Consider the following 144,179-nt stretch of genomic DNA (forward strand, 5'->3'; position numbering starts at 1 on the left):
CACTAGATTCCTTACTTACATCTGTTGCAGTCACAGTAAATTGCTTTCATAAAGTCTCCAAAGTGTTGTCCTTCCCACTCCTCTGTGGGAAGCTATTAGCTAAGATAACTCGTGCCCCCGTCATGTATCAGTTTTATTCCTCTGGCAGCAGGTCCAGATTACACCAACACAGCTCAACACACAAAGGATTCTATGTAAAACTGATAATCATGTTCCTATGCAAATTAATTTATAACGTACAGCCTGTGCAATCAACAACTGAGGGTGGGACGTTGTTGGTCCATAATCTTATATTGAAGATGTCATGTATCTACTTTCTTTCAGGTCTGCTCGATGCTCGGTGTCCCCACTGACTTCAAAGATTACATCAAAACAGCTGAAGGGACTTCTTTCTGAAGTTGTAATGGTGCAGAAACAGCGGTTGTATCTCAAACAGAAGGAATGAAGCAAGGCTGAGCTGCTCTCAGCCTCATATGAAGTTCAGTTCTGTGAAGTAGTTGGACAAGGCCAGCTTGTACTGGTTCTATCCTGACTCTAACTGAACTCCCAAGAGCCTGAAAAAAGTGGGTTTGTGTGTAAGTTGTAAGGGTGGATTTGTGGCAGTGATACATGCTGTTTCTTACTCTGCCTGAGAACCTGCTACTTTTATAAAAGAGGGCCAGATCAGGCAGCTGATGTTGCATCTGTTAGTTAGATGATGATTGCAGAGCTGGTTTGTTGTCATCTCAATATGCAGAGGGCTGCAGCTAAGCAACGCAACTCTGATATATTTCATGGTCTGGTTTTACTTATTGAATGGTTTTTGTAACTAATGGGTAATCCGAATCAGTTTTATTGCCAAGTTCGTGCATACAAACAAGGAATTTGACTCCGGTACACTTTGCTCTTTTGTTTTGTTTTTGCATTACAGAATATACAAATTGACAATGTACAATGTACACATATAATAATAAAAAGGTGCATTTGCAACATCTGTATGCTGTTGTTTTGTACTTTATTAAATGTTCATCAGAGAAACAGCCTGGGGGAAGAAACTGTCTTTGTGGCAGCTGGTTTTAGTGAGCAGTGCTCTGTAGCGGCGGCCTGAAGGTAAAACTCTAAACAGTTTATGTGCAGGGTGTGTGGGGTCTGCAGAGATTTTAGCAGCTCTTTTCCTGACCCTAGACCTGTATAAGTCCTGGATGGAGGGAAGGTCAGTCCTGATTATTTTCTCTGCAGACCTGTTATTTCGTTGGGAGTCGGGACCTGTCCTGTTTTGTGGATGAGCCAAACCACACTGAGATGGATGAAGACAGGACAGACTGAATGATGGCAGTGTAGAAGATGACCAGCAGCTCCTGTGGAAGGTTGAACTTCTTGAGTTGCCTCAGGAAGTACAGTCTCTGCTGGGCCTTCTTTCAAACAGTGTCTTTGTGCGAAGACCATCTCAGGTCCTCAGCGATGGTGGTTCCTAAGAACCTGAAGTGGTCCACGGCCGATACAGTATTGTTGAGGATGGTGAGGGGGGTGTGTGGGGGTGGTGTTCTCCAAAAGGCTGCGATAGTCAAGAAGTACATTCATGTGCACTTATGAAATGAGAAGCTTTAGAAAATGTGCTTCTTCATCACTTACTGTTATACCCAAAATGATTTAAATTTTAATTTAACAAATAAATTTATTTCTGATAAAACAAAAATGAGGCAGGCATATCTCAAAAGACGATTAAAACACAAAAGGAGTATCAACTTTGAAAAAGATAATTCAGTTTTTCTTACATTCTGATAAAAATAAATGGGATGTCAAAAATTTCTCATACCCTTCTAAATACTCAATGAAGAAAAGTGCATTGGCATTACAGCAATCAAACACTGTTTATAATGATTGACCTTTTTTTTTTCATGTTTCCTTTAATGTTATATTAGTTATATTTTTATTTTAACTTGTTAAAAAAAATTGCCCGAAAAAGAAGCCCAACGGCTAACGATATATATAGATAATATAAAACTTTATTAGAAACTGTTTTGGGATTATTTCAAATGCAATGGACACAGAGACGGAAACGACAGGGGAAAAAAAACCAGAATACTCAATAGCGGGCATCAGGAGCCACAGACCTGCCCCCTAGGACCCGAGACAGAGGGGCAACCAGCCCCTTGACCTAGGAGGTGATCCCCTTCATTCCAGTGTGGAGACATGCAGATTGTCCGAGCCACCAGGCCAGACTAGGGTTGGCACTGCTCAAACCTGAACAACTTTGGCCCAGGCCCCAACCTCTGGCCCCCAAAGACCCCTGTCCCCATCCAGAGAGGGGGTCACAAAAAAAAGAAGGGTCCACCAGGTCCAAGTATACAAGCCCACTAACCAGAGCCGCCCCAGGGCGAAACAGTCTTAACTCTCTAATGAATTGCGATCTCAACCATTTGAACCTCCCACCCTCCATGGACCCCCACATAAATTTCCACACAGGGCTACCCTAACCAGGACACAGATATCAAACACTTGCGCCAACCACCCAGCCATTGCCAGCAGTCCCAGCCCGCCCATCCATGAGGGAGAAACAAAAAAAAAACCAGCAACAGCAAAAATAATGTAATCATGCGTCCACACCAGTTGAGTACCCGCACCCGACAAGTTATCTTTGATGATGAGCTTCACGTTTGATGTTGGAAACCCCCCTTACCATCACCCCAATCTTTATCTCCCTTCACAGGTTCTCTGTCAGATTCAAATATAGACTCTGGTTAGGCCAGTCCAAAACATTATCACTTCCAGTCAGAAAACAAATAATTTGTCAAAAGATTACTTAAAACCTAAAACTTCCAAGGGTATGAATAGGTTCACATCAGTGCAAACTTGTATACCTATAGTGCCTTTATCTTGTGATGTTATACTTTCAATAAAGTCTAACTTTGTGTGCCACCTCTTTACTAATACGTTTTGATACATTTTTACGTTGTAACAAAAAGTAGATTAAGGAGTTAGTGAACTAAATGCATCCCATCAGAACATAGCTATGTGAAAAGCTGCTTTACTTGTAGCTTTTCAAGACCTAAAATAAGAAATTATCAGCAAATCCACAAATGAACTAAATAAGTCCTTAGGTTAGCAGCACATTGTCATTTTAACTAAACTCAGCCAAAACACAGCAGCAGTGTCTGAAAAAACAAAGTCCTTATTGTTTCCATAGGCTGTAGGTGGCAGGTCATGCTGATCAAGTCTGTTGATTATCAGGAAGAGTAACCAGCTCTGTAAAAGTAAGATTTTTGATAGTTTGCTGCTCTTGTAGAATAGGTGTGTTTTTGTGTCAACACAATGCCATAGGACGAAGACATCAATAATGATGTGATGTAATTTTAAGCGTTTTGTTATTTAAGATCTTATTTACTAAACTAAGACCTGGTGAAAACCAGGCCGGTTTGTTTGTTTTAATCATTAAGTTCTGATCAATTAAACAATGGGATGATGTAAATGTTCAAATGATTTTTGTAGTACCAGTCATACAGTCCCTTCACAAATGAATAATTATCCCACTGTGCAAAAACCTCTTACAAGTCTAACCTTGACTATAACTAGGCTGTACTTGATCCCACTAGATTCAAACATGAGTAGAGGGGAGGAAAGATTTATTTAGATCATTTTTCTCCCAATTTTACCTGAAGACTTGTAGGAAACTAAATAGAAAAAAATCATCTTATATGCCACAAGGAGGCAGTATTTGGCTCTTTCACAAATTGTTGTGCATGCTATACAAATGCTGCAAATTGTGCATCATATGTAAAAAAATAAATTAAATTAAATCAAGCCATAACCAGCTTAAACTACAAGTACTGTTATAAGAGTATTTCTGTTAGTGTTCTAATGTGTTTGTTTTTATATGAAAGTCACACAATGAAGTCATGTAACTCCAATATATTTTATCTAAAATCTATAATATATATTGACAAGCAAACATTCTACATTCTAGCTTAAAGTTCATTGATATGAAATATCATAAACTACATGTCTTGAAGAATGAATTAAATGTTACTCCATATAGTAAGTGTGAAGGTATAGTTGCATTTAACAAAGGCCAAGTAAAAAGTATTAAAAAAATAAACTGTGACAATTGGGACTGACTGAGACAAGAAACAGGAAGAAAATCAACTGCTCTCGCATGCTCCACCCTGTGCTTTGTGTCATTGGAATAAAGAATGTATACCAGTGTAAATCTGGGTTCATTGTCCACTGAAAGATAAAGGAAAAGAATGACTGGCCATCCTAAGTCTTACCACTACTGGTATGAGGTGCTTATTGGAGCTCTGCGGGGCTCCATGGTACAGCAGCAATTGTAGAAATGCTGTCATTAACCTCAGTCTTAATCACACCAGTAGTATGCTTTGGGTCATGTCACAAATGCTTTCCTCAGTAAACCACTGAAAATGAACAGTGCTCTTACAGATTGCCAACTTCTCTTTCAATAAAATCACATAGCCACTCGCCTAGAAAACATGAACTTACATGTTGTATGCATGCTTAATTTTTAGCAGACAGTAGCAGCAGAATCAGGAGACACCAGAAAGGACCAGACATTTTTTCAGCTTTTGTCTAATGGCCTTCTTACTGTTCTGTGTCAGTCACACTGACAATAACCAAACACTGAATGTGTGTGGAGGGGTACATAAGCAGCTGGGTTATGTGGTGTCAGGCTGCAGCCTCTAAAGCTAAACAGAAAAGAAAACAGTGGAGGCAAGGGGGAAACGAATAAGAGGGTGATGGGGGTCACATGGGAGAGAGGCTCCATTCAGATGAGCATTTCAGTGTAGTCTGGTGCCTTTAATTTAGAAAAGGTAGTGACAGGAGGAGTTATTATCAAAGAGAGAATCCAAAAATAGAAAATATGTTAAATGAATTTAGCAGCAGAACATTACTAGAAATCAAAAAAGGAATGAAAGTAAGAAACAAGGTTATGGAGGACGAAGAAGAGCAGGAGTCGGAGGAGGAGGAAACGAGGTCTTTAAGAGAATGTGGAGGAATGTGGGGAGCAGGTGGTGAGTGGTGACATGAAAAGCAGTGGTGACAAATGCAGCTGGCCGTTCACTGCCACAGAAAAGCTCTCTGAATGAAATGGTGGCATCGGATTTCCTCACAAGCACAGCAATCGCTCCATGAGGAGGAGGAGAAGAATGAGGAACACTATGTCCAAAACCTCTTAAGCCCCAACCCCCAGTACTGGGGGAAAGAATTCATTTTTTTTCTACTTTCATTGCTGTAAGTTCCCTTAGTTAAATGTGTGGTATACACAAAAATGTTAGAATCTTGGCCAACAGCTGATATAAACACAGTTAAAACTACTGGCAGTTGAATCAGATGGTAAACAAACTCCAAAAAAAGCAATTACCTCATAGATCTCATGGATTCCAAATATATAGGTTTTGCCATCACCCACCCAGAATTAATTCAACCAGCAGCAAAGGAAGTCTTGAATTAGAACTCAATTAGATTTGGGCTTGTTATTTCGAGTACAAACTTTAAAACGTTTGACATGTTCTTGATACTGATACATGTACATTTTTCATTCATGTGAATAGTATATTTGCACATTTTTGGCTCACATTAATATTTTCATTGAATTGCATATGGTATAGAAGGGATGCTCTGTCTGGGGGCTTTCTGAGTGCCAAGTTTGCTTGGTCGATCATACTGATTTGATGCTTTGTAAAATGGTCTCTAATCACGTTTATTTGCATTACACCAGCAGAAAGAGGACCCAGAATGCACTGGTGAGACTATATGTCATTTGGACTCATTCAGTGTGTCCTTTGGGGAGAGAGACGTTACTGTTTCGCTTCTGGACTTGTTACATTTGTAACCCAACCTTGGATAAGCAGAAGAGTTTCAGGTTTTGTCTGAAAAGTCCAAAAACTATGTTCATTTTTGGTAAATGCCAGCAAATCCTTTTTATTCAATGCATTAGATTCATTTCAATTTAATTCAGTTTTATTTATATAGCGCCAATTCACCACACATGTCGTTTCAAGGCACTTCACAAAGTCAGTTCAATCGAATCATACAGATTTCAAGTCAGGTACATACATGACAATTAATCCTAACTATCAAACAGTTCAACCATGTTCAGTTATTTTTTTAAATTGGTTAAAAAGTTTTTCTATCTAAGGAAACCCAGCAGATTGCATCAAGTCAGTGACTTGTAGCAGTCACTCCTACTAGATGAGCATGTAGCGACAGTGGACAGTCACTGGCATTGACTTTGCAGCAATCCCCCGTACTGAGCATGCATGTAGCGACAGCGGAGAGGAAAAACTCCCTTTTAACAGGAAGAAACCTCCAGCAGAACCAGGCTCAGTGTGAGCGGCCATCTGCCATGACCAACTGGGGGTTTGAGAGAACTGAGCAGAGACACACAAAGAACACAGAAGCACTGATCCAGGAGTACTTTTGGCGGGATGCAAAAGTAAAATGTTAATGGATGTAGCTCCTTTAGTGGCTACATCTAGGAAGAAAAAGCAGATAAACTCTGAGCCAGTTTTCAGGTTTACAGTATAAAAGAGAGCACATACAGTTAGTCACAATAAAAGCTCAGTCACTACCTATGTCTAGGAGAAAAATAGGGTTAAACAGTGAAAGACAGGGCCAAGTGTATCATCGGTAGAAGGTGAGCATTAAGTTGTTGGCAGCAAAAGCTTGGACGATGCCCCCCTCCAGGAAGGTGTCACGGGTAGATACAGAGTCAGGCCGGGTGTAGCTTCTAGAAAGAGAAAAGAGAGAGAACATAAAGTTAAAAGCTGAAATAAAAGCAAATAATGCGAAATTGGTGAGTAGTATGAGAATGTAACAGAGAGTGAAAGTGGTCATTATGTCCTCCAGCAGCCTAAGCCTATAGCAGCATAACTACAGAGATAGCTCAGGATAACCTAAGACACTCAAACTATAAGATTTATCAAAAGGAAAGTTTTAAGCCTAGCCTTAAAAGTAGACAAGGTGTCTGCTTCATGGACTAAAACTGGGAGTTGGTTCCACAAGAGAGGAGCCTGATAACTAAAGGATCTGCCTCAGTAATTACAATAGTCCAGCATTATTCAAGTTTTTATATCTTCAAGACATGCTTGTAGTCTATCTAACTGGTTGGGCTCAACAGGATTAATGGATAAGTTAAGCTGAGTATCATCAGCGTAACAGTGAAAATTTATCCCATGCTACCTGATAATTTTACCTATTGGAAGCATATATATATATGGTAAAGAGAATTGACCCAAGTACTGAACCCTGTGGTACTCCACAATTAACCCTGGAGTTTAAAGATGATTTATTATTTACATGAACAAACTGGAATCTGTCAGACAGATAAGATTTAAACCAGCCTAGCGCTGTTCCCCTGATCCCTTCCAACCTTTCGAAGAGAAAATTATGGTCGACTTTATCAAATGCAGCACTGAGATCTAACAGGACAAGTACAGACACAAGTCCATTATCTGAGGCCATAAGAATATCATTAGTGACTTTCAGCAGAGCTGTTTCAGTGCTATGATGAGCTCTGAAACCTGACTGAAACTCTTCAAACAGGTCATTGCTGTGCAAATGCTCTCACATTTGATTAGCAACTATTTTCTCAAGAATTTTAGATAAGAATGGAAGATTGGATGTAAGTCTGTAATTTATTAAATCATCTTGATCAAGCGAAGGTTTCTTAAGTAAAGGTTTAATTACAGCTACCTTAAGAGCCTGTGGTGCATATCCATTTACTAAGAATAGATTAATCATATATAAAAAGGGGCTGGTAATCAGAGGGAACATTTCCTTAAATAATTTGGTTGGGATTGGGTTAAACAGCTATTTGTTTGATGATACCATTGCAAGCATTCAGGTTCTCTAAGCATTTTGCATACACCTCTTGTTGTTTCCTCTTCTATAGTGGGGCTGCCAAAATATTTTTTATTTGCGAAATGAGAGAATAACAGATATTTTTATTACAATCTAGAAATTTCAAAAATTGACATACACTAAGATTACTATGCCTTTAAACAATTTGTAAAAGATAAAATGATAATGTCATGGCTTAGTAAGCTTCAAATGCGTTAATTTACAAGTGTTAAGCTAATTGGCGCTTGATGTATCGAGTGTGGATATATTTATAAGACATACTTTAAACATACAGGTACATTGTGAGGCATCATGGGTAAATCAAAAGAAATCAACCAAGATATCAGACAGAATTTTTACCCTCCGCCAATGTGGTTCGTCTGGGTACAGTTCCCAGATGCTTAAATGTTTAACATTAATTTGTTTAAACAATTTTTCACACATATGTCAAATAATGTCATACCATTCCGAAAAAAACAGACATTTTGGTGCATAATGTCTGTAATAATCCAAGTACAAAAACAGAGGACCTGGTGAAGATGACCCCCTTTTGCCTTCAGAACTGCCTTAATCCTTCGTGGCATAGATTCAACAAGGTACTGGAAATATTCCTCAGAGAGTTTGGTCCATATTGACATGATAACATCACACAGATGCTGCAGATTTGTCGGCCACACATCCATGATGCGAATCTCCCGTTCCACCACATCCCAAAGGTGCTCTATTGGATTGAGATCTGGTGACTGTGGAGGCCATTTGGTGAACCCAATGTCATGTTCAAGAAACCAGTCTGAGATGATTCGTGCTTTATGACATGGCGCATTCTCCTGCTGGAAGTAACCATCAGAAGATGGGTACACTGCAGTCATAAAGGGATGGACATGGTCTGCAACAATACTGAGTAAGCTGTGGCGTTGACACGATGCTCCTAAGGGGCCCAAAGTGTGCCAAGAAAATATCCCCCACACCATTACACCACCATCACCAGCCTGAACCGTTGATGGATCCATGCTTTCATGTTATTGGCGCCACATTCTGACCCTACCATCCGAATGTCGCAGCAGAAATCAAGACTCATCAGACCAGGCAACGTTTTTCCAATCTGTTGTCCAATTTTGGTGAGCCTGTGTGAATTGTAGCCTCAGTTTCCTGTTCTTAGCAGACAGGAGCGGCACCCGGTGTGGTCTTCTGCTGCTGTAGCCCATCTGCCTCGAAGTTCAATGTGTTGTGCGTTCAGAGATGCTCTTCTGCATGCCTTGTTTGTAACAAGTTGCTATTTGAGTTACTGTTGCCTTTCTTTCAGCTTGAACCAGTTTTGCGATTCTCCTCTGACCTCTGGCATCAACAAGGCATTTGTGCCCACAGAACTGCCGCTCATTCTTTTTCGGACCATTCTCTGTAAACCCTAGAGATGGTATTGCGTGAAAATCCAAGTAGATCAGCAGTTACTGAAAGACTCAGACCAGCCCGTCTGGCACCAACAACCATGTCACTTTCAAATTTACTTAAATCACCGTTCTTCCCCATTCTGATGCTCGGTTTGAACTCCAGCAGATCGTCTTGACCATGTCTACATGCCTAAATGCATTGAGTTGCTGCCATGTAATTGGCTGATTAGAAATTTGCAATAACGAGCAGTTGGACAGATGTACCTAATAAAGTGGCCGGCAAGTCAGATTACGATTTCCAAATTCACACTAGGACAAAGACCTTAATTTCTGGAGACTTAGAGATGTCTTTTAGTCTGACAAAACTATAATGTAAATGTTTGACAATAATAGCAATTATTTCAATTCGAGGAAAATTGGGAAGGAGAACACAATCTCACCTATGAAGTTTGTTGGTGGCAGCATCTTGTGTGAGTGTTTAGCTGCAGGTGGGAAAGTTCTTCAGAAAATAGATAGTATCAACTAAAAAAGCTTAGGTTATTGGGTGTAGTGTTTTGATATTTGTTGATACTGAACAATGATCTCTTCAACAAAACCCCAAAAATGTCAAAAAAGATGTCTTCCAGATGGACAATGATCCAGAGCATCAAGTTAGATACAGTGGCTTAAAGGCAATCAAGTCAGTGCTTGGGATAGGCCATCACAAAGCCCTGATCTCAGTTCATGTCCGTATTATCTGGCCTTTTTTTTAAATAAAAATGTTTCTCATTCAGCTTGAGGGGTTCCATCATGCTTTGTGTCATCATTATTTTCTTCAGATACCTCCTGTAATTCCAAATCATAAATGCCCTACTGGAGATCTGAAAAAAATACTGCACAACCTGTTAGAAGGTAAAAAGAAAGTAAGCACATTTTATTTGCTGGACCTTTCACAGATAAAAATCACAAAGTGCTTCACAAAAGCTGAGCATACAAATCAATATTAAACATGGGTTAAAACATGATTGAACATTAAAACATGATTGAAAGACCAAAACAGAAGGCACTCATAGAGCACAGACCTCCACCAAGGCAGCAGGGTCATTGATAAATGTCAGCATTTTTCTGTACTGATGAATTCTACTCTGGATGACTTCTGGTCCCTGTATGTCAGCTGCTGACAGGGTGATGAGTCATGTGGGAACTCCAAATTGTCGCAACATGGTCCAGCAATGATAAAGAATCCTTCAAAAAAATTCCTAGATCCAGTTGGTGCCCCACATCACCACCAAAATCTATTTAGCTGTTCTATGTCAATATAGACCTTGTCTGACAATTTCATACCAATCCATTAAAAATGTTTTGTGATATTTTGCAAATGGACAGAGAGACAAACCAATGCTGACAAAAACATGCCCTCCTTGGCAGAGGTATTAAAACAGATATACAGTACAGACCAAAAGTTTGGACACACCTTCTCATTCAGAGAGTTCTTTATTTTCATGACTATGAATATTGTAGCTTCACACTGAAGGGATCAAAACTATGAATTAACACATGTGGAATTATATACTGAACAAAAAAGTGTGAAACAACTGAAGATATGTCCCCAGACCCCTGAGACTATCACAGAGCAGGTGCATTTATACAGAGACTTGATTACACACAGGTGGATTCTATTTATCATCATCAGTCATTTGGGACAACATTGGATCATTCAGAGATCCTCACTGAACTTCTGGAGTGAGTTTGCAGCACTGAAAGTAAGGAGGCCGAATAATATTGCACGCCCCACATTTCAGTTTTTTATTTGTTAAACACGTTTGACACATCCAATAAATTTTATTCCACTTCACGATTGTGTCCCACTTGTTGTTTATTCTTCACAAAAAATTTGAATTTTATATCTTTATATTTGAAGCCTGAAATGTGGCAAGAGGTTGAAAAGTTCAAGGGGGCCGAATACTTTCGCAAGGCACTGTATACATACACTGCTCAAAAAAATAAAGGAACACTTAAACAACACAATATAACTCCAAGTAAATCAAACTTCTGTGAACTCAAACTGTCCACTTAGGAAGCAACACTGATTGACAATCAATTTCTCATGCTGTTGTTCAAATGGAAAAGACAACAGGGGGAAATCTTTGGCGATTAGCAAGACACACTTAATAAAGGAGTGGTTCTGCAGGTGGGGACCACAGACCACTTCTCAGTACCTATGCTTTCTGGCTGATGTTTTGGTCACTTTTGAATGTTGGTGGTGCTTTCACACTCGTGGTAGCATGAGACGGACTCTACAACCCACACAAGTGGCTCAGGTAGTGCAGCTCATCCAGGATGGAACATCAATGTGAGCTGTGGCAAGAAGGTTTGCTGTGTCTGTCAGCGTAGTGTCCAGAGCCTGGAGGCGCTACCAGGAGACAGGCCAGTACACCAGGAGACGTGGAGGAGGCCGTAGGAGGGCAACAACCCAGCAGCAGGACCACTACCTCCGCCTTTGTGCAAGGAGGAACAGGAGGAGCACTGCCAGAGCCCTGCAAAATGACCTCCAGCAGGCCACAAATGTCCAACAAAGTATTCAATGAGAATATTTATTTCATTCAGATCTAGTGTGTTATTTGAGTGTTCCCTTTATTTCTTTGAGCAGTGTATATGTATATACAAACACCACTAGAACATGACTACTGTATGCAGGCAAGTGTAATATTATAGATGTGATTAATGTTTGAGGGGTATAACTAATTGTCATATTTTGTGAGCACCATCTTCTAATTCTGCATATTTCTGATTACATCTTAGTGATGTGGTCCAGCCAGCCCTTTAAACTCAATGAATGAAAGAGGCATCACAAACATCTGCAGACCACCTGTGTGATGCTTCGCTCACCATCCAGAAAGACTAACCACAGGTCTCAGTTGCAGCATCCCATCCATGTCTATGACCTTGCGAGAGATTTAGCCACACCACCAGACTTTCTGTTCAGAGGTTTTGAAGAGGTTTTTCCAGGAACCGGTCACTCAGGTTGATCCTGCTGTCGCCATTGTAAATACTTGTACATAGTTTTATTTTATGCCTTTTGTCTTGTAATCTTGATCTGTTTGAATGTTCTTTTTTTCCACATTCTGTTTAAAATGCTATTTGTAATTTTCAAAATAAACTGTGTTTAGAAATTTAAATGAAGTTGATGTATTGTTAGGTCAAATGGAAATAAAATACATTGGTGACAAAAACAATTTAGAAATTTATTAGAACAGCTTAAAACTTTAAGAAACTATCTGAACAAAACATATTTATTTATTTCTTATATAGCACCTTATTTGGGTACCATTCTTTCTAAAATGGAAAACAGTCTGTCCATTCTCTGTGCCCTCATGTCCTCCCTGATCAACTCCATCATCTCTGTCCCTCTTTCTTTTCTGACCTCTTCCTGCTGGCTCACTGTCTTCCTTCTCCATCTGGTTGACCACCGCTCCGCTTGGCCCTGGAGTATCCTCAGGGATGGAGGCAATTAGGACAGGAGGCGTTGTGGAAGACCTCTGTCCCAATACCTCATCCATAAGGACAAACCAGGGCCAAGTAGCAGCAGTGGGCTTTTCACTGACTCCCTCTCCTGACCCTGGATACTTGCAATCCTAAAGTTAGAAGGAAGAAAAAAAGAGTTGACAAAACAGAGAAACCAATAAGACTTTTAGAAATATGTTTTTTATTTGTTTGTGACATGAGAACTTCTGAACATACTTTATATTTCTTTTTCATATTGTCCCACTTTTTTTTGGGTCTGCAAGGGGGTGACCTTCCCCTGTTGGCCCATCTTCTCCACAATTGTCCTAAACAAGCAAAAGGAAAGAGGGAAAACCAAAAGAAGTTTGTTAATCACTGGATGGATATTTATGAAAGTTAGAAAGATAGGAGTTTTTGAAACTGGACAGAAACTGACTGCAAAGAATGTTGTTATTGTACCTCCAAGCCACGATGGCTGAGTTTTTAGCTCCAGTAAAAAGGTGGTGGTTCTCACCCCTGAGCTTAATAAACTGGCCCGTCTGCTCCTTTGTCCCTAAACAATTATGGAGAAAATGACTGTTTTGGTATTAGACAGAGGCAAACCTGTAACGAAGTCAAATGCAATGTGAGACCAAGGTCGACTGGGGATGGAGAGTGGTTGTAAGAGGCCAGCAGGAGGTTTGTGGTTTATTATTGCGGGCACAGACAGGACAGGCCACCACATTATTCCACAATATGTCTGTTGAGAGATGGCCACCAGAATTAGCAACGAAGGAAGGTGATGGTTTAACTTGGAGGAGTGTGCCCATTGGATAACCTGCGACCTGGTGTTGGAAGAATCAGAATCACAATCAGAATCAGTTTTATTGCCAAGTTCGTACATACAAACAAGGAATTTGACTCCGGTACACTTTGCTCTTTTGTTCTGTTTTTGCATTACAGAATATACAAATTTACAATTTACAATGTACAATATACACATATCTAATAAAAGGTGCATTTGCAACATCTGTATGCTGTTGTTCTGTACTCTATTAAATGTTCATCAGAGAAACAGCCTGGGGGAAGAAACTGTCTCTGTGGCGGCTGGTTTTAGTGAACAGTGCTCTGTAGCGGCGGCCTGAAGGTAAAACTCTAAACAGTTTATGTGCAGGGTGTGTGGGGTCTGCAGAGATTTTGGCAGCTCTTTTCTTGACCCTAGATCTGTATAAGTCCTGGATGGAGGGAAGGTCAGCTCTGATTATTCTCTCTGCAGTCCTGATTATTCGTTGCAGTCTGGACCTGTCCTGTTTTGTGGATGAGCCAAACCACACTGAGATGGATGAAGACAGGACAGACTGAATGATGGCAGTGTAGAAGATGACCAGCAGCTCCTGTGGAAGGTTGAACTTCTTGAGTTGCCTCAGGAAGTACAGTGTCTGCTGGGCCTTCTTTTGAACAGTGTCTATGTGCGAAGACCATCTCAGGTCCTCAGAGATGGTGGTTCCTAACAACCTGAAGTGGTCCACGGCCGATAAAGGGGTGTAAAGCCAGCCTGGAGGTCCTCCACCTGAGTCTAAATCATGAGTCTCTGATCCTTCATGTCCCAGGTGAGAGCCCTGACGATGCAAGACTGAAATGATGGGTTCAGGTTCTATCAGATGGTTATCAATACGAATAGATAAATTACGTCATCCAAAGTTTCTGGTTCATTGCAACAGGCCAATTCATCTTTTATTCTCTTAGATAAGAAATTTCGGAAGGCCCCTTTAAGGGCTTGTGGGTCCCAACCAGATTTAATAGCCAAGGTGCAAATTTCAATGATTATTTCTGCTACAGATCTGTGGTCCTGTTCAAGGTTCCAGAATTTCTTGGTTATTCCCTCCTTGCTAAGTCTTAAAGAGAAGGTGTGCTTGAATTATTCAAGAAATTCATCAAAAGAAAATAACTGAATCATGATTTCTTCCTCAATGGTCTCCGCCCATCTTAATGCTTGTCCTTGCAACAATCTAATGACATACGATATCTGACTGACGTCGTCGAGGACGGCATGAGAAGAGCGTTGGAAAAGTAATGCACACTGTAAGAGAAATCCCCAACATTTCGCCAGATCTCCCGAAAAAGGCTCTGGAGTGGGCAAGGTAAACCCACAACATGGGGCTGGGGTGACTGCCGGCATAGCACTGGCAGGAGAGAGAAAAAGGGGGTTAGTGATTGCAGGAGGAAGTCTGGAACTGAGAATAGTGGCATGACAGCAAAATGGAAATTCATCCCTTTCTGTCCTCTTATAATGTCATATCTTTCTTCTGTAACGATTTCATTACTTATCCTGATGACATTCAACTCTACACTAGAGGGTGACACGGGAGTGGATTTTCTCTCCTGTCCCATCCCGCTCCCACAGAAAAATGTCTTGTCCCATCCCAATCCCAGGCCAGCATAACGAAAAAAATCCTGTCCCGTCCCACTCCTGGTAAATTGACTCCCATTCCCATCCCGCTCCCATTCAGAATGACTCCCACTCCTGTGCCACTCCCATTTTTATTTTCTTAATTTAGTCTTTTGGCAATTTCTTTCTTTGAAGGACCAGTTAGGTCCCTGTTTTTAGTCGTAGTAAAGGCCAGTTAAAGTAAAAAGAATAATAATGAAGAAATAATAAAATATTAAACAAGGAAACAGACCATGCCTATCTTAGTTGAATAAACAAAATGTACATAGTTGTATTTTACTTATTTATTAAGTGACTGTTTCCTTTGAACAATGACACCACTTTTATGTTTCAAGTTGCTGAAACGAAAGAAAAATGCGCCTAGTAAGAGAACTGTACTTGATGAACAAAAGGTCAAAAAGGTATTACCTTCACAATTAAGAAACTGTACCTCAATGGTTCACAGCCCTGGTCCTCAGGGACCCCTTCCCTGCAAGTTTTAGATGTGTGTCTACTCCAGAACACCTGATTCAACTTCTGACATGACCTCCTATACAGGCATCAAGAATGGAGGGTCAAACTGGACAAAATTAATACAATAAAATCATCATTAAATAAATAAATGTTGTGAATGTCTCATAAGTTAAGTAAATGTAACATGAAAGAAATGTAACATTAAATGTGCCATTAAATTAAAAGGTACCATTTATTTATTTAATACATCATTAGAAACAATAAATGTACCATTATATCATGAAAAGGACTATAATGCAATTAAATATGCCACTGAATAATTAAGTATAATTTTAAAGACGACATGACGTAATTAGTGGTACACTTAATATTTAATGATGTATTAAAATAAATTGTACATTTAATGGTACATTCAATTTTGTTTTTTTCACAACATATTTATTTAATATCTTCCCTTGATGAAGCCTTTCTATACGGAGCCCTCGAGGGGACAAGGGGGGATTTTTCTCTTTTTTGTGTCCCCACGCAATAGTCTTAGCGTTATTTCGCAATACTTTGTGGGATAGTTTCCAAACCAGATAACTGCAAAAATGAAACAAACACTACACCCGTTTTTTGAGATTTATTGAGTTTTATTTTGAAATCAACCTTAAATAAAATTATCTTCAAACAGACTAAAAGACAGTTTTTATCCACAAGCTGTCAAACAAACTACTGAACAATAAAACTGCAGGAAACCACATCTGTGACACTTTATTTCCTTATTACTGCTGCATGATGTGTACTTTTTTTGTACGCCATTAGTGCTTTTGTTTTTATCGTGATTTGAACGGTTCTTCTTATCCTAAGCATTTCATCGCATTGTTTACGGCATGTTAACCTGCATATGACAAATAAACCATATCAATGACATATCAGTGTTTGTTTTATGAGCAGTTTATCATCTGTGCTGCTGTTCCAAAATGCTGAACGCAAAAGTATTGCGTGGAGACGCAAAAGTAATACATTTCCCCATGTCCCCTCACGGGCTTCCGTACCTTACCTCTTAAATCTTTAGTGCACATGCAGCAATTTTGTTGGTCAGATGAGACTTGACACATGATGGTACTTTTGGTTTGATGAATGAAAAGATGCAGGGTTGATTTAATCCAGAATCTGTTTTACAAGTGTCCCTTAATCACTGGTGAACTTGATTACAACTAAACACATTTTACAAGCAGCAGACTGCGTATTAACAGCGCTGCATTCAACTCTCCTGAAGTTCGGTAATATTTGCGACTTTCCTGTCAGCTCTATGAGTTTAATAGATAAGTCCTGACTTCTGACTTTACGCTACAAATCCAATTTTACCACGTCCAGTTCTCCACCTGCGTTTGCTCCCTCCATTCTGAACGCAGGTGGAAAACATCGATCAGAAGCACTGTTGGCTTGTGGGTCGTGTAGTTTGTTTGACTCACATTATAGTATAGGCTTCTTGGAAAAAAACTACACAATGGCGGCGTCGATTCAAGTTATTTTTTTCTTAAAGTTTATAACAAAGTCTCAGTTTTACATTTCCAAAGACAATTGATCCTAGTTTATTTTCCCTCCTATTGGTTAGCTCCCGCTCCTGTCTGCTCCCGTTCATTTTTTATCCTGTACCGTCCCAATCACGTGATCTTTACTGATGCTGTCTCCCGTCCTGTGGGTTTCCCGTGGGAATCCCGTGACCCGTGGGACTCCCGAAAAAATGTCAGCCTCTACTCTACACAAATACAGTGGCTACTACAACGGCAGTTGGTTTAAATCTAAGTGGCCCTCAGAGTTCAGATTTCTCCGGGCACAGTCAAATTCACCCTTATCAGCTCTTCATTAGCTTTACCCAATCATAATAACAATAATCCTTTGGGAGAACTCATCATCTGCCACTCAGGTAACACTGCAGTCGTAGAATTCAGCAGTAAAGACCGATCTCACTCTGCAGAAATTATCCAGTTTGTTCATATACATACTTTAATCTTTGCCTTTGCTTTTCTGTTTTCCTCAATGATTTTTAACCAATTTCCCAGTTGGTCAACCTCTCGGTTTTGAGGAAGCCATCCTTAACAGCATTGCCCCTCGCACTCTGTTGGCTTACTTGTCAGGCTAGAACAGCTTTAAATCCTTTTACGCAGTTTATCAACTGCACTTACCCTCTGTTGGTACTATGTCCATCTGTCACTTCATTACTTACTCTCATTCAGTCCTCAAAATACGTACCTCTACCATCAAGACTTGTCTGTCTATCAATTGTTTTGTCAAGGTGGTGTTATGATTTTGGGTTGTTTGGTTTCTGTTTTTTTCTTATATGTTTCTCACAGTTTTTGAATCATGCTTCTGTTTATTATTTTCCTGGTCATGCTTTAGTTTTTGTCTTCTAGTTCATGTTTTGTCAAGTTTGGTTTTTGGATCTGGTTATGCTTTAGTTTCATGTTTTTCTAGTTTCTGTTAGTTTGTATTCAATAATCTCTGTTTTGCTCCAGTCACGTTTTGGTCTCTCCAGTCTGTTAATTAACTTTATTCGGTTCACCTGCTCCAAGCACCTGCTCCTTGCTCCACCTGGTTCACGCTACATAAATACACATCTGTTTGGCTACACATCGCGGAAACATTTCAGATCAGGTCTGTTTTTTTGGATCATGCCATGCCTGTCTTGCCTGCTCGTTTATAGTTTTGTTCCTGCCTCTTCTGTAGTGATTTTTCTGTTAATTAAATAATTTTTCACTTACCATCATGCTGCCTGCTAGTCTGCATTCTGGGTTCCTCCGTTGCACAGAGTTTAACAGGTGGTTACAGCTGTCCATCTATTACTCACTCTCATGTACATATGCTTATTAAAAGGGTTTTAAAACCAAGAACCCCTTAGCCATTACTCAACGTCTACCACTGACACCAGATCTCTTCAGTTGTTGCATCCTCACACTGCACTCCGGCTATTCATCTCCTTCCATTGACCTGAGTTTAGAATCTATGATTCTGCTAGCCTCCATCCTCACCCAGGCATAACCCTTCTATTAATCCATGCCTTTCAGACATCTCCACTCATAGCCACAAAATTCTTCACTTTCCAGAAAAGTAAAACTGACCAGCTAGCAGTTACTTTTCCAATCCATCTCTTTTGTCTTAATTCCATTTCTAGCCTATATTAACCAATCTCCAACTACATTCAGTCCAGGCTATCTGCAAACGCCACATGTGATTATCCACTCTTCATTACTGAGTCAGAAAGACTAGCCATAAGATTATGATTCAGGTTGCGCTGAGGTCTAGCATCACACCAGAGCATTATTCATTCAACTTCTTCTATATTGGAGCAGCATCTACAGCATTCAGTCAGCCCATCTCTGATCAAACAATTCAAATTCTAAGCCATTGGTTATCCCATGGTGCTGTAGCTATATTCTTAATAATCTCAGTGATATCAAGCTCACTCTCACCTGTGCTCAACTCTATTCTGAAATTTTGGAGGTCCTAAGTGGACTCGGGTAAAAAGGCATTTCCTGAACACTGGACGACTGTGCTGAGTGTCCTCCTCCAAAGCCTTCAAGCAAGTCTCTCCAGATGACCCATCATCAATCCCCTCAACCCCTTCTTTCAATAAGCCTTTAATCTCCGGAGCTGTGTAAGGTTCCCTCTTGCTTTAACGTGCTACACCATCATCCCAGTCCCCAAGAAACGCTCCATCATAGGATGTAAAGACTACAGGCCTGTTGCTCTGACCAGCAACAGGCCTGTAGTCCAGTCTGTGGTCATGAAATCCTTTAAGCATCTGGTGCTGATGCATCTGAAGGTCATCACAGGCTCCCTGCTGGATCCCCTGCAATTTGCTAACCGGGCAAACAGCTCGTCAGATGATGCAGTGAACTTGGGTCTACACCTCATCCTGTGTCACCTTGACCACCTTGGGACTTATGCCATGATCTTGTTTGTAGACTTCAGATTACCCCACTGGTATTGGTCTGATCCAGGACAGTGACAAGTTTGCATACAGATAGGATGTGGATCGGCCGGTCACTCCAAACTGAACCTCCAGACATCTGACCTACTTAGATATTTTCAAATTTGCCACTTTCTGAAATTAAACACCATAGCATTTCCTGGCTCTCCCCTCCCCCTCATCTTCACCTGTTCAAGGCTTGAGGATTACTGGAAGTCCTACTTTAAGACTGTTTCGGAAGGACTTCCGGTGACGTCATGGATGGATAGAGACAGGGGCGTTTTTAGGATCTTGAAAGATTGGGGGCTTTAGCCCAGACCCAAACTATTTAAATTTTCATAAGCCAGCCGCCAAGATTATAAGTAATTTAAACTTAAAAAAACATAGGCCTTGTACATCTGTCTCCGTTGGGTTTTGATTAAATTATTGTCACTGGAACAAAAAAGGTTTACAATAATTTTACATGGTTTTATTTTTTGGAAGAAGCTGATTGAAAGATAAGTGGAAACATAGTTTAGTATTGATGAAAAAACATTTTGATGAAGCATATAATTAACCTTATCTGAACTTTTGCTGACAAAAATTAGTCTTAAACACAGAGGTGTTTACTATAGGCCAAATAAATGTGCTTTACTCTTGCGTTACTCTGTCATCAAGGTGTTCCACACCTGAGGCTTCATAGTCTTAAATTCTTAGATTTCAAAAAAGAAAACTGGTGTACTTTGGAATTTCCTAAATCTTAGTCCAATGGTAGGATCCTAAAACCATGTTTATTTATTTATTTTTAATTATGCAGAGAGCTTTCTAAACATTTTATTAGGCCTGAGCAGGAAGCCTGCAAGGGCCTATTGTAATTGTAGGAATTCTTATTCTTTGTTTTTTCCGTTGCCTCTTTGCGGGACAATATGGGGACTTTGCCATGCGCCAAAACTCACCAAATTTTACCCAAAATTGTCCCCCGCGTGAAATTCTTGTTCCTTAATGTCGTTGTCAGTGGGCATGGCCAAACCACTTAGCCACACCCCCAAATGTGAGATAGGCCGAACCGTAAGTCATTCAGATCTGAAACTTGGCACATTGGTAGAACTCCTCAAATAAAAAATAAAAAGTATCTCGGGGGTATGGCCGAATTTTGGCCGTTTTTCACTTTTACTCACCTCGAACTTTATCGAACTCCTCCTAGGGATTTTGAGCTATCGAACTTTAATGTGTCATGTTTTCCTCTAGAGCGCCCCCTAGGAGACTTCAAGGGCTATATCTTCCTCATACATCATCGGATCCACAAGAAATGTAGTATACATGATCATGAGTTAATGATGGACATGTTGACACAGTCAATAGATGACATCACTTTAGCCCCGCCCACTAATAAACAAATGACTGTAGCTTCCATATGGAAGGTCCGATTCACTCCAAACTGAATATGGTTGATGTTTGTCAACCCCCAAACAGCTCTATTGGATTACATATAAATTTCGATCAATAGCGACCCCTAGGACACTTCAAGGGCTCTATCTCCCTCATACATCATCGGATCCACTTCAAATGTAGTATTCATTATCATGGATCAATGCTGAACATGTTGCCACAGTCAATTCATGACATCATTTCAGCTTTGCCCACTCATAAAAATCTCAGTGCAGCTTTCATCTGGTAGGTCGGATTTCCCCCAAATTTTAAATGCTTCTCGCCAGATGAGAACTCTGCACTACCGAAGATCATATGACATGTCGCTCACAGTCCCTCCTAGTGGCGATATGTGGAATTGAATGGCAGCCTCGTCGGTCATGCGCAGGTGGCGATGCCAGACTCCCGCTGAGGTGCGGGGGCCTTCAAGGCTGCTTGCAGCTTTAATTCTTTCTTTCTTTCTTTTTTCCGTTGCGTCCTTGCTGGGCAATTTGGGGACTTTGCCATGCACCAGAACTCACAAGATTTTACCCAAAATTGTCCCCCGCGGGAAATTCTTGTTCCTTAATGTCGTTGTCACTGGGCATGGCCAAACGGCTCTACAGCGCCCCCTAAAGTGAGATAGGCCGAACCGTAAGTTGTAGAGATCTGACATTTGGCACACAGGTAGAGCTCCTCAAACCAAGAAAAAAAGTATCTTGGGGGTATGCCCTAAAACACACAGGAAGTCGGCCATTTTGGGTCAAAAGCCAATTTCTGGCCGTTTTTCACTTTCACTTTCACTCACCTCGAACTTTAACGAACTCCTCCTAGGGATTTTGAGCTATCGGCTCCATATTTGGTCAATATGCAGATAAGGCCTGGGGGATTAAAAGTTATCAATATCGTGAGTTTTTGGCCATGTTTAGGGGGCGATGCCGGGGCACGAAAATGGCGTTGGCGCCAAAAGTGAAAAAATGCAATAACTTTCCCAAAGAAACATCAAATCACACCAAAGTTGGCATGAAGGAGGACCTTCGGGTTCCCGACGATCCTATGGGGTCACATGCTGACATCATCAAAGCCACGCCCCCTGGGAACAGGAAGTCACTTTTTTACTGGGAAAGGTCGCTATCTGGCTGTCTACATTCAATCAACTTGAAACTGTGTCAGGTTACTGATAACTAGTGGGTCTAACTTTGTTTGAAGTGCGGTGCCATGGCCATACGTTTGGCTTTAATTTCCACATAGATCATCTGATCTGCACCAAATCAATATGATTGATCCTAGTCCAATCCCCCAAAGAAATCTGATGACATATTTGGTGGGCATGGCCTATTTAACAGAGCCCCCTAGAAAATAAAAAAGAAATCAGCCCCAAGCCATGCTTTGACCGAGGATTGTGAAATTTGGTAAACATATGTATCTTCTCAGGACCTACATATAAGTCTCTGGAGCATTGGTCCAAACCCCACAGGAAGTCGGCCATTTTGGATTGAAGTTGCTATTTTGACCCTGTTTTGGGCGTTTTTAGCCCGCATGTCTGAGCGAAATCCTCCTACAGCTTTTGACTTAGAGACTCGAAAATCACTCAGTATACTCTTAAGGCAATGGGGATCAAAAGTTATCAAAAGCTTTTTGCTGCATGAAAGCATGTGGGCGTGGCCACGCCTCAAAATATGACTTCTCGCCATCAAACACAATTGATATAGCTCGTACAAGGAAAGTCACAGACACATGAAACTTTCTGGGATTGATCTGCCTCTAGGCCTGAACAATATTCACTGATCAGATGCTGACATCATTGAAGCCCCGCCCCCCAGAGAACAGGAAGTGCAATGTTTCACTTAGTGTGGTCCTTGTTTGATCCCCTCCACCTAATCAACATGAAACTGTCCCAAGTCACAGATAACATGATGGTCTAAGTTTGTGTCTAGTACTGATTGGTTTGGCTGGAGGGTGTGGCTATGACGGCGTGGCGAAGTCTGATGTCACGCCACGGCCATACGTTTGGCTCTAAATTACACATGCATGGTCCGATTCACTCCAAAATAAATATGGTTGATCTTTGTCAGCCCCTAAACAGCTCTATTAGATTACATTGGAGTTTGGATCAACAGCGACCCCTAGGACATTACAAGTACTCTATCTCCTTCATACATCATCAGATCCACTTGAAATTTAGTGTACATCATCATGGATCAATGCTGGACATGTTGACACAATCAACTGATGACATTATTTTAGCCCCGCCCACTAACTAACAAGTGAGTGCAGCTTCCATCGGGAATGTTGTATTTCGGCCAAATTTGGAACATTTCTTGCCAGAGCAGAACTTAACATGACCAAAGAATGTATGAAAGGTGGCTCGCAGCGCCACCTAGTGGGAACATGTGGAATTAAGCGGTGGGCTCCTTGGTGGCGTGGAGGAGGCGGTGGGCGTGGAAGAGGCTCCCGCGGTCGCTACACAAGCCGAGCGGCGCTTGGCTGCGAGGGCCTGCCCAATGCTGCTTGCAGCTTTAATTAAAGTTGTTCCTTCTTTCGTGAATCATTTTTCTTTTACTGCCCTCTTTTCAGCACCTCATCTCACTAATGAAGAAATGTGGCCTGCCAAACAAATTTATGAAACGCTTTACAAAACAGTCTGTTATTCTCCACTGAGCATGTGAGCCATTAGTGCAGTTTTTACTATTAAACACTTTGAGAGAAAATGTTTTAAGTTGTGATGTTTAAGGTATCAGTATTGATATTTCAGTTATTAATAACTTAATACAAATGGTATGTATGTATTGCCTTGATTAAAATGTATTGTTGTTTAATTAGTTTGGTTTATATAATATTGCATGTGCTATTCAGAAAAATAAAACGTGTTTAATTGATATGTTTCTTATTAATACTACCTAGAGCTGTACATTTAGAATCATCACAGAAGGCATACTTTTGCACTCTACTATGTCTTACTGGCATCAGGAGACATTTTCCTGGTTTACTGAGCGACACTTTTTTCTGTCTACATGTAGAACTGGACTATAGGACTGGTTGCAGCAATGAGAGGTAAGGTAGTGATCTGAAGACATTTTTCATTGTGTTTAATAACTTTTGGATTAAATACTGAAGTAAAGGACCAGATATTTTTCACATGATGTTGCAAATCCAGCTAGAAGCTCACAGAGAGGGTTTCTACTGTTTTCTATCACAGCCAGATCATTTATCTTTAATTGTAGCTTAGGTGAAAGTCCCTCTGCTCTCTGTTCATTATTATGAGCCTGATGATCCTCATTAGTGAACCACCACTTCATGTCTTGCTGGGTAAATAAGCGATTAGCTGTAACTTACAATTACAACATACTAAGTCAGCATTTAGGTTTTACCGCTAACTTCAGCCTGGTTTATGCTGCTTTCACCTGTTCCTGTGGCTCTGCGGTTGCTCTGAAATGAGCGCTGGTCGAGGCACTCAGTGTAACTTTGCGGGTAATTAATGAGGCAGCCGTTCTGGACTTTTCCAGAATGGACAAATTACCAGCCCACCTCTGTCTGTGCATGTAGTTGCTCATTTTTGTTGCCGCGTGTGCGCAAGTAAACATTTTTTGTCAGGTTAGGTGAAGAGGGCAGTGATTTATATGGGACACAATATGGAGCGCAATAGAAACAAATCTGATTGTTTTTAGATGAAACTGTGAAATCCAATGCCATTTTGTGGCTTGGTGCATGATCCAGGGCTACCCAGAAAACATCACAAGAAACAGAACAGAAGAACAGGTCTAATGATGCACCTGGAAAGGAAGCCAAACTTCTCGGCTCTCAATAATACATGGTAATACTCCCTGAAATCTACGAAAATTCATATCTCCATTCATGTCTAATTACAAAATTGGTATGAAATATCAGGGTTGTTGATATGGGAAAAAATAAAAGAGTTTGTTATTCTATTAACGAGATGCAAAAAGAAAAGGAAAAGATGGTGCCAGTAGACCACCGCAGTTAGCCAACAGTGATGAGACTCAATCCAGGTTTGGAAATATAAACAAGAAATTAAAAGAGCTGAAAAAACAGATGAAAGCTACTCCTCGTTATTTTGGTGAGAACTTGGGAAATTACCTGAGGAAAGACCTGGATAGCTTCAAGCAACAAATTAAACAGAAGCTCGATGCAATCTCTGCAGAGCAGCAAACACTACCGTACCATAATATACGAGACTGGGACCTGACTGGAGAAGCTGGAGTGTGGAATAAAGGCTGACAAAGCTCTTATTAAATGTTCTGAATGACAGAAAAAATCTAGAGGAGCAATTTAAAGAGTCAGAATCAAGATCAAGAAGGAGCAACATTCTTATATACAGCTTAAAGGACGGAAAATACATTTGTAAAAGAATTACTCAAAACGTGAGCTGAACCTACCAGATGAACTGAATCTCTAAATCCAGAGAGCACATCTCTTGTTAACTGGGATAATCACTGACGGAGTCCCACCAAGACCCATCATTATGCATTTTTATGATTCACTACCAACAAGAGATTCTTGAAAGAGGTGTCGTAAAAAAGATTAATGTCATGAATAAGCTGCTGCTGCCACAACTATGCAACAGAGATCATTGGCAGTAGAAAGGATGTCAACGCAGCCAAAAAAGTGATGAAAGAAAATTTTCTTGAAGGATAAAATGTAGTGCAATTCTATACCTAGCACCTAAGCTAATGCCTCTATTATCAGCAGCAGGGAATGTCGACTCACAGCAGGTGATGCCAACTCCCTATGCACATGCAGAGGTGAGCAGGGGTGTTCACATGTAATTTTTTTCCGTGTCCAAGTCTCAAGTCATTAAGGGGCAAGTCTAAATCAAGTCTTAAGTCTCTAATGACTGACATTAACATTTTTAACTAAATCAGTGACATCTAGGTAACTTATAACTCTGCATTGCTGTGGGTAGGATTCCATACCTGTACTGTTTATCCTTAGGCCTTAATTACCACATGAATATTTAATAATTCTCTTTGAATTTCTGAATGAATCAAACCAGGTCTTTTTCATCTTTGTGATGATTAAGTTAACACCCATTTATCCCTGTTTTCATAGTCTACTCCTTCTTTATATATTGGACTAAATATTGTTTGAATATTGGATTTTGTTCTCCTCACTCTGAGCTGGAAAATCTTTAACAACATTGGTAAAACATTTTCTAAACCCATATTTAACCCATATTGTGTTCTCAATTCTCAATAGTAAATATGTTTAAATGTAAGGTAAGTGCAGTAAGTAAATCAATGAATGTGGAACATCTAAATGAACAGAGGAAGAAGTGCTTTCATTTGGATATTTTCAACTGAAAGTGTCTTGGTAATGTTGCACAGCGAATGTAGTAGTGAGAGAATATTAGAAGTAAGTTAAGTTTTCCCCTGAAATTGGACACTCAAGCATAGGCGGAAATCACAGGGGAAACATCGGGGTCTGGACCATCTGAATCTGTGAAAAATGTTATTCCAGAGTCACTAAAGATTTTCTCTATGAAAGAACAGAAGAGAGCAGCGGTGGAAGAATTAATTAGTTGACAGCGCCTGACAGGAGTGCATAAACTTATGCACAAAAAATGTTTTCAAATTAAACAGGTTTGTCATCAGACAGCGCAGCATCCCCCAAATCCAAATTAAGAACAGACAAACCATACAATAAATTAAGTCGAGTCTGTGCCCCTACTGATTTGTAGGACTACAGATTCTACAAGGCTGAAGGACAGAATGCGATCTAATTTTGGGGCCAAAAATATTTTCCACCATTCTTAAATTAAAGGAATGGTGATGGAGCCTGAGGTCTCTCCTTTAGTACACTCAATGTGTCAGTGAAGTTAAGGTTATCATCATAGACCGAAATCACAGGGAGGATGTGGGGGTCTGGACCCCCAAAATCTGTAGATCATCTAGACAATGTCATGCTTTGCCATTTTGGAGTTGTGTTGTTATTTTTTGTTCTCTTTTGATTTGTGTTCCCCGGGTTTTGTCATTTTGTATTGTTTCTTAAGTTTCTGTCCTCATGTTTGTTTTTCTCCCTCAGCAGCCCAGTCTTGTTAGTGTAATCAGTCACCTTCCCTTAGTTCCCCTGCAACCCGGTTCCACACCTGTTTCATGTTCCATCTGATTACCTGTCACCCATTTTCATTGGTTCACACTACTCTTCCCTCAGTATATATATTTGGTTATTTTCATTGTTCCTCACTCACTCCTCCTGTTTACTTCCATGCTGATCCCTGTTCCTTGTCATTTTTTGGAAACTTGTGTAAGTTTATCTTTTTGTTATTAAAGCCTCAAGATTCTCATATCCAATATGCTGCGGCCTAGTGTTTTTCTGCACTCCGGTTTCGTTCAACCACCCATTATGACAGACAAAGCAATGCATTTATTCCTTGCCCCCCACCATTATGGGTACAAAGGTTTGGTCTATTGTACCAATAGCTAACATTCGCAAACAGAAACAGTAGTGCCCTCTGAGGAGCAGAGGAGCTGTGTTAATAAAACCCAAATAACTGACCACCACAAAGTACTGTAAATACTTAAAACAATAGATGTCACATATTCTATTTACTACAAGTTCTCAATAGAATGAAATACATTTTGACAACTGGAGAGACGGAATAGGAATAAGGCTGCAGGTCCAGATCGTGTTTCCCCTAGAGTCCTGAAGGCCTGTGCAGAGCAGCTCTGTGGGATTCTGCAGCACCTCTAACCTTAGCCTGGCCCAGAAGAAGGTTCCGGTGTTGTGGAAGACCTCCTGTCTTGTTCCGGTACCAAAGAAAACTCACCCATCAGTCCTCAATGACTATAGACCTGTTGCCCTGACATCTCACATCATGAAGGTCCTAGAGAGACTCCTGTTGGCCCACCTGAGTAAGCAAACAGTAAACCATCAGGACCCCCTTCAGTTTGCTTATCGCTGTGGAGTTGGAGTTGAAGATGCCATCATACACCTGCTTCAACAAACCCACTGACATCTGGACAAAGCCAGCAGCACTGTGAGGATCATGTTCTTTGATTTCTCCACTGCATTTAATACAATCCAACCTGATTTGCTTTGTCAGAAACTCCAGAAGACTCAGGTGGAGGCCTCAACAATCTCCTGGATTAAAGACTACCTGACAAACAGACCACAGTTTGTGAGACTGAAGGGTTGTGAGTCTAACCAGGTAGTCAGCAGCACAGGAGCACCACAGGGGACTGTACTCTCACCATTCCTTTTCACTCTGTACACCTCAGACTTCCAGTACAAGACAGACTCCTGTCATCTGCAGAAATACTCGGATAATTCTGCAGTCGTGGGGTGGATCAGAGATGGACAAGAAGCTGAGTACAGGATGGTGGTGGACCGCTTTGTGGCATGGTGTGGAAACAATCATCTCATGTTGAACGTGACTAAAACAAAGGAGATGATTGTAGATTTTAAGAGAAACAGGAATAAGTCAAACACTATTTCTATCATGGGAGAAGAAGTGGAGTTGGTTTTTTTAATACATCATTAAATATTAAGTGTACCACTAATTACGTCATGTCGTCTTTAAAATTGTACTTAATCATTCAGTGGCACATTTAATTGCATAATAGTTCATTTCATAATATAATGGTACATTTATTGTTTCTAATGATTTATTAAATAAATAAATGGTACCTTTAATTTATGGCACATTTAATGTTACATTTCTTTCATGTTACATTTACTTCACTAATGGGACATTCACAACATTTATTTATTTAATGATGATTTTATTGTATTAAATTTGTCCAGTTTGACCCTCCATTCTTGATGCCTGTATAGGAGGTCATGTCAGAATTTGAATCAGGTGAGCTGGAGCAGACACACATCTAAAGCTTGCAGGGAAGGGGTCCCTGAGGACCAGGGCTGTGAACCATTGAGGTACAGTTTCTAAATTGTGAAGCTAATGCCTTTTTGCCCTTTTGTTCACCAAGTACAGTTCTCTTGCTAGGTGGATTTTTCTTTTGTTTCAGCAACTTGAAACATAAAAGTAATGTCATTGTTCAAAGGAAACAATCACTTAATAAATAAGTAAAATACAACTATGTACATTTTGTTTATTCAGCTAAGATAGACATGGTCTGTTTCCTTGTTTGATATTTTATTATTTCTTCATTTTTATTCTTTTTACTTTAACTGGCCTTTACTACAGCTAAAAACAGGGACCTAACTGGTCCTTCAAAGAAATTTCCAAAAGACTAAATGAAGAAAACAAAAATGGGAGTGGCACAGGAGCAGGAGTCATTCTGAATGGGAGCGGGATGGGAGTGGGAGTCAATTTACCAGTAGTGGGACGGGACAGGATTTTTTTCGTTATGCTGGCCTGGGATTGGGATGGGACAAAACATTTTTCTGTGGGAGCGGGATGGGACAGGAGAGAAAATCCACTCCCGTGTCACCCTCTAGCAAGGAATACTTATTTTTAATAATGATACAATTAAGTTTGCGGTAGTCAATGCATGGTCTGAGCGTCTTATCTTTTTTCCTTACAGAAAAAAATTCTGCGCCCATAGGAGATGAGGAGGGGCGAATTGTGCCTGCATTGAAGGAATCTTTAATGTAACATTTCACGCTTTCTCTCTTGGAACAAGACAGCTTAAAATGCCTACTGGGTATGAACATGGCATCTAGAAGAAGATCTATGGGGCAGTTGTATGGATGATGGAAAAGAAGAGAGTGCAAGATCTTTTCTGAAAACATTCTGTGAGTACTCTCTTAACAAAGATGATGGTGGGAATGGAAGACAGCAGCCAGGTGGATAGATAAGTGGAACTCCAGGCTTCAATCCAAGACTCTGACCAATTTATGTCGGGATTATGTTTCTGTAACCAGGGGGAAACCCAGAACAATGGGTCTGTCCCGTGTGTGTTAAACAAAAAAACAAATTTCCTCATGATGATTTCCTGAAATGGCAAACTGGAGGGGAACAGTCTGGTGTCTTGTGGTCTGCAGTGGGCTTCCATCTAGGGCTGAAACAGAGAAGGGAAAGGTTAATTTGTGAAGGGGAATATTGGACTGAAAATTAGGACTAATCAAGTTCTGTTCTGATCCTGAGTCAACTAAGGAACAAGCAGGGTAAAGATCCTGATTGAAACTAACAAAAGCCTTTAGTTGAATTCTCCCCTGATAACCATGTCCTGCCTGTAACCCCCTCTTCACTGGCAGGCTTTGACTTTTGGGCAAATGGGAAACAGAAATAAAATCGCCAGACTGGCCACAGCAACGTGTGGTAGTAAAGTGTATTCATTCTCCACTGATTTCTTTCGGACTTAGTCTGGTACGTCCAATTTGAATTGGTTTGGGAGCCCCCTTGCTGGGGTACAGAGGAATAGCCCCCAGCTTCAGAGGTAGTCAATCTGGAAAAGGAGGGAGATTTAAATGTGCTGAAAGAGTTAACATGTTACAGCCTTGTCCTATACGGACAGCTAGAGAAATCAGATCATCTAAGGTTCTTGATTTGTCTCTACAAGACCGTTCATCCTTGAGATCTTTATTGAGAGCGTTGAGAAACACTCCCTTGAGAGCTGAGTTCCACTCCGAATCGACCACTAGAGTGTGGAAATCAACCATAAGATCAGTAACTGAATGATTACCTTGTCTGGGACTCCATAATTTCATGGAGGACTCCTCATCACTGATCTTAAGGGAAAAGGTCTGTTTGAACAGGTCCAAAAACAAATCATAAAAGAAATGATGGATGGTGTTTTCATTCATATTTGCCTCTGCCAACCTTAATGCCTTGTCCTGTAGAAACCCAATGATGAAAGAACTTTTACTGGCGTCATCCGGAAAGGAACGTGGGGACGGATATAAAACAAGATTGAACTGGAGAAGAAATCCCCGACATTTATCCACTTCTCCGGAAAATCATTCTGTACGCTGTATCTTGGCCTCAAAGAAGAGTATTCTACGCAAATTGTGTAAGCTTGGCCGAAGAGAGTGGGGCAAACAAATGCAAAGAAAATCCAAGCAAGCCCTGTCGTTTTTTGAAAAGGTGACTTGCGTAGAAAATTCTAAACTCAATTCTCACACAAAAAGAAAGCAACAGGACCAGTGCACATGCACATTAGTATTATTGTTATTATTAATATGTATTAAAGTAGTTGTTTTGTGTTGACACGTTTGTTTGCTTTTGTTTACGCTGACAATTTCTGGTGGCTCTTTAGATATGACAGGATATGACAGCTGTTACTGTCATTATGTTCGAAATAGCTCGGACCCACATACAGAGAACACTCAGGAGGAGGAGGTAAAATACAGATTGTTTATTGAAGATATAGTTAGGAACAGAACGGACGAAATATCTCATGAGTTATGATGGTCAGGTCGCCAGGGGAATCAGGATCCAGGTCTTAAGCAGGTATATCTGTAGAGAGTTCACTTGGTGCTGTTCTGTGGAGCTCAGGTTACAGTAAACAAGTTCGATGTGTGGTGGTTTATGTCAGGTTCAAACAACCTAAAATACTTATAACATCACAAAAAGAAGAGAAAGACAAATAATTAGTTATTTCACTCGCTGCGAGGAAAACGGACAGGGATGTGCTTTCAATTACAAATCTCCTACCGCTCTGAAAACCATCTGTCTGCACCTCTCTTTTTATTATCTTTGGGGGTTCCCTAGTTACAATGAATGTCGCTCTCTAAGGATGGGAAAAACAGCTGCATCGTAAACAGGTCATAAACACCATTATCTTGTAACAACACACTTCCAGTCTCCCCCATCCTTAAGATCAGTTGTGTCTTCTGTTCAGCACAATCAGCCTTCATCTTTATGACCTGTTCAACTGTGACTGCTTCCTTTCCAGCTCCACCTTTGATCCTTGCCTGCAGACAAACTCATCACATCCTTACTCACACATACATCATGAAAGGTTATAAAGATCAAATAGTCAAGTTAATAGAAAAGGAGAATATATAAGATAAATCTATATTCAATTATTCCAACATTTCCCCACTGTTTGTCTTATATTTGTTCATATTCTCATATCACTTAACAGCCACTTCTTTTGGATTTTTAACTGTAAGATTATTTTCATGAGTACAAAGACAATTATACTCAGAGGCACTTACTGACATTTAAATCACAGAATCATATAGAAATGGATCTGGGTACAGGCCAGAAAAGTGGTCAGTCGCATCCTCATCATCTTCATCATCCTGCTGTTTAAGTAATGGATAGAGTTGGGTAACTCTGTCTTCCATAGAATAAATAGCTGTGGTGATGAGACGGTCAAGAAGAGAACAAAGGCAGGGAATACAACAACATCCACACAATGTCAAAAATTGCAGCAAACACTGCAAAGGAAATTATTACTGATGATACTAAAATTGTATACTTCCCAAACACATCCAGCCAGGAGTCCCACATCAAGGTGTCTACTCCAGAAGGCTCCTTCATTTTGCCATTTAGAGATCTCAAACCTTCTATGGCTTTAGTGAGGCTGCTATCAGCAGCAGTGTTGTTAGGTACGAATGTGCAACATTTTTCTCCAAAAATTGCACAAACTCCTCCTTTTTCAGCTAACAACATGTCCAAAGCAATTCTATTCTGGAATGCCATCAGGGAAGTTGAAGCCAATTAATCATGGACAGTTTCAAACCCACTTTGTGTCCAATTTCCTAGTTTTTGCACATTGTAGTGAATATAGTTGATCCTGTCTACGTTTTTGTTCATCGTACACCACTTACAGATACTTGATTCAAATCTTGCAGCTACTTGATCAGTTAATTTATCTTCATCTATAGCATCTATGTACGTAGAGTCTCCCTCAGTCTGCCAAGCTGCAGCTCTGCACTTATTACGCCAGTCATGTGGAACTTTAATTAATATTTAATTAAAGGTAGACCACCTCCCTTCCTGAGTTTTAACACTGTTTAAGAGAAAATAGAATCAAAATGCTTGTAGTGATTGTCACCTTAATAACATGTTTTTTTTTTGGATGTAGGATGACTTTTAGATTTATGTGTTTTACTATTAAAAGGTTAATGAAATAGTTTAAACTACTTTGAAGAATTTGTTTTGCATGCAGAATCATTGGTGATTTTTTAGATTGAAAGTTTTCCCTCGTGCCATTAAGCTAACTGACAGTTATGCCAAAAGTAAGGAATATATTTTTGATACAGAATCTGAGTTATGACTTCATACTTGGTGGGAATTATTTATTAGATTCAATTTGTAGGGTTTATGCATCTGAATTACATTAGATGTCCATTAATCTAATACTCATCTTCTTACAAGACAAATCAGGATGATATGTGACTAATTTCTAAGTGAGACATTGATGAACTGAATAACTAAAGTTTGTGTTTTGTTGTTAATGGAACTGAATTGCAGTTAAAAACATCTGGATTTTCTTTATGTTGCTTTTGTTAAATTCATAGTGACACATAGTTATGTCAGAATTCATTTCTTTGGTTCTATCTAATGTGATTTTGGTTACTACAACATTCTTGTTTAAACATTTTGCTGGATTGTCGCATGGGTTGGATCCTGCGCCAGAAGAGGGGAATGTCAGAATAAAGTAACATGGGGTTCCAAATGTTTTAGCACTCATGGGAAAAAAAGGGTAGCTCATACCTCCAGTGACGACTTAGTGACAATGCGAGAGAGACGTTGTACTTTGTTTATATAAATGGTGCATAGCTCCCTAAGACCACATTCTGAAAACCTCTCTGAAAGTATGTTGTTGATTCTTTTGTGAAATTTTACATATCCACCGATTAGACCATTTTTGAAATTATTTTTGGGTATTCTGAAACTATGGAAATATTGACCTGTAATCAGGCCTTCCACAAACATCATGTCACCCTTTTGATATTCAGAATATTTAGCTGATGGTCACTGCTAGTATATCAGGTGAAGTCAGAAGATCAATTATTTTGATTTTGTTGGATGTTTTGATGAAGTTCATGTAGTTAAGCACTTAGGCTTGAGAATGGGACTTTGAATTGAAAATTAGCCAAGTGTTGTGAAGGCCCTGTTCTCACTTATATAAGATTGAGACAAAGGACACAGGCAAATCTCAGTCCTTTTGAAGTGCTGTGTGGCAGGTCTCCTAATTTGGACATGGGGATATTGCCAAGATCATTTTCTTCCACATCTTTGTGTGAAGATAGGATGTTGTTTTACTGTCAAAACCTGTCCACTGTGTTTTCTCAAGTTTCACAGATGGTGAAGGCTGCATTACCAGAAACAGCCACTTCCACCCTCCAGTCCTTTATTCCTGGCGACTGGATTCTGCTCAGAGAATCTAGGAGAAAACACTGGAAGTCCAGCCGCTGGAATGGCCCATATCACACCCAGGAAAGCTGCAGGAAAGCTCCAGCTCCTCCAGCTTCTTCTGGCTTCCAGGACACAAGTCATCTTCCAAATGAATCATCCACGGCCTGAAAGGTGTGAGGACAGCGGACCACCACAAGACAAGGAACTGTAAGCTGATCACTGGCGAGTGATTGAAGAGGTGGTTGAAGAACACTGTTCTTACAAGGGCACAATAATCTCTTGGGCAGTGCAACGTTATTTCCGAATCTACTTAAGGCCATCGCATTGCCTGAAAGTTAGAACTCATAAGGTAATTTGCCTCACTGCACACACACCACAGTGAGAGACACATAGGAAACATACAGGGAAGACCTCTACACATTTGCACATAAACTTTCTCTGGATGATGGACTGCCGACGTCTGCAACAGAGAGTCAGTCAAACATGCGCCATGATGCTTATTCTCCTTAATTTCTTAACATTTGGTGGCTACTAGGCGCTCCTTTGCCTGGACTGCAAGGGTCAGCCACATTTTTCTCCCACTTTGACAGCGAAACTGACTCTGAGGAGGAAATCTCGGATGCTTTTATCTAACTTTCATGTTTATTGCTTGATATCTATCATTATGGCACAAATTTGAATGTGTTCATTTCCACCGTTGTTCAGTTGGACTATGGAAGCCTAACTTCCAGCAGGTTAGAGTTCCTGTTTCTAAACATATTTCTAGAGGAGCTTCCGACAACCGCTCACCTGTACCAGACTGGTAACAGGGCAGCTTGAAGGGCAGAAGCCACTCAGGAGAGACAGCAGAATTTTTGAGTTTTGTTTATGATTTGTTTTCTTTGAAAAAAAAAAACTGTTTGCTTTCAGTACCAGAAGAAAGGACATTCCACTTCAAGGTCACGATGCAGTTATGTGGAAGATGGTCTGATTCTGATGCTAATGATTGGTATTGCAAGTATTTTATTACACTTGCGTTCATTTGGGGAAAGGTACAGCAAAGATAATTTGTGGCTAATCTGAGTAATTACGCCAATAATACTCATCAGCTGATTCGGAGAGAGATTCATCACTTTTCTGACTGCCATGATCATGCTGATAGTGTCTGGTGGCAACTGATGCATCAAATCTTGAGGAAGATAAGAAATGACAGTTGCTGTTTGTTGTCTGATTCTACGTGCTATTAATGATCAACCATTTTTGGTACCTGTTCCTATTGATACTGTTTCTATTCCAGCTACTTTCTTTCCAGATAGGCGACATAACCAGCTGGTGGAGGTTATTTTTCCTTGGGTGAGGAATTATATTGTAAGGCAAAGCAGAAATGTTAGTAGATTTTCTAGTGAGCCTAATTTAATATGTGCTACTACATGAATTCTTTATGGATTTTGGGGTAATAGGAATCAATTGGATATCCAGATATAGGTACAGATGTTTGTATCGCACAGGAGGAAAACACACCTTATTTCCTTGGGAAGACAGTAGGTTGCAAAGCTATTATATCTGTTTCATGTGTTTTAATCAACAGACATGAATTTGAGTCATGTCCTATCAGAACTGCTACTTATACTATTTCAGGATCTTTGGTCCCAGATCCTTTTGTGTTAACTGTTAATCTTACAGCCTTACCGAATGGAAGTAAATTGTATGACCAGGCAGGTAAATTAACCAGGGTTCTTGTTACTTTTCCTAGTAGAGATGGGTACTCGTGTCCTAAGAACATGGTTTGGATGTGTGGAAATAGATCATATCTGTATCTGCCTGCTAATTGGTCTGGGGTATGTTATCTAGCTCACTTACTACCTACAATCACAACTTATAATTAAATCAGCCCATTATTAGAGAGGAAGGTTTCACTGTTCTGACCAAGGAGCTGCAAGCTCTTAGAACGATGAGTTTGCAAAATAGAATGGCTTTGGATTATTTGTTAGCTGAGAGGGGTGATGGTTTTGAAGAATTTTCCTTTAGTTGTGATTATCTTGTAATCAGAAGAAAGGAGTTGTAATGTAAATTCTTTTATTAAGTGCTCCAAAGTGTATAACCTTTAGGTTACCTCACTCCTCAGAACATCTGTGTTAGAGGAAGAAGCTGAAGTTATCAGAAGTTTAATGGTTAAAACCCATCATTTAGGGTGATGTCTCAGGAAGAGCAGATGGGTCTGTTCCTAGATAACTTTGTCACGTCTGAACCCGAGGAGGGTCTAGGCTATAAAACACAGACTCTTTAAAGTTGAGATAACACTGTCATGTTTGGTATAAATACTGTGTGTAAATGTTGATCAGGGCTCTGTTTCACTGACTAACCTCAGTGACAGGGTCTTCAAACGCTTAATGCCTTTGAATAAAACTTATAAAGACAAAGTCTGGATTTTCTCTTGTTGTGAGTCAACTTCTCTCCACTTTGATAAGAAAATTCCACTACAACTGCCATTGAGGCTGCAATTACAGCTCTCACACAATATGGTTGCGCACACACAACACTATTCAGTTTTGAAGAGAAACAGGCTATTGGTGTCATTTTATCTCCATGTTGTTGCACCAGAACTGAAGTCATAAAATGTCCCTTGCAATCTACCATCTGAACAAACGGTTTACTATAATCTGGTAATGCTAAAGCAGTACTGGAAACTAGAACTTGTTTTATGTTGGTAAATGCTTCTTCAGCTTCTACACTCCATCTTAGTTCAGACATCATTTTCAGCTCTTCCTCATACATTAATTTGTTTAATGGAGTTACTATTTCTGCATAATTTGGCACCCAGTTTCTACAATAATTAGTTAGTCCAAGGAAGGACATCATTTGCTTTTTTGTTACTGGTTTTGGAACTTGTAATATTGCAGTCTTTCTTTCTTCTACAATTGTGCGTCCCCCTGCGCTAAGATTGTGGCCTAGGTATTTAACCTCATTATTGCACAACTGACGTTTCTTTTTACTGACTTTGTGTCCCTCTTCTGCTAACTGTTTTAATAATGCTATTGTGTCATTTTTACAAGTCTCCTCATCAGGAGAGGCTAATAGCACATCATCAACATATAGTAAAACCTGACTACCTCCTGGAGGGTCAAACTTGGCCATACTTGCACTCATTACCTGAGAGTATATAGTTGGACTTTCACAGTAGCCTTGAGGTAGTCTGGTATAAGTATATCTTTGTCCCTCAAAGGTGAATGCAAACCAGAATTGACTATCTTTATCTATAGGTACAGAGAAAAATGCATTGCTTATATCAACTACACGATTAATATTCTAGCTTCTGGTCTTAGGGAATTTAATAATGTATAAGGATCAGGAACACACGGTGCTCTCTGAACAACTGCATTATTAACTGCCTGTAAGTCTTGTACCATGCGCCATCCTGTTGATGGAGCTTGTTTTTTAACTGGAAAAATGGGGGTGTTACATGGTGAGTCCTCGTATTTTATTATCACCCCTGCAGTTATTAAATCCTTTATTACTGGTTTTATTCCTTCACGTGCATCATGTTTCAAAGGGTATTGTTTTACACTGGGCCTGTATTCTGTTTTTGCCCTGATTTGGACAGGTAACGCTCCTTTACTAAACCAACATCAGTAGGGTCTTTTGACCATAACTTATCAGGGACTTCACTCAAGAACTGTTCCTCCTGTTCAGTAAGGTATATTTCTCATTGTTGCTTTGTATGCAAATGTATCCCTTCCTGTACTGTCACTGTCCAGAATAATGGCATCCTAGTTAATCCTGTGGATGCACTGATTTCTGTATTCATTGTTGTGGCAAACCAGTCTGTGGCATCTTTTTCCCTCTGCACTATTCTTCCCATGTCTTGCCACTTGAGTTCTTTGTCCTTGAATAAAAATATGTGTGGAGGTGTCCACATTTCGCAGAGCTTCCTAGTGTCTTCCGCTAACACTACTTCAGCAACTGACGTACTCTTCCCATCTGCATAAACATAACTTAGCATGACTTTGGTAGGGGTTACTTTAGTTAATGCTTCTTCATAAGTTTTATCTGGCCCAGGAGTATTTTTATACCACATGGTATTATGTAGATCATCTGGTGTCATCTGATCTTGTAGTCGAGTAATGACATTTCTTCCTTCTGTTAATAAAGCTGTCCCTATGTCTAGGGGTGGTTGTTTGGAACATTAGAATAGATAGCTGACATGACTGTCCATTTTGATCTCTTATCCAAACTGGTTCAGACTCACAGACTCGTGTCAATTTTGCACTAGCTGACCTTACTGTTATTTGCTTGTTGGGACCTACAGCCATGGATTTCCACATTAAAACTCCGGTACATACTTTTCTGGAACTTTTCAAAATAAAGTGCATTAACCTTCTTCCAGCACAGCCAGGAAAGGGGATAACTGCGGACTTCCTGTGGCGCCATTACCCAAAATAAAGCACAACTCCGAAGGGGGAAGGGGGGTAGCAGAGGACTTCCCAGTGATGCCACTGCCCGTATAATACCCCCACCCTTCCCACATATCGCTCTCTTCCACACCGATGACCATCGGGATAGGAGGGAAAAATAGTGCGCTGATGTCTTTTGCTGGCAAAAAGACATAAATTCAACTGGATCCAAAGCCATACGATCATCGATCATATGCAAAGTTAAGTAGAATGTAATACTGTCTGTGTATCCGGTATTTTCATTCATGAACGGGGATAATTAAGGTACAAGCATTGCTGACTGTCTCTCCGAAGCCCCGCAGATGCAAACGGTGTTCGAGAGAGAGGCCCCGGCCAGGACGCAGTCTCTCAGCCTGAAGGAAGACGGCAGAAACCGCAGCGGACCGGAGGAGCCGCCAGCTCTCCGGAGCTAACCCTATTGTTCACAGAGCGAACGCAGAGGTTCCGCTTGTTGACTGTGTCGAACTTCATCGCCCTTGGACAACATTCCCTCGCCATAGGTCAGAGGTTAGGTTTGGGCAGATTAACAGATAGGTTTAGGATGAAATGATCTAAACGTTTTCATGTTATGAAGTTTTGTTTTGTGGAACCTGGCTACCTCAGTGCTAGTAGGCTAGCTACGGCGCGTGCCGGTTGGTGTTTTGTATGTTTTAAAGTTAAGATAAACTTTATTTAGAGGGTGGTTAAACAGAACATTGCTCATAACGCGCCGTCCACGCTTATGCATTTTTAACCCTTTTGTTAACCTTGGTATTTTTAAAGGTGTGTGCTGATTCTGGTGCTAAGCTACCCGCTTCTTGGTTAGCTTAATGGCTAACCGGTAAAGAACACGTGAGTGCTACAGATAGCATGCTACAGATAGCGACTATTCAACAGAAAGGTTGTTGGTTTTCAAGCTAGTGAATAATAGTCCCTGAACATCATTTACTAGATTTGATAACTGGGTAGACACCATTAAGCCCATTTCTCCAGAAAGATTTGGCTCTTTTCCAAAATACTCTCTTAATAATATTTCTTCAAATATTATTTTAATAAATAAAGGCAGCTAGTTAGACACTGTTGAGAATTGGTCATCCAGAAGGGTGGTTTTTTCAGCAGATCATTATTTAAAATATTATTTTATTAAGATAATATTTTATCTGATCTTGCATTGTGAAGGGTTGTCTAAATGTTGCTGATTATTGCCTAAGTTAGTTCCAAGACTAACTTAACTTCATTTCCAGATTCTTCAAGATAATCCTTGGTTCTCAAACATAAACATTGCATGATAATGTTGCATCACTCTTTTTGGTCATAATTTCCAATCATCTTTAATCAACTTGTTTATATTGTACATAGTCCATTAGTCTTTGTCATTCTTTAATTCTGCTTGGTAGTTTAGTTGGATTGTTTTAGCATAGTAAAGAGTTTGTTGATTGGAATATGTTTGACTTTGAGTTGACTTATTTTTGTTAATAAATTCTTGTATTTTAAGAAATTGTGTGAATTCATTCCATATATGTGCAGAGTTTATGCTGTTCAATAATGTCAGAGCTCGTCTCACACCTTTCTATTTTGTCCTAATACCATCGCCTTACTGGGCTGGTATTCACAGGACAACCCTTAACAGACCGAAATATTATTTGATAAAATATTAAAATATGAATATTAATTATTAAATAATATTCTCAGATCTATATTTACAACATGCTGATCACTAAGTCTGGAATTTGGGATTGTTTCTCTACAGGTGGTCCTGCATGCTCCGGTATCACAAAGAAAAGTAATTGATTTTCCATTCAACAGTAAGGTAACTTCAGGTTTAATGCTATCTAGGGAGAGAAGGTCATAGAAATTTAGGAGGATATCCTGCCCTGTGTTTTTTTGTTTTCATCAGTGTCTGAGGTATTAGGAACAATTTCACCTGTTTTCTGTCCTAGACATGCTGAATCATTATTTCTCCTCTAAGGACAGTCTCTGACCAGATGTCCTTCTTTCCCACATCACCAACACCCGGAGGTGTATTGTCTGTAGTTTCCTCTGCCTACTCCTCCTCTCTGACCCCCGCGATTTTGTCCTCTGCCTCTAAATCCTCCTCTTCCTCTGTTGTTCTGATAATAAATCTGTTCTTCTTCTTGCTGAAAAAGGTGCTGGCTATCTTTTTCTGTTTTTTTTTTTATCCTTCATTACTTTTTCTGCATGGAGGGCATGATTAACATAGTTTTCTAGATTTGCTGTGGAGAACCCTATAAAATGTCTCCTACCCAGGTATTAATTACATCCCTGGAACCAGCATGTAGTGCATTTTTTAACTGCTGTCGATAAGCTCCTTGCTCGTTTTCATCTTCTTGTAAACCACTATGTATTTTAAGCACTTTTATCAGTCTAATCCTATATTCTTCAAAATGCTCTTCCTCTTTTTGTTTCACTCTGGCTATTTCTGCATAGTCAGCTCTGCGCCTGTATCGAACTGTAAGCCTATCGATTAATCCCCTCACTCTGTTTGTTCTGCTGTTAAAAAGAGTAGAATATTTTCTAAGGTTACTCAGAGAAAAAAAACGTGTCATGCCATGAACCTCCGTGACAAGCTGTATCAACAGCCTTCAACAAGCCTATCAACAGCCTCAAAACAATAATAAAAAAAGTAAACACAAATAAAAAATACATGAGGTACAGCCATGGTGGGGATGGATTTATTCACCAAAGGCACTCATTTTAGCCCATCCAATCCTGTCAAACCTCATCATATCTTTGGTACAAAACAAAAACTTTCCACCTACTCTTTTACTCCCTTTCTTCTGTCCTGCTTTTCTACTTTGCAAGTCCATCAAAAATTACTTCTTAGCCCTCTGACCTTTGCTGCTTTCCACAAAAACGTCCATTCTTATCTCCTGCATCACATCTGTCTCTTTTTAATTACTTTTAACCAATAATCTACATCATCATAACCTTCTTTGTCCATTTTTCTTAAATCACGTGTACTTTTAATGTACTTTTAATTATTGCATCCTATAGATTAACTAATTTTTTAGAGTTTAAACGACCATCATAATGATATGTGGTTATCCATTTATCTAAATATTTAAATTTTAATATTTTAATTTGATCCTGTGCTTCCATAAATTTCCAATCTTTGCATTGTTATTCATTTTAAGTTTATTTTTACTTGCCCCTTTTCCCATTTTTTATTTTTTATTTTTTTTTATTTGGTCCAGCATATAAATACCTAGGGTATTCTAAATACTGGATTATTCTGCTCAGTAGGGTGACAGAAAAATCTCCTTTTGTGGTAATTCTCACTTCAACTCTTTCGAGTGGAGAATTCTTGCCTTTACATCCACAAAAGTTCGTCACTTTCGATCCTACTGCTTTGGTATGAGGCAAAACCTAGTGGTTTAAATCCTCCATTCATTTCTCACATGCACACATTTTTAAAAGCGGAATTTGTTTTGTATTTTTGTTTAAAATACTTAAACGCGGACTCCGCCGTCCTTGAAACATGGAATTTTCAGTATTACTTCTTAATACTTCGAGGACTCCGCCGTCCCCTAAACACGGAATTTTTAGTATTATTTCTTAATTATTTTTCAGGACTCAGGTCAGACTTTATAAAGGGAAAGTTTGGATTGTTGAATTTACTCAACCCTGTTATATTGTCTGACACAAAACAAATCTAAATTTTAAGTTAGACTTGCTAAAGTGTGATATGTTTAAAATGTCAATTCAAATATATTAATTAATTTTGTTATAGGTACTTTTACTTCATTCAACAATTCACAGAGTTCCCTTTTCTGACAACGTGAAACAATGAGAGGAAATGTTATTTTATAGAACAAGTTGAAACGAACACGGAGCCCTTAGCTTTCATAGAACGGAGTTTACACCGACATGATCGTCCTGTTTTAAAGGAAATGTTCTCATGTTTTTTTGTTGTTGTTTTTTATCAGTATCACAGGAATAAGACTAAAGTAACAAAGCTTATCTTTCACAAAGATAAAATATCGCTAGTTTCACGTTTAGTGGGTTGGAATTGAGGCGGGGTGAACTCGATCAGCTCTTCCTCCGTGCGCGCTCCTCACGAGGGGATACAAGTTCTGTCGGGGATAACTACCTTGGCATGACACCTGCACTTATTTTTTTCCACTTAAAGCACTGGTCCTCAGGTTTGGCTCCACCTCCATCAGAGCTGCGAGAAGAGACAGAAACTACACAGAGAAGCAGAGCGAACACAGCATGATGGGAGGCGAAGTTGATCTGTGACTCTGAAGTCAGGTTGATAACTGTGTTAAATGTGCATCCCAAGTGTATATATTATCCATCCTTACTGATTTATTTATTTATACTAAAAGGACACATTGTGTCCTTTATTTTGTATATTTGCCCTAGTATGCTGGGCGTGCACAAATCTGCCCTCCATCAGAGTAGTGTGTTCCTCGATTATCCTATACAGAGGAGCGGACATCGTGTCCAGGAGCCTCCATCCCGACCTGATATCTCAGATCTGAAATAGATTCGGCAGAGCAGCAGTGAATCTTTTTGCTATGGGAAAACGCACAGCTCTGCTGATCCTCCGGCTCCTGGGTGGGGTGCGGGAGGAACAGTGACCCGATCCAGAGGCTGCGCTGCGTCATTACGCATGGTCCAGAAGCTGTTTTCCCCTTCTGTTCTGTTACATTTGCTCTTCTGGACTGTTGCAGTTTGTTAACCTTGGTTGTTACTATTCACGGCAGAGTCTGTCATCTCAGCCATCCCCCTGACGAGTTTATTTCTCCTTTCCATTAAACAGATGCTTTATGTTTATAGTCCGGACGGACCCAGTGAGGCGAAGACTACATCCTGCTTCACCTTTATCGCAGGCGTGAAAAAGTTTTTTCAGCGCTGCGCGTGAGAGATAATAGGTTAAATACTTAAATACAGACTGAAAAGGGCCCCTTTTAAAGAGGGAACAAGAGGAAGGAGGGTTCTGGACTTAAGTCCCCAATATATAAAGACACTAAAAACGCCCCTTAAGTACACAGCAACATTACCGTGTTACAAAACTGATTATGTGCGACTCCACACCCCGACGCTCCCCATAACCCCCCAAGGCCCCCCTCCCCCCGTCCCACCTCTAAAATGAATGCGGCGCCACTGCATAGCTCTTTTGATCGACTCAGAATCTGTCGCAGTTATGACAAAGCAAGGTGGGTTCCTATTGGGATTTATTTGCAAAAGGTGATAGGCTGGACTCGGGACTGCTTTCCAGTTGACCAAAACGGAAAGAAGAAACGGTTAGAATGAGTTGAATGGAAATGAAAAATTCAGTTCCAGAGAAGATGGGCTCGCTGTTCAAAAGGTGTAGATGTATTAAGCTGTTCTTAATAGTGATTAAGAGAAAGGTAAGCCATTCATCTGATCTGAGATCGACAGCAGTTGGATTTGTGAAGCTGACTGCATTCTTTCCACCCTCCAGGAGGAATCCGAGGTGCGGATGAACGAAGAGGGTGAACAGGTTGGTGAGCGCTGGAGCTCAAAAAATACATTGTAGATTCTCACCAAAGGCAACAAAACTGTGAATGAAAACACATGAAATTATATAGTAAACAAAAAGTGTAAATAATTCTAAACATTTTATTTTAGTCTTGACAGAACTTCCCAGGCGTTCATTCAGAGATGCCCACGGGTTAATATTTCATCACAGCAAAGGGCAGCTACTTTAAGGAATCTAGAATATAAAACATTTTTAAAGTTCTTTTCATAACTCTATATGTGTTCATTCACAGTTTTGATGCCTTCAGTGAGAATCTATGTACAATGTAAATAATCATAAACATAGAGAACATAGAGAAAACCTCCTTAAATGAGAAAGTGTGTCCAAAGCTTTTGACCGGTAGCGTGTGGATAGATAGATAGATAGATAGATAGATAGATAGATAGATAGATAGATAGATAGATAGATAGATAGATAGATAGATAGATAGATAGATAGATAGATAGATGATAGATAGATAGATAGATAGATAGATAGATAGATAGATAGATAGATGATAGATAGATGATAGATAGATAGATAGATAGATAGATAGATAGATAGATAGATAGATAGATAGATAGATAGATAGATAGATAGATAGATAGATGATAGATAGATAGATAGATAGATAGATGATAGATAGATGATAGATAGATAGATAGATAGATAGATAGATAGATAGATAGATAGATAGATAGATAGATAGATAGATAGATAGATAGATAGATGATAGATAGATGATAGATAGTTAGATAGATAGATAGATAGATAGATAGATAGATAGATAGATAGATGATAGATAGATAGATAGATAGATAGATAGATAGATAGATAGATAGATAGATAGATAGATAGATAGATAGATAGATAGATAGATAGATAGATAGATAGATAGATAGATAGATAGATAGATAGATAGATAGATAGATAGATAGATAGATAGATAGAGTGTTTTGAGACTTGATTATTATTTTATTCACCATCTTTTTTTAGCATTGCATGATAATGTAAACATGCAGGTCTGGGGTCTCCCAGAGCATCCTAAAATCAGCCATTTACTACAGCAAATCTAACAGGAATCGTCTGAGAATAATTATTTTCCTGTGTCATTTATGGGGTAAATTAACCAATTCTAAACTAATTTACTGGATAGCATAGCTGTCAGCCAGGGCAGTTAATATTTATGTTAAGCATGCTTTTTCTCATGCCTTCTGCTATTGCTATACACATATATTAAAAGGAATACAATATTCTCAAATGATGTCAAGTTCATCTCATTGCCTCTGAATCCTTAATTTGTCAGTAAGTAAATGCATCATATTCAATTACACTGTATTAAACAGATATTGAATAAAATAATTTGAGCTAAATTGTATTTTAACTTAAAAAAATTAATTGTTCTAAACTGGATTTGAATTTAATCCAGTATAATAAATCCGACTAATCAAATATTTATGCCATATTGAAATTGAATGTAATTGTAAGTAACTGACATACATTTAATTGCAAGAAAGTGGATTCAATATGTCAAGCCAGTTTATTTTGAAAGGGATTAGACTTCTGATATGATTTTTCAACTACAGTTAAGATACATAATTGTATAGAAACACACATCTAAATACTTCATCTAATGCAGCAATCTAACAATTGTATTTGAATGGACTTAGTTTGTTAGAATTGTAGTTGAATTGGATTATGATGAATAGGGGCCAAATTCCACTGTATGCAAGAGTATATTAACCTCTTATTAACCTATTAAGGGTGTTCATCAGTGTTTAGTAGTTATTGTAAATGAGTCATGCTCTTGTAAAGCAGCAACTCTGGCCAGATTGGTACAAAATTAAATGTAAAAAAATATTTAAACTTTTCCTGCTTATGGATCCAGTGCAACTTAAGGAATAATGGAAGGAATTAGTCATCCGTATAACTCTAAAGCTGGTCATCATCTACTATTATTCATCAGTTGAAGCGAAAGGTTTTTTTTTTTTTGCTAAGTCTGTTAAAGGGAGCAAAGGAGTAATGTCATCTGCTGGAATGAAGGTGTAGTGCAGTTTTCTCCACAACTTCCCTATACATCTTTAGGCAGATTTAAATAAATGGTCTCTGAGCAATGAAAACAGAATGCACAAAAATCCCGAAGATTCCTTTTACTTGGATGAAACAAATCCTGGGGCTTTAAATTCCAGGGCTTTTGGTGGAAAAGGGGCTAATGAAGATAAATGGGATGGGATTTAACTGATGACTATCTACATGTTCTCTGGCACTGTCTGCTTGTCTGTGGCTTTTGGCTAAAAGTATGTGAAGACCTGTCAACATGCCTAGAGTATACAGTTCTAATCTTCCCCTCACTTTGCCTTTTTGGTGACATCACAAAAGTAGATTTGGGAACAAATAGATGCCACATCCTTCTTCCAGTTCCAGCTTCTAAGCATTAGAAAAAAAACAATACTTCAGAACTGGTAGAATAAATAGTTTAATAGTTTAAATGTAACACATTTTAAAGATCCTGTCCAGGGTGTACCCAGCTTCTCGCCTGTAGACTGCTGGAGATAGGCACCAGCTTCCCCGTGACCCACTATGGAATAAGCGGTAGAAAATGACTGACTGACTGACATTTTAAAGATATGTTTTTAGAATTAGTTTCTATGAAGAAATTGCCTGATTGTAAGAAAAGAAAGAAAAAAAAACCCAATAACTTCTAATTTATTTGGTCTCCGATGATCAAACATATCACCTAGTGACATAGAGGGAATGGGCATTGCCACCTTGGCACTGGGGGCCAGACAGTATGGGGATGCTGGGGCTGAGCTGTCCCTTGGTGGACTGATCATTTGGGTGTTGCCCTGGGGTGGGAATGGGCTGGGCTGGGCTGTGGGCTGCTGTATCTTCTTGTCTGGCCTGCTTGTACTCCTTGCTGGTGCGGGTGGTTAGGGTCTTAGTCCCCGGGCGGCTGGGGGCCTGCTGTGGCTCTCATTTTGTGGCTCCCTGTGCAACAGCTGGGGGGCTTTCTTCAGCAACCCTGGCCTGGTGGGTGTCTACTTTGATGCTGGATTGAATTTGGATTTTAAAAAGTTAATCTTGCAATCAGGATACTGTTTTGACATATTCTTTTTATGGATAAAAACTACCCTGGTACTTGTACGCAACCATCTGTTCTTTATGGTATACCTGAAAACCCACAACAGGGCATGTTAAAAAAAGATGTGTAAAATGGCTTTGGCTCAAGATTTGTGAAAGTTTATCATAATTCCCCAGTAAAAAAAACAGACAGCAAGTTTATAAGATTCCATCTAATTCATATTTTTATTGTTGTCAGCACAAAGATGAATACACTGTTTGTCCCAGTCACAGACAACCACCGTAAAGTAGACACAACTGTGTAGAATAATTTTGTGAAAACAACAAGAACAGTCTATGGCTTACTGAGCATGACAATGAATCTATTTACAAACTCAAATCAACTCACTGACAGTTCAAAAATTGGAGCACAAAGCTTTTTTTTTTCTTTATAAATACAAAAAGGGGAGAGGAAGAAAGGCCACAATGGGCCTAAAGGGGGATAAAGTCTCTTTTTACCGAGACAGCTTAACACTCAACAGAGTAATAGATATCCCATTTTCTGTTATGACACCAGTATGAAAGCATGCCCTGAACTTGCTGGTTTCCATCACGGATGCTTCACCTTGAGCAGGTTTAACAGAGCTGGTACTCAATGACCCAACAGACAAAACAGAATAAGAACTAAAACAAACAAAAAGACTAAAAGTCAGAGATAGATCTTGACTGTCACATGAGGTATAGTGGATCAAACACTTTTCTATAAATCTAAATTTTCCTTGTTTTTTGGAAATAGTTTGGAGAATCATATTATGAAATTATAAAAAAAAAATGAGCATATATATTCTACATGAAACAACAAATGAGGATGTCAATAACAATTTTCTATGAGAAAATTCAAACCTAGAATGGCAGTATATTGACATTTATATGTATAAAATAAAAACAATCAAAACATAGCAGCAAACAACAGGAAACAAAGCATTGTTTTTATTCATTAAATTTTTTTTTCACCTTTTACTTTTTTTAACACGTAGCTGGGATTTATTTTCCTATAGCAGCAGAATACAAGGAGTGTTCTTCTCCTACTTTCTATCTGTAATGTACAATCAGAAACCTAGTATGCAGAGCTCCTACACAATTTGACACACTCACATATTTTTACATAAAAGCCTATATCAACCTGATCCATTCTGTGCAGGAACCCTGACTTTAACTCTACAGCTGTAAGACACACCTTGTGGTGATCTTCACCTTTTTTGCCACTTTTCACCCCTTGGTCCTGTTGCCAACTTTGCTCTCTGCCTTTTTGTCCCTGACAAACGTCTCCCATGTCTTTCAGGTTTGTGCAAAATCGTGTCAATAGTCTCATCGCTCCTCTTTTTTCAGCTTTATCCATTTCCTGGAATCCATGAGCAAAGTTTTAACTTAGTTTGAATATTTATGTTAGTGTTTGTGGGATGGGGTGCAGTTCTGCTGATTCAGAGGCACACTACAGATTTAATTTAGCTGTTTCTGCTCTGCAGGAGCATAAAAATGAATTTTTAAAATTAATACCAGCATGTTTGGCTAGGATCTGTTTAAAGTTATAAAAATAATTTATATTTGTACATTAAAATACAAAACATTATATGAATGATGGAAATCTGACATATCCCTTTAAATTTTTCCAGCTGGCTGCTGTAGCTGACATGCTGCAGTAAAAACCTTAATCTAAGAGTTGGGAGGCAGCATCAGTGAGTCAGTCTGCCACTTTGATCCACTCTTTGTCTCATCAGGTGCAACTGTATGCAAATACTACTCTACATCATTTTTTCCCAAAGATTCCAGCTCAACACCCCATCCCGCTGTTCATTTTTTATATTTTTGATAAACTTTATCAATGTGAACTTTTTCCTTGAGCCAGCATCGCTGACCAAAAGTGCTTTTTTGTAGAAAAACAACCACTGGAATGGTCAAGGTACGCAGAGAATGAAAACAGACTATGGACTCTTCTGCTTACACATGAACTGACTCAATGTTGTCAAATTAAAGCAAACTGAAATGAGCAAATGAATGCTGTCAAGGAATGAATAAAGCTTTTCATTTGTCCACATCAGTAGCTGATAGTTTCAAAGATCATAAAATCAATGTCACTCAATATGCTGACTTTAACATAGCAAACAATAAGTATGGAACAGAAGAGGTATAAGACTAATGATGTCTAAAATTAAAATAATAAAGTGACTAAACATAAGAAAGCGGGAATAAATGAGACAAACATGAGAACGTTGACAGATGGACAAAAATCATTCTATATATAACACAAAGGGAAAGAAAAGAAAACAAAACAACTTTAATAAATGTCAGATTTCAGGAGGAATTCTGGAAACAAACTTAGAAGATCTACTGTTTTAGTGGGTTTGTTGGATCTGCAGTAATTTAAAGATTCCTAGTGTGTTAAATGAAGAAAAAAAAACAACTATCTGCTAAACTGTCAGCTTCTGGCTTCAGCTCCAGCCCTCAAAGTACACCCATGTTCATTATCCTTTTTCTCAGGTAGATTTCTGTTGCATTCATTCTTTCCTTAAGAGGGGGAGGTCACTGGCAAGAATGGGGTATGCTGCATGGCAGCAGGCCACTTTGTCTTGTCTTGGCAGCCATAGCAGACAGCAGGCAAGAAAGTGGAATTATAAGCCATATTGGCAGCCAACCAGGAAGCAGCAGAAGAGAAAAGATGGGCATACAGCGATGGGACCATAAGACACCCTCCCCGACCCTTCCATCAGTGCCCTCTGACACCGATGTCTCCTCGATCAACAGGTTTATCGTGAGACATGGCTGGTGATCTTTCTCAAATGTTGACATCTCTCACATCTGTTGGCGTGCAGGACAGGTCCACTTCCTCATCCATGCGTTTGGTTTCCGTCGTGCCACTGTGCTGCTGAGCCTGCCGCAGACTGGACTCCAGCAGGGACTCTATCTGCTCCTGACATGACCGCAGGCAGTCCTAAACAAATAGGGGTTGAAATAAGTCAAATCTATTACATGGCCAATAGCAAATGTGATACTTCAACTTCATTGACTTTGAGGGAGTGTGTGAGTTCATACCGGGTCACTGCGAATGACCTGTGACAAAAAGTTGGTAAGGTTTGAAGAGGATAAGGAGGTGTCCTGGCTCTTCAAGTAGAGACCTTGAACAGCTGCCACCACACTTCCTGCTGCCACCATTGATGGAGGACTGGCAACAAAGTTGACATCTATTGAAACAAGAAAATAATTTTGGTCCATACAAACCACAATCATTTTAGTAACTGGCATGATAAAAAAAAACCAACACAGCAGCATATAAGCAGATACATGCTGATCGAAGTCTGGTGTAAAGATATATTAGGAGATTATTCTGATGTCCAACCTGTCGCACAGAGTGCCACAAAGGTCTGAGCATGTTTTCTGAGGATCAGCTTTGTGGATGGGTGGATCTTCAGCTTGGACAGGAAGTGCTCAATGAAGTCATGAGGAGTGACTGAGGCCAGATCCCACTTTAGCTTGTTGAGAACCAGCAACTCCATTTGCTATGGAGAGACACAGGACCAAAAGTTTTCAAACTGACCACGCACTCATTGATAAATATATTCTCATACTTCCATCTACAAGCAAATTTGGCTCCTGCACCTTCAACACTGATGTTTTAATTGTTTTTCTAAGATGTCGTCTGTGTGGTCTCACAGCATCTTTGCAGGATTGACTTCAGCTATCATGCATCGACATTCTCAATATACTTTATATTATATTATGTTATATTATATTGTAAGTCTTAATTTATTTACATACTTAGCATTTTAAATTAACATAGCCGACTCATCCAAATATAATTTCTCCTCTAACTGTCTGCACCACAATCTAGCGACCACTGGGTGTCGCTGTAAATCTTTCTTTCTATGGCATGCACTGTGTCCATTCATGAAATCAGAGGTTACGGTCACCATGGGAAAGTCACAGGCAACCAATTATGACAAAGCGACACGTTTATTGCCTACAATTTTAATCAGATTGCGTCTTTTCATTTCTATCGAACATGGTGACACTGACTAACAAATACCCTGCAAACCCTGAGCCCATGTGCCCTTCCATGCACGCTGTTGATAAAAGGCTGTTAAATGTTATGAAACAGCCATGTCTGTAATTACCAGCAGCTCCCCGGGTAAGACCGAGTTGTCCGTGTATATGCAGAGCTTTTCTGCAGTTAGAGGGACAGTCTCCTTCATCTTGGATGCAAGAAACATGCATGTTGCTCCGAGCAGCTGTAGCCTTGTTTTCCTGGTGGCCTCCACTGATAAATATCTGTCTAAATAGTTCATCGCCAGCGGAAAAACCTCCTCCTCGCACTTCTGCTCCTCGCAGACCTGGGAGGTGAGAAAAGCGGGTTAGAATCTGCTGCTGCAGGAAGATTTCCTTCCATTTAAATGCATTATCAAGCTGCTGCACACAACTGTTCGAATTCAAAGGTACCTCAGCCACAATTACCCCGAGTAACAAAAGACAAACAATCATCTTCACATGGATTTTATGTGATTAAAGTCAAATTGGAGTCACAATTTTTCAAAGCAATGTCGAATCTGGCATAAAGACAACATTATATGGACTAAAATGTGAACGAACTGTGTACTAGAAGCGATTTAACTACAGTGTTAAAACTGAGAAAATAATCAGTTTGCAGTCAGTTCTGACCGAGACACAAAGGTGGCGTAGAAGCAAGTTTCACTCTCTAATTTCAACTTCGTCATCTTTTCAAAAAATAATTATAAATATTAAAAAAATGCTAAGCCGGGTAGAACTGGTACCTAAATGATCCTTATCGAATACCTGATCGGATTAGGGTAAAAAAAGCCAGAATGTGACTGAATTTGAATTTTAAAAAAACATTTCTTCCTCGAAGCCTTTTCACGTACTGCGGGCGATACTTCCCGACATCGCTCCAATGCGTGACTTTAAAAATTAATAAAAAATATAAATAGGCAAATAATTCTATCCAAAAGTTGATGTAAATGTTTGATAACATATAAGCAATCAGGTCCGACTTTTTATGCCGCGCTATTACATTTAAATCGGTTAACAAATGCATTTTTTTCTTAGCGACCTTCACAGAAATAGCTGACTGCAGAAGAAGGAAGCTAAACTTTAGCAGTTAATACCAGTAGAATGACTACTTGTAGACATTAAAGAAGTATCTCAAGGTGTAAGTGTATTTTCGTTGATTTTATCGCTTCACTGTCACTCATGTTCGCATTCTAGATTTTTAATGATATTAAGATATTCCTTATACACGACAACAAAGATGGCGCGTAATAGGCTTCTGGCACGGGCCAGACTGCATACGTGTACATTTCTGTTATTTTGGAGGAAATAATGCCAACTGTGTACATTTAATAAGCTTAAAAATAATGAACAGCAAGGTAGTAAGCTATACTGGCGGTAAAAAGTAAACTGGTAGACAATCTCTCCAAAGGAGCGGCCAGCACTCTTCAGGACAAGCTATTTTTGAATGGCATAGGCTGCATTACTCATCTATAACGTTAACATTCTTATTAGGTTTTTATTTTAGGTTTCACGGGTGAATCTAACATATCGACATAATTCCTATGGTTTAAGTTATAGCAAAGAAGCTGAAAACTAACCTCCAACATCCAAGTGGCTAGTATTTTCCTCATTTTGGGTATAATCTCTTTCTGAACACACTTAAAATAGTTTGGGGACGGTAGGTAGTTCTCCTCTGCCTTCAACATAGTCTGTAGGACTCGGTCATTAAGTAAGTTTTCGTCCTGGTAGGCTCTCCTGATAGAGTCCACCTCGCAGCACAGCAGCTGCTTCTCCATAATAAACCTCGGTTGGGAATGTAGTGGCAGGACGGTCCTGGTGAAACGTCCCCGGTTAGCTTACAGCAGGAAGAGACCGGAACAGGCACGAGGACACAAGCGGCGAAATTAAATCCCTTTGTTCTGTTAGCTGCTGCGTGCTGCTGCTCCCTCGATGTGCGCGAGCCTTCTGAGGAACAGACCACTTTGCTCCGCGAGACAAAAACCACTACCCCACGCACCCCGACCTGCATGCGCGCGAGCACGGCCGCACACACGAACTGAATCAGCACGCTGGAAACAAGGACGAGATAGTGATCTACTGGATGACGTCAGCTGTTGTTAAAGGGGGATCAAAGAAATGTGCGCGAGGAAGGATTGTGTTATATACATATAGATGTAGGCCTATATACAGACGGAAAGAGAGAGAGAGAGGAATGGAGGGAGGGGGACGACCTCTTCTTTGAGAATTCCCCTCCGTCTGCATGGTAGCTTCTGAGGAGGAGGTGAGGGGTCCGGGACGGAGTCTGAGGAGCGTCTGTTGGCTCTAAGTCGGTAGGGGGCGATAACAGCCCTACTCCTCATGCTTCCTCCTGGGTCTTCCTGAGGCTGAATGAAAGCAGCAGCTTTGTGAGCAAACATGAGGTGAGCACATGGGGAAAGAGTGAAACACTGCTTTATTCATTCATCCTATTTACTCCAAATATCAGTCCAGGGACAAAATAGAGTGGACGAAATATTGCTTTACTAACAGTTCTGTAAAGAAACATCTGAAAGGCCATCCCAACCACCTATAATGCAAACTGATTATGAACTCGATAAAGGAGAAAGTCCTTGTCTATTACAAAAGTAAATTAACAACCCTGTACTTGAATTGATTTATGTTTTTATCCATGGATAAGAGTCTTTTGGAAAGAGGGGAGGGTGAGAATTTTACATTACACTAATCAATCAAATCAGTTAAGAGAACTTCAAAACATTTCTGAGTGCAAAACTATAAAATGAAAGACTTTCCTACACACACACACACACACACACACACACACACACACACACACACACACACACACACACACACACACACAAACACACACACACACAGGAGGAGACTAGAGTTGGACCAATGGAAAGAATTGCTGTTACTAGGCAGACTATTACGGTTGCTGTAACTTTATGTGGGGAAAAGTTCATTGCACTGCTAAAGTTGACAGTGTCTTCGACCTATCAAAGTCCTTTGACACAGACTTTCAAATGAACCATTTTATTAAGACACCTGCATGCTGCTTTATTCATCTACAATCAAAACCTTTGAAACTCAAGAAGGTACAACTCACTGGATATACAGTAAAAGTACCTTAGAGTCTGATCGTTAAATAAGTAAATACGCAGCTTAGACCTACAATGTGGAACACATTCATCTGCTAATATGGGTAAATTGAGAATGTTTCAATCTACTTTCAATATGAATGAGATCTTTTCACATTCCAGGAATTCCTCTTTGGGCTGTGGGGTTTACTACCGTAATGCCTGAACATAGTTTTAGCCTGACTTACTTTTAGATCATAGTTTGATTTTGCTGTTGTTGTGGGGGATAGAATAAACAGCATCGTTTTGCTGTGCAATTAGTTACACACACTGTAAAGCACATGTCAAAACTGTTAAATTAACTTACAGTCATCACACTAAAACTCATCTCAGTTTGCCTGATCAGTCAGATTTGGTTTAAAATAAAACTTCTGTGTGGTAAATATTGATTGTTAATTTCATAGTACTGTTATATGTATTAGAAACATTTGGTACAATCCTGTTAAATACATTAACAATATTAGAAACTCATTTATTTAGCACATCTTTTCAAATTTGGAGTTTTATGTATTCTGATGCCATTTAACAATTCTTTAACACCCAATATTTTTATATTGTGTGTGTCATTAGTAAAACGTAATATAACTCATTGATTTTATTTGAACATTTAATATTTTCCTTGTGTTAAAAAAGACTATCTACTATGTGGACAGACAAAACAGCTCAAACAACGATTCTGATCTTTTTGATTTCTATGACACAATTTCCCTCAGTGGAATGTCCCCCTCATGCACAGAAAGATAGAGTCGTTCTGTGGGAAACAAAGAGAGCCGGAGCATGTGACTTTTGGAGTGAGCCTCTTCTAGCACCTTTATGGTAACAGCAGAGGAAAATTTAAAGGGACAGTGGAAGCCCATAAAATTAACAGCAGACAAATTTAAAACTGTGATCACACAACCTCAAGACACATTCATAAAAATAGAAAGGTAAGAGGTGCAGTTTACCATGTAAATGTTTTATGTTAAAAGTGTTTTTTAACTGCAGGGTCAGGAGATGCTCATTTACCAATTTGACCTTATTTTTATTACTTCTCTAAAAATTACCTTCAGCTGTTTACAAAATGTATTTGTCAGCAGGGTAAAACAAGGTCCACTTTATAAAAATCCTTCTTTAGTCATATAATGAAATGACAAATATCACTATTTCTAAAATAACTGGTTTTAACTTGTAAAAAACATTTCTAAATTTATAACACACAAAGTCACATAACGTATACTTTGCACGTCATGCTTGTGTAAACTAAATGTAATTTAAAACTGAAGAAACAAAAACTAAAGATGATAAGCTTAACAAAAGAAAACACTACAACACATGGTTAAAGAACATAAACATTAAGACTACTATAGTTTTGACCTTTATATATAAACACAATCTACCTTAAACCTTTCATAAGTGGATGTGTTTGAAGTAAAAGTAAAAACAACACTGTTACCAGACACCAGTGATGATTTTGGAGAAAATTCCACAAAGCAGGGACGTTAGGGAAAAATAATGAACTGAATTCGATTTTATTCTCTGTATGGTAGGGAGGCATTTATATCATGAACTCTCACTAATGATCTGTAAGATCATTAGTGAGAGTTCAAGTTTATACAGTCATGTTAAAAAGAAAAGACATCTTTTCTCAGTTCAATTCAATATAGTTAATCTGTAAAGCACCAGTTATATAGTTCTAATTCCAGTGTTTTAAGTTCTTAATATGGTCTACAATTATTTAAATTTAACCTCAGTTTTAGACCAGGTTCTTGGTCTTTACTTCACCTGGTTTTGAATTATGCACTGTCTGCTGAGTTTGCTCAGGATATTCTTGAGTAGACCATTACAGTAAGAAAGTGTCCACTCATCAGGAAAATAAAATTCACAGGCATCATATTACAAAGGTTTTGTCATTACACATTGTACAAAAAAAAAAAAACAGAACAGCCAAATTTTGATTAGTCAAGTTTGACAAGGTGCAATGAATAATAATACAGACAACAGGGCTTGTATGGTTTTACATTATTAAGCATAACAAAAGCTGTAGGTACAAAGGAGACTCTATGCCTCTTGTGCTACGTTCCATTTGTACTCAGAAGTCGGAATTTCTGACCTCTGAGTAGGAAATTTCAACTGGAATGCCTGTGAAAGTCAGAATTACAAATAGGAAAGTCAGCAACAACACGAGCATACCCGACTTCCGCATTCAAAATGGTTGCTACTCGCATCAGTAGTAGTAAAACATTCTTACTGTGGCTGTTTTTAGCAGTTCTTTATTATCTATGCAACATTTAGTCTGTCGTACATGTACTGCTTTTCAGTGTTTATAAGGCAAGATTTTTGAACGCTGTTTATATGCATGAAATACCGCGTAGAACATTGTTATTGTTGTAAGGCTGCTGTTACAATTGCTAGCACTACAAACGAAAACAAGTAGGAAAACTGGAACGCTACAATTGGGAGATGACGTAAACTCCAACATCCCAGTTCCGACTTTCAAGGTAATGAAACGAAGCATAAATCTTCACTGCAGGCACTGTCTACTGACGGCCTAAAGGAAGAAGTTGTAAACCTATAAAGAGAGGATGGTCTGAACATAACATGGCAGACGTTTTCTTCAGTACTTGCTATAAAAGTCCAAAAGCTAGACCTGAATCCTCCCTTACCTGGTTAAATTACCAGGTAATTTAACCAGGATACCATGTCTGGTTTTATTGCCCAGAGACAGATTAACATACCATACCAATGATACAGAACATTACAAGATGTGTGAGTTGACACTATTAAAAGCTAAATAAACCAATAAATAGCGGCCAAACCTGGCTTTTGGCACCATCCAGATGATGATACAGGACGTTTAATAAAGCATTTTTAACAAGCTCGTCCACCTGCCACAGAATCTCCTTTCTGACAAGCTTTTCAAATGACTTAATCATAAGGGATGTTAAAGCAACAGGCCTAAAATCATTAAGTGTTACAGATGTTTTAGTCTGTGCTACTGGAGCAATAATTGACTTTTCCATACCTCTGGGCCCTCTTGTTGCTGGAGCAATGAGGCAAAGATATGCACAATTATGCAGCCTTAGCTCCTGGTCACATATACTATCAGGCCCTGGACATTTATTAAACTTAGACCAAATCCAATTTATTTATAAAGCACATTTAAAAACAGCAAGCTTGCCCAAATTGCTGAACAAAAATAAGATAAATGAAAGAGATAACAGTAAAACATGAAACAGATATTTCAAATACTGACTCTGTTCAAAAATTAAACAGAGACAATCAAAAGAGCACGTCAACTCACACTGGCCCTACCACTTTTGAAAATAGATGAGTTTTTAAAAGAGACTTAAAAACAGGAAGCAAAGATGCCTTTCTAATATTTTAGGGCTATGTATTCCAACATTGTGGAGCCACAACAGAAAAGCTGGATCTCTTCTAAGTTTCCATCTAGTTTGTGGGACAACTGAAACCAGCTGGTCGACTGATCTAAGGGCCTGCAAAGGAAGATAAGGCTGGAGTAAATCGGAGAGGTACAAAGAAGACTATTTAGGCATTATTTAAGCCAACATTAGGATTTGAAAATTAATTCTGTGATGCACAGGAAGCCAATGAAGGGATGCGTGACAGACACCAGCATAAAATGCATTGCAATAGTCAAGACAAGTTAAGATGTATTATTCTCTCCAAGTCATGCCTCGACAAAACTGGCTCAGGTTTCGCTGTTTGCCTTAACTAGAAGAAACATTTTTATAAAACACATCTAATCTGTTTATTACATTTAAAATCCGAATCCATAACTACTCCAATGTAGCAATCTGTTTAATGTAAGTGGGTTTGGTGAGGTACTATTAAGCTGGAATACACCTTTTTTGCTTTTATCGAAGCTCAAAAAAATTAGAGCTATCCAAACGATTCAGCGTTGCATATTTGAAAACATTTGGGATCACACAGGAAGTAATAATCCTATTCATAATAGCAAGGACTGAGGTTCAAATTGATGGAAAAACCTCTTTATGACAGCAGCAGGAGAACCTGCAGGTTTCATTTAAGACAGTCAAGAAGGGAATAAAAATGGATGGGTCATGTGTAGAAAGTGCTATTGCTGACCTGATGTACTCAACTTTGTTAACAAAGAAACAGGAAATTATTACAAATGTCAACAGATGATGCCAGGGTGGTAGGCTGGAGCACTTTTAAAATAGAACTGACAGTCTGAAAAAGAACACAGGGATTCTGACTATCAGAATCAGCTTTATTGCCAAGTTTGTACAGACAAAACAAGGAATTTGACTCCAGTACACTTAGCTCTCAATAATAAACAATATATATATTAAATGTACATATATACAGAATTGACTAAACAATAGAAGATAACGAGAGATCAGTCCAAGTATGCATGGTGTTGTTCTGAAACCCTGTCAAGTTTTCATCAGAGAAACAGCCTGGGGGAAGAAACTGCCTCTTTGGCGGCTGGTTTTAGCAGACACCGACCTGTAGCACTGACCTGAAGGTAAAAGCCTAAACAGTTTGTGTGCAGGGTGTTTGGGGTCTGCAAAAATTCTACCTGTCCTTTTCCTGACCCTAGACCTGTATAAGTCCTGGGTAGAGGGAAGGTCAGCCCTGATGATTCTCTCTGCAGCCCTGATTGTTCGTTGCAGTCTGGACCTGTCCTGTTTTGTGGATGAGCCAAACCACACTGAGATGGACGAAGAAAGGACAGACTGACTTATGGCAGTGTAGAAGATGACCAGCAGCTCCTGTGAAAGGTTGTACTTTTTGAGTTGCCTCAGGAAGTACAGTCTGCTGGGCCTTCTTCCAAACATTGTCTATGTGTGAGGACCATCTCAGGTTTTGAGAAATGTTGGTTCCTAGGAACCGAAAGTGTTCCACAGCAGACACAGTGTTGTTGAGGATGGTGAGGGGGGTATGTGGGGGTGGTTTTCTTCGAAAGTCCAACATCATCTCCACAGTCTTGAGTGGGTTAAGTTCCAGGTGGTTCTGACCACACCAGTGTACCAATCCATCTACCTCCTGTCTGTATGCAGACTCATCACTGTCCAGGATCAGACCAATAACAGTTGTGTCATTTGCAAACTTCAGGAGTTTCACAGGCTGAGGTGCAGCCATTTGTGTAGAGGGAGAAGAGGAGTGGGGTGAGAATACACCCCTGGGGGGCGCCGGTGCCGATGATTCTCGTAAAAGCAATGCTTTGAGAAAAATATCAATAACAGTGGTGTCACTGCTGAAAGATATGTTTGAGGTGCTTGATTTTAAATGAGGCTACAGTGTTTAGGATCCATGATAAAACCAGGTCAAGACTGTGCCCCTGGTGATGTGTAAGACCTGCTACAGACTGTACAAGGTTGAAAGACAGAATATTATCTATTTTAGTGACCTGAAAACGATTCTCCAACCTTCTTTAATCAAAGGAATGCTGATGGAGCTTGGGGTCTCTCATTTAGTACACTCAATGTGTCACTGAAGGTTATCATCATAGACGTAATCACAGGGAGGACGTGGCGGTATGGACCCCCCGAATCTGTAGATTTGTATCCCCCAATGGATCAATGGAGGAACATATTTATAAAAAAATATAAAAATAATAACACAAAAAAACCTAAATCTGCAATTCAACTAGACATACCAATGCATTTATTCCTTGCCCCCCACCATTATGGGTACAAGTGTTTGGTCTACTGTACCAATAGCTAACAGTCGCAACCAGACACAGCGGTGCCCTCTGAGGAGCAGTGGAGCTGTGTAAATAAAACACCAATAACTGACCTCCAGGAAGTACTGTAACTACTTAAAACAAAAGACGTCACACATTTTATTTACTACCACTTCTCAATAGAATGAAACACATTAACATTTGCAATCAGACCAAATTTTGTTCACCTCATTACTTTGGTTGAATCTGGTGACAGACTGCCATGTAATGCTTTGGTAATCAAAACTAGCTCTACAAGCTAATTTCTTTTGGAATATCTTTTGGAATTTCAGCCCATGGTTATCATAAAATCATGGATCTGTTCAGCTCATTAGCTAACTGATCATCCGAATTAAAACTACGGAGACATATTGTATTACAAACTCTCAGACAGGTTCCAGTCATGTATTTCATGCCTGTCCAGACAACTCTTAAGTTATCATAACCCAACTTAGCCTCTACATTTTTATTCTTGATCGAATCCCCTCCCTAATTCTAATGACGTACTTTAAAGATATTCCCTTCTTTAAAGCTGTCCTCTTTCATGAATCAGCCCATAAGAGCTATAGAGGAACATGGTTTGTTACGAGGGAATAAATTCACAGCTTTTGAAGGAAAAATCATACTCTCTACTAAATGACATGTATCTGCAGACAATGTCAGATTACTTAGTACACACCGACCAGTCAGAAGAGTCAAAGCAGCCCTGCAGGGATAAAGAAGCATCCACACTCCAAGTCTTAATGTGACTTTTTATTGCTTACTCCTCAGTCTTATAAACTGGCAGGATGCACCGTGTTATAACCAGAGGATCCTGTATGCACCATCTGGAACCATAACATACATAGATCCAGATATTTATTAATGTGCGCTTCACAGTTCACAAACTGATTAAAGTTGTTCAATGTTTTTTTTAATTCACAGGGGTTAAAGTCTTTAAAATGAGAGTGAGTGCAACATGATGGTGTCAGTAGTGATAAAAGTCATTTGTGACTATTGTATTTTACAATTTGATTATAAAATTATGATAAACCACTTACAGCTATTAGAGATTGTTTTTCTTGAATATTTAGTCTGAAATCCAATGTCTCATATTGGTGTCATACATGTTAATGAGAGTTAGGCAAGCATTGGCAGAATCAGTTTTATGTCTCTAAACCCTAGGATGCAACATTTTAGCATTTGAAAAAAATTGTAGTAACAGGATTAGTTTTTTTTAAAATATATTATTGATACAGTGTTGTATGTTTCATCATCAAATATAAAATCTGAATGTAGGAATTATACTTCATTTTTCTAATGTTTAGATTCTTGTAAGAACCTGAATATAGAAATAAATAACATTTTAGTTTATTATGAGTACTTTAAAGAAATATTTTTTTTGAATGGAGGTTCTGTGAAGTCATCATCTGTAATAGATATCTTATCAGAAGAAATATATCATGTTTTTGTGATTTCTAAAACATAAATAAATCCCTTCAGTGGTGAAAGGCAAACAAGCTAGTCATGTATAGTTTCTCTGCCTTAGCTGACTTTAGTTACTTAAAAGAAATTACTGGGACAGAATACTATGTAAGAGGATATTAAAAGTCTACAGACAAGAGACCATTGTTACATTTGGTGTTTTCTTTTTCAGCTTAGCAACTTCTGTGTTCCTGTTTTGAGTTACCTTTGTTGAGCCTGCTGGCTGTGTCAATCTGCCTAATCAGCTGTGACTTGTCAGTTTGCTCTTGCTCTACCAAAATGAATAAACTTGTAGATTTTGTGTCAGAGTGAGCAACATCATTGAAGATGGAACGTGTTGTTCAGGTTTCCGAGTTGTTTGAAAATGATCTCAGTGGTCTGATCCACCAATGCAGCTGATGAAGCTGATTGATACAATGTATGACTGATTAGCTTAGTTTCCCACCATTACAAGGATGTATTTACTTTCCAACAAACTCATGGCAATATGCCTTCTTACTACTGCATGTAAGGAAAATATTACTAAAAATAATATTACAGGACCTTATTTCAAAAAATCATCACTGACACTTTAGGAAATTGTATGCAGTGAATATTTTACAAGGAGTAAATAACTTTACATCTTCAGAGATTAGTTTTCAGGTGTGAAACCAATAGCAAAGCAGACATAAAATAACTTCAGCCTCAAAAATCTGCTTCATGCACTGTTTAAAGCAGCAAACTTCCATCATTTCTGTAGTAACTTACTATATAGATTTGCTGTTTATTTGTTTTACTCATATCACACTCTTTTAATTTTATTTATCAATGCTTCCTTTCATTTATGTAACGTACTCGTACCTGTACTCGTCATCTTGCTCTTCATCCGGGACCGGGTCGCGGGGTCAGCAGACTCAGTAGAGTCGCCCAGACTTCCCTCTCCCCAGACACCTCCTCTAGCTACTCTGGGGGGAGCCCATGGCCAGCCGAGAGACATAGTCCCTCCAGCATGTCCTGGGCGGTCCCCTGAGCCTCCTCCCGGTGGGACGTGCCCGAGCCACCTCAACTGGCTCCTCTCAATGTGGAGGAGCAGCAGCTCTACTCATAGCTCCTCCCGGATGGCCGAGATCTCTAGGGGAGTGCCCGGCCAGCCTACGGAGGAAGCTCATTTCAGCCGCTTGTATCTGGGATCTTGTTCTTTCGGTCATGACCCGAAGTTCATGGCCATAGGCGAGGGTAGGAACGCAGACCAACCGGTAAATCGTGAGCTTTGCTTTTCAGCACAGCTATCTCTTCAACACAACGGACCAGGACAGTGTCCCCATTACTGCGGCAGCCGCACCAATCCATCTGTCAATCTCCTGCTCCTTTCTCCCCTCACTCATTAACAAGACCCCAAGATACTTGAACTCCCCCACTTGAGCCAGGAACGCTCCTCCAACCAAAAGAGGACAAGCCTCCCTTTTCCGGTCAAGAACCATGGCCTCGGACTTGGAGGAGCTGATCTTCATCCCAGCGGCTTCACACTCGGTTGCAAACAGCCCCAGTGCATGCTGTAGGTCTTGGCTAGAGGGGGCTAGTAGGACCACATCATCTGCAAAAAGAAGAGACAAAATCCACTGTTTCTAACCAGACCCTCTCCAGCCCTTGGCTGCGCCTAGGAATCCTGTCCATCAAAGTTATGAACAGGACCGGTGACAAAGGGCAGCCCTGCCGGAGTCCAACATGCACCGGGAACGGGTCCGACTAAGTGTCTGCAATGCGGATCAAACTCCTATCTCTGCAGAGACCGGATGGCCCCTAATAAAGGGCCCCTGACTCCGTACTCCTGGAGTACTTCCCACAGGGCACCACAGGGGACACAGTCCAATGCCTTCTCCAGGTCCACAAAACACATGTGGACCGGTTGGGCAAACTCCCGTGAACCCTCGTGTACCCTTTAGAGGGTATAGAGCTGGTCCAGTGTTCCACGGACGAAAACCCCATTGCTCCTCCTGAGCCGAGGTTCGACTATCGGCCGGACTCTCCTCTCCAATACCCTGGCGTAGGCCTTACCAGGGAGGCTGAGGAGTGTGATCCCCCTGTAGTTAGAACCCTCCCTCAGGTCACCCTTCTTATGAAGGGGGACCACCACCCCAGTCTGCCAGTCCAGAGGCACTGTCGCAGATCGCCGCACAGTGTTGAAGAGGCGTGTCAACCATGACAGCCCCACAACATCCAGAGACTTGAGGTACTCAGGGCGGATCTCATCCATCCCCGAAGCCCTGCCTCCGCAGAGCTTTTTAACCACCTAGGTGACTTCAGCCTGGGTGATGAAAGAGTCTAACCCCGAGTCCCCAGCCTCTGCTTCCACCAGGGAATGTGTGACGGCACGATTGAGGAGATTGTTGAAGTACTCCTTCCACCGCCTAATAATGTCCCCAGTCGAGGTCAGCAGTCTCCCCATCCTCACTGTAAACAGTGTTGGCGAAGCACTGCTTCCCCCTCCTGAGGCACCGGAGGGTTTGCCAAAATTGATTCGAGGTCCTTCTCCATGGCCTCACCGAACTCCTCCAAGGACGAGCTTTTCCCTCTGGCACAGCCCGGGCTGCGGCACCCTTGGCCTCACAGTACCTGTCAGCCACCTCAGGAATCCCACAAGCCAACCACAGCCGATAGGACTCCTTCTTCAGATTGACAGCATCCCTTACTGCCGGTGTCCACCACCGGGTTCGGGGATTGCCGCCTCGACAGGCACCACAGACTTAATGGCCACAGCTATGGGCGGCAGCATCGACAATGGACGTGGCGAACACAGTCCACTCGGACTTTGTGTCTCCAACCTCCCTTGGAATCTGGTCAAAGCTCTCTCGGAGGTGGGAGTTGAATACATCCCTGGCCAAGGGCTCTGCCAGACGTGCCCAGCAGACCCTTACCATGCGCTTGGGCCTGCCAAGTCTGTCCAGGTTTCTCCTCTTCCAGTGTATCCAACTTACCACCGGGTGGTGATCAGTGGACAGGTCAGTCCTTCTCTTCACCCGAGTGTCCAAAACATGCGGCCGAAGGTCTAAAGACACAACAACAAAGTCGATCATCAACCTCCTGCCTAGGGTGTCCTGGTGCCAAGTGCACTGATAAACACCTTTTGCTTGAACTTGGTGTTCATTATGGACAATCCGTGACTAGCACAGAAGTACAATAACGAAACTCGGATCAGTCAGATTCAGATCGGAGAGGCCATTTCTCCCAATCACGCCTCTCCAGGTGTCACTGTCATTTCCCGCGTAGGCATTAAAGTACCCCAGCAGAAAGACGTAGTCCCCGGGAGGGGCACTATGCAGCGCCCACGACAGGGATGCCAAGAAGGCCGGGTACTCTGCACTACCACTCCACCCGTAGGCTGAAATGAGAGTCAGAGACATGTCCCCAACCCGAAGGTGCAGGGATTGTGACCCTCTCATCAACACGAGACGGCTGAGCTGGGGGGCAACAGGCAAACCCACCCCAGCTCGCCACCTCTCCCTGTGGGCCACTCCAGAGAAGAAGAGAGTAGCTGGAGAAGCTCAAGAGAGAAGCTGGAACCAGGCTACTTTTTTGAGGAGCTGGGTTCCAGAGCCCACGCTGTGCATGGAGGTGAACCCGACTGTTTCTAGTCAATATCTCTCGACCTCCCGCATAAGCTGAGGGTCCTTCCCCCAGTGACGTACCTAGAGCCAGCCTAGGCATCTGGAGATCAGGTCGTCGAAGGTCTCCACCTTTGTCCCCTGCCCGATCCTCTTTGCACCGGTCTGTCATGGTTCCCCTGCAGGGGATGGCCTCGCGTCTCTCACTTGGGCTTGGCCCGGCCGGGCCCTGCAAGGAGCAACCCTGCCACCAGGCGCTCTCTGACGAATCCCGACCACAGGCCTGGCTCCAGGGTGGGACCCGGCTCCACCGTAGCAGGCGACGTCACACACCTCGATTTTGTGGTCCTTATGAAGGCGTCTTGAACCACCCTTTGTCTGACCCATCACCCAGAGCCTGTTTCCCATGGTAGACCCTACCAGGGGCATTTAAGCCACAGACAACATAGCCTGTAGGATCATTCAAACCCCTAGAATACTCAAACCCCTTCACCATGTTAAGGTGGCAGTTCAAGGAGGGGCATTTATGTAATGTAATACATGTTTTTCCTGTTTTCATTTTTCTTTGTATTTATTGTACTCGCTACTTTTACTTGAGTATTTTATCTGTACTTAGTATCCCTGTTTTTGTTTTTTGACTGTAGCACTTTGAGATTTTCTTTAAATGTAAAGTGTGTAATAAATGAAATGTATTATTATTATTATTATTTCTAGTGAAGGGACAGGATTGTGTGTGGGTGTGTTTGTACAGGTTCTGTATACAGCGGGTAAAAAAGTATTGCCAACATCTGGTGTGAATTTTATATCATTGGCCCCATGAGAAATATTGTATTTAAACGGAGAAAAACATTGATGTTTTCAGTACTTATTTTACCTGCTACTATCCTTTTTTTTTTATATCTGTGGGGCCCTGAAACCAGGAGGCAGAAACAAGATTGATGTCCGGAGATATGAAGCCAAGGAGATATCAGACGTTGACAAAGCAGAACAGGAAAATCCAGGGGGCAGAAACAAGATCGAGAACAGGCAGGCAGGAAAGGTAGGAACACTGGACATTTACTCACAAAAGGCTTTCGACAATCTGGCCCTGGTCATCCAGAGAGTAGCTTATAAAGCCAGGTTAACAGGTGGGGTTGAAACAATGATCTGAATTTCTTCAGCACAGAAAGGGTCAGAAGCAGACAGGGGCAAGTGCAAATAAATAGACCAGAATTATAACACACACAGCCACATACCTCAAGAAACAGTTTTAGAAAACACCATACATTTTCTTATTCATGAAAATGTGCAATTCCAACAACAATTGCAGCCTGTTGCATGCATATCTGGTATACTAGTTTCAGAACAGCAATCATGCACTGTAAAAACTCTAACACTCAGCAGTTTAATCGAACCTCCCCAACAACCCTATACCATTCCAAACCCTTTGTGAAGTGCCTTGAGACGACATGTGTTGTGAATTGGCGCTGTATAAATAAATTAAAAACTGAATAAAAAAAAAAATAGTTAAAAAAGGTAAATATTCCAACAGTTGGGTTGTAAAAAACAACAGGTTTTGCTAAAAAAATAAAAACAATAAAATAAAAATAAAACAGAACTCCTCCAACTATTTTTAGTAGTCCCCCATTTCAGACACTTACATAATTCCAAACAACTGTTATTGTAAAGGTAATGTGGTGTAAAACTGTTTTAAATGTTCCCTGTTTGAGATGGTAGAAAGTTGTTTATAAAGGCTCACAAATTGTAGACATTTGGACAGTAGGAATGTTCAGACCACTTCTACTTCCAAAGTACATTTGTAAATGAATTCAGATTTAAAAAATGCCAAGCAGTGGTTCATGCTAACACTGTTTAATAAACCACTCCCACCCCAACACAATGCTGTTTAAAGTTAAATTAAAGAGACCTCAATTAACTACTTTTTGCATTTTTGAGATACAAGTAATTTTGGGATTAAGCGAAATATCTATTTTGGAACTGGCCTCACTCTTAATTCCTTTCTAAAACTTATTTTTTTTAAAAATAAGGCAACTTAGAGTAATTTGTCCTTCAGCTAAAACTTTTTGTACTGACAACTTCATTGAAAAACCACTCCAAAAACCCCCTAAAACTATCCTTTTAAGTACATTGTTGCCAAAGATTACCTTTCTATGTGAAATACCACAAAAGCAGATTTAGACATTAACACTGGCATGTTAATCCAAGGTCAACATCTTTTTGACCTTATTTGTACTTTATGTGCATTCACTGTGAAAATAAATTTCAAAATATTTATCAGCAAGTAAACCAGCAAAGAAGCTTTCTGTAGAAACAACAATTCCATATACTTAGCAGACAGAACCATGTGGGCATGCTGTTTAAATAAGACCACATTTACTTCTTGGAGTAAGGATGAGTAAAGACTGTCAATTTTTTAAGTTACAGGCCTGGAGTAAAACAATAACATTTATCATAATACAAAAAACAATAAATACTTGTGAAATTATGTTAAATCTTAAAATGTATTTTAGCACATGCTTTCTTTAAAGAAAACATAAACAAACATGAAACAACATTAATAAAAATTCTCCAAAAAATGTTAAATTCAATTTTTCTCACACAATGGTTTTTCTGTTTTAACAGCATTTATCTAAATTGTCATGAATTTCTTTAATACAACTATATTTTCATGTTATTTGCTGCTCAGAAAAAAATCTGCAAAAGACAGCAGACAATGTATATTACTGTTTTTTGTAAATGTATGGCTCATAAGAGGTTGAACATTGATGTCCTTATTTCTTATACTTTGGGCTTGATTATCTACTTTATTTTAAGTTAATTGTTAGTGTATGTTTGTTTTTGTCCAGTAATAACAAACCCGGAACTGTATGCATGACTTTGTGGAGTTGCTGTAGTGGTGATATTTACCTTCTCCCAAATCATGTCCTCCTTTGAAGTCTTGAAGCCTCTTCATATTCTTAATATGACCTCCAATAACACACACACACACACACACACACACACACACACACACACACACACACACACACACACACACACACACACACACACACACACACACACACACACACACACACACACAGTTTGTGAGGGCCTTCCCCACTCAGTGAAAGAGAGAAGGAGGGTTTTCCCTGTGAATGAAACTCCTTTATCAGCTGAGGGCAGGTTCACAATGACCCCACAAAGATGGATAGGGAGATTGTCCTGTGAAGTGAACCACAAACACAGAAAGACGGGGGTCAGTCTGTGTGTGGTTCTTCATGTCCTGCACCACGATTGACCTAACAGCACCTCCATCTCAGCTAGATGGGTGGGTGCTTAGGGGCAATGTAGGGCCAAGGGCAAGAATAAGAGGAAAACACCCACAACACAATGGAGTTTCAGATGGGGGTAGGGTGAGCTGCAATTCAACACATATACAAACTCAGCACCACTCTTGTAGGGCCTTGGGGTGCAGGTGTGTCATTGGAGTGCGGGGAAGGTTTCTCCTTCCCCACACTCCAATGAGCAATGTTCTCCGCGGTTCCATGGCAGCCAGCGCCCCAGTTTTATTTTTCAATTTGGACACTTTTACTTAATATTTTCATGACAAGCACATGTACGGCCTTGGAGGTGAGTGCACTTCATGGCATCCAGAGTCGGTCTATTTAATTGAACTCACCTCTGGTGTCTGCACCTACCTCTAAATATGGTTCAGAGTGGGGGGTGGTGGTGGGGGGTTCGTGTTGGTGCTGGTAGCTGCCGGTGGGGGGGTGGCTGTGCCAGCAGCCCCCCTTCCCCACCTGTATTTTTAAAATGCACTCTACATATCAGATTCCTATATCAGAGACCTGTTATGTCTCTATACTCCCTCTCAGAGGCTGAGGTCATTGGATCAACCTTCTTATGGTCCCTTGCACCCGATTTAAGTCCCGAGGAGATCGCTTCTTTCAGTCCGTAGCGCCAAGGCTCTGGAATTATCTCCCGTTACAACGTCTGATTTCACTCAAATAATAAACACATCCCTTTTGTCAGGTGATTTCCCCAGGCCCTAAAAACAGCAATTATCAAACTGCTATTGAAAAAGAACAACTTGGACAAGCTGTTACTGCGAAACTACAGGCCTATCTCAAATCAGTAAGATTATTGAAAAAGCTGTTTTTTTCAGCAGTTAAACAACTTCCTAACAATAACCAGCTGCTTCGATGTCTTCCAGTCAGGGTTCCGTGCTCACCACAGTACAAAGACTGCCATTGTCAAGGTGTTCATTGGAAAACTGGATTGGCCTTTCTGGAACTGCACTCGATTGGTTTAAATCCTACTTGAAGGACAGGGACTTTTTTGTGTCAGTAGGTAACTTTACATCAGAGACTACAAAAATCATATGTGGCGTTCCCAAAGGTTCATCTTAGGGCCCCTCCTATTCAATATCTACATGCTCCCCCTAACTCAGATTATAATAAACAACCACGTAAGTTATCATAATTACGCAGATGACACACAGCTATACATTACAATGTCACCAGGTGACTATGAACCCATTCAAGCGCTTATAAGAAATCAATGCATGGATGGGCCAAAATGTTCTTCAATTGAATCAAAACAAAACTGAAGTAATAACGTTTGGACCAAAGGAAGAGCGTTTAAAAGTTAGCACACAGCTTCAGTTATTACAGCTAGAAACCACCAATCAGGCTCGAAACCTGGGTGTAGTGATGGACTCAGACCTGAACCTTCAGAGGCACATAAAGACAGTAACAAGGTCAGTCTTCTATCACCTACAGAACATCTCCAGGATTAAAGGACTAATGTCACAGCAGGACCTTGAAAAAATAATTAATGCGTTCATCTTTAGTAGAATTGATTACTGCAACGGTGTCTTCACAGGTCTACCTAAAAAGTTGATCAAACAGCTTCAGTTGATCCAGAACGCTCCTGCCAGTGTCCTCACTATTGTAGCTTCACACTGAAGGCATCAAAACTATGAATTAACACATGTGAAATTATATACTGAACAAAAAAGTGTGAAACAACTGAAAATATGTCTTATATTCTGGGTTCTTCAAAGTAGCCACCTTTTGCTTTGATTACTGCTTCGCACACTCTTGGGATTCTGTTGATGAGCTTCAAGAGGTAGTCACCTGAAATGGTTTTCATTTCACAGGTGTGCCCTGTCAGGTTTAATAAGTGGGATTTCAAGCCTTATAAATGGGGTTGGGACCATCAGTTGTGTTGTGGAGGAGGTGCATACAGTACACAATCCTACCGAATAGACTGTCAGAATTTTTATTAAGGCAAGAAAAAAGTAGCTAAGTAAAGAAAAATGAGTGGCCATCATTACTTTAAGAAATGAAGGTCAGTCGGTCCGAACAATTGGGAAAACTTTGAAAGTGTCCCAACTGCAGTCGCAAAAACCATCAAGCGCTACAAAGAAACTGGCTCGCATGAGGACGATAAGTTAATCCGAGTCACCAGCCTCAGAAAACGTAGGTTAACAGCAGCTCACATTAAAGAACAGGTCAATGCCACACAGAGTTCTAGCAGCAGACACATCTCTAGAACAACTGTTAAGAGGAGACTATGTGAATCAGGCCTTCATGGTAAAATAGCTGTTAAGAAACCACTGCTGAGGGCCGGCAACAAGCAGAAGAGACTTGTTTGGGCTATAGAACCCAAGGAATGGACATTAGACCAGTGGAAATCTGTGCTTTGGTCTGATGAGTCCAAGTTTGAGATCTTTGGTTCCAACCACCGTGTGTCTTTGTGCGGCGCCGAAGAGGTGAACGGATGAACTCTACATGCCTAGATCCCACCGTGAAGCATGGAGGAGGTGTGATGGTGTGGGGGTGTTTTTCTGGTGACACTGTTGGGGATTTATTCAAAATTGAAGGCATACTGAACCAGCATGGCTACCACAGCATCTTGCAGCGGCATGCTATTCCATCCGGTTTGCATTTAGTTGGACCATCGTTTATTTTTCAATAGGACAATGACCCCAAACACACCTCCAGGCTGTGTAAGGGCTATTTCAGGTGACTACCTCTTGAAGCTCATCAACAGAATGCCAAGAGTTCGCGGAGCAGTAATCAAAGCAAAAGGTGGCTACTTTGAAGAACCTGGAATATAAGACATATTTTCAGTTGCTTCACACTTTTTTGTTCAGTATATAATTCTACATGTGCTAATTCATAGTTTTGATGCCTTCAGTGTGAAGCTACAATATTCATAATCAAGAAAATAAAGAAAACTCTTCGAATGAGAAGGTGTGTCCAAACTTTTGGTCTGTACTGTATATATATATATATATATATATATATATATATATATATATATAATAATAATTATATATATAGAATTCTAATCTTAAATGTTGTGTTTTCATTAGGCTGTCAGCACAAATCCTCATAATTAACAGAAATAAAGGGTTGAAAACATCGGTTTGCTCACCTTCTACTGATGATACATTTAGCCCCGTCTTTCAGTGTCTTTCAACCCTATTTTTCTCCTAGATATAGCTACTTACGTAGCTTTTAGTGTGACTAACTGTATGTGCTCTCTTTTAGTATAACAATGGCCACCAGTGGGCTCTAGATGGACAAATGTTATCAGTTTATTATTTTACATAGTACCCCTGCACATAGCCCATTCTAAAATGTCCAAACTCTAACACTCAGTAGTTTATTCTAACCTCCCCAACAACCCTGCACCATTCCAAACCCTTTGTGAAGTGCCTTGAGATGACATGTGTTATGAATTGGCACTATATAAATAAAACTGAATTGAATTGTATGCAAAAAAATATTTACTTAGTCCTCATCATGCAATGGACTGACCTCTGAAGAATAATCGTCCTTATTGATTGAGGTCAACTGTCCTTGATAAACATGCACTGCTGCGCAATCCTCATCAGAATAATGGTAATATCGGCTATTGATTTTAAAGCCTAATAATTAGTCTACACTCAAGGATGACAAAAATTCTGGAGCTGTAAATTGATTTAAATCTTTTTTACTAGGAATTTCTGTCGCTTGTACACAGTGATTTTCTCCTCAATCACTTTGACTCCTCCATAGTTGGAGTCTTTTTTTATGTTTTTTTTATGTTTGAGGGGCAGAAGTTGCTCTCCAAGATGAGGGCAAGAAATGCACAGCTCCATGTGCTTTTAATTTCCCTGTCTCTCTCTCTGGTTTGTTCCGCATGTCTCTCTCTCTTTCCTGTCATTTTCACCACCCATTCATGTACCTCCACAACCACATCAAGAGCTGGGCACATGCAGAAAGCCCACTGAAATGACCTTCCCAAGGATGAACTGCATGCAGTAGTTTACCAAGCTCCAGAAATATCTGAAGGAGATTTATTTTTACTGTACTTTGATTTCAAGCTTTTAAAATAGGTTAAAGATCCGAAATGTTGTTTGGCTCTCCTGATCGCTATAACTGCTATTTTGACACTGTAGCCATAAAAATAGAAACTGCTTGATTTTCTTTTTTTTTAGCAGTTGTCATATACTTTTCATGCATGTTTCTGAATAATTGTTCACACCATTGTTTTAATCTGTTTAATTAGTTCTACTTTTATTTGATACCGAACATCGTCATCTAACCCAGGGGTCGGCAACCTTTATTACCAAAAGAGCCATTTTGCTCCCTCTTTCACCAAAGAAAAATAGTCTGGAGCCACAAAAGATAATACAGCTAATAAAAAGCTAAAATGTTTTTATTTTTTTTAACAATTATTTTACCTGTTACAACAACAGAATTTAACAAACAGAAGTACAGTGTGCTTGTGTAGGCCTAAAAGATAAATTAAACACTGAACTATGCAGGCAGGCACACGATGTCGCTCGGTACGGTGGAGCCGGGGTCCCACCCTGGAGCTAGGCCTGGGGTCAGGACTTGTCTATGATCGCCTGGTAGCTGAGTTACTCCTCATGGGACCTGGCCGGGCCAAGCCCAAAGAAGAGATGCGAGGCCATCTCCCAGTGGGCCCACCACTCAGGGTGAACCATGAGGGACTGGTGCAAAGAGGATCAGATCAGGCATTGGATGGTTCAACTGGCTCCCGGAGGAGCTGGAGGAGGTGTCTGGGAAGGGGGAAGTCTGGGTGTCTCTACTAAGTCTGCTGCCTCCGCGACCAGGTTCCAGGTAAAGCGGGAGACGACGAGTATGAGTACTATGCAGGCATTTTAAAGTGCTTCTCGTATTTGTATAACATTTAAATAAAACGTAGACCACTTTAATATAAAAAATGTAGTTGCAGCTTAGCTGTTAGAAAAAAGTAAACATAAAATTTTAAATGTTTTTGACAAGTCCATTTTAGTGTGCTCTCATCCTCTTCGGGTTTCATTCTCGGGCAGCAATCAAGCGAAGCACCTGAAGATGCAAAAAAAAACTGCATCAACCCCATGTCTAAACTATCTGTTTTTTATGTAATAGTGAATCAAATGCAAGTGTTCATACCCGTTTAATGTAACTTCTGTTTCTGAAACTCCATGATCTTCCCTATGTCGTGGAGATTTTAAACACGATTCCTTCCTGTATTCTCCGTCTGTGAATGTCTTCCCCCACCTTATGAGCTTATGGGCTGCCACAAAAACTAGCAGCTGTTGTTGAGGTTGGAGAGTTGATCCACTTCTAGAAAGTATCTTTGCTCTGCTCAACTTTCCGTAGCAGTTCTAAAATAGCTATCTTTCATGCATCTTTAGTTGGAGGTCTTTTGACGATACTTTTTTTGTTTGCTAATTTCTCACCACATACCAAGCATACAAGCCAGCCAGCATTCTATCTATCTATCTATCTATCTATCTATCTATCTATCTATCTATCTATCTATCTATCTATCTATCTATCTATCTATCTATCTATCTATCTATCTATCTATCTATCTATCTATCTATCTATCTATCTATCTATCTATCTATCTATCTATCTATCTATCTATCTATCTATCTATCTATCTATCTATCTATCTATCTATCTATCTATCTATCTATCTATCTATCTATCTATCTATCTATCTATCTATCTATCTATCTATCTATCTATCTATCTATCTGTCTGTCTGTCTGTCTGTCTGTCTGTCTGTCTGTCTGTCTGTCTGTCTGTCTGTCTGTCTGTCTGTCTGTCTGTCTGTCTGTCTGTCTGTCTGTCTGTCTGTCTCTCTCTCTCTCTCTCTCTCTCTCTCTCTCTCTCTCTCTCTCTCTCTCTCTCTCTCTCTCTCTGTCTGTCTGTCTGTCTGTATGTCTGTCTGTCTGTCTGTCTGTCTGATATATATAACAAAAACCTATTCATTTCATTCTTCCAACTGGATGTTTTGCCAACTTATCAGAAAATTCAACCCAAGTAATTGGGAAATATTGCTTTACACCCCAGTGATATTGAACTTTTAAAAATGTAAATAGCTTAAACTTGAGCTCAAGTTAAATCATAAAAATATTATGCTTGAGACTTCCGGTCGGAACATCATGGTGACGGCTGCGTGGTGAGAGAGCTCCCGAAAGAACCCGAAGAATTACATGTGAATCCCCCCCAAAAATGGAACAATTGACTTAAGCTGTAAAATACAAAGAAGAGGGGGGGGACATAGGGTGGGATATCCGTGTGGTTTTGCCGTGGGGGGTCAGGACGGGAAGGAACTGTTGTGAAAATAAAGCTAAAACTAACGGCTAGCAGGGGAGCTAACATCAAGGGAGCGGTAACAATGGCCGATCTGGAATTGATCCTGGAAGAGCTGAAAGGATTTCGAAAAGAAAACAGAGAACAACTGGGAATGATAAAAGAAGAAATCGCCAAGGTAAACAATAGATTGGGTGAGGCAGAAGAACGAATTGCAAAGTTAGAGGACAGAACTTTGAACACAGAAGAGGTTTTGACCGACATGCTAAAGCTAAACATACAGCTAGAAGATAAACTAATGGAGTTAGAGAGTCGATCGAGGCGGGAAAACATAAGGATCTACGGTGTTCCGGAGGGAACCGAGAATGAAGGCGCTACGGTGGCGACATTCATAGAAAGCCTCCTACGCGAAGGGCTAAAGCTAACCGGCGATATGACAGACCTCCACATTGAACGAGCGCATCGTTCACTGGGGCCTCGCCCACCCGATAACGCACCACCTCGCTCCATTATAGTAAAATTTTTGAGTTTTAAAACGAAGGAAGCGATCCTCCGCAAGGCTTGGCAGAACAAAGGATTTAGATGGAGCGAAAACCTAATCAAGATGGACCATGACTACCCTCATCTGATCATTCAGAGGAGGAGAGAATATGCAGAGGTTCGAAAGGTGTTGAAAGAGAATAAAATCCCATTCCACACGCTCTATCCAGCCAGACTAAGAGTGTCATACAAAAACGAGACAAAAATCTATGAATCCACCGAAGAAGCTACAGAAGACATGGCGACCAGAGGCTACGAGGTAAGGATCATTAGGACCCCAGAGACACTGGCGGAGCAGATCCGATGGCTAACATGGAGGAAAGCGGATAGACGCACAAAGAAGAAAACAACCACCTCCAGTCGAGACGACAGCTATAAAGAGAGGTTGAGAGCTTTCAGACGACCATCATCGACTCCATCCGCCCCATCTACAAACCAGTAGGTGGGGAGCTGTAGATGAGCAATACACCCCCCCCCAGAGTTTTGCTCTGTGGCACGGGTGTCCAGATCTACTGAGCAGTCAGGTTTGGGTTCACCTTCATCACACACCCAAAAAGGGCCCCCTCACACCAAAGACATGAAGAGGGATCTTCCCTTAGAGCATCTTCTTGGATGCTCAATAGGGTCTAGTCTACAGACCCCTACATTGGACTGAACACGTTATGTTCGAAGTTGGTTTGTGTGTCATTTGTTCTTTTTTTGCCAATTCATTTGTCAAATTTCTTTTCTTTTTTCTTTAGCAAGAGGCTTACTCAAATCTGGGGTGAAATGGTGGATGGGTTTACATAGATGAAAACAAGGATTAAAGTGGCTTCGTTTAACATTAATGGGGTACTTAACCCAAATTAGAGAGAAAAAATACTAACAAAATTAAAAAGAGATCAAATTCAAATAGCTTTCCTTCAAGAAACACACCTAGATGATGCCGAGCATGCAAAACTAAATAAATCAGGATTTAAATATGTTTACTTTTCCTCACATGGTTTCCATGATTCTTATTTCTAGAGCAGTAAACTTTGAATATATTTCTAAACATAGAAGAGGGTACATTCGTTTTGGTTAACGGTAAAATTGATAATATTGAAGTCAATTTACTAAATGTATATGTCCCTCCGGGTAGCAACTGGAATCAAGAAACTAAAAGGGAGAAAATCTCCAGGACCAGATGGCTTCACCCCTGAGTGGTATAAATCAGTGCAACACCTCCTAATCCCAATTCGGGTCAGGGTGTTCAATTGGGTGATGGAGAAGAACGAAATTCCCCCCTCATGGAGAGAGGCAATAATTTCTGTCATTCCTAAAGAGGGAAAAGATAAACTAGAATGTGAAAACTATAGACCGGAAAGTGTTCTAAACATTGACTACAAATTATTCATATCTATTCTATCAAAGAGACTAGAATACATACTACCGAAGTTAATACACAACGATCAAACAGGTTTTATTAAACAAAGACAAACCCAGGACAATATTAGGAAAACAATGCTTATCATGAAAGAGATAAAAACACAAAAAAACAGCTCTTTGATAATCAGCTCAGACACAGAAAAAGCGTTTGACTCAGTGAGATGGTTATTCCTGTATAAAGTTCTCAAAACATTTTACTTCCACAATACCATTATTAATACGCTAGAAGCACTACACGACAAACCAGAAGCCCGTATTAAAATCAGTGGGGACTTGACAGACTCCTTTCGTCTGCATAAGGGAACAAGACAGGGATGCTGCGCCTCGCCACTCCTCTTCGCCCTATTCATAGAACCCTTGGTCCAATGGATTTGACAGAGACCCGACATAAAGGGAATAATGACCTTAAATGGAGAGCAAAAATTAGCCCTGTTTGCAGATGATCTCCTGATAGCCTTATCACAACCTGCTCAAACACTCCCAAAACTAATGAACATGCTGGAAGAATATGGTCAGTACTCTGGGTATAAGATTAATATAAACAAAACTCAGGTGCTAAAATTTAACTTTAACCCAACAAGAGAACTGAAAAATGAATACAATTGGAAGTGGAGTAGTGACTATATTAAATATTTAGGAATTAAAATACACAAAGATAACTCAGATGTTCGAAGTAAATTATCGCCCACTAATGGCAAACATAAAATCTGACCTCCAAAGGTGGAGTATAATTCCCTTTCTTCACCTGAGCTCCAAAATAGAATCAATTCGAATGAATGCTCTCCCACGCATGCTCTACCACTTTCAATGCATTCCACTGAAAATACCGCCCAAAACATTCCAAGATTGGGATAAGCTAATTTCCAGGTATCTATGGCAAGGGAAAAGAGCTAGGATCAAATACAAAACACTACAGTTGAGGAAAGAAAAGGGGGAAATGGGCCTCCCATGTCTACAGGATTATTATTACGCCGCCCAGATGAGGCCACTAGTTTGTATTGGTTCAGCATCATACACATCAGGTTGGAAGGAGGTGGAGGGTAGCACTGTGGGGGGTATTCCATTAATGGCCCTCTTGACAGACAATAAACTCCAGAGCGAACTGGGGGTTTCAGAAGACCCCCTACTGGATGGTTTGTTTTACCCCCTAAGAAACGTAATTAAAATATGTAAACTAGAATTTGCATCCAGAATGTTACAATGGTGCAGATATGATTCTGATTTTGAACCTAATAAAATTGACGACGGATTCAGGAGGTGGTCTTTAAGGGGCCTCACGTGCTACAATTCTTTTCTCCACAAAGGGTCATTTAAAAGCTTTGAAACTCTACAATTAGAATATGGTTTAGAAAGGGCCGACTTCTATAGATACCTTCAGGTCAGACACTATTTTGACCAAAGTCTGAAACAATCTCCGAGTGATAGCAATGTTGGATTTCTGGAGGTCCTTCGATCATTAATGAAGCACAGACAGTGCGATAAAGTGATTTCTGGATTGTACAATGGAATTCAAGTTTCAAAACAAGGGAATACGGACTACATCAAGAAGAAGTGGGAGGCCGAGATAAAGGAACCAACACTTGGGAAAACATATGCCAACTTCAGTGGACCTTCACGGCATCAAATGTGTTGCGGGAGTTTTGCTGGAAGAACATTATGAGGTTTTTCATCACACCAATCCAGAAAAGATATCTGGGCAATGGAGATTCATGTTGGAGACTGTGTGGGATGGGGGGAGCCACACATGAACATCTGTTTTGGGGCTGCCAGATTATCAGACAATTTTGGATGGAGATGCACTGTCATTTGGAACATGTTTTTGGAGTTAAGATTCCTTTCAAATGTACAACTATGTATAGGGGTGATATACAACAAAAATTGGATAGAGCAGACAAAAAATTATTTGGTTTACTTATTGCAGCCAGTAAAAAGGCTATCACACGAAGATGGCTGAAAAAGGAACCACCTACCATTGAGGAATGGATTGCTATTGTGCAAGAAATCTATATAATGGAGAAGATTACATTCTCTCTCAGGATACAGAGAGATACATTTTATAGGATTTGGTCGAAATGGTCGGAATATGTAAAGCCAGTAAGGTCGGATTTCATGTAGAAAACCCTCTCCCCCCGCGCCCCTCACCCGTATTGCAAAATGCGGTGAGGTGTGCGCACCAAGGTATCTGGTTGTAAACTAAGCCTCCATTGCTTTTCGTTTAATTTCAACAAGTTCTCTCGAATGGTTTTTGGTTTTTCTCGCCTTTTTTTGTTTTTGCTTCCAGGCCTTTCCATTTGTCTAGATGGGCCATTTGCTTTGGCATGTAATACTGTTGACAAAAGAAATAAAAAGAAAATCACAAAAAAATATATATATATTATGCTTGACACATTGCCTTTGTTTACACACACTTATCATGTACTAGGGCACAAGGTCATCAGAGTCCTCTTGTGATACTTCCTGGCACTATCAATGTCATCCTGAAAGGTTATTACAACACATGACATTTGAACAAATTGTCAAAACAAGGACAAAAATTGGCAAAAAATAAATAAATAAAAAACATGATCTGAAGTATGTGTAAAGAATTTATGTTAATACATTCATGTGCATGTTCTGTCGTGACTGTAATTCATTTCAGTTCAGTAATTTCAATTACAATGCATAGCCTACCTGACTTTTATTCTACAGCTAATCAAATGCTCCAAATGCATCCCAGCAGACAAATGAGTTGATAACCACTGGAGAGTGAAAACTTTATAACAAAATTTATGTTAGGGACGTGCTGCATTTTTAATTGAAAGTTAATAGCAGTTCTTAATGTACTTCTTACTGTCATTCTGGCAGCCATATCCTCTAATTCTTTGCCTTGCTGCCCCTTCTGCTTCTCAAACATCTGCAGGAAGACTTGCAGAGTGCACGTCAAATTGTGAGAGAAACCTTGACTGTAGCTACATAGTTGTTATCCTCCTAAATTCTGCACATTCACTACATCATTCACTGGAAAGATGAAAAAGCTAAATAATGGATTAGTGTCTGGTAAGAAATTCTCTAAATGTTTTAAATTTAATAATGCATGACAAGCTGTTAAAAAAAGTCTATATACCAGAGATAACAGTAGTGAACAAAGAGGAACTAAAACATTTTATTATATTTTTATATGTGCTGTATATTTATGCATATATGCCTCTGTGCAGCCCTTTTACATTTATGTTCTTGAAAAGTGCACTCTTAAATTACTTAATTTATTAACATACGTAAGTGGGTAGACGATGTTAGGAAAACCTTTCAATATAAAGCACATGTGTACAACACAGGATCTAATTATCTCCCTGACAATGAAAAAAAAACATTTAGCCCACAGAAAAAGAGATGACAACAGGATATTCACAGATGGAGTTGGTCTGTTAATCTGCAGAAAAAACAGCATCACAAACAAAAATGAAAAGAACAGAACTTTTACCTTTTCCTCAAATCCACAATCCACTAACTCCAAAACGCCCTTGTGAAAAAGGTGTGACCTAATCTCCTGGATCAAAGACTACCTGACAAACAGACCACAGGTTTTTGAGACTGAAGGGTTGTGTGTCTAGGCAGTCAGCAGCACAGGAGCACCACAGGGGACTGTACTCTTACCATTCCTCTCCACTCTGTGCACCTCAGACCTCCAGTACAAGACAGACTCCTGTCATCTGCATAAATACTCGCATGATTCTGCAGTCGTGGGGTGGATCAGAGATGGACAAGAAGCTGAGTACAGGGAGCTGGTGGACCGTTTTCTGGCATGGTGTGGAAACAATCGTCTCATCTTGAACGCGAATAAAACAAAGGAGGTGATTGTAGATTTTAAGAGAAACAAGAATAGGCTATTTCCATCTTGGGAGAAGAAGTGGAGGTGGTGGAGGAGTATAAATATCTTGGTTTTCACCTGGACAACAGACTGGAGAGGAGATGCAACTGTGAATCATCAACAAGAAGGGATAGAGCAGACTATTTCTTGAGGAAGCTTAGGACCTTCGGTGTTTGCATCAAGATGCTGCATATCTTCTATAAGTCTGTTGTGGACAGTGTAATCTCTTCTGCCATCATCTGCTGGGGAAGCAGCACCAGAGCCAGGGACTTAAAAAAGCTCAACAAGCTGATAAAGAAGGCTGGCTCTGTTCTGGGGACTCCTCTGGAACCTCTGGAGATCATTGTGCAAAGAAGGATTCTTCATAAAATGAAGAACATTGTGGAAAACCATGAGCATCCTCTTCACGAGACTGTTGTACAACAACAGTGTCTTCAGTCAAAGGTTTCTTCAGATCTGCTGTAAGACAGACCACTACAGGAGATCCTTCCTGCCCACAGTCATCAGCATCTACAATGGCTCTTTGAAGAAACCTGCATAATATGAGCTACAACATAATTTTACTTCCCTTTGGGATTAATTATTTTTGAACTGAATTGAATTCAGTTTCTGCCAAACAGTACAGTGCACATGTGCAGAAACTGGAAAGTCTAAACAGAAAAATCCAATAGGTTTATTTTGGCATTAAGCAAATAGAAATAATGTTGGTCATCCAAACTGACCTTAACAGGTACGGCTTACCCTTTGTAATGTCAGACAGTGGAAAAAAAGTCATTTTAAATTGTGCATGTTAACATCTGGTTTCAACTAGAAGTTGCTTAAGACCTAGAAATCACACCTAGAAATTGACCGATAATATTACACATTTTTACTCATTTTGTAACTCATAAAAGGAAAATTAGGGTGACTAGTGTTATTAAACATAGAAGTCGGTGTGAAGTTGGCTGACCTCTTTAAGTTGAAAATCTACACCTGACCTTAGAGGGGTCAGGTAGCTACTCTTCCTATTTGGATGTTGTACATAGAGGAATTATTTGATCCTGCTGATTCTCTCAGGTCGATCTAACTTTGATTTAATTACTCATTACCTGACTCTTCTCAGGTATTCTAACATCTAAGTATGTTAAAAAAAATACTTGTTTTTTGGTGCTGCACTTTACACCTGGGAACCCTTTATGTTTAAAACGTTTTTGTCAGTGGGTTTAAAGGTTGCTAGCATTACTTTGGCTAGTTTGGACCTGCATTGTTCTCCAGCTCTGTCTCAGTCTCTGCTCTCACAATGCAATCAGCTGTATAGTGTTGCTATGTACTTGAAGAGTAATTGCTGTTATGTTTCCTTGTATAGAAAACTCTTTCACCAATTAGCATAATCAACCAAACTAGACTTTATTGCTTTATAACTAGGAATCAAATTGGAATGTATATAATTAACTGAGTCTGTTTGTATGATTGCATTGAATGGATTATGTATTTTTGTAAATAAGTTAGATTTTTTTTTTTGGCAAGTGCCGTGAGACGTTTGTTTTGAATTGGTGCTAAATACATAAACTGAAATGAATTGAACACAAATCATATTTTCCTGTCAAACACCTTTGGCATAAGATTTTTAGCAGGCACACTTTTGTACCAGTAAGTCATTAGAAACAATTCTAACATTATGCATAAGGTTAGTAGCCCTTGAGCCTGTGTTGACTACATGTTTGACACCTTCAATGTTAAAATGACTTTTGTCAGAAGAAGGGTTTTATCTGAAAGGAATAACATTTTCTGCCTTTCTCCCTTCTAAGGCATGTGGTAGGAAACAAACCATACCACAGAACCCATTTCTACCCACCTAATGTGACGTGTATCTCTCACATTACCCAAAATCTCCTAAATGTCATTTCTCCAGGTAATTCTGCTAATAGCTGTGTGATAAGAGAAAAATGAGAAAACAGAATTAGAGAACTCTTCAAGAAGTGTCATCCAGCTGGGTTGGAATTCCGCCTGATCACCTTGGTCACATTCAGTTGCAATAAATGTTTTTGTTTGCATTGTATGGTTGATGACATTTGTTCAATCTACCTTGGTTGCTGTTGCACTGTCTACACCAGAGATATTGGATTTACAATAAAAGGAAAGTATACCACCTTTAAATGACAAGATTTGTATATTTTGTGCATATCTAGGGCTTTGTACTTTTCTTTTCTTCCCCACAAATGTTTCTGTTTTGGCTTAATCTTTGTTTAATAATTGCATGCCTGTATTGGAACAATATGAGTAATAAACAATATGGATGAATTAAAAAGTCAAGCTTTTGAACCAGATCCCTCTTTTTAATTATACAGCCATTTCACACAATACATATTGTATACAAACTTTAAAGAGGTTTTGGTACTAATTCTTCCATCAGAAAGCTCAGTTGTGTAAAGTTTCTGCTGCTGATGAAGAGCGGAGATCCACTTTCATTAAGACCACTTTTCTGCAGCCCTTCATTTTCCCCATCCCTGGTGAAATAGTCTAATGCAAATGATTGAACACAGCTGAGGCCAAGTGCAATATGCCAGTCTTTACAGCGGCATATGTGTGGGTTAATGATTATTCAGATCAGGTGGCCAAAGGGGGCCAGACTCGGACTGTCAGTCTGATGTCCATATCCTCATTCACCTGCTAATAGGATCAAAAGCAGGAGGGTCATGTCCGGGCAACCAATGAGGCGTTAACTAATGCCAAACACACGCCATCCCCGCCCATATGTCCCAGATGGAACATCGAATCCATCTCAGGGGATTAGGAATATGACTCACTACTTTGTGTGTATGTGGATGATGGATATGGATTGGATGTAATTACACAATGCTCTAGTCAAGATTTTCATTGTTTGTTCTGGACTTTGTGGATGACACATCCTTATGGATTATCTCTACTCATGCCAAATATTCAATAAGTCTACGTTCGGGGCCATTTTTATTTGGAATACAACTATAGCTGCTCTTTATTGTTTTCTACAATAATAATGTTTATTGTTAAATTCTTACATTCATTTTCAGTTTGAACATGACATTTTGAGTATTATGCTGGAGATCCTTCACTCAAGAGAAAAGTTATTTGCATCACACTGAAATAAACTTGTCTGATTTTTTTCTGATTTCAGACTTTAAGTAACAGTGTTATATTACTTTCTGGCTACTAGGAGGGAAGTGTGTGATGCAGTCTTTAAATTGTAATTGTTACCTTATTTTTAACATCTCAGTGATTTCCCCATACTACTTCACCCTATGGCTATCCCACATCTCCTATTACTCTCAGTCAGACAATGGAGCAGGATATGGTGTGTATATTGTTTAGAGGCAACTCCTATAATAATGACCCCATATTGTCATGAAACAATATACAGTAGAATGTGCTATTTTTGCCACCGTCAACACTTTTATTCGTTCTTTCAAAAGACATTACTGTCCCAAATACTTCCAAGTTTATTACCATTATTTTGACAGCTGCAAATCCATATTATTGTCCCAATAATTAAAGTAATCAAGGTCAAATGAGTTTGTTGACTTATGAATAAGTGCATGATTTGCACCTACTTGTGAGTTGTACCTTTTTTCTGCTGTTTATCCTAACACAGTTTTAAAACAATCGTGTCCACATTATTTTATAATAGCACATTTTAAATCAGGGAGCCTCCACCTTAAGGTGGCAGAATTATGGGCCCAGCAGAGTGGACACGTAAAAGCTTGTTTTAGTGTAAATAATTAGACAACACTCCCATAGAATTAGTGATACGCACCCCAACAACAGGAGGGCTCGCACTGATACATTAATCAGAAACACATGCAGGAATCCATCAAATCACATTACTACCTTACCACAAGGAGATCAACAGTTTTGAGTTAAAGAGCAAAACAAAGAACTCAAATGACAATCTTTTTTTCAAATTTGTGGTGATGAATGACTGAATATTTATGGGTGGATGGTCTGGATCTGTTCTTGGTTAGTTCTTAAACCCTTTGCGTTTCTATACCAAGTTTTTCATGGTAAAGATGACTACCATGATGTTTCATGGAAAAGGACCATACAAAAACACTTTCATAAGTGTTCCAGTACTAAACCATCCCATCATGCACTTTCTTTATAGTTTGATGTGAAGTTTTACCTATAACATAGAGAGATGAAAAACAAAAAGGATAATTTTTCTCAAAATTTCTAGATGCCACAAAGACAAGCATGGTTATTTTATACAGAACAAGTAAAATATGTCATTTTTGAATTTCCTACACTATTCTTAGATCAACGATGAGTTTTTTGTGTTTTCTCCTTATTTTGCATACAGGCTGTGCAGCAATCTGCGACCTCCGAAAGAAAGAATGTTAAGGACGCAAACAATGCTTAAAAAAATAAAACACTCCACCAATCACCACCAAGCATTGCACCAAACATTGAAAGAAGACCACCTTTGACTCAGCAGTAGAGGTTGTGTTTGAAATGATCATTACAGGGAGATTACAGACTAACATCTGAATTAAATATAAGTTGGTCACTACTAGGACATCATTACTGAAGTTACATAGTTTACATAATCAAAATGTGTACACTGACAGGGGGGGATAGATTTTGAACAGTTAAAGATGTTTGAAAAGGGGTGGGAGTGTGGTGAATTAATCAAATGTATAGGTTTTTCTCAAAAACAATCCATTCCATGTAAGCAAATGATTATTTCTTTCATGTAAACTACAACTTCTGAATCTGCCTAGTATTTATGTTGTAGAGGAAAATGAGATTCATTGGTCCAATTTAAATTTCAACATCTTTTATCATAGCCTTGTTTACACCAGGCTATGTAACCTGCACTTGAAGCAATTTATTAATTTAACATAATTTGTATTAATTGATTTATTTACTGTATTTTGATATTCATTGTTTTGGCTTTACTTCATCAACAAATTAATGAGATTTAGTGATGAACATTTTGATTTGAAAATGTAGACAAATAACACACAAAAAAAATCCCAAAACTCAGTCAGCAGATGTAAGACTATTACATAACACCTGAGCTTATTACCATTTTGTGAGCGTATTCCAGTTTCTGCTCCATATGGTAGCATCAGCAGGAAACAGGCTCCTAGGATTAATGTGGTGCTTGGAATAACACATGGCTAATGAACCCCATAAGCTATGATTATGGTTTTAGTCAGCTAAAGGACAAAGAGGTGAGAGATCTAATTCAAGTTGGGCCGGTTTTACCACTGTTTTTAACATAATGTTTCAGGCTTAGAGATGGTGGCTCTGATCTGGCCTTGTTGAGATCCTGCAGTAAATACCAGGCAAGGGAGTGTCAAACCCAACATTGTTTCTCCAACAACAAAGACAGAGTTCAGCTGTTTAGGTGCAGACATAAAGTTTCTTGCAGATATATTTGACAAGTGTCTGTTTTAAAAGTCATTTATTCCAATTATTCAAAAGAAAAAATATTAATTAAACTGGGGCTTTTTGTTTTTTTAGTAAATAGTTGACATGTGGTCTCTCATGTTTCTGGGCACCATTATCACACCAGACCCAAACTGGTAAACCTGCATAAAATAACTTTGCTTTGGTGTGTCTGCACATAATTGTGACATCAGAATGCTGCAACAAACAGTCTGGAGAGAATCACTTGTGTCACACTGACCTCCATGCAGAAACTGGATTTATCATAGACAAGTAACAGAGCAGGAAGAAAATATCTTTACATTAGGACATGGACTATTTCTGATGCCTCTTCAAGTAAATTCCCCTGAATAGCACAAACTTCAACATGAAGGCACAAAAACTGCACAACCAGTTAACCAAAATACAAAACCAATTAAGTGTTAATGAAAGTTTTACACTTTGTAAGGGCAAACTTTGGATATTTCACAAAAAAAGAGGTGAAGCAATTTCCCTGTTCACACAGGCAGCAGCTCAGTGAGGACCTTTATTGGTAATCCAGGCATTTGCTTTAAACTTGACTATGTAAGGCTATTACAGTTTTTCTGAATTGCTAAGACACATTTCTCGAAAGTTGCTCTCTGTTTCTCCAAACTGTGAACACAAAACCCAATTTTCAAGCAACATTCACAAAATCAGACCTCAAAACAGTTCAATCTGTGTTCAGACCTGAACTATCTTGGAACTATGCCCCGAGTCAATCAAAATTAAAAACACTACTAAGCAGACTCTAAATGCTACATAAAAAATTGAAAATACAATGCTCAGGACATGAAGATGTAGAAATAAATGTTTATTGTTCACTGTAGGCTAAATGCATGTTCTAAAAGAAAAAAACCTGTGTATTTTTCACTTGTACAAAGTAAAAAAAAGTACAAAAAACAGAAATCCTTTGCATTTAGCACTTATACAGTAACCCTATTTAAAAATAAAGTTCAAAAATATACACATGAGAAATGCATTACTCAGCCACAGCATTATTTCTCATACTGGGTCAGGCCACAGGACTTCATCCACATCACAGGCCACATTTGTCCGGTCAGGCAACGGGGGAAAAACCCCTGGCGTGCCGTATCCAGACTTGGCATGCCTCCACAATTATCTCACCACAAGCTAGTTCCATCGCTTGCAGGTGATTTATCCTAGTGTAAGGTTGGTGTTCATACACCTTCCACCGCCATGAGGAGAATAATTCTTCAATGGGTTTCAGGAGAGGGGAGTACAGTGGAAGGCAAAGATTGATAAAACCTTGGTTCATATTGAACTACTCTCTAACCTGGAGGGCTCTGTGAAAACCCACATTGTCCCAAACAACAATAGATGGGATGTTCATCCTGCTGCCCTAACAGACCAGCTTACATGTGATTGAGGAAAATGAGGAGCTGGTGAGTATTGTAGGGCCCAGGTTGGCATGATGGTGGACAACCCCATGATTGCTGATGGCAGCACACAATGTGACATTGCCACCATGCTGCCTAGCGACACCAACAATGGCCTGTCGGCCAATCACGCTACGGCCTCTCCTTCTCCTTTATAAATAAAGAAACCCAGCTTCACCAATGTAGATGTATTCATGTGGTCTTTCCATTGCATCCAGTTGAAAGACTCCGTAGAAAGTTTTGTAAGTGATACAGACAAAGTGATTTAGGCCATTTACTACTTATCAACATTGAATGTGTCTGGATATATACCAACCTGTATGAACTGGAATCTTTGCTCTTTGACTCTGAGTGGCACTTTGTTCAGGTATTTCATGGGCTGTCTGTTGCGCTTGAGGACACGATCAACAGTAGAGAGGCTAACACTATTGATACCCGCAAAATGTACATGGTCCTCAATAAACGTCTGCTGAATTTCACACAGTTTACTGTTATGGTGTTGTTCTCAGGGACCATATTGACAATTAGGGTCTCTTGGTGTGGGGAGAACATACAGTACACACCAAACGTTTGGACACACCTTCTCATTCAAAGAGTTTTCTTTATTTTCATGACTATGAATATTGTAGCTTCACACTGAATGCATCAAAACTATGAAATGACACGTGGAATTATACACTGAACAAAAAAGTGTGAAACAACTGAAAATATGTCTTATATTCTAGGTTCTTCAAAGTAGCCATTATTTGCTTTGATTACTGCTCCGCACACTCTTGGCATTCTGTTGCTGAGCTTCAAGAGGTAGTCACCTGAAATGGTTTTCCAACAGTCTTGAAGGAGTTCCCAGAGATGCTTAGCACTTGTTGGCCCTTTTGCCTTCACTCTGCCATCCAGCTCACCCCAAACCATCTTGATTGGGTTCAGGTCCGGTGACTGTGGAAGGCCAGGTTATCTGGCGCAGCACCCCATCACTCTCCTTCTTGGTCAAATAGCCCTTACATAGCCTGGAGGTGTGTTTGAGGTCATTGTCCTGTTGAAAAATAAATGATGGTCCAACTAAACGCAAACCGGATGGAATAGCATGCCGCTGCTAGATGCTGTGGTAGCCTTGCTGGTTCAGTATGCCTTCAATTTTGAATAAATCCCCAACAGTGTCACCAGCAAAGCACCCCCACACCATTACACCTCCTCCTCCATGTTTCACGGTAGGAACCAGGCATGTAGAGTCCATCCGTTCACCTCTTCTGCGCCACACAAAGACACAGTGGTTGGAACCAAAGATCTCAAACTTGGACTCATCAGACCAAAGCACAGATTTCCACTGGTCTAATGTCCATTCCTTGTGTTCTTTAGCCCAAACAAGTCTCTTCTGCTTGTTGCCTGTCCTCAGCAGTAGTTTCTTAGCAGCTATTTTATCATGAAGGCCTGATTCACACAGTCTCCTCTAAACAGTTGTTCTAGAGATGTGTCTGCTGCTAGAACTCTGTGTAGCATTGACCTGTTCTCTAATCTGAGCTGCTCTTGACCTGCGATTTCTGAGGCTGGTGACTCGGATGAACTTATCGTCTGCAGCAGAGGTGACTCTTGGTTTTCCTTTCCTTGGGCGGTCCTCATGCGAGCCAGTTTCTTTGTAGCGCTTGATGGTTTTTGCAACTGCTCTTGGGGACACTTTCAAAGTTTTCCCAATTGTTCGGACTGGCGGACCTTCATTTCTTAAAGTAATGATGGCCACTCGTTTTTCTTTATTTAGCTGCTTTTTTCTTGCCATAATACAAATTATAACAGTCTATTCAGTAGGACTATCAGTTGTGTACTGTATCCACCTCCTGCACAACACAACTTATGGTCCCAACCCCATTTATAAGGCTTGAAATTCCACTAAACCTGACAGGGCACACCTGTGAAGTGAAAACCATTTCAGGTGACTACCTCTTGAAGCTCATCAACATAATGCCAAGAGTGTGCAGAGCAGTAATCAAAGCAAAAGGTGGCTAGAATATAAGACATATTTTCAGTTGTTTCACACTTTTTTGTTCAGTATATAATTCCACGTTTTAATTCATAGTTTTGATGCCTTCAGTGTGAAGCTACAATATTCATAGTCATGAAAATAAAGACAACTCCTTGAATGAGAAGGTGTGTCCAAACTTTTGGTGTGTACTGTACCTGTCCTCCCACCCCCATTGGGCAGTCTTTCAATTCTAAAAAAAGAGAACATGCAGTTACAAAAATATACATTAAATACTAGGCCTACAAACAGTTAGACTAACCCTCCATTACAATACTACAGTACAATGGCACAGGGAGGTACTGAAACATATATTTACTTAAAGTATACTGTGGTATATAGTATAGTCATACAGTAATTGTTGTCAACATTTACATGCTATAATGTCAAAAAGGCAATTACTTGTTCTCTTCTCGAATTCTTTGGATTATAGTGGATAAAGTGAATCTGCTGATGTTTGGTTGTACCATTTGTACCCTCCTTCACGCTCATACCATGGACAAGAACATGGTCAATCAGGGTAGCTCTAATTTCATCAAATATTACTGTTCTTTGTCTTCGCTGACTACCTCTCACACAAATTCCTCCTCTCAGATTTCTATCCATTGTAGTGTCTCACAAACCAGTGCTCTCTGAACTGGCTTACATACAATGGCTTGTAAAAGTTTTCAAACCCCTTGAACTTTTCCACATATTGTCACATTAATACCACAAACAAAAATATATTTTATTAGGCCCGAGCAGGTAGGCCTGCAAGGGCCTAGCAGGTAGGCCTGCAACAGGTAGGCCTGCAAGGGCCTATTGTAATTGCTCCATTTATTATTCAGGCGACAAATGAATTGCCTTTTTTGCAGCTTTAACATACTCAAACACTCACCAAACTTTACCCAAAATTGTCCCCCTAGTGAAATTTAAGGTTTTTAATGGAACTGAAAATGGGCGTGGCCAAACGGCTCTATAGCGCCCCCCTAAAGTGAGATAGGCCAACTGGTAAGTCCTAGAGAGCTGAAATTTGGTACATAGCTAGATCTCCCCAAATCATGAAAAAAAGTATTTTGGGGGTATGGCCTAAAACCAACAGGAAGTCAGCCATTTTTGGTCAAATGGTCATTTTTGGACGTTTTTCACTTTTCATACATGTCGAACTTTAACGAACTCCTCCTAGGGATGTTGAGCTACCGGCTTCATATTTGGTCAGTATGTAGTTAAGGCATGGGGGATTACAAGTTATCAAAATTCTGAGTTTTTGAGCATGCTGAAGGGGCGGGAACAGGCCTCAAAGTTAGCCTTCTCGCCACAAATTTCAAACAGCAATAACTTTCACATAAATTAGGTGAAATACATCAAACATGGTATTATTGAACCTTCTCAGGTCACCAACAATCCTGTCTGGTCAAATGATGACATCATCAAAGCCACGTTCCCTGAGAACAGGAAGTCACTTTTTTCACTTAGAAAGGTGCCTCTCTGACCTTCTTGACCCATTCAACTTGAAACTGTGTCAGAAGACAGATAACTAGTGGGTCTAACTTCATTTGAAGCACAGTGACTTTTTATAAAAGGGTGTGGCCGTGATGGCACGGCGAAGTTTGACGTCACACCATGGCCATACGTTTGTCTTTAATTTCCACATACATCATCTGAACTGTACCAAATTTAATGTGATTAGTCCTAGTCCACTCTCCAATAGAGATCTGATGACATATTTGGTGGGCGTGGCCTAATTTGTCCACAGCGCCCCCTAGAAAATTTCAAAAAATCAGCCCAAGCCATGCTTTGACCGACAAATCTGAAATTTGGTACACATATGTAACTTGTCAGGACCTACAAAAAGTCTCTTGGCGAATTGGTCCAAACCCAACAGGAAGTCGGCCATTGTGGATTGAATTTGCCATTTTGACCCTGTTTTGGTCGTTTCTAGCCTGCATATCTGAGCGAACTCCTTATACAGCTTTTGACTTGGAGACTTGAAAATCACTCAGTATACTCTTAATGCACTGGGGATCAAAAGTTATCTAAAGCTTTTTGATATATCAAAGCATGTGGGCGTGACCACGCATCAAGATATGACTTCTCGCCATAAAAGACGAAATTGATATAGCTCCTACAATGAAAGTCACAGACACATGAAACCTACTGGGATTGATCTGCCTCTAGGCCTGAACAATATTCATTGATCAGATGCTGACATCATCGAAGCCCCGCCCCCTGAGAACAGGAAGTTTAATGTTTCACTTAGTGTGGTCCATGTTTGATCGCCTCCACCTAATCAACATGAAACTGTCCCAAGTGACAGATAACATGATCGTCTAAATTTTTGTCTAGTACTGACTGGCTTGGCTGGAGGGTGTGGCTATGACGGCGTGGCGAATTCTGATGTCACGCCACAGCCATACGTTTGGCTCTAAATTACACATGCATGGTCCAATTCACTCCAAACTGAATATGGTTGATCTTTGTCAGCCCCCAAACAGCTCTATTGGATTACATGGAAATTTGGATCAACAGCGCCCCCTAGGACATTTCAAGTGCTCTATCTCCCTCATACATCATCAAATCCACTTGAAATGTAGTATACATCATCAGGGATCAATGCTGAACATGTTGCCACAGTCAGTTCATGACATCATTTCAGCTCCGCCCACTAATAAAAAACTCCATCTGGAAGGTCGGGATTTCCCCCAAATTTTAAATGCATCTCGCCAGATGAGAACTCTGCACTACCGAAGATCACATGACATGTTGCTCACAGTCCCTCCTAGTGTCCTAGTGGCAATGTGTTGAACCTAATGGCAGCCTCACCGGTCATGCGCAGCTGGTGATGCCAGGCTCCCGCGGTCGCTGCACAGGCCGAGTTGCGCTCAGGTGCAAGGGCCTTCAACGCTGCTTGCAGCTTTAATTGGAGTTGTATTTGAAAGACCAACACAAAGTGGTATACAATTGTGAAATGGAACAAAAATTATACATAATTTCTTTTTTTTTATGAATAAAAAACTGAAAAGGGCATTGTGCAAAAGTATTCACCCCCCTTGAGTCAATGTATACATTGTGGAACCACCTTTTGCTGTAACTACAGCTGCAAGTCTTTAAGGGTATGTTTCTATCAGCTTTGCTTTTCCAGTGAAATTTTTGCCTATTCTTTGTAAAACATCCTTAACAGTCAGATTAGATGGAGAGCGTTTGTGAACAGATGTTGTCAGATTTTGTCAATGATTCTCGAATGGGTTTAGATCTGGACCTTGACTGGGCCTGTCAGGATCTGTCTGTTAGGTTTGTTTACTTTTTGCTCACCCAGGTGCTTTTCTGTTCATTTCTGGTTCTTTAGATTCCTTCTGGTTAGTTTTGTTGTTTTTCTGTGCTTTGGTGTTAGATACTTTTACTCATATTCTGATAGATCTGGTTCTTCTTTATGTTCTTAGTCTAGTCATTGTTTTCCTGTATTCTGGTCACCTCCATGCTCTACTTGCTCATTTGTGTTAATTAGTCACTCCCTCTGTCTCGCTGTAGCCCTGGTCCACACCTGTGCCATATTGCTCCTGATTAGCTTCTCTCCCAGTTCATTGGTTCTCACTTCACTTCCTTCAGTTTCTAAACTCTCTGGTTTGTATTGTTCTCACTTGTCTGTTGCCTGGATTTTTCTGTGCCTGCTTCCTACCTGTTGATGTTGCTTTTCACCTGCCTGAGTTCCTGTACCTGGTCCATTGTAAGTGTATTTCTCAATTAAATCTGTTAAATCATCACTCCACTCAATTCTGGACTTGGGTCCTACCTTAAAACAAATCATAACAGGGCCATTCTGACACATGAATATGTTTTATTTTAAACCATTCCATTGAAGTCCCGGCTTTATGTTTAGGTTCGTTGTCCTGCTGGAAGGTGAATCTCTGCCCCAGTCACAAGTCTTTTGCAGTTTCTTCCAAGATTGCCCTGTATTTGGCTCCATCCATCTTCCCATCAACTCTGACCTCCTTCCCTATCCCTCCTGAAGAGAAGCACCCCCAGAGCATTTAACCAGATTTGACAGTGGGGATGGTGTGTTTAGAATGATGCGTCGTGTTAGTTCTCTGCCACACATAGCGTTTGGCATTTTGGCCAAAAAGCTCAATTTTGGTCTCGTCTTACTAAGGCACCTTCTTCCACATGCTTGCTGTGTCCCCAACATGGCTTCTGGCAAACTGCAAACGGTACTTCTTATGGTTTTCTTTTAACAATGGTTTTCTTCTATTTTATTTTTATAGCACCAATTTACAACACAGGTCATCTCAGGGCACTTTACAAAGTCAATTCACTTGAATCATACAGATTTCAAATCAGGTACACACATTCCAATTAATCCTAACTATCAAATAATGCTGTCAGATTCAGTTTATTATTCAGTCTGTTATTCTCCTTCTCACATATAAAGCCCTTAATGATCTACCTCCATCATACATCAGAGATCTGATTGTTCCATACATTCCTAACAGAGCACTTCGTTCTCAGACTGCAGGCTTACTGGTGGTTCCTAGAGTCTCTAGAAGTAGAATGGGAGGCAGATCCTTTAGTTATCAGGCTCCTCTCCTGTGGAACCAGCTCCCAGTTTTAGTCTGTGAGGCAGACACCCTGTCTACTTTTAAGGCTAGGCTTAAAACCTTCCTTTTTGATAAAGCTTATAGTTAGCTCAGGATAGCCTAAGCCACTCTATATCTGTAGTTATGTTGCTATCGGCTTAGGCTGCTGGAGGACATAATGACCACTTTCACTCTCTCTGCTACATTCTCATACTACTCTCCAATTTTACATTATTTGCTGTTATTTCAGCTTTTAACTCTATGTTCTCTGTTTTTTCTCTTTCTAGAAGCTATGCCTGGCCTGACTCTGTGTTTAGCTGTGGCACCTTCCTGGAGGGGGGCATCGGCTGAGCTGCTGCTGCCAACAACTTAATGTTCGACTTATATAGTAGATGATACACTTGGCCCCGTCTTTCAGTGTTTAACCCTGTTTGTCCTAGACATGCCTACTGGCTGAGCTTCTACTGTGATTAACTCTGTGCTCTCTTTCATACTACAGACTTGAAAACTGGCTCAGAGTTCATCTACTTTAGCTGTCTTTCTCTCCTAGATGAAGCCAGTAAATAGGCTATAACCAATAATGTTTCACTATACTTTCCTATAGAAAATACTACTGGAATACTCCACTGGAAGAACCATCAGGAGCCAAAGCATCACCCAAAACAGGAGAAGATACCAGTGTAACTGTGCAGGATGAGTCTTTTAATCCTGTACCCTGCCAGGAGTGTTACTGTGGACCCAAAAGAAACCTCACCACCAAACTCAACATCATCACATGCACACCAGTTGTTTATAACACAAGCTGCTCTGAAGTAAGACGATTCATCCAGACATCCCTCAGAATACTATTACACACATTATTGTAGTTCATTAGTCACAAATGACCCCTCCAACTAGGCTAATACAGGTTACCATAGAGGACAAAACATAGGTATTCATTCAAAAAGCTTCGCAGTTGGTGACTGTAAACAAAAGCACCAGACTGCATCCAAGAGAGCTGCCTTTCTCATTCATGCCAACAATAAAGCATTATTTTCACTGAATGAGAACAAATATTTTTTTTAACACATAAAAACCTAATACTGTTGAAAAACAATGAGTAAGTTAAAATGTCAAAGGTCATTTAAGTCTGGAAAACAAACTTTGCAGTAACTATAACCTACCTGGAATCTAAATTTAAACCTAGGGTTTTAATCCATTAACTAAAACTGTATCAGAAAAATGTAATTAATAAAAAGGGACCAAACATTTAGCAGATGCATTTCCGCACTATTGGCCCATGGAGTCAGAGTCTGATGTCCTCTGTTTGGTTGTCCTGATCCTAACTGTCTGCAGGGTTTTGAATATCAGACTACTACAGATGAGTGCTGTGGGACGTGTGTACAGAAGAGCTGTATTTTCACCACTTCTAAAGACCAGACAGTAAAGATCCTTGAGGTCAGTGAAAGAGATCTGTTTTTATACAATGCCATAAAAATAAAAAATAGCCTTATTATTCGTAGCAGTATAAAGCACTATATCCTTTTGTTATATTATAGTGCATCTTTTCTTCAATACCTCATTGTTCATACTCAGCAGTTTTTGTGTTTCATAAATCTTGTAGTTTTCTTTCCCATAGAAAGTACTCCTGGATCAGTGCTTCTGTGTTCTTTTTGTGTCTCTGCTCTGTTCTCTCAAACCCCCAGTCAGTCGTGGCAGATGGCCGCTCACACTGAGCCTGGTTCTGCTGGAGGTTTCCTCCTGTTAAAAGGGAGTTTTTCCTCTCCACTGTCGCTACATGCATGCTCAGTATGAGGGATTGCTGCAAAGTCAACGGCAGTGACTGTCCACTGTCTCTACAAGCTCATTCAGGAGGACTGAATGCTACAAGTCACTGACTGGATGCAATCTGCTGGGTTTCCTTAGAGAAAAAAAACTTTTGACCAATTTAAACAAATAACTGAATCTGAGTGCACTGTTTGATAGTTAGGATTAATTGGAATGTATGTACCTGACTTGAAGTCTGTATGATTTGATTGAACTGACTTTGTAAAGTGCCTTGAGATGATATGTGTTGTGAATTGGTGCTATATAAATAAAACTGAACTGCATTGAAACAATAAAATAATCAGCTCAGCGTTTAGTTAGCTTGAAACTGTCTACTGCCTGTTCTGACAGGTGTAGCATCCATTTTCAATGCTACAACACAGCATACTATATATGACATCACCCCTTTTTTATGCAGGTATGCAAGTCATTTTTGTAAAGATTAAAGCACAGAGAATCTTACATACACACAAATATTCACCATGCCAGTAATAAATATTATGTATTTTTTAACTGGCTAAAATAGGGTCATTACTTTATATCAACACAATTTGTTTTTAATTTTATGACCAGCACTACGTGAAACAAATGGCACTGGGGTACTGTTTCAAAGGGATCTAAATGTTAAATCACTTAAGAACTATTATGAATTCAAAGTGTATAAACTAATACCACATGAAGTGGAGAAGCAGGAGTCTGTGTTAGTGGCACCCAGTAAAGAAAGGAAGAGGCCAGCACTAGCAAGGCATTGTTCTTCGCTTTTCTTCTGTACACATGGAATACATAAAGTTTGCCACGACATAGCTAAATGCTTTAGGCTCCTGTGCCAAACAAGTGTGGATTTAAATTTTCGTGGTTCTAGCTGCAGCTGCTGTTGGGTTATGTGATATGATGCCCCATATGTTCCACCTGACTAATTACACTATAGAAAAGGAGGGGAGAAGAAAAAGCGCCAGGGTAAGGAGAGGGGGTGGTGGGAAGAACAATGTCAAGGAGCGTACAGAGACAGAACAAGTTTTGTGAGGAGAATGAGAAAAGGGCTGATGAAATTGAATGAATATCGTCATTAGTTCCTGTTCCATCAGCTTATATCACCAGTGTGATCGGCCTTGTAGCCAGTGTCTCGCCGTCTACAGCCCCACTGTTCTCAAATCAGTCCAAATGGATTGTGATAGCAACAGGCTTTGACCTACTTTGAAGAACAATAGCCCCCCCATGGCTGTTTGGGACATTCTGATAGTTTAGTTTGGAGGTCACGCAGGCTTGGGTAGCTTGGACAGAGTGGATGAGGAGGAGGGTAGGTTGAGGCCAAGCCCCTTCACCCTTTCAAATGCTCTACAAACCTTTTTCCATTAAATTAACAAAGACTTTAAAGGACCAGATCCCAGGACTGTCCAATATTGTTTTTTTCTAATCTACCTCCATACCTCCACTTCAGTCAGATATAGTAACAAGACTAACATGCCTCTCAAAGAGTTTATCTGACCTCTGTGCCATCAAACTGTACCAACGCTTTTTCTTGTAAAATTTGCCCCCTTGACATCCATTCAAAACTACTGTTGCTATTAGCACAAATGTTGGAATGTTTCTATAGTGTAGCAAATTGTGCTACACAGTTTAATTATGTTAATTTTTCTGCCAAATTCTGAATTTGGATGACAAATTAAATAAATTCTCTTACCTCTTGGGTATAGTTGTTGTCTGAAGCGTAATAATACTGTTCATATAAATAAATTAATACATTTTCATAAATTTATACTTTATTGAACTCTCCCTGGAGAAATTGTCCTTTGCATTTAACCCATCCCTTAGGGAGCAGTGGGCTGACATTGTGTGGCTCAGGGACCCAGAGTGGCAGGCTCTGAGATTCAAACCAGGGTACCTGTGTCTTTCAGGTCACGAATACCCTGCTCTCTAACCACTAGGCCTCTGCTCCCCCCATATGAGTGGTGTTTTGACACAGATGGAGATTTTACTTTTTATGGGCAGCAATGGAGCCCCCATCTCATCAGTTATGACAGATATTGAAGCTATTGCTCAAAGTAGCTTCGTATTGCATCTTCTCATTGCTGTTAAAGCAGTTGAAATATGAACTTATCTGAATACAACACTGTAAAACCTAAAAAGTTAATTGAACTCAAAGAATCTGAGGAAACGGATTGCCTTGAACCATTTAAGTTTAGTAAATTAAACAATTCAGAATAAAACAATTCAATTTAAGTACAGTTAATTGAAATATTTGTTTAGGTAACAGATAAAAAAGGATCAGCTACTGCACTGCAATACATTTTGGTTAGTCTAATGTTTTAATGGAGTTACCATGTCCATATTAAAGCTGTTTAAATGTCATATATGTTGTAGAACCTATTAGAATGGAGACATAATAAACAAAATATCAAATACATCTAAGCTGTCTGCGTGCACAAAGATGATCTACAGTGAAATCATCTGCTGCTGAAGCACATAACTGATCATTTGCCAGAGAAGTAACTTATGTTTGAGCTGCTTTCTTCTATCAAGGGTGATGGGAGAAAGGATATTCAGTTTTGTATTAACTTGGAACATTTTGCTCCAAAATTGAATTCAAATAATCTAGTTGCCATATATGTGAGGAGAGATAATTCTTAAGCACATTTGAAAAATACACTACCAGTCAAATTATACACTTTCCTATTTTATTGTTTTCTTTATTTTCATGACTATTTGTGTGGTACATACTGTAGATTCTCACAAAAGGCATCAAAACTGTGAATGAATGAATTAATCAAATTTTATTTGTATAGCTCATTACAACAGTCAATACTGAGCCAAAGTGCTTTCCATTAGTTCAAGAATAAAAACACAAACAAGAATAGAGACAAATGAAAACGATTTGTCAACTTTACTAAAATCCCCAATTCAGAAGGTAAGGAGTTCCACAAATTTGGACCAGCTGCAGCAAATGAATGGTTACTCCACAGGACTTTGACATGGGGATTTCCAGAAGATGGTGGTCAGCAGACTGAAGGACTCTGACTGGATGATGTGCTTGTAAATGGTAAGATAGATAAGAAGGTGCCATGCCATCGAGAACTTTAAAAACACACAGTAACACATATGGAATTATGTAGTAAACAAAAACGTGTGAAATAACTGAGAATCTGTTATATTTCAGATTCTTCAAAACAGCCACCCTTTGCTTAGAGTGTAGCTGTTTTGTCTTACGTGTTGCTCTGCACTCTTTACATTATCTCCATGAGCTTTATGAGATATGGTCACCTGAATGGTTTCCCAAAGAGTCTTAACTTTCTAGAGGTGCATTCAGAGAAGGTCAAATGTTAATATTTCAGTCATCAAAGCGAAGGGTGGCTACTTTGAGGAATCTAAAATATAAAATACAAGCCTGGCAATCAATGACCTGACATCAATAACTCACGGAAACCAGGAAAAAAGAACAAAGTTCTCATGTGTGGAGGACAAACTCGTCTGTGTCCTGAACCAATGATAAACACACATGTCATGTTGTTGGGTCTTTTCCATTACAACTCTGTCCCCAACACGTCTCTCTCCATTTGAAACAAGTGCACCAAATGATGTTGCATTCACGTGGTCCTGGATGGTCCGGCAATGAGCACTTCAAAAAATGCTGTATTTTACTGCTCAGAGCGTTTAAAACAATATGTACATTAACTAAAACTAATTAAATAGGGTTGACACTAACTAAACATTTAGGATAGCCTAGTAATGTTTTTTTCCACTTGTTTCTTTATGCACTCTAAAAAGAGTATTTGGGCTCATGTTTGGGACTTATTTACATCTCGCTTAATTCTTTTGTTTAATAATTACATGTTTATGTAGCGACAAGCTGTACATTTGGTGTCAGTATTTAGATCTTATAATCAGGTGGAGGTGAAAATTCAATTCTGATGCGACTAGCTTATTTGGAAGTCTACCTTCGTGTTCCAGTAGAAAGGCGCTAGACTGCATCAATGCCTGGTAGTGGCTCATGTGTTGTAGTGGTCACCTGACTTGACTTGACTATATAAGGACATGCTACAATGCGGACACAGTGGTAGATTTTCAAGGGTCAGCTTTCCTGGACTTTGCGGAGGTGACATTGATGTGTGGGTGTTCTTTCTAGTGTGTAGTGCAAAGCTAATTTAATCTGATGCAACTCCATTGTGCCTATTAGTGAGAGCTGCTGCTGCAGCCAGTGAAGCCGTCTCTCAGGTGCTGCTAATACATGATATGACGTATAAAATACATAAAATCCCGACAGTTATCTCTAAGCTGGCATTTTGCTTAAACAAATGTGACCACTTGTCAGTATTCAAAATCTGATTTTCTGACAGGGATCCAAGCTAACCTATTGGCTACTCAGAAAGCAGCCATGATAAAAGGCATTTATTTTCATAATGTAAACCAAGTTGGACCCCAATGATCATAAATTAATTATAATCTATAGTTGCAAAACATCACTGGTAACAACCAGTCTGAATAAATATCTGGACTTCAACAAAGTTTTGCATTCTTTGAGGCTAAGAAAATGTCACATAATAATATGTAATTTAAACATTCATGTCAAGTTTCATTATTAGGTTTGAGCAGTTTGATGTGACAACATAAGCATGACAAACTCTTCCACAATCTAGAATGATGCTGACCAAAATGTATTCTTATATACTTAAAACCCAACTTAAGGAAAAAAGTGAGAAAGGAGAAAAGTGAAGTTTCAAACTAAGAGTTGTGTGGTGCCGCAGTTGGTAGCACTGTTGCCTTGCAGCAAGATGTTCCTGGGTTTGACTCCTGGCCGGGGGACTTTCTGCATGGAAGTTTCATGTTCTTTCCGGGTACTCCGTCTTCACAGTCCCAAAACATGACTGTTAAGTTAGTTGGTCTCTCTAAGTTGCCCTTAGATGTGAATGGTTGTCTTTTTGTGTTGCTCTGGACTGACAACCTGTCCTGGGTGTACCCCGCCTCTCACCCTTAGACTGCAGGAAATATAGGCACCAGCTCCCCTGTGACCTTGTACAAAAGAAATGGATATAGAGAATGGGTTGAAGTTTGAAAACAAATGTCTAGTATGCTTAATAATTTGTGCAAGACTTTATGAATTTGTGATGTCTTTACAATAAAATCTCACATTTCTTTTATTCAATGGAGATTTCTTTTTTTAGTCAACTTGAATTTCTAATTTCCATAAAAGTATTTTATGCCTATTAGAAAAATCAAATAACATGCCAAAACACACATTGAAGATGATTTACATTCAAGCTGTGTTTTATTAATATAGTGTGAGAAATAATGTAATATTTTGGATAATTCCATTTTTTATTTTGGAACAACTTATATATTTTGAGTTGAGTTTCCATAAAATTAGGTCAAAGGGATTTGAATTGTTTATTTGAAAGAACAAGAAGGTTCTGGGTTCAACCCTTGGCCAGGGGTCTTTCTGCAGTTCTGGAGTTTGCATGTTCTCTCCAGGTACTCCAGCTTCCTCCCACAGCCCAAAAACATGAATGTTGCCCTTAGGTGTGAATGAGTGTTTGCATGGTTGTTCGTCCTGTGTGTGTCTGTGTTGCCCTGTGATGGACTGGCGACCTGTCCAGGGTGTACCCTGCCTCCCGCCCATAGACTGCTGGAGATAGGCATCAGCTTCCCCATGACCCACTATTGAAGAAGTGGTAGAAAATGACTGACTGACAAAACATGATTTTATCAAGTAGAAGCTACATGTTAGACTGACAACCAGTTTTCTTTTTTTGAGTGTATATGCTGATGATATGTTGCTCTTTCTCAGAAATGCCATCCCATCTCTTCTAGAGACAGTAATCCTAATAAATCAAAGTCTTGGGATGTGGGCTGATGGACTTTGCAGGCAAGATCCTCGCTTTAATTGTCCTCATCTCTAATGTTCTGACTACAAATGTCAATACATTAGATACACATGGAGCTTTGGGGCAGGGTCATAGCACTATTTCAGTCCAAAAGCAACACACATGCATACACCGGGTGCGGGGGTGGGAGGGTGCAGGGGGAACGGTGTGTCCGTCCTTTGTTCCTGGCAAGGGTTTAGTGGGGATTGTTCCCATATTGCCCCTATTGGTGAGGTGTTGTTTGTCTGTGGGCTTGGCAATGTCATGGCATGGTGGGTTCCTGGCTGGCAGCTTTTGGCTTTCTGGGATGTGCTGAGCTGGCAGTGGGCTGACGGGAATAAACCTAGGCTTCGGTGGAAATCCCTTTCTCTTAGTAGAGGGGTAAGGTCAGAGTGTATTAATTAAGGTGCTACATGACAAAAATATGTATTAGAGACTAACAGAGAGAAACTGTTCAATTCCATTATCTGGTCCACATACAGATTCCACATCCTCAATCAGCAGGAAACCAAAGCAGGCCTGGCTTTCTGCCTATATGAGGCTGAGACAATGAGTCACTTCTGGCCCATTACCAATAACACACTGTTGAGACCAAAGCATCCTGGAGGAGTAAGAGCTGAAACACACACAATCACTCACAAACAGAACACATATGATGGTGGAGGGAGACAAGAAACTATGAACCGGATGGTTGTGAGAAACGCCCTGCACAATAATGGAAAAAGCAGAAGTAAAGAGTAAAGGAAAAGAAAAGCGTCTACACCAGTGCAGCAGTGTATAAACAGACAGACCAGACATGGGCAGTAATAAACATGCAATCAGTTGGAGAGGATTGTGGTGCAAAGATAACGTCATTGCTAATTTGTTTTAGTTTTCTTGGCAGTGAATAAAAGTAAACAAACATCCATGGTTACAGTTTAATTATCCTCTTCCACTGCTGAGATAAAGCAATTCTTTGAAAACACACATAACAACAACTAAACATTTGACATATAATTTTAAGCTTTCTTCATGAACTAACAGTAATACCTAAGTTTTGAAGTAAAAATAATAAGAAAACTGTTTTTTGATCAAAATTATTGTGCTAACATTGGATAATGTCAGACATGCAAGACAAGCAATTTCATTTTTTGCATGGAGAATTTGCACAATGATTTGTATGCAAAGATGTCCTGTATGAGGTAACCATTGTTCTAATATCAAAGTTTTCAAAGTTTAGAATATCTTTTGATCCTGAAGCAAGAACATGTCATAACCTTTTAAACAGTATTTTTAGACAACAGCAAGAACTTATTTCTGAACTGACTCTGGCGGCCACTGCGTGATTTTGGTGAAAAATGATATGAGTTTGTCATTAAGGTGGCATATACTTGAAACAGAATTAACACTGTAACTCTGAAATGAGTTCCTTGGGGAAGGAAATGGTAAGGACAATGCAGTGTCAGGCACGCAGTCTCTTTTGTTACATTTAGAGTGATCTTGAAGAGAAAAAGTGGTGATTGTGTATGCTGTGACACACAGTGAGAAACCACCACTGAGCAGCACACACATGCTCCTTCACCTGCTCCCCCACTCCATTCCTCTTCCAGCCTCGATTTTCATGAATGGAGTTACAGAGTGTAATCCTCTCATTGGCTGAAAGGTCAACCAATCAGAGAGATATGTGAGCTTTGACGTTTGGTCATTCACAAAAGGTTTTACTCACATTTTCTCTTTGACCTTCTCACGTAAAGATACCTCAAAACAAGATTATTGAAAACACAGAAATAAGCATTCTTTTCATTTGCACAATAGTTTTTTTTCTGCCAAAAAGGTTTGAAAGGTTTGGAATGTTACAAAGGTATGAACCCTTGTAAGAGTTTTGAGATGGAGTTGTTCTAATATGACAGAAATTCACTTTGATCTTGGCCCAACTCTGATCAACTGCTGATTCTGAAACTAAACTAGAAAATAATCTAAAAGAGCCATCTTGTGTTATTGACTGATTATATTTGTCTAGATCTGAAATTCACATAAAAAACTGGAATTATTCTTTTAAACTCATCTCAGAACAAATATTTATGTACAGAGCTAATTAATGTATATCCACACTTGTACAGCTACCTTTCAACTGGTAGTTCAGTTTAGGTTCTAAACTATACTACATTTTGCAACTCGCCTCATGTAACTCTGGTCGATTCAACAAGTATGAAGAAAAAACTAAGTGGAATCACTATAAGGAAATACATGAACAGCTTTCAACAGAAGTTTCACTTTTACTTATGTTTGTGCCTTTAACACAAAACCAAAAACTCAAAAATCCATGATACTCTAATGTCATATTAAAATATATTATTCCATATTTTCTTGTAATGGTTTGTGCAAATAGAGAAACTTTTCCATTTATCAGTAACTGAACAGGAAGTCAAGTAAAGAGTTGCCAGTATCACTGACAAAATTTTCTTCTGCTTAGACTTAACTGACATTCAAAGTACTGACGATAAAACAGAAGTGTCCTACATTGATGCCACATGTACATGTATTTACATAACTGGCACCAAAACTTTATCAAGCATGGCTGCTGTCAGTAATGAACCCACCCATGCCGTGCAGCAGCATGAGTGTTGAGATGTTGAACAAAATATCTTTGTACTCATTACCACGCCTCTGGCCCAACTGTAGAAGCTGTGTGTTATCTGTGGTTGCTCCCGCATGTTGTCCCTGCCCAGCTGGATAAGCTCACTGCAGATAAAATATTTTCTGCAGAAGTGAGGTGGGACTGAAACTAAAATGAGATAACACTAACTAAAAGGTCTCTACTTTTTTCTTGAGGGTCTGGTTTCTCAGTATTTTGATTTAAACAATGTCAGGCTTTGCATTTGTCTCCCATATTACAAAGATACTAGTCTGAGGTGTGACATTGAATTTGCATACACCAACATGCTCTTAATGGAAATGCTGTACACATAGATGTTGGAATCTGCACTGAGCATTATTGCAGTCAGGTACAAATAGTATTTATTATCAAGCCTAACTCCCTTCAAGCACTAATTGTCCCATCAGTGTACATGAGAAATGATGCCACAATAACGAATTATCATTTGTATGAAACTGACGAGTACAAATTTTACTTTAAAATTATTCTGAAGACCTTCTTCCTGTGAGACAACAGGACTAACCCATGTGTAATTTATACCTCTGGCTCAAGTTGTATTCACTTTAAAGTTTATGACAGTACAATGAGGAAATTACAGAAGGAATAATGCTTGTTTGAAAGGCGTACCAGGCAAAAGCCTCCTCTCTAAAAAAAAAAAAAAACATGGCAATAAAACTTAGGGAGAAGTCTGAACAAAACATCTGTGGACATTTGGCCATAACACAGAGCAGCATGTTTGATGAGAACCAAACATGGTCTTTCAGCACAAAATACCTCATGCGAACTGTCAAGCATTGTGGTAGAAGGCTAATGATTTAGGCATGTTTTGCAGCCACAGAACCTGAGATGATTATGAGTTTATCTCTTTTCCATGTTATCAAATGTCATCTGTCCCACAGCTAAAACCTGGCCTGAACAGGGTCTTGCAACAGGACAATGATCACAAAACCAAAAAGATCAAAAGATTGAAATGACCCATTGAAATTCTCTGGGTGGTAACATTTTACACTTTAAAAAGGATTGTCTAATCATAGCTGCACTGTCATCTTTCAGAGATTGGGAGGATCTTGTTAGGCCTTTGCTTAGATGCTGTGGGCGGGTCCAGGGCTGTGTCCCTGGGCAGCTTGGGGTCTGCTGTAGCTCCTCGGTGGCTGCCTGTGCACCCGGTTGGATTAATAATCCACTATAAGTGTAAGGTGCATGCACCTCCTACAGCCACAAGCTTCATCAAGTAACAAATGTGTCCAACATGTGTATAAGCATGTAATTATCCAAACAGACAAAAAAAAGAAATTATCTAAACTGCAGCAACACAGCTTCGGGTATATGATCTGCCATCAAAATAACTTTCACTGTAATGTCATTTTATTATCCAAAATCTATTAGCACAATCTATCAATTTGATTACTTCAGCAGATTTATATAGCACCAATTCACAGTCTCAAGGCACTTTCTGAAAAAAAAAAAAACTACAGGATTTCATACTCCATTTAGTCCAATCACAAAGACAGAATAAAGGTCAATTACTATCATTCCAATTTGATTGAAGTTCTTAAACAATGTAGACTTGCAGCATTCACTCCTCATGGATGAGCATGTAACAACAGTGGACGATTGATTGCATTGAGTCTTTAACTTGCAGTCAACTGCAGTATTTCCTCATACTGAGCATTCATGTAGCAAAAGTGGAAAGGAGAACTTCCTCTTAACAGAAAGAAACCTCCAGTGGACCTGGATCGGTTTGAGTAGCCTCTGCAGTGACTGACTGAGGGTTTGAGAGTACAGCACATGAGCAAAAAACCACTGGTCCAGGAGTATTTTAAATCTTAAAGATGCTATTGCAACAGGTATGTTGATGATTGATTCTGATCAAAAGAATGAAACACAATTGCCTATGAAAAAACCTTGAGACTAGATGTTTACTTTTGTATTCAGTTGCCCCTTTCACACAATACTATGAAACCATGCTGGAGATGCCTTCTCTCCACATTGGTGTGACATGTGAAGTACCTTAAGCATAACTGGGAACTGAATCTAATTGACTGCTGGTATGCCTCAGACCTTATAGAAAATGTGCAGTCCAAGAACCAAACATATGTTCAGTGAAAGAGGGCAGAGCTACACTGTAATCACTGTCCTTCCAGAGGTTTCAGAAAGCCATTCATATGTGTGCAAGCATACATTTACACAGGACTTGGCTGGCTTTATTGTTATTCTGTGGATGACCATGGGAGTCTTAAAAAGAAATCATAAAATCAGTGACACTATGTTGTGTAATCATAGAGTGAAGGAGGTAAGTGAGTTAAAAGAATGTGAAAGGTCTTTACTGTGAAAAATTCAAACAGAAATCAAAACGTTTGGATGGCATCAGCAATTTAAAGAAGAAAACTGGCCAAACAAAAATCTGAAAAGAGTTATTATTGATGTCTTATCTGTCTGGTGAAACAAAGGTGCAGTACAATTATAATTAAGAATGACCTTTGAGTTGTTTGTTCAAAACTGACCCAAGGCATGTGGTGTTATGAGATGTATAGGTCAGAGGTTATCTACACAGCAACTGTTTATGTGTGGATGTGAGTGTGTGTGTGTGTGTGTGTGTGCAAGTCAAGGGTCATGAGAACAGGGAAAGAGAACCTAAACGACGCCTAAGTTATGTGAAAATTGCTGACATGTTTATATTAAACAACAGTTCCATAAGAGTCAGAATTGATCATTTTTAAATCAGGATCTTTAAATCTGGATTTTTGCAAAGACAGATGTAGGTAAATGTTAACAGCATTTAAACTCAACTGCAAGGTTTTAATACACTATCAAAAGCAAAACCATTAATAATTTCAATGACTATATTTCGAGTGCTAGTGCATAGATGCTCACAAAATTCATATACACCTTTTTAATGCATCTACGTCAGTCCTTGATCGTACTGCACCTTTTACAATATGGAAGCTACACACGATTCTGTAGAGCAGTGTTGGAGCAGTGTCCTTTGCAACTTGAAAATTATTGCCCAGGTTGTAAATAAAATATAAATATACATTAAAATAAGCATAAGTCTAATCTTTCTTTGCAGCGGTTTGATTAATTACAAGATTGTGCAAAATCTTTTCTTCTCAGAGAGAATTCTCATAAAGGGTATCAAAGTGGCAGATATTGCAGTTCAGTCTTTATATTTCCCACCAGCCATACTGCTCATTATTCATGAGAGATCCATTTGATATTTGATCTTAAAACTGCTTGTTTTGTCAATAGGTAGTAGCCCCTTTTAAATCAAACCTTCCAGGATCTGTACTTGTTCACTTGAAAGGTGCATCTTCAAACTCCCATTCCCAACACAGAATGGAGGTCCACCAGTATTACCCACTGATTCACTTCAGGGAGGCAGACACAATTCCATAACGACTATTACATGAACTGTTGGTATGGTATGGGATTGTCAAATGAGAGTGAGGTAGCGATATGATATAAAGAAGCAGCTGCGCAGTCTGCAAGCATGCTTAGAACTGAGCCACAATCATCCAGTGTCTAGAAGATGTGATAAATGAACTGAAAAGCAGAATCTGATGCAAATAACATGTTGAGGATGACTCAAAACAAGTGTTCTTTTAAAACACTGAATGCATCTAGACAGTCTGCATGGCCAATACATATTCTCATGGTGTGTTTGGGAATGGACCCAAGCTCAGACAGAACCAGAGGTGAAGTAGAGAAAAAATGTTATTTATTTAAAGGCAAACTTACATGTTAAAACCAGAGACAAGAGACTTCGGTGGGAAATAACTACCATGGTTCATGAGGAGGAGCAATGGACATGGAGCAGGTCAGCCAACAGTAGAATCCTGCAAACAACAACAGAAACAGAGAGCTTATATACAAGGGAAAACAGAGGAAAGGGCATTACAAACAGATGAGGGTGATCAAGGTAATGGGCAGGCACAAGTGGGTAGAATAGGCTTAATTGCAAAGGTGGCAGTGCAGAGGGAAGGCTAAGCAAATGAAGGAAGACACTGCGGAACTTTACAGACATTTCCAGAACACTAACTAAAAAAAAGGAAAGACCAATGTAAACCTAAGGGGAAATAAACCAGAGTACACATAGAATACACTAAGAACATAAGCACAAGTAATAAATAAGAAAACAACATCTAACTAACGATGACCAGTGAGTATAGCAAAATAAGAAACACGATGAACAATTATGAAAACCATAAATAGGAACCAATGCCTAACACCCAAGGATCATGACAGATATAGTGGAAATCCCCCACACATATATGCATATTGCTCAAGTCAGTGTTGCAAATTGTTCATCACTCCCCTTTGATTCCAGAATCCCTGATGCACATTGTGAAATCACACAGGCCCGTTACCCAGAACCTCCTTGCTCCTTTTTTCCATTCAACTTAATCAATTTCATTCCAAGAGAACCGAAGAAGAAAATTTAAAATAATTCTGGGCCGACTGTGGCAGTGGTGGTAGGGGTTCATCCTGTAACTGATGGGTTGCCGATTCGAATGGGCCTCCCACTCTGTCCGTCTCAGTCGTTGTATCTTTGGGCAAGACACTTCACCCACCTTGCCTGCTAATAGTGGTCATTGGTCTCGGTAGAGCCGATATATGGCAGCCTCACTTCTGTCAGTCTGACCCCAAGCAGCTATGGCTACAATGCCAGTTCGTGAATGGGTGGATGACTGATTGTAGTGTAAAGCCTTTGGGGTCTTTGGGGACTTGATAAAGGGCTTACAAGTGCAGGCCAGTTGCCATTTTGTGCTCTATGGGCACATGTTTTTTTTTTTTTACATTTCCCTAACAAGACAATTAATATCTCAGAGTCAGGTTACTTATGTGTTGATAGCTTTGGCATAAAAACTACATAACACCATGATTCTGCAAATCAAAGGAAAAAAAGTGTGAAACAAGTGGTTCTTTTTAAAATGTAAAGGTTTTTGTATCTAGTGTTGAGGCTAACATGGTGGCCTCCACATCTCCTTCTTCTCTGCACCTACCAGCAACCCACTGAGCCAGAGTGTGGTGAAAAGAACAAGTTTATTCAGTTAGGGAGCCTATTACCCCCTGAAAGACAACCAACAACCCATGTTAGCACATAAAAGTGATGATGACTGGACACCGGCACAAAATGTGTGTATGTGTGTCTTTGTGAATCTGTATGGCCTATTGGGAAGGGTGCCTGCACTTGAACTCAGTCCATTCATTCGGGTTAGGGGGTTTTCTGGTCTTTAATGTGACCCGAGCAGGCCAGAATGACCTCTTTGGGACTGGCCGGCACCACTGCCTTAATCCTCCTCCTCTCTCTCTCTTTCTCTTTCTATTCTTTTGCTTCTTCTGTGTCAAAAGAGGGTTCTGACTTTTTTCTTCCTTTGCCTTTCTCTCTTATAAATGGTAAATGGACTGAACTTATATAGCGCTTTTCCAGTCATACAGACCACTCAAAGCACTTTACACTAGAGCCACATTCACCCAATTGCACTCACTAACGCTCACACATTCATACACTGATATGCAGATCAGTAGGCAACTTGAGGTTAAGTGCCTTGCCCAGGGGCACATTGACATATGGCAGGAGGAAGCTGGAATCAAACCCACAACCTTCTGATTGCAAGACAACTACTCTTACTACTGAGCCACAGTCGCCTCTTGGTCTTTCTGCCCTCTATATTCTTAAACAGATTTTACACTGGCTAAAGAATGTCTTAAGTGTTTACATTTTGTTAGATCATACTCACCATGTAGCAACATTTGCAAACCCAAAAGGTTTGGAAATGTTGATGTCAGGAGCTTTAAAAAAAACAGAAAATATTTATTTTTATGGGTTAGCTATCCCATAAACAGTTATGGAAAATAATGAAAGTTTAGGTTAATGTTGATATAGTCCACTCCTCTCACATTAGAAACTAGTGTTAGGAATAGTAGACAGGGAACATTTTTTCCAGGAATTTACCACAACCATCTTTTTGTATTCATTTTCAGTGTGGGGTCTAAAGCATGGGCCTTGGTGCTCCTTACACAACAGCAGTGCCAACAGTGTCAAGCTGTGGTCGCCCAGCTGAATATTGAAGAGGAAGTCTTCCATCACGGAATTAAAAGCTGTGATGAGAGGCGTCTTGCCATTTTGCTGCCCTAGGAGGGATTATGGTTTGGTGCCCTATTGGCTGCAAAATACCAAAATAATAGGTGTGTAATATAGGTTTTTCATATTATTGTTGGTATTCGTAAATGGAGTCCTTTTAAAAAGGTCAAATACATATGGCAAAACTGTTTTCACTGAAAATTAAAATCTGTGTCTAAGCTACAATTCAAATAGCTTTCCATCTCTAAAGTTCAAAGTTTGACAATTTATTGGCACAGTAACAATAGACTTTTATAGGCTCCATGAGTGGACAGATGTCCATGCATTCTGTCAGATTTGACCTAAGGAGTAGAGCTCAAATAACAGGTTTGACACATTCAGAGCAGACTCAGGATTTTAAATGGGATTGATCAAGCCATATGTGGAAAATACAGTTTTTGTCTGAGTAGGTACACTTCCGCCCAGATGATCGGCTGAGATAGACAAATATTCAAAGCGAAGCTCAACATTGGAAGCAGCTGTCTTCTGTCTGTGGATATTTCTTTTTACCTTAGGCAGCATGTCAGTTAGACATGGATAGCTATAGCATTATACCTTCAAGCTAAACACACCACTTCCCTAATGCAAATTAACTAAGCTCTCTCTATGTGTGTGTGTGTGTGTGTGTGTGTGTGTGTGTGTGTGTGTGTGTGTGTGTGTGTGTGTGTGTGTGTGTGTGTGTTTACCTGTTTGTTGTAAAGTGAGGACATTTTCATGGTTCTCACTTGCTATTTTGCTAAGGGTTAGGTTTAAGACTAAGGTGTGAATTCAGTTTAGGTTAGGGTTAGGATTAGGTATGTCAGGGGTTACACCATAGAAAGGGTTGAAAATAAATGGAAATCACTGGAAGTCCATGACAGTCAATGCAAGGTCCTTACAAAATATCTTAAGACAAGAGTGTGTGTGTATTTTGAAATTATCTGCATTCTATATACTTAGATATGAATTGGACCCTTTTGTCTTACGAAGTGCTTCAAGATGACATTTGGTCATGTGTTATAATATAGGTCAACATATACAAAAACAAATTGAATTCCTATTCGAATTTGTTGAAGCTGGATATTTTAGAGAATTTGTTCGGATGCCCTGACCACAAAGAATCACACTAATTCAGCTTCAAAATAAAAGTGTGATCAACTTTTTCTGCACAGGTGCTTAAAACGTGTAATACTGACAAAATAATACAATAAATCCTGCTTTATATGTGTTTTAAAGAACAGAAATAATAACTCCAAGTTGTCTCCCACTTTTACAGCAGGCTCACCTAAGGATAAGTAAACAAAACATGGCGGTTTGATCCAAAAGTGCTCAGATTCAAAAGGCAAGATCTGTCTTGTATGAAATTAGCAAGAATACAAATTAGGAAAAAGAAAAGTAATCTAAGTTTGTATGTCATGGGTTTAACCATCAAACAGGTGCTTGAGTACACAAGAATATCATTCATATGGTAATTTCATCTGTTTGTTTCTGTTGGCAATTTTTAAAGGCTTCGCAACAAGAGATTTCGTCAACACAGGTTTTGTTTTATACATAGCAACTTTAAATCCCTCAGTTCACTAAAGAATAAAATGTAATAAAATCTGTGAACAGTTTAGGGATAGGACATAACAAACAATTGTATGGGGTAGATTTTTGATAACTTGGATATTGTTTTTAGTTACTAAACCTTTCTCAACTGACAATGAATCACAGATAGTACTGAAGATATCAAACTTTGTCTCTAATTGCTTCTAATTTAAGCATGTAAAATTTCAAGATATCAGTCCAATGTCAGAGGTAAAGGAATATATGGCTCTGTAGAGTTATGACTCATTAGTCTGGCTAAGCAACATAGTAAGAGGCTTTTGAATCATTAGAGACAATAAAGGAAAACAAGACAGTCACACAATCAAACTTTCAGTTTCCGTCAAATGCTTCATTAACATAATCCTTTAACATATAAGTTATATTTTTAACTTTCTCTGTTATTTATTACAGAACTAGATGTCAGTTTGTGCTTTGCTAATGGTAGCTTCAGTAAGGAGAGAAACAGTGACTATTCTTGGAGCCACCCTTTTCCTGCTTCCACTCACTGCTGATACTTTCAAGTTCCTGTTGGGAAGGACTATTTGGGTCGCACACATGCCAATACTGTAAGAGTCGCGTGGCAGCCAGGCACAACTTCTGAGGGAAGTAGGATCGGCGTGTCCTCTAACACAATAAATACTGTGAGGCTTGTATTCCTTAACATCCCGTGTTATTCTTCTACAGATGCAGAAAACAGTAGGAAGGAAAGTAAGACACAATGCTTTTCCTGTGACACTAAAGACCTTGTGCATTGTAACCATCGGGTTCAATACTAAGGATGCACTCATGTTTGTTTTTCCTCCCTTTCCGCCCTAGCACTTGTTTTTACCAAGATGTAGCAACAGAGGAAAGTAAATGAGAATAAACTAAACAAGAGTTATTTTATTACAAACAAAACAAATCCACAAAAATTTGCTGAGACTCTCCACGTATATTCACGTGCAGCCCGGAATTCAACAAACATAACTACTACTACTTGAATTTAAATGGTTGCTCTGAACACACAGCAATTAAAGGAAACAGAAAGTCAGATTGTGAGCAGAACCCTGTTTACGAAGAATGCAGTCTAGAGAGATTCTGCTCTTTTTCTCACTTTGGGTAATTTATCACTTAGGAGTCACAGGGACACAAATCTCCTGGTGAGACATCACTTTATTTTTTTATTTTTTTCATTTCTTTGCTTCTTTTCTAGGTTTTAGCTGTAAGTTATAGGGCTGTAGGAAAATTGGACATATTTGAGTGAAAAGCTGCAGTTTAACGGAGCTAACAATTGTATGATTACGAGCACGTCCATCTCTGAGATTCAAGTAGCTTGAGTACAGTAACATGTAAAGGTATGTCAAGGCCCTAAGCCTAAATCATACCTCCCTGCTTATTCTACTGTCCACTTGTTAGATTTATGATTATTGATTAATTAATCTTTCTCAATAATTATAATTAAAAATCATAATTTGACAAAATTAATTTCTTAACCAAAATACTCATTTTTGAATCGGGACCAGAGATGTCTTCTGGTGTTGTAATTGTGGCTCAACGCCTTTGATAATTCCGACCGTTAAATACTCAGTAATAATTGATAACTATTACCAGAGATGTCACTGTTTAATCGACCGTTTCTGCCGAAACGTGTGGAACTTTTAACCTTATCTTGACTGACGAATCACTCTTGCACAAAATAAACACAGAAATGCCTTCTCTTATCTATGTGAACATTTATTAAATCACAGCCCTGATACAATCCGTTCTTCCGATTTAATAATCTTCACGTACTCAAACATGCAAAGTTCTACACAAAAAGGGGGTAAAATATCTAACTAAACAAAATAAAGCAAACAGCAGTGGGTGCGTATGGGATCAAACCAGCAGTTATGGCAAAAATGATAATATGACAAAAGGGATGTGGTGGTGAGTGGAGGGTGGGAGCAGAGCTCAAACTGCAACTCAGTCATAAAACATCCCCCAACTCTGTGCGGGGTGAGCACACAAAGTGTTATAAAACTTTTGGCGGCAAGCTAGTAGGCAGTAAAATTGAAGAGAAAGAAAATGGTGAATTTCACCATGAGGTTATTATAACACTTCAGTTTCACAGCACACCTGCGCACAGGTGTTTGCATGGTAAAGACACTTGCGAGACACAGCGGTCTCCGAAAGTACCAACAATGGCATGCACATACACTCAGAACACATTAGACTCTAAATGGCGACTCTAATCGCACTAAAAATCTCCTCTACCTTGCCCGGCTATTCCTAATAAGGAAATAAAAAAAATAATAAAAGGATGTGTTTTACTTTGTTGAAGCCTTCTTTCTGGACAGAGTTGAGAGAGAGTGGGGTGGAAGTTGAAAGTTAACTTCAGGAAAAACGGTCAATCTTTGTCCTCTGGCCTCCTTGGCAAAAGGGAAAAATATGATGTGACCGTTACAGTCGACTAGAACACAAAACAAGGTGGCGTTCGTCTCCTTGAAACTCTGTGTTTTTTTTTAGTTACGTGTTAAGCTCACGTCTTCGATTGGCAAAGTGAAATGTCTGGCCTTCTCATTCCAGAAACCTCAGTTATTAATTTTTCGTTGGCCAACGAAGGAGAATAAATGAAATCCACTCGGGACTCTTCTCCAGATGATGCTTCAGTTGCGTGGTCACCGCGTCATGGTCTCCAGCTGAAAGCGAGCCCTCAAAATGGGCGCCTTCCTATATAGCGTCTTGTGACGTCAGACTTGGGACGCCCCGTCATTTCAGTCGTAGTGTCCGATGGGATTTGTAGGAACGGACTGTCCTGGATACAAAATGGCTGATGATGTTGGAGAGGCACAGTGGCGTCCAGCAACGTGCAAATGGTCCAATATTCAGCAAACAAGTGGTCCAACACACTCAACAGCACAGCCTGTGTGAGTGGCTTCAGCACCTGGCCGCTTTTTCACACATTGTAGAGAAGAAACAATGTATGAAAAAGACTAATTTGCCAGATGTCTTGAAAATGTAGGAAGTCAAAGAACCTACACAAAGACTGTCCTCTGAAACATCTGCAGTGCATGGATAATAAAGCCTGTGACCTTTTTGCCTGCACTCTTGCACATACACTTACACATACATTTCTCAGCATTGGAAACCTCTGCTCCGAGCTTTTATAGACTTACCAAGGTTTTTATAGCTCAATACTCCACATCACTGTGGAGGACCGAACCTGCCCTAATTAAGAATACTTTCAAAAATACATATATGACTCAATAAAGTAATTACTGGGCCAAAAAGTAGCTAGACATATAAAGTGTGTATGTCAGTAATTGCAACAAAATAGTAACAAGACAATTATTCAATTACTGATTAATTAATTAGATATAAATATATTTCATTTTCATTTACTATTTTTATTTAGACCATTTATTTTCAAATCGTATATTTTTTCTTGAGCTCTATATTATACATCTATATACCACCCACATATATTTAATAAATTTTTTTTTTTTTTTTACTGTCCTTTTATTTGTTAAGAACTAATATATTTTCCCCTCTAATATATCCTCCTTGTATTATTTTTACCCAACGGATTTCCCGGAGCCCATTTATTTCTTTTTTACATTCCATGGTTGCTGCATTATCTGTTCCCCCTCAAAATGCAGCTGAAAATGTAATGAATGATGGTCTTTATGACCGCATCACCAACTTAGCTTCTCCTGTAGGCTGAGGTCAAGCCTTTAGGAAGTAGGTGCAGTGCCTCGTTATGGCTGCCTGGTTCTGAAAAGGAGCTAGCACAAACTGCTAAGTTAACTTCTTTCATGTTCTTCAAGCGTTTTAGGCAGGAGTAAAAAAAATGCTGTAAACATAGAATGCTTTCAAAAATGGAAGTGTTAATCATTTATTTTCATCAATCAACAAAATGCAGTGAATGAGCAAAAGAGAAATCCTCATCTGATGTAGCTTATGCGAGATCAGCACGCATCAGGCGTGCAGAGCTGGCAGGGGAAATCCGCTTCACTAGATATGATTACCAAGGTTTTAATATTTTTGCAAGTTTCATTAGCTTTTATTTTTATTTAGTTTTGACTTTACATTTTCAATTCTATTTTAGTTTTAATTAGTTTTTAGCAATTGTTTGCTAGTTTAGTTTGGTGTTATTTTTTGAAAATGCATAGTTTCAGTTATAGTTTTAGTTTTTTTTCTGAAATTTAAATCCGGGGACATTTCCAGCTCAGAGATTAAAAGAAATAAATGTTATCAAGATACAAAGAAAATATTGGTACAGTTACAGTTTCATTTATTTTAAAATATTTATTCATAATTAAACAATAAGCATCAACTGTAATAGCAGGAAAGTCTATCCACACTGTTGTTAGCATTTCCTAAGAGTAATAAAACAAATAAATAGCAGTAGTAATGTCGGTCTTCTTTACTTCTCTTTTTTCTAACACTCATCTGCTCTTTTCCTGCTCTTAGCTTTAGTCTTCTTTCTATCAGTGTTTCTATTTCCTCCTCTCTCCTCTTCTATCAGATGTTTACTATTATAAAAGAGACATAATATTATCACAATCCTATCAAAAAACATTAGAGCGTATAACATACTGAATAATTGCAATTTAACAAATAACACAGGATTTTTGTTTCAGATACCCTTTAGTAGTTGGATATTTTTAGAGACTAGGTTAATCCTTTAAATATTAACTTTTCTTTAAATATTTAACTATTTTCCTCAGTTGATGAAATACCAAAATCGCCATATTTAGCAAAAAAAAAATAATTATTTTTTCTTGGAGCTACAGGCTCATACAACAAAAAAATTGCAGATTTAACCAGGTGATTCTCTCTCCCTTCTCATCATTCTCAGTTCATGCATTTCTTGCCTCATTCACTTTCCCTGTTACTGACTCCTTTCAGTAACTTTCATATGGCCAAACTGAGTGGAAAACACCCCTCAGCCTGAGTTCACAAATCACTAGAATAAATTAGCAAAACAACTAATAACTAACTCAGAAAATATAAACTAAAGGTCACCAATCAATTCTAAAACATCTGAATTTGGACAAATCCTTGTTGACACTGTAGCTCCAATTTCCCAAATCAGGGAGTTGTGCTCTCGTCTTCCTATTAGCTGTTCTGTTCGTTCATTAAAACTTGGTATATTAGCAATTGTGTCCTCACCTTTAGTAAAACAAAACACATTAAATTCAATTCAATACAGTTTTATTTATATAGCGCCAATTCACAACACATGTTGTCTCAAGGCACTTCACAACAGTCAGGTACATACATTCCAATTAATCCTAACAATTGAACAGTGCAGTCGAAGTTAGCTTTTTATTCAAATTGGATAAAAAGTTTTTCTATATAAGGAAACCCAGCAGATTGCATCCAGTCAGTGACTTGCAGCATTCCCTCCTCCTGGATGAGCATGTAGAGACAGTGGACAGTGACTGGCGTTGACTTTGCAGTAATCCCTCATACTGAGCATGCATGTAGCGACAGCGGAGGAAAAACTCCCTTTTAACAGGAAGAAACCTCCAGCAGAACCAGGCTCAGTGTGAGCGGCCATCTGCCACGACCGACTGGGGGTTTTAGAGAACAGAGCAGAGACACAAAAAGAACACAGAAGCACTGATCCAGAAGTACTTTCTATGGGAAGGAAAAGTAAATGTTAATGGATGTAGCTCCTTTAGTTGTTTCACCTAGAAAGAAAGAACAGATGAACTCTGAGCCAGTTTTCAAGGTTAGAGTCTGAAAGAGAGCACATAGAGTTAGTTACAGTAAAGCTCAGTCAATTTCCATGTCTAGGAGAGAAAAAGGGTTAAACACTAAAAGACAGGGCTATGTGGATCATCGGTAGAGGGTGAGCATTAAGTTGTTGCCAGCAGAAGCTCGGACAATTCCCCTCTCCAGAAAGGTGTCACAGGCAGACACAGAGCCAGGCCAGGTGTAGCTTCTAGGAAGAGAAAAGAGAGAACAAGGTTAAAAGCTGAAATAACAGCAAACAATGCAAAATTGGAGAGTAGTGTGAGAATGTAGCGAAGAGGGTGAAAGTGGTCATTATGTCCTCCAGCAGCCTAAGCCTATAGTAGCATAACTACACAGATAGTTTCAGTTCAGATTATTTAGTTAAACGGCGCTTATTTACAACAATGTCATCACAAGGCACCTCACAAAGGGTCCCACTGATAGTCATTGTTATACTAAAAACCACAATGATTGGGATACCTCCCTCTGTCAGAATGATTATAACCATTGGAAAAGAGAAGGGGTCATACAGGTAGCAGAAATTGAGGGTGTGTTTGCACCTCAACCATAACTGAACCGGTTTAGGCTAAACCTGACTCCCCCTTACTCCAACCAACAGGGAGGGAAGAAGACGGAGGTAAAAAATAAGGAAGATAGCTCAAGATAAACTAAGCCACTCTAACTATAAGCTTTATCAAAAAGGAAAGTTTTAAGCCTAGCCTTAAAAGTAGACAGGGTGTCTGCCTCACGGACTAAAGCTGGGAGCTGGTTCCACAGGAGAGGAGCCTGATAACTAAAGGATCTGCCTCCCATTCTACTTCTAGAGACTCTAGGAACCACCAGTAAACCTGCAGTCTGAGAACGAAGTGCTTTGTTAGGAACATATGGAACAATCAGATCTCTGTTGTATGATGGAGCTAGATCATTAAGGGCTTTATATGTGAGGAGGAGAATTTTAAATTCTATTCTGGACTTAACAGCGAGCTAATGAAGGCAAGCTAAAATAGGAGAAATATGATCTCTCTTTTCAATTTTCATCAGAACTCTTGCTGCAGCATTTTGAATCAGCTGAAGGCTTTTAACTGCATTTTGTGGACATCCTGATAGTAACGAATTACAATAGTCCAGCCTTGAAGTAACAAATGCATGGACTAGTTTTTCAGTGTCACTCCTAGATAGGATATTTCTAATTTTGGCAATGTTCCGGAGATGAAAGAAGGAAATCCTAGAAACCTGTTTAATATGGGATTTAAATGACATGTCCTGGTCAAAAATAACACCAAGGTTTTTTACTTTATTATCAGAGGTCAATTTAATGCCATCCAGGTTAAGTGATTGACTAAGCAGTTTCTTTTTTAAAGACTCCGGTCCAAAGACGACAACTTCTGTTTTGTCTGAATTTAGAAGCAAACAATTTAACTTGATCCAAGTTTTTATATCTTCAAGACATGCTTGTAGTCTATCTAACTGCTTGGGCTCATCAGGATTTATGGAGAAATAAAGCTGCGTATCATCAGCGTAACAGTGAAAATGTATCCCATGCTGCCTAATAATTTGACCTATTGGAAGCATATATATAGTAAAGAGAATTGGCCCAAGTACTGAGCCCTGTGGTACTCCACAATTAACCCTGGAGTTTAAAGATGATTTATCATTTACATGAACAAACTGGAATCTGTCAGACAGATAAGATTTAAACCAGCCTAGCGCTGTTCCCCTGATCCCTACAGCATATTTCAGCCTTTCTAAGAGAATTTTGTGATCGACTGTATCAAATGCAGCACTGAGATCTAACAGAACCAGAACAGACACAAGTCAATTATCTGAGGCCATAAGAATATCATTAGTGACTTTCAGCAGAGCTGTTTCAGTGCTATGATGAGCTCTGAAACCTGACTGAAACTCTTCAAACAGGTCATTGCTGTATAAATGCTCACACATTTGATTAGCAACAATTTTCTCAAGAATTTTAGATAAGAATGGAAGATTGGATATAGGTCTGTAATTTTCCAAGTCATCTCGATCAAGCGAAGGTTTCTTAAGTAAAGGTTTAATTACAGCTAACTTAAAAGCCTGTGGTACATATCCATTTACTAAAGATAGATTAATCATATCTAAAATGGGGCTGGTAATCAGAGGGAACACTTCCTTAAATAATTTGGTTGGGATTGGGTGTAACATACAAGTTGAAGGTTTAGATGAAGCTAATATTTCTGATAACTCAGGAAGCTTCACAGGATCAAAACAGTCCAAACACAAATCAGGTTCTGCAGTTATTTCCAATGTTGTCTCACTTGCTGAGGATGAAGTAATCATCTTCGGGAGTATGTCAAAGATTTTATTTTTAATAGAATCAATTTTATTTAAGAAGAATCCCATAAAGTCATGGCTGCTAAGAGCTAAGGGAATGGATGGCTCAACAGAGCTATGACTCTGTGTAAGTTTAGCAACTGTACTAAAGAGAAACCTAGGATTATTCTTGTTCTCTTCTATTAATGATGAGAAATAAGCTGTTCTAGCTTGGCGAAGTGTCTTTTTATACAACAGTAGGCTATTTTTCCAGATTAAGTAGGAATCCTCTAGGTGTGTAGAACGCCATTTTCTCTCCAATTTTCTAACATTGTGCTTTAAAGTACGCAGCTCTGAATTAAACCAGGGAGCCAGCCTCCTATGAATAATTACCTTCTTTTTCAAGGGGGCTGCATTGTCTAATGCACCACGCAATGATGAAGAAACACTATGAACAAAAGAATCAATTTGTGAAGGGGCAGAAACAGAATTATTGCCCTCCACTGGCTTTTCAGTGATAATGAGGAAATTAAAAGTGGAACAGATTCTTTAAAGCCATTTGTTTTTTTTTTTTACCATTTGTTTGAATGTTGACAACACTAATAACATTTCCCACCACAAAACAAACCTTCATCATGGCCAGGATCAGCCCAGTCCAAGGCGGCGCACTCAGCTTTTCTTCTTTAACAGCATCGCAACCAGCTACCGTAACAGCAGTTGTTGCGAGCAACATGCTCACTTGCGCTTTCTAACCCCGGTTACCGTAGTAGAAGTTGACGCACATTTCTCATTCACAAAACACAAAAATCAGCAACATTTCTGGGGACAGCTATAGCCAGGGACAGGTCGTCTAAATCTGTCAGGTCACCCTACACTACTACTGGCTTAATGCGGCACAGCAAAAAAAAAAAAAACAACAACCCGAGACTAAACTTCATACTTATGCATGAGACACACAAACAAAAACTGAGCACATTACCTCTATAAATTCAGTTAATTTTAGTTAATTTTGTGAACACTCATTACAGTTTCAGTTAGTTTTCGTTTGTTTGCAAAGTCTTGTTTTTATTTTTATTTCAGTTAACAAAAATGTTTTTTTTTACTTCTAGTTTTTGTTATTTCTTGTTAACGATAAGAACCTTGGTGATTACAGACACAAATCATCTGGAATAATCTTTGGCTCAGATTTATTTCTTGCAGAAGCTGAGAAAGAAAGGTTAAAGACAAGATTGTCTTAATTGCCCATTTAGCATGAATGCTAGATGCTCGGACAGCAGATTATCACTTGACTTTTGATTGTTTTTCAATCGATGTGTCCTCCAAACAGTTGATTGTAGTCAACTCAGCACCCAAGGATTCTTCGCAGAAGTAGAGTCTTACCTGCCAGTGAGTTTCAAAGACTTTTCAGTTTACGTGCTACCCCCCCCCCCCCTACTTTAATAAAGTAGTTTTGAATTGAATTTGAATTGAATTGAATTGCTACATGCTCTTACACGCACTACTGAAATGTGCTCACATGCACACTAATAAGATGCTCTCACACGCACTACAAAAAGGCAATTCAAATTCAAAGCCTCCTCCAAAGGGGCCCAACAAATGCATCTTTTTCCCCAGATTTGAAGGATGGGTCCGGTGTATACTTCATGGTCCACCCTATCCATTGATTCATTGATGGCCAAAGCGGATTGCTGAAACGGAAGTGGCATTGGCAGAAGAGTGAGAATATAAATTAATATTGTTGGATATATTATGATTTCTGTGAAACATAAATTCCTTTTACAATGTCTTAGGAGAGAATGTAGTTGTGTAAACCTGAAATATCTGCTCCGTTTACCAGGATATTGCCTAATTGCAAAGGTGCTGCAATGTGTTCGGTGATGTCTGCTCCTGCTCCTCTTACAGCCGGCTCACCTCACCGACCGTCAGTTGATCAGACTGTCGAGATTCGCTATACTGGGGGAGGACGTCTGAATCCCAGCCCATCGTTTCCAAACTCCTGCTGTGTTTCCCCAATGGGTGGAAGTTAAACACAGATATCGTTTAGTTATGTCATATTTAACAGTTAATGTATGGTCTAGTTAATACTATTATTATGGTCTACAAATAAATGTATTTAAACTTTGCTCAGAAAGTTAATATTTAAGTTGTTAAAAGTTTTACCAATAAATTAAATGGTATTTGTCATTATCAATATACTTTATTTACGGTGTGATATTTTTTATATCTATGAACATAAAAAATGTTTTGAACATTTTAAATGGCTGACTGAACAAGAATAAAATGAAAAGATAATAAAACAAGAACATTTTAAGGAAAACAAGCTTATAAGCCATCAGGAATATGCAAAAGGGGTAAATATAGATCATGTGCAGTTATTTACAGTTATTTATAGTTTAGTTAGAAAATTATAAAACTACAATGAAATACAAAAATAAAATAACAAAATCCCCTGCTGGAAGTACTTCTTTTACCACATGCGGAAATGAGCTGAAGGCAGGAATGGTGCTTCGGGTAGATAGCTATCATTGATTTTTTTTTACACTTTATTGAGCAAATAGCAAGTATATAAAAAACGAATGATAGAGCTATACAGAACGATACATCACTTACCTGAACAAATAATCAGGGGTGTTAATTAAACAAATAAATAAAAAAATTCACATAAATTAATTGTTCAGAGCGCTTGTTTTGTTGGTAGTCTGATTTTAAGTTTATGTACTGTCCACATCTTTAAGAAAATTAAGAAAGTCCAGAGGAAAAACAAAGCAGTGACAAAGCTTGCAGTTTATCTGAAGGTCTTTCCGTTTCTACTAAAACACCTTCTGTTTATATTGTAATAAGTAGTCTGTGTTAGAGCATTTCAATGGTGCATGGTAAGAGGTTTTAATTTATTAAGGCAAAGAAAAACTGTTTAATTTTACTTGCCACACCCAGACCTGTAGACTCAAGAAATCCTTTAAATAGAACCCGTCTTACCAAAGTAGGCTGAAACATTTAAAAAAGAAACACACCATGCCCCCATATAAAGAAATTAAAGAACAGATGAGTAAGAAAATCACTGACATCTGTCATTCTGTGAGGATGGCGAAGCCATTTCTAAGGCTTTGGGACTTTACCAAACCACAATGAAAGCCATGATCCACAAATGGACAAATCACAGAACAGCGGTGAACGTTCAAAAGAGTGGCCGGCTGACAAAAATCACTTGAAGAGCACATTTATGGTGATAGCGTGATATCCTTGGTTTGCTTTGCTGCATTAGGACGTGGGTAATGTCCCTTAACAGAACTCCAAATTCTGCTCTCTTCCTAAATTGGGATGATGTCTGACCCCCAGTTTATAACTTTCAGCTTAAGCACAACTGGTTTATGCAGTAGAAAAATTTTGCAAAGAGGAACAGGTCAAAAGTACCTTCCCTACAATATTGCCCTACTTTGTGTTGTGTAGTGGTTGTAACATGACAAAATGTGATATGGGTAATTTATCATCACATGTTTTATTGCTTTAATGTGTTGCAGTACTATAAATACCATTGTCTTCTTTGCTTCCTGTACAGGTCCTTCTCAAAATATTAGCATATTGTGATAAAGTTCATTATTTTCCATAATGTCATGATGAAAATTTAACATTCATATATTTTAGATTCATTGCACACTAACTGAAATATTTCAGGTCTTTTATTGTCTTAATACGGATGATTTTGGCATACAGCTCATGAAAACCCAAAATTCCTATCTCACAAAATTAGCATATCATTAAAAGGGTCTCTAAACGAGCTATGAACCTAATCATCTGAATCAACGAGTTAACTCTAAACACCTGCAAAAGATTCCTGAGGCCTTTAAAACTCCCATCCAGGGTTCATCACTCAAAACCCCAATCATGGGTAAGACTGCCAACCTGACTGCTGTCCAGAAGGCCACTATTGACACCCTCAAGCAAGAGGGTAAAACACAGAAAGAAATTTCTGAACGAATAGGCTGTTCCCAGAGTGCTGTATCAAGGCACCTCAGTGGGAAGTCTGTGGGAAGGAAAAAGTGTGGCAGAAAACGCTGCACAACGAGAAGAGGTGACCGGACCCTGAGGAAGATTGTGGAGAAGGGCCGATTCCAGACCTTGGGGGACCTGCGGAAGCAGTGGACTGAGTCTGGAGTAGAAACATCCAGAGCCACCGTGCACAGGCGTGTGCAGGAAATGGGCTACAGGTGCCGCATTCCCCAGGTCAAGCCACTTTTGAACCAGAAACAGCGGCAGAAGCGCCTGACCTGGGCTACAGAGAAGCAGCACTGGACTGTTGCTCAGTGGTCCAAAGTACTTTTTTCGGATGAAAGCAAATTCTGCATGTCATTCGGAAATCAAGGTGCCAGAGTCTGGAGGAAGACTGGGGAGAAGGAAATGCCAAAATGCCAGAAGTCCAGTGTCAAGTACCCACAGTTTAGGGTGCCATGTCAGCTGCTGGTGTTGGTCCACTGTGTTTTATCAAGGGCAGGGTCAATGCAGCTAGCTATCAGGAGATTTTGGAGCACTTCATGCTTCCATCTGCTGAAATGCTTTATGGAGATGAAGATTTCATTTTTCAGCACGACCTGGCACCTGCTCACAGTGCCAAAACCACTGGTAAATGGTTTACTGACCATGGTATCACTGTGCTCAATTGGCCTGCCAACTCTCCTGACCTGAACCCCATACAGAATCTGTGGGATATTGTGAAGAGAACGTTGAGAGACTCAAGACCCAACACTCTGGATGAGCTAAAGGCCGCCATCGAAGCATCCTGGGCCTCCATAAGACCTCAGCAGTGCCACAGGCTGATTGCCTCCATGCCACGCCGCATTGAAGCAGTCATTTCTGCAAAAGGATTTCCGACCAAGTATTGAGTGCATAACTGTACATGATTATTTGAAAGTCGACGTTTTTTGTATTAAAAACACTTTTCTTTTATTGGTCGGATGAAATATGCTAATTTTGTGAGATAGGAATTTTGGGTTTTCATGAGCTGTATGCCACAATCATCCGTATTAAGACAATAACAGACCTGAAATATTTCAGTTAGTGTGCAATGAATCTAAAACATATGAATGTTAAATTTTCATCATGACATTATGGAAAATAATGAACTTTATCAGAATATGCTAATATTTTGAGAAGGACCTGTATATTGGTTGACCAGCTCTAGATACTGTAAAAGATATTTCTGTCATAATATAATTTCCATGACTCAGGAAGTGACACAGCCATGAGGACAAAAACAGAGTTTTAACAGTTTATTTAGAAAACACGGGTTGAAATTAATCACAGCCTGGACTGGATCTGCCTGAGGGATCAGGATTGCCACTGAGGAAGGAGAGGAGAGAGGTTACTGAAGCTCCAGGAAGGAAATGGCAAATAGAGCAGAGAGGTTCTGAGGCTGACTTACAGATTATGATACTAGAGACTTGTTGGGGAGAAAAAGTCTTTTCCACGGTGGCTGAGGTTGGCAGAGAGTGAGGAATGGAGTGGTGAGATTCTTTAGTTCTCGCTGTGTGTTTCTTGGGTAGCTCCGCTGTTTTCAGGTAGGCAGTGTTGGAGAGTGGACAGGCAGGTGAGCGAGAGTCAGATGTCCCCATGAGTAGGCTCTTGAGCAGCTGGGCTGTAGGTTAGAATGGAACGAAGATCCATGGCTGGATCAACAGGGCCTGGGTTCAGGTGCTCGTCTGAACATGACACGAAGAAACAGAAACCAGGAATCCAAAATTGTCTCCACAGAATCAGATCTGCAAGGCAGGGAAAAACAAGGAGATTAGAAAGGTTTCAGGAGACCTGCAGAGCTGCAGCTCACAGTCAGTTTACCATGCTGGTTAAGACAACAAGCTGATGCCCCCTTCCAGGTTCCAGCTCTACAGGTCCTTCTCAAAATATTAGCATATTGTGATAAAGTTCATTATTTTCCATAATATCATGATGAAAATTTAACATTCATATATTTTAGATTCATTGCACACTAACTGAAATATTTCAGGTCTTTTATTGTCTTAATACGGATGATTGTGGCATACAGCTCATGAAAACCCAAAATTACTATCTCACAAAATTAGCATATTTCATCCGACCAATAAAAGAAAAGTGTTTTTAATACAAAAAACGTCAACCTTCAAATAATCATGTACAGTTATGCACTCAATACTTGGTCGGGAATCCTTTTGCAGAAATGACTGCTTCAATGCGGCGTGGCATGGAGGCAATCAGCCTGTGGCACTGCTGAGGTCTTATGGAGGCCCAGGATGCTTCGATAGCGGCCTTTAGCTCATCCAGAGTGTTGGGTCTTGAGTCTCTCAACGTTCTCTTCACAATATCCCACAGATTCTCTATGGGGTTCAGGTCAGGAGAGTTGGCAGGCCAATTGAGCACAGTGATACCATGGTCAGTAAACCATTTACCAGTGGTTTTGGCACTGTGAGCAGGTGCCAGGTCGTGCTGAAAAATGAAATCTTCATCTCCATAAAGCTTTTCAGCAGATGGAAGCATGAAGTGCTCCAAAATCTCCTGATAGCTAGCTGCATTGACCCTGCCCTTGATAAAACACAGTGGACCAACACCAGCAGCTGACACGGCACCCCAGACCATCACTGACTGTGGGTACTTGACACTGGACTTCTGGCATTTTGGCATTTCCTTCTCCCCAGTCTTCCTCCAGACTCTGGCACCTTGATTTCCGAATGACATGCAGAATTTGCTTTCATCCGAAAAAAGTACTTTGGACCACTGAGCAACAGTCCAGTGCTGCTTCTCTGTAGCCCAGGTCAGGCGCTTCTGCCGCTGTTTCTGGTTCAAAAGTGGCTTGACCTGGGGAATGCAGCACCTGTAGCCCATTTCCTCTACACGCCTGTGCACGGTGGCTCTGGATGTTTCTACTCCAGACTCAGTCCACTGCTTCCGCAGGTCCCCCAAGGTCTGGAATCGGCCCTTCTCCACAATCTTCCTCAGGGTCCGGTCACCTCTTCTCGTTGTGCAGCGTTTTCTGCCACACTTTTTCCTTCCCACAGACTTCCCACTGAGGTGCCTTGATACAGCACTCTGGGAACAGCCTATTCGTTCAGAAATTTCTTTCTGTGTCTTACCCTCTTGCTTGAGGGTGTCAATAGTGGCCTTCTGGACAGCAGTCAGGTCGGCAGTCTTACCCATGATTGGGGTTTTGAGTGATGAACCAGGCTGGGAGTTTTAAAGGCCTCAGGAATCTTTTGCAGGTGTTTAGAGTTAACTCGTTGATTCAGATGATTAGGTTCATAGCTCGTTTAGAGACCCTTTTAATGATATGCTAATTTTGTGAGATAGGAATTTTGGGTTTTCATGAGCTGTATGCCAAAATCATCCGTATTAAGACAATAAAAGACCTGAAATATTTCAGTTAGTGTGCAATGAATCTAAAATATATGAATGTTAAATTTTCATCATTACATTATGGAAAATAATGAACTTTATCACAATATGCTAATATTTTGAGAAGGACCTGTATATAAAGCCCAGCCTATTACACTCAGATGAGGAACACCTGTGCTGCAGCACCTGTCAGTCACACCCTGAGCAGAGAGAAAAAACACAGAACACACACAAAAACTGCACACAGCCACTGTGGATCTGACAATTTTAAAATAGGGCAAAGGGCTTCATCCCAGCTTTTGAAACAGTCACTAAGAAATATAGTATACTGCAATCTAGGCATAGGCACGTCATGATCTGTGGTAACTAATTGTAAAAACCGTTTTAATCTACTCTTGTAAACTGTGCATTGCATATCTTAATCAGGCATGTATGAACCCACAGATATGGTCTGCATGCTTGTAATTCCTCAATAGGTGTTTGGTGCAGACCAAAGTTTAAAACGTCAAGATAGTGGGGGACCTATCTGTTCCAACTTGTTAATATGCTCAGCCCAGTTCAATGGAAAGCAAGCTGGTAGCTCAGGTATGATAAGTGAAACTACTGTGTCTGCTGAAATGGAAGAGAAACACCTAATTTGTTATGTCATTGCTTTTATTTCTCTAGGTTTTGACTGCCAAAGTTATTTACTACTGAACCCAACCATATATTTGAATTATACAGTTTCAAGTTTGGAATAATGTAATATGTAAAGACAATGGTAATATGCACTGAGAAACTCAAACCATGTACCAATTAGAACATTTTCCTGTCATAGTCTCTGTAAGGCTTTTAAAGAGCCACACCTGTTCTGTTGGTGCTGTTACACATCCTGGCTTGTGGGACTTGCGGGGGAGTAGTGTGGAATGAATGGTAATGCATACCAACACAATGAAAAAGATCAGGTAGTTGCCAGCAGGCTGTTAGCTTGAGAATGTGCCTCAGACAGCCCATTACCAAACAAAGTCCGAATTTCTTAGAAAAAGGTAAGCCATACCTGCCACTCAAAGTAGTTCCCCAATTTATTTGGCTGAAATACCACCAGTCACTTTCTGCCCTCTGGTTGGGTTAGATATCATGCAGTATATGGTCAGTATATCACCCAAGCAGAAAGTTGTTTTGTGGCACAAGGTATTTCTATGCAGTTTTGGTATTTTCTACAACTCATGCTAAAATGCATGCGCAAGAGCTCAGTGTGTGCAGGTATGCCCAACATTTTTCACAGCCCTGGCAAATGTATATGAACTCTTTTAATTTCACCAACATTTTTCTTCTGACTGGAAGTAATATGAACATTCTGAAATGGCCCAGACAGAGTCCCATCATGAGTATGATGGAGAATCTATGGAGGGAACTAAAGATTAGGGTAAAGACAAGGACGCCTTCCAACCTCAAAGACATTGAGCTAATTGCAAAAGATTTATCATCTAAAATACCAGTGGAAACATCCAAAGCGCTGCTGAAGGGATGAGATTGGAGTTCACTGGTGAGTTGGGACTGTTTTGTCCTGGGGTGGCTCTGGTTTTCTGCCAGTTTGGGTCTTGGGCTGACCCCTCATATGCATCTTCTTAGGCACCCCATCAAATGGGAGGGCTCTGGGGGGCCTTTGAATGTCTGTGGCTCTGATCTCCTCTGTGTCTGCCTCAACTCCTGGGGGTCAGGTCTGTGGCTCCTCACATCCACTATTGAATATTTTTTAGATTGAAATTTATCGAGAAACCTTATGAACACAAGCGCACTCACACATACATCCACAAGTGTTTGGATTAGGGTGTTTACACAGATACACAGACATATCTTCGTTCTTTCTCACTTTCTGCAGATGTAGAAGCAGACTATTATGGTGTTATATTGTATTCTTTTTATCCTCTCTCCTCTCCCTTTTTACTTTTTTCCCCGACCTCTTTCCCTTTCTTTCTTCTTTGTTTCTGTTTTGTTCTCCATGTCCACTACGTTTGAAATAATCCCAAAGCAATTTCTAATGAAGATTTTTTATATATGTATGAATTGGAGCATTATAAAGAAACCTGTAATGCTCCACTTGTGAAAGTTAATCTGTTGGGCTTCTTCTTGGCACTCAGACAACAATTGTGAGTGCTACTCTGCCGGACAGAATGAGAGAACAGCGAAAAGAGAACAGCGTAGGAACTGCCAGCATTGCACACCTTCCTGCCTGCTGGTCCAGGTAGCAGGTACCCATAAACACCTAAATATTGGTATTAATGGTATTTTAAGCACATGTAAAACTAAAAGGGTTGTTACATAAACCGTTTTTTCCTTTCTTAGCCAAAACCACTAATGCTAGCACCAGCAAAGTCACATATTTACATACGACTTATCGCCATTTTGTGAGAGTCAATAGACGCTCCATTCCGCCATTTTAGTAGTTCATTACTCCATGTGATCGCTAGTTAAAAGTACCAGTGGCCGAGTAAAAAGATTATTAACTTCTAAAGTGGCAAATCATTCTTTAAAATATTATTTAAATAAAATAATATTGTATTTACCTTCTGATCTTGCATTGTGACTGGTTGTTGACATGCTAATTGTTATACTTAATTAGTTTTAAAACTATAAAATGTATGGATAAAATGTACCCAAAAGGTTCTGAACATTCTTAGAAAAAATATCAAGGCTCCCCAGTCCATATCTAAGGCCGGCTTGTTTGAAGGGGGGATTCTGAAGTCATTTTAGCCAGATTCAGAAAAAGCATGTGTTGATCTTAACCAACTATTATAGGTTTTTGCAGCTGAAAAGTTATTTGATGTCACATTAAGAATAGTCACATCTTAAAACACAACCTGCAGATTTGTAAAACTTCTTCATAAAAGCCACTAAAGAAATAAAATGTGATAAGATATTGTCAAATTAATATACATGTTTGCAGGCAACTATGTTAGGGGGCATTCTTGGGACAAAGGAAAGGTGGGAGCAAGAAATGAATTTTGTGATTAATGATCAAGAGTGGGAGCTAGTCTGAGAAAATGGAAATAAACTAACTAACAGTTCAACATGGAAGGAATTTTGCTGGAAAGTGAATGTTAAATATTTCAGACCACGTTTATTATTTCCAAATTTGATAAAACTAAAACAAATTTGTGCTTGAGACAATGTGGACAAGTTATAGATCACACATATCCAATGATTAAAACATTCAGGGAGGGAATTAGGGAGGACATTTCAAACATTTTGCACATTTGTGTTGAGTGGAACCCCCTTGTCTTTGTCCTTGGAATGCCTCCAAGTAATTTGTTAAGTAAAAACTGTACCAGTTTGGGATCCTTGTACTGGTAGCTAAAAAAAAAATTATCACTGTATTTTGGTATAAGCCTTCACTCCCCACAGTAAGTCAATGGAAAGAGCGAATTGTGAGGCTCTATACTATGGAGAAAATAACAGCAAATATAACCTAACTATTGATTTATTTAAGAAAAGGTGGTACCCTTTTCTGTAAAAACTTCTGTATGACTGAGTGTGTGCATGGTTGTTTGTGTGTTGCCCTGCGATGGACTGGGGACCTGTCCAGAGTGTACCCCGCCTCCCGCCCATAGACTGCTGGAGATAGGCACCAGCTTCCCCGTGACCAACTATGGAATAAGGGGTAGAAAATGACTGACTGACTGACTGACTGAAGGTGGTACCTGATAGCATATTTTGAACTGTCATCATAGCACTTTAGTATTTCTGTGATATTAATAAATGTACTTATAATTATTTAGACATATCTCATATGTAGTGTTGTTTTTATTCTTCCCTCTCATTCATAATTCATTTAGATTTATTAAGAGATCAGTTCACAGAGACGTTCACCTATGTTCCTGTTAATCTATCCTATTTTATTTTATGTTGTGTATCAAAAACAAAAAAGAGTAAAGTATTTATAGCTTCATCCGTTATGAAAGAAAACGGAAACATTATTGCTGTGATGCTTAAAAGAAAAATTATGGATGTCATCAGCCTTGTATAGACTTATCAGGGACTAAACCCATCTACCAGTTAAAAAAATAAGTACCCACTTCCCCTTCTTCCCTTTGCTTTTCAGACAGTCCATAACTCAACCACCTTTTCCAAACTTGACCTGAAAAATGTTTACCATGTTGTCCACATCGGAGATGGGGAAGAGTGGAAGCCCACCTTCAGAACTCCCTTAGGTCTCTTCAGGTATTTGGTTTATGCCCTTTGGGACAACCAATTACCCTGTGTCTTCAAATCTGTAGGGAACAATATCCTATGTGACTTTCTCAAGCATTTAAATTCTGTCTACTTCGATGACATCCTCATCTTCTCAAAGTCCCCAGAGGAACACCTGAAACATGTTCTCTTCTAACGACGTCTTCTAACGACTGCCAGAAAAATGATTTTCAAAACAGAAATATTTGACTTTCATGTTACCTTCCTTGGGTACATTCTAGAGCATTGGCAGGTGATGACGGGTCCAAAAAAGATTTAAACCATCCTTAACTAGCCCACTCCATCCACCAAAAAACAACAGTGATTTCAATCAAGGATTTGCTATTTTCTACTGGAGGTTCATAAAAAACTACAGTCAAATCACAGCTATCCTGACATCAGTCATACCATTGATCTGTTGGCCATCCTAGAATAAGGACATCAAGGAGTATGTTTCTGCTTGCCAGGTTTGTACTCGCAGCAAGGCTTGTAAACAAACCCCAGGTAGCCTACTCCAACCCTTGTCAATCCCTAAGCAAACTTGGTCGCACATAGCCCTAGATTTCGCTACCTGACTCGTGCGCAAAATCGGATATGCGCAAAACAGTCATGTTTCCTTGGCTATCTGAATGTCTCCTTTTGAAGCATCCCTTGGGTTATCAACCACCTCTTTTCCTAGCTGATGAAGGAAAAATCTCTGTCACATCCATCCATCATATGCTACGCAGTAAAAAGACCTGGTATAACACCACCGCCACCCTAAATTGGATTGCTGAGCATAATTGCCACCTAGCTAAACGAAAAAAAACGACCAGATCCACAATACTTACCTGGCCACAGGTTTGGCTTTTGACTAGCTGGTCCAAAATGCTGCTGCCGGTCTGCTAACGGGAATAAGCAACATGAGCACATTTCCCCCATATTGTCCTCCTTGCACAGGTTGCCTGTACTTTTTAGGATTCCTTTTAAGATTTTATTTTGGTTTTTAAATGTTTAAGCAGTCGGGTTCCCCCTTATCAAACAGAACGTCTGCACAAGCACATTTCAAAGAGAAGTTTGAGAGCAGAACCTCTGTTGCTTTTAGATGATCATGGGACTTATGTGACCTGAGGAGACAGAGCCTTTTCTGTTGCTCCCAAACTCTGAAAAAATCTTCCTCTTTACTGTAAGGATGGCTAATACCTTAAATGATTTAAACGTTGCGTTCTGACCGAACGTGAATGACACGATGGGAGCAAGTGCTTTACATGTTAACCCTATGTAAAAGCAGGTTCAGGAGAGAAGCGACACCAAGGATGCCAAGGACGCGAAGTGAAACCCGTGAAGCGAAACCTACAAAGCAAGCTATGCGAACAGCACGATTCAGGGGAATGGAGCGAAGTAAAACCCAGGATGGACACGAAGCGAATTTTGCTGGAGTTGAAAAGTCTAAACTTTTCTGTCAGTTTTCTGTCAAGTATTTAATTTTTAGATGCATATGTCAGCAAGGCTGATTTCTAGGTCGCCGATCAGCCGTTATTACATAATTATTCAATACTTATGGCTACCATGCTACATTCTGTTGTCATATCAGCTCTTGTCTGGTGTATTTTGATGGTCCTCGTCCATATGTTTAGGCATACAAATGTTTATTATATTTAGAAAATGTGGACAGTACAATTTGGCTGTTTATCTTTTGAGCTAAGATTTATTTATTCACTTAAGACACATGAACAGACGTTCTGCAGCAGGGATACAGTGCCTGTCGTTGGTGTCCCAGAGGTTGATTCGTCACCCAGCGCAGGACAGCAGGTCCTCAACCTGGGTCCTGGATAGACGGAAGTACCGCTGAAAGCGACTGTCATCCAGACGCTGCTCCTGGAGTGGGTGGTAGTACACTCCAAATTGGTTCCGTTTTTGGTGAACCCAGGATCGTTGACACTGGCGCCGTTGTTCGGGGAGACACGTTGTCTCTCATTGGCCACGTGAATTGCTGGCGAAATGTCATGGTGCATTCAGACTGACCACGATTTCAGCAAATTTTTCACAATGCTGTGGTATTAACTTTTATCTTTAAAAAAAATATATATTTTTTAATGATTAATTAGGTATGGTTATCAGCTGCAAGGAATTTTGAAAACCTATCAAGTTCCAATTTTATTAGAAATATGAGTCTACGTTTAGGTCTAAATATGCAATGCAGGCATACCCTTACATAAGTCACTTCCTTGGTGAGTTAGGGGTGTAACAGCAGTGGGTTGACTTCACCAACTTTGCTGCCTTGTTCCTTTCAATGACACACACAAAGATGGTAAAGTCTTTTGATTAAGGTTTTTTTTGCAATAACACATCAAACTTACTAGCGAAAGAATAAGAAGTCCAAGGTATATTAAGTTCATATTGCTTTGAAATAGGACAGTCTTTCAGATAAACATGCATTCTCATTGTTACAAACCTATTATAAGCTATAATAAACCTGTAAACCTATTATAAGCCTTATTAACATTGTTATAAAGCTACACCAAACAGCAAAAGATTGTTAAAAACCCATGATCTGTGAACTTGCCAAGCTAATAATTTAAGCACACCTTTTCTCAAAATATTTGTGTATGACACTTTTAGCTTTAGTAGCTACACAACAGCGTTTTTTTCACTCTTGATTAGATGAGAAAAAGAATTTTAGTGCGACTCTAGTCAATTGTCCAATCTTTATGGTACGAGTCTCAGTCAACTCAAAGGTCTTTGTTATTGTGAATGGCTTGAGTGAAAGTCTGAAACTCGAGTCACAATCTCCACCATCAGTGAAAGGTCACAATTATGCAAGTTTCAAATGTGGCTATGGTTGCAACTAAACAATGATTGCATTGTGAAACATAAAATGTATATGCACTGTATTATTTGGCTTGCTGAAGGACTACATGTGAACTAGCTTGTAGTTTTAATATGGTATGATGGACCGGACATTAGTTTTGATAAAACTGCATTCAACTGATTTTAAATGTATTTTAGTGTTGTTTCCAATTGGGTTTCTGTTTTTACCATCCTGATCTTGTGTTGTCCTCTATGTGTGTTTTTATTTTGGTTCTTGTGTGTTGGTGGGCCTGGCCCCTCCCTTCTTCTCCTGTATGACCTGTTGCTTGCACACCTGTTCCTCATTTCCTCACCAGCATCTGCAATATATTATCTCCAGCTTTAGTCTTTAGTTCATTGTTCTAAAACCTTGAGTGGACGTTAGAGCCTCTAAGATCAATGGGGATGATTTTCTGTGATTCCTCCTGTGTCTGAGATATTTCCTTTGTTTACCCACAATCTTGACAACTATGCTCTCCAATCAAGCACTTCACTATTCTGTTTGACACACACTGTAATCTTCAATCTCCTACCAGAATATTCTCAATTGCCAGTAAAAGCTAAGAATTGTCTGTCAAATAACTCAAAAACTCTTTCTCCTGCATCCAATAAAATTTTTAAATGTAATTCCAAGACAGGTCAAAAAATAAAGATTGATATGATGAAAACTAAAATGCAACTTAAAGTAAAATAAAAATGTACATAGAAATTTATATATTCTATAAAGCTGGTTTATTTTGACTCAAAGCACAATAAAATATTATGGAGTTTTATTGTGTATTACCAAGTAATATTCTTCTGGATCCAAATATTCACATCTACCTTGGATGTTATGACACAAACACTGCTTGCCTAACAATTATTTCATGGTTCACTTGTCCTATCACCACCTCTCCACCCCCCTGTAGCAATGTACCTTAATATTCAGTCCAATATTGCTCTTCAGATACAAAGTGGCATGTCATGATTTAGAATATTATCAGACTTACTATATCATCTTTGTTAGCTGTGACCTCAGTAGAAATGTCCAAAATAAAATTGCAAGTTTCATTTCTTCTTCATAAGAGGATAATAGCCATTTTGAAAATGTTTGTTAGGGTTCCCATGCAAGGCATGGCCATTCGCCTGCTCCTAGCTGAGCTGGAAACTCTATTGTTAGAGATCCTGATAGAGGATGAGTTATTGTGCCTGTACATTTAGTTTGATGCATATTCAATCATAGGGGGCGCTATAGGCACCAAACGTTTATATCTGCATAATGGATTGATGGATTGACACGCAACTTGGTACATATGCTCAGAACCTTTGACCTTTGAACTCAGTGAATTTGAAAGATTTTGTTGGGGAAATTACACACTGTACGCAGAATTGTGCTACCTAGGAACATAAAAAAATTCAGACTTTTGCTACTAGATGGCACGGTTATAACGTAAAATGCATTTTGGTGATTATATCTGAAACTGCTACTTGCAGTACTACTACCTATTTTCGTTAACTCCTCCTTAGGGCCGAGTCGAACCAAAACTGGGCATGGTGAGACTGCGGACATAGCCAATAAAACGATATGGAACAGATTTCAAAAATTTTTTTCGGTTTCTGAGTTATACGCGATCAAACCTTTCTCAAGCAAAAAACAAATGTTTCTTTGGCCCAAGTTGAAAATAGATCTACAAATAATTTTCATATCAGTAGTTGATAAGGTCAAACTGAATGTTTTCAGGGATCCAAGCCTTGGGGCTGCTATAAGCAAGATAAATTTATATAGCCAAAATGGCTGAATGGATTTTCATAAAATTTGGTACATTCCTTCAGGATACCACCTAGAGACTATGTTATTAATATGGTGATGGTTGGCCAAAGTGGGCGTGGCTAATTGGCATAAATGTACCTCCGAACTTTCGCTCATAAAAGAATTCCCCAAAAATCACTCGTGGTACCTAGAGAGCTTAAACCTTCAGCATGTCTTTTAATCCTGAAAAGTACATACTCTAGCTAAAATTCCATCTCAAAGCGCGTCACTACAACATATGACGTTTGGTAATAAAGCTAGCGGCTGTATCTTCAGTTCGGTTAAGCCAAACACCGTGGAATTTCGCACAATATCTAAGTAGATAATGCCTATAATCCCCAATAAACATTGTTCACTTTGGACTACCCACCTGTGTACAAATAATTTATAAGGACGTATGCTAATCAATAATGACGATTAAAAGGTTGATTCTTCATATTAAAGATGTTCTTGGTGAATTTTTAGAGATTTTTCTGACAAACTATGGATTTTTCATGTATTTTTAAATTCTGGTCATTGTTACTAATATCATTGAAATGATAGTTAACAATTCTTTTTTATTATTATTAAAATTAGGGACATTTAGAGAATTTTATAAAATACCATGTATTTTTTATAAATGTTTCAATTGGGCTAAGTACTATGGAAATGAAGGTTAACAATTTTTGCTTGAAAAGGAAATTAATTCAAGCACTTGTAAAAACACTCAAACTGTTCCTTGTACAGTCATGGTCATCTCAGAATATTTTGGGAATTTTATTATGAAATATGGATTTTTAATTAATTTCCTAATTCGGGTCATTATATGCTTGTTTTCAACGAACAACTATTTATTATTTTTTTGTAGAAACGTCATTACATTCAGGGGCATTATAAACAATGGACATTATTGTAGATATGGATGTGGTTAATTCAGAAAAGTTTGGTAATTTTATGACAAACTACATAATTTTAAGGATTTTTTTTTTAATTGGCCAAGTAATGTAGAAACTATGGTTAACCGTTTTTGGTGGATACAGCACAAAATCCAGGGAGTGGAATAAACACTCAAATTGTTCCTTCTACCATCATGGTCATCTGAGAATATGGGAATTTTATGATGAAATAAAAAGTTTATTGAATATTTAAATCTGAGTCCCTATAAGCTTGTATTGTATAAACAACGTAATTTTTTTTTGTTGTTGTTGAAAAACCATTACATCTACGGACATTCTAAACAATGCATTGTATTATTGTACCTATAGACCTGGTTAATTGAGAATATTTTGGTAATTTTAAGACAAATTATATATTTTAAGGAATTTATAAAAAATGGCCAAGTACACTAGAAATGATGGATACCCATTTTTGGTGGTTAAAGCACTAAGCACAGGGACTGGAATAAAGACTCATATTGGTCCTTCTTCAGTCATGGTCATTTGAGAATATTTTGGCAGGGTCACAGCTCATTAGACAATCTTTTTACACAACAAAGAGAGGCAGTTCACAAATTTGGGAGGATTTCACTGCAGACTAGAGTCTGCACTTTGGAACTTCTAGTGTTAAGCCAATCCTTTGTGGCCCTTCACAGGGGGTCTGGTAGTGTAGTGGTTTACATGTCTTAAAGACTTTTCCAGCATTCATCACACACTCACTCCACAAATCCTACTTCAAGAGGATTGCCATATAACATTCTATCTCTAATCTTCCTGTTGAGGCTACATTAATTGGGTAGTCAAATGGTTAGGAATGTAACCTGTGGTATGAAAGGTTGATGGTTCATAGCTTACAATTGACAGTTTTTTGTTTTGTGATTTTTATCACACAATTGAATTATAAGACTCTATTTTGTGGATTACGTTTTAAAGGTTGCTTCAGCATTTTTCCACACACATTAAAAAAAGCAGTTTTCATTTGTGTTTTCTCACACCAGTGTTGTGGTTTGCCTTACATTACATATGACCAATCACAGAGTTGTCAAAACCGCTGCAGACCACACTTGTCAGCATTTTGTGTGAAGCCTGCCATGTGAAGGGGCCAGGAAAGGGACCCAGAGGATCACCCATGCTACTTCTTCATAAACTGTGGCAGATCAGTGATGTCGCTTGTGGTGAAATATGGATTTTCAGTTAATCAATTCCAGTTTTCCCCGCCACATGACTTGTGAAATCCTAAGCTGATCACTGACACTACAAATAGGTGGGTGCCAATAGGTCAACTTGTACTACAAAAGCACTTGGTAGAATTAAAAACGCACCATGCAAGATCAGTCTAGCTATTGTTGTAAAATCAGAGGAGGACAATGCCAGTCATCAGTATCCAGCATATTCGTGATGTTTCTCTGCTTTCAGAACTTGGTGAGCTTAGGAGATAATTCAGCTATTTGGTTCAGGTGTGTTAGAGAAAGGACATAGCACACCGAAGAAGAGTGTTCATTCAAATAATCATAAATAATTCAAGTCAGAAATATGTGAAACACATAGATAAACTGTATTTCAGTTTAATTTTCACAGGGCACAAGAGGTGCAAATGTGAAAATATCCTTAATTTTCTAATTTCCTGGACCAGTGCTTCTGTGTTTTTTATGTCTGCTTTCTATCCTTTCTCTCCTTTTAATCTCCAGTCTGTTGCGGCAGATGGGTGCTCATTCTAAACCAGGTTCTGCTGGAATTTTCCTTTTATTAGAGTATTAGAGTTAACTTTATTAGAGTAATTTCTTCACTGTCTCCATAAGGTTGCTCATGATGAGGGATTGTTGCAAAGTTAACAACTAAGTCAATCGACTATGCTTCCTTAGATCGACCACTTTTTACTAATTGGTATTATTAACTAAATTAGGTTTTATTGTACAGTAATATAACTAGAATCTAAACAAAATTCTTGAAGCACAATTTGTATCTGTCAGTATCAATAAATTGTATTGGTTTTATCTGATTAGATATTTTGGGCATGAACTGGACCAGAGGACATTTGTTGTGAATTGGCACTATATAAGTAAAATTAATTAAATGATTTGGTATTATTCGAATTTAATTTTGACAAAATGATGGAGCCGTCTACAAGAAGGGACAGAACAAACTGTACTTCTAGAGGAAGCTTAGGTCTTTCGGTGATTCCAACAAGATCTCTTCTACAAGTCTGTTTTTTTTTATTGTTTTTTTTTTTACCGTCTCCTGTCTGGCAGAGTAGCACTCAGAATTGTTGTCTGAGTGCCAAGAAAAAGCCCAACAGATTTAATTTCACAAGTAGAGCATTACAACTAATGCTTTAAAGCTCTGCTTGATATTTGCAAAACAAACTTTATTAGAAACCGCTTTGGGAATATTTCAGTTTTTAAGGAAATGGAGACAGAAATGAAGAGGAAAAAAAGGAGGAATGAAAGAGAGAAAGGGGGGCAAAAAGGAAAAGGGGAGAGAAAGAGAATAGAATGGAGGAAAGAAAGAAGGATGAAGACAATACAAGATAACGCCCTGCTTGCTTCTACATATGCAGAAACAGACATAAAAACAGCATTTTTACCGAAAAGTGCACAGCAAGATGTATTTAGTGGTAAATGCTGCTCAATATAGAACATTTGTGTATCTGTGTACCTGTGGGTCTGAGCGCGCTTTTGTATTCAAGGTTTCTCCATAAAAATATGCAATAGCGAGTGTGAGGAGCCACAGACCTTTACCCCTAGACCTGGGACAGATACGGAGGAGATCTGAGCCACAGACATCCAAAGGCACCCCAGAGCACAAGAACCCCAGGAGAACCACCGGCGGGAATACCGCAACCCCCCCCACAGATGAGCAGGGGAGAGTCCCAGGGGAACCACACCACCCAGAAGCCCCAGGGAGGAGCCCCAGGGAGCTGTAGCAACGTGCCCACAGGCCCCGCCGGCAGCCGTCTACGCCCAAGCAGATCCAGCCATGGACCCAGAGACCCGAGACCCCGGAACATATCACTCCCCAAGCAGAGGCCCGACAGAGCCCAGGGTCCCAGGCCTCGGCAAGCAGCCACCCGGAGTGAGCCAGCACACATCAAAGCACCCAGCATCGGACACCGAGAACCACAAGTACACCAGCGGGCAGAGACACAAACCACCGGCAGGTAGTTTGGCAGGGAGGAAATAGGCCCCACAATTGATAGGGGGCCTAAACTGATCCAGGAAAGGGAGCAATCCAAGACCCAACCTTACACAAAAAACAGGCAAACGCAGTCACAATCACACATAACCACACGCATGCGTACACATAAAAACACTCACACCCATGCACCCAACGTTAAGACAAACAACAATGGACATTGTACACTCACTCACACTCCCTATACATACTCTATACTCCCAGGTCCAGGTGCTGATACCCCATAGGGGCAACCAGCCCCCCGGACCCAGGAGGTGGTTCCCTTCCCTCTGGGGATGGAGACAGACAGACCGCCAAAGGACCTGAACCCAGGGTGAGGTAGCCTCGGCTGGTGCCCGAACCTGAGTGACCCCGGCCCGGACCCCCCGCCCCCACCCCAATCCCTAACGACCCCCATCCTCATCCGGAGATGGGGCCATGTACAAAATAGGGGTCTACATCAGAATCAGAATCAGCTTTATTGCCAAGTTCGTACATATACACAAGGAATTTGCCTCTGGTACACTTTGCTCTTTTGTTCTGTTTTTGCATTACAGAATATACAAATTTACAATTTACAATGTACAATATGCAATGTACAATGCAATATTCTGCATTACAGAATATACAAATTTACAATTTACAATGTACAATATACACATATCTAATAAAAAAAGTGCATTTGCAACATCTGTATGCTGTTGTTCTGTACTCTATTGAATGTTCATCAGAGAAACAGCCTGGAGGAAGAAACTGTCTCTGTGGCGGCTGGTTTTAGTGAACAGTGCTCTGTAGCAGCGGCCTGAAGGTAAAACTCTAAACAGTTTATGTGCACGGTGTGTGGGGTCGGCAGAGATTTTGGCAGCTTTTTTCTTGACCCTAGACCTGTATAAGTCCTCGATGGAGGGAAGGTCAGCTCTGATTATTCTCTCTGCAGTCCTGATTATTCGTTGCAGTCTGGACCTGTCCTGTTTTGTGGATGAGCCAAACCACATTGAAATGGATGAAGACAGGACAGACTAAATGATGGCAGTGTAGAAGATGACCCATGGTCCAAACTAGCCCGCCAACCAGAACTGCCACAGGATGAAATAGTCCCAACTCCCGAATGAAATCTGATCCTAACCCCATGAGCCCCCCACCCCTAATGAACCCCAACATGAATTTCCTCACAGGGCCACCCACAACCAGGACACAAATATCGAACACATGCCCCAGAACCCAAACGCCATGAATCCCCTCCCCACAGCACAGGGGCATACCCCCATAGGTGAGCTTCATCCCTGAAAAGCTGACGAAGCCGCACACACACAGCGCAAGCTCCACATACAGCCCTGCTCCAAGCGCCTGTGACACATCCTGCCCCCACTACACAGCACACTGCGATGGCAACGCAAGGGCCCCGTGCAACACTACCCCAGCCCCCGCCCCCACGGGCGCAACAGGGCAGACACCATCAAGCACTGTGCCCACCACGGAACCCCCGACCCCACACCAAGATGGGACAAACTCACCTGGCAAGAGGTTCCCCGGCCAAAGGCAATCACTCGGGGCCGGTGTTCCCTACCATGCCCCCGCAACCACAAAAACACACCATATCACTGCCACTGTAACGATAGCCCCCCCCCAGACACAACAGCCACCAGAGCAGCACACCGCCGAGCCCGCCCAACCATCCGGCCAGAGCCAGCAGCCCCAGCCTATCAGTTCATGAGAAGGAAACATCCACCAGCCGGGTAACCGGGCTGGACACGCCAACCGTTCCAGGCCAAAAACAACCCGCCAGCCAGCCCAGTGCAGGCACAACACATGCTCTAACGCCCAACCCACCTGATCGCCAACTGCAGCCCGGCCAGGGGCTAGAGCCCCAGGATGCCGGACACCCACCCTCCCACACGGTACACCCTGTTGCGTCAAGCCCCTCCACTAAAGCAAAGCCACATCTCAATCAACACTGCACACTACCCAGCCAAGACCCCCTCGCCGGAGCTCGGCGCCCCCCCCAACTGACAGACCGGGGATCGAAGCCAGGGACCGAGATATAAGGAAATCCAAGCAATCCTGGGAGAGCCGAAAAGCCAGCCCCAGCACCAGACAACCCCCAGGACCAAAACCCCAACCCCAGCCCAGATTCCGCCCAGAAGGCCCGCTTCTTCTCCTGGCCTCCGACCCCAGACTGCAAACAGCAAACGGGGGTGTGAAAAGACCCTAAGCCTACCTCCGTCCGCTCAAATGTGGTGTTCATGCATGTTGCTGGGGTAGCAGCATTAGAGCCAGGGTCTTCAAAAACCTCAACAAGCTAAAAAAGAAGGCTGGCTCTGTTCTGGTGACTGCTCTGGAACCTCTGGAGATCATAGTGAAAAGAAGGATTCTTCATAAAATGAAGAACATTATGGAGAACCCTGAGCATCCCATGAGACTGTTGTACAACAACAGAGTGTCTTCAGTCAGAGGCTTCTTTCTGCTCACAGTCATCAGCATCTACAACGACACTTTGAAGAAACCTGGATAATATGAGCTACAACAGCAATGAATTTCCCTTTGGGATTAATAAAGTATTTTTGAATTGAACTGAACTGAACTCAATTGAATTAAATTTAATTATAGGTGTTTGTATAAAGGGCTGCTTACTTTTTTTGTGTCTTAAAGAGATTTAAACTCTTATCCATAAGGCTTCTTCAGAAGGTGCCAACAGCTGCTAAAGAAGGCTTCAGAGTTCTCAAGAAAGTATTTTGTCTTCTGTTTTTGGTAAGTACATTTTTGAGAACACTTTCAGCTAATATAGTTAATTAGCACAAGATATTTGCACCAAACTGAGTATATAAATAACAGGTATTTACTTTTATTCCTGCAAAAGCTAATTAAATAACCATTAATAACCATTAGGCAATGATAAAATTATTTAAATTATGAGTTATTTACAAAACTTTCACCCATACCAGAGCTATCTCTATTGAAGAATATTATCAGAATCAAAAAATTACAAAACTTCAGTAGACTGCTTGAAAATGTGTATTGGAAGTGGTAGTACAAACAAAAGTTCTGAATAGCCTGGCTTTCTCCCTTTAAATAAAAGACCAGGAGTGAGTGAGAGGGATGAATGGGGAAAGCAAAATGAGAGAGGAGGCCGTGTGCTGCTACGGCATGCAGTCCATGAATTACCACAGCAGATGGTGTGTGCATGTGTGCGCGCGCGTGTGTATGTGTGCCTATCTGAAACACAAAGGTCCCAGGAAGTGGCGGATGAGTGGCATGCTGAGGCTCGAGCCAGAAGACCTCCTGCCGATCAGGCCCTTTACTGCCTGTCTCACTGAGCAGCTGGACATGCTGTCTGCTACCGTCACTCACAAACGTGTCTCACTACAGTTAGCCTCTTAGAAGTTTGTTTTACACTTTGTGGTATAAAGTTTATTGATTATACCAAAATGGATTCGGTGGTGGACTTTACCCAACAATCTCACCTTATTCTAGAGCTTTAAAGTATGAGTCCATGCTGCTGCACCATAAATTAGAGCTATATTGAATTATACTACCATATGCTGTGACTATGAATCTGAAAATATTATTTAATATTTAATATTAATATTTTAATATTTTTTGAAATAACATTTTGGTCTGTTAAGGGTTGTCCTGTGAATACCAGCCCAGTAAGGTGATGGTATTAGGACAAAATAGAAAGGTGTGAGCCAAGCTCTGACATTATTGAACAGCACAACTCTGCACACACGTGGAATGAATTCACACAATTTCTTAAAATACAAGAATTTATTAACAAAAATAAGTCAACTCAAAGTCAAACATATTTCAATCAACAAACTCTTCACTATGCTAAAACAATCCAGCTAAACTACCAAGCAGAATTAAAGAATAACGAAGACTAATGGGCTATGTACAATATAAACAAGTTGATTAAAGATGGTTAAAAACCGTGACCAAAAGAGTGATGCAACATTACCATGCAGTGTTTGTGTTTGAGAACCAAGGATTATCTTGAAGAATCTGGAAATTAAGTTAAGTTAGTCTTGGAACCAACTTAGGCAATAATCAGCAAACGTTTACACAGCCATTCACAATGCAAGATCAGATAAAA

At 39.7% G+C, this 144,179-nt stretch overlaps 2 protein-coding genes and 2 long non-coding RNA genes across 4 annotated transcripts in view; 2 read left to right on the forward strand and 2 right to left on the reverse strand.

Moving 5' to 3' along the window:
- The window catches only part of lto1 (LTO1 maturation factor of ABCE1), an 11,810-nt gene extending 11,263 nt beyond the window's left edge, over nt 1-547 (forward strand). Inside the window, exon 5 of the mRNA XM_047362251.1 lies at nt 325-547. Coding sequence (XP_047218207.1) covers nt 325-396 — 72 coding nt within the window. The 3' untranslated portion in view covers nt 397-547. The remainder of the gene's footprint in view (nt 1-324) is intronic.
- A 46,816-nt stretch (nt 548-47,363) lies between these two features.
- Nucleotides 47,364-53,238, reverse strand: ccnd1 (cyclin D1). Its single transcript, XM_047363825.1, has 5 exons — nt 52,799-53,238; nt 51,311-51,526; nt 50,536-50,695; nt 50,232-50,380; nt 47,364-50,130 (listed from the first exon to the last, which is right to left on the reverse strand). Exons 1-5 carry the CDS (start codon nt 52,994-52,996, stop codon nt 49,975-49,977), a joined length of 879 nt encoding a protein of 292 aa, XP_047219781.1. The 5' UTR covers nt 52,997-53,238; the 3' UTR covers nt 47,364-49,974.
- Nucleotides 53,239-53,491: 253 nt separating this feature from the next.
- Nucleotides 53,492-95,562, forward strand: LOC124867400. Its single transcript, XR_007038040.1, has 4 exons — nt 53,492-53,620; nt 65,995-66,113; nt 94,448-94,655; nt 95,179-95,562. It is a non-coding gene; the product is annotated as an uncharacterized LOC124867400 (long non-coding RNA).
- A 29,510-nt stretch (nt 95,563-125,072) lies between these two features.
- Nucleotides 125,073-127,379, reverse strand: LOC124867539. The gene is made up of 4 exons (XR_007038092.1): nt 127,308-127,379; nt 125,651-125,695; nt 125,238-125,574; nt 125,073-125,155 (listed from the first exon to the last, which is right to left on the reverse strand). It is a non-coding gene; the product is annotated as an uncharacterized LOC124867539 (long non-coding RNA).
- Nucleotides 127,380-144,179: the final 16,800 nt, after the last annotated feature.

Source organism: Girardinichthys multiradiatus, chromosome 4, assembly GCF_021462225.1.
Source record: "Girardinichthys multiradiatus isolate DD_20200921_A chromosome 4, DD_fGirMul_XY1, whole genome shotgun sequence".
In the NCBI taxonomy this organism is placed as follows: Eukaryota; Metazoa; Chordata; class Actinopteri; order Cyprinodontiformes; family Goodeidae; genus Girardinichthys; species Girardinichthys multiradiatus.

Coding starts and splice junctions, on each gene's coding strand:
- ccnd1 (XM_047363825.1), bottom strand. CDS start 52,996: ATGGAGAAGCAGCTGCTGTGCTGCGAGGTGGACTCTATCAGGAGAGCC. Junction 51,527..52,798: donor TAGCCACTTGGATGTTGGAG/GTTAGTTTTCAG, acceptor CTCACCTCCCAG/GTCTGCGAGGAGCAGAAGTG. Junction 50,381..50,535: donor TGTGGCACTCTGTGCGACAG/GTTGGACATCAG, acceptor TTGTTTCAATAG/ATGTCAACTTTGTTGCCAGT.